Source organism: Polypterus senegalus, chromosome 13 (genome assembly GCF_016835505.1).
Source record: "Polypterus senegalus isolate Bchr_013 chromosome 13, ASM1683550v1, whole genome shotgun sequence".
Taxonomy (NCBI): Eukaryota; Metazoa; Chordata; class Cladistia; order Polypteriformes; family Polypteridae; genus Polypterus; species Polypterus senegalus.
In genome coordinates, this window is record NC_053166.1 from 29,559,551 (window position 1) to 29,703,729 (window position 144,179).

A 144,179-nucleotide genomic window follows, 5' to 3' on the forward strand; every position below is an offset into this window, starting at 1 on the left:
TAACCGGGGCACGCTACGAAATCGAGACCTTTCTACCTCTACACAGTCTTCAAAACAACGAGCGACGTCACCGCTCTTCTCGAAATAAAAGAACGTGCTGCCATTCGTTGGCGATTCAGCTCGCTGCATGAGACTCGACTTTACGTGAACTGCGATTTAAGCAGCGGTAAACAAACAATACGGAGGGGGACGCGTAATTCCGCTCTTAGTCACAACACATGTAGTATGCTGCATGCCTCGTGCCGACGGGGAGTCACATGTACGTGCCCTTGTGTGTTAATCATCCAGAAGTGATAAACTACAACATAGTGGAACACACATATGCACGCTCGTTTCGGATTAACTTTAAAAACAGTGGATCACCCAACTGAAAACGTTCACTGATTTGCCTGGCGTGATTTATGTTTACTATGCTTGAGCGCAGGCGCCAATCTCGTTCTCATCCTCGCCACATTTCACAGCTTGCAGTCGTAGAGGGCGCCTTTCTCGTACAGAAAACTACATCAACATGAGCATCGAGGTATTTTCAAACCTGCTTCATCATTTTATTTGGGTCGCAGAGTGGATTCCAGAATTCAGCGTCACAGAATACAAGGCAGGAACCAACTTTAGACGGGGAGTCTTGATTATTTGCAGGGCTCTGATAGAGTCGCATGTTATCCGAACAGGCACGTCTTTGGGGATGTGACAGCGAAAATCCTTAAAAGCAAACGGCGAGACCTTGCAAACTCCACAAAGGAACCATGCACAGGTGGAGATTTGCATCCAGTCTCTTTAAAGTGCAGATCCTGCCATTTGTCCAGGTATGGAGAGAGGTCAAGTCATGACAGGCAAACACCGGGGTGCCCCAGTGATGGGTGCTGGACCCCCCCTCTGTCCACCTTCTCACTAAGCCCTATCATCCAGTCCCATGGTCTTTCCTGTCAGTGCTATGGTAATGGTATGCAGCTGTAACTGTCTTTTCCTCCAGAAGACCACATAGTATCATTTAGAATCTCTGCAAGTCACACTGATATTGCAACCTGGATACAGTAACACCATCTCCAGCTCATTCCATCTCATCTCATTATGACTAACACCCGTCAAATTGATACTCAGCCGTGGGATTAAAGGACCATGTTGCTTCAGTCTCTTGGTCTTCCAGATTTGCCCCCAAGAATAGATTGTATCTGACGGAGAATGCAGCACAGCTCCTGGTCCAGGCTTTGATCTTGTTACATCTGGACTACTGCAACTCTCTGCTGGCAGGAGTACCATCATGTGTCGCCAAGCCACTGCAGATGACTCAAAACGCAGGGGCACATCTGGTGTTGCACATGCTACTCCTCTCTTCAGATCACAACAGTGTCCTCCTGTGGTAGCCTACTGTAGATTAAGGGGTCCCCAACTCCAGTCCTGGAGGGCCACACTGGCTGCAGGTTTTCATTCTAACCCTTTTCTTAATTGGTGACCAGTTTTTGCTACTAATTAACTTCATTTCCTTTCATTTTAATTGACTTGTTTTTTTGCGATTGGTTACCCTGAATTGCTTCATTTCTTTCCTTAAATGGCACCCATGAGCCAACTAAGTCAAACTCCAACCAATTGCTTAATTGTTGTTAATTAAACCTCTTTAATGCCATGGGTTGTTACTGCTCTCATTGTGTAATAGCAGACATTTCTGAAATTGTTTTCTGTTTTCTAAGAGCACACTGTTCAAATGTTTTGGGGACCTGAGCAGGTCAGCATTCCTGAGACCTTCACCTTTCTTTATTTTCAGATATTGTATGATGGACACAGTTTGCTGGTCATGTTTTGGCTCGTTTTGTATCTCATTATTATTTGGCTAATTAGGTAAAAAGAAGCAATTAAGGGGCCTGAGTCTTCAAGAGCACATCAAATACAATGAATTCAAAAGAAGTTAATTAGCAGCACAAACAGGTCACTAATGAAGAAAAGGGTTACAATGAAAACCTGCAGCCACTGGGGCCCTCCCCTTGCTGTAGATTAAGTTCACATCCTTGGTGCTTGCCTACAGAGTAGTCAATGGGTCAGCACCTATTTATATGGAGACACTCGTGAGGTCCTCTGCTCCTTCTCAACCACTCAGCTCTGCTGATGAATGGTGTCTGAGAGGTGGCGTCAAATCTCAGTACAGACTCTATTGACGTGTCGCTCCCAGCTGGTGGAACGAGCCACCCACCTCCATTCGAAATTCTGACTCCCTCAAGGTGTTGAAGAAACATTTGAAGACTTGCTTGTAAGTGGCTTATATTTTGGTCGGAGGTCTTCACTTCTGACAATTAATTTTGTACCCTTGTCCTGTAACACTCCCCCCCCCATTGTTTAGTAGATTATGTTGACCTCTTTAGTAAGTCACTTTGGATAATAGCACATGCTAAGCAAATACATGTAAATGATGTAGCATCATTCACCCAGTGTGCTACTACTGGGTCATCATGGACACGTGTAAACTCTATGAGAATCCAGTTTAAAGGAATACTCAAGTCAAAAATGATATTTCTTTTATGTTACTTAGCACATGTAGTTTGTAATGATGACAGAGAAAAATGTTTTCATGCATAATGGATAGAAAAAAAGTTTATGATATAATAAAAGTCATTGATGACCAGTGCTGTATAATGGCATACAATGTGAAAAACCTCGGGGGGGGTTTAAGAAAAAAAAACACACATTACAATGTCCATTATCTAGTCATATGCTCAAAATGTTCAAGACACATGTATTTTCCTGTAAAATATCGTTAAACAGTTACTTCTGGGAAAATCGGCCCACATCATAAACAAGAAACGCATTCCCCGTAATAGTGTGCATTTGAATGGAAGAGCCGTCTCTACTCTTCAGTCACCGGTCAAAAGTCCCGTCCTTAGGAAAGTGGATGGAAGGGTAGCAAAACCTGCATGTAAAGCACTGTTAGCTATCCAAAGGCTTCACTCTTTCAATATGGATATAGAAGCTGAAGAAATGACCCAGGAATAGTATTTGTGCAGAGTGTCCTCGAAGGTGGTCTGTTGCAATTTGAAAGTCAAGCGGAGTCATGGAAAAAGTCTCTCTCGCCTTCAGCAAGTCCAATCTATATGCCAGTATTGTCATGTGGTGTTCGGACCCCATGATGTTACTCACCGATATGGTTCTAATGAATAATAGGTGTCTTGAATTTGTCACATAATCTGTTTAATCCTCTTCATTCCTTGAGACACAGATGATCCTCTCTAGCTAAATGATCAGAGAATACATCAGTCAATTTGATTCAGCATTCTCAATTACAATCCACCCTAATAAAAGGATCATGTCCGATTTAATTCTTCTGTGTCAAGGCTATGCCATAACTCGCACAGCCTGTCACGCACCTCTTCAGAAATATGACTAAGCAAATGTGGCCTCCACTTCCACATGTTGTCAAAATTTACACCAAGTATAGGTGACTGCAGTCCTTAGTTGAGATAACATTGAGAAGACTGATCAAAGATGACTTCATCACAGCTTTCACTTGGCCGTGGTTATCATGGTGCGATTTATTTATGATGGGCAGTCAAAAAGTTTTGAAATTTGAATATGAAAGGGGTAGTCTACTGTGCAGATTTTGTTCGCTGCCAAAGATTAGCTCTAATCGACTAAACCATGTACATTTCATGCATTTGAGGTTTATAGTGTAGTTTTCCTGTTTCAGAAAAAGAACTATGCATCACATCATCACCAAATTCCTAAAAATTGAGAACATTACACATTTGGAGATTCACTCCCATGTAGTCTGTGTGCGCCGTTCACAAGCCCCAGACAAAAGATTGGCTGCTGAATTCCGTCATGGCAGGGTATCCCTTGTAAGTGAGGCCTAAAAGGCCCGACTAGCCTTCAGAAATGATGACAGAAGGAAAGGATGTTACAGTGGACAGACCTGAAGAGTGACAGTGTGTGACACAGCAGGTGCTACAAGTCTTAACAGTTCAAGAGGAATAGAAGCGTGTGTGTGTGTGTGACCTTACAGATTTCACTTAGCAGTGAAATAAACACACATTAAATAAAAACAAATATAAAATTTTATTTTACATTGTGGCAAAATATTTTACAATTCCCTTTTTTACAGTCTGTTAAATATATAAATACTTTACAGCTTCAACTAAGATAGTAAAAAATGAACCCATATCACAAACTGAAGAATACTTTACCGTCTGACATTGCCAAATATACATTATATTCTTTTTTAAAAAACACAAAACACCACACAAATTCAGTTATAGCCTCACTCGTTAGTTCGGTCATCCCAAGAACAATACACCTGTGAAGTGGTATACAACCTCAGTATTTAGACAAAAAAAAAAAAAAAAAGTTATTTCACCATTATAAAAATAGAAATTGCATCCCCCTAAAAAGTTACTTGTTTGTTAAAATACACAAGGCTTCTTTGCTGGAAAAAAGTAGTACAAATGGAGCCGTTTAAACTGCATTAATGGAAAAGACTATTTTAAAGCTTTTAAACATGATTATTACAAATTTGATACAAAGTAAATCCAAAACAGCTTTTAACATCACTTTTATTTAATTAAATCCAGTCAAGATTTGCTGCACGTTATGTAATGATTTTTGCTAACTGTATACTTTTTCATCTGATCTGCATGCGTGCAACAAGACAAAAATAACAATGCGTAAAAATGTCATTTTATGATTGTTTTGAGTAGAAGACCTCAGTAAAATAACAACTAATGTAATGTGTTGAACATACTGATCGTGTGACATGTGGTACACTTTGAGCAGATGTGTACTCTTGATGTTGCACATTTTGTACTTGAGATTAGAAAGAGCTGATATTCACATGTACAGGTAATGTTCTCCCAATCATTTTAAATTTAAATACAGAGAGAGAGAAAAAAAAGATTGTCATTTTTAAATATGCTTAAGTAACACAAATTCAAAGACACTTGATGAGACCTCTCTGATCATTTGCAGTGGCTTTTCCCACACCATTAAAATATAAAATGGTTTGGAATGACACGGACTGGGAGCAGTTTTAGAAAATTTATGACTGGAATGTGAGGAGCTCACCAGTGAGTTGTAGGTGGCCTGGTGCTAAATATGACAGGATTGAAGTGGAAATCCATTCCAGTTTTTAGGCTCACACTCCACATACTAGTATAATTTCTGTAATTTAGAAAAATAAAAGTGGTATTTACTTAAACAAACTTTCATGCTACTTTTAACAGAATAGTTTACATTAAGTTTTATAATGTTATGGTATATTTTAATGTATTTTGTTATGTGGAGAACAAAGAACAAACTACCAAATGGGTGAAATTTTAACATGACCACAAAGAGCTGCAACAGCCTTAACTACAAAGAAAAATGGAAAATTTGAACCTTCTTAAAAAATTCTTTAATATTAAAAGCTCAGTAAAGATGGTGGCTGATAAGCACAATAACACACATGCACTTCATGAATACCCTTGGGGTTTTGCCAAGGTAACGATTTCACCCTGGGGCAAGAGTTCGTGCTGCCACTAACCACGGCTATCTTTACTTAAAGCTCTGAAGGCGGGCCATAGATGACCTCTGACCACGCCCCTGGCCCTGACCAAAGTCCGCCCCTTCTAGGATCTATGGAAAATGCTGGGAAACTTGTCAGTTCAAGAGTTGTGTGGTTACTATGGCGGCTTACGTATAATTGCATAATTCAGATTTTTTTGACATCTGAATTGTATACTTGTATGAGTAACTGTTCTACTGCAAGTAAAAAAAATCTAAAGCTTATTACTTTATAAAAAGTCAAAATTAATTTAGCAGTGAAACAAAATGTCTTTAAAGCGACTAAACTAATAAAATTATATATTCAAAATTCAATGAAGCCAATCTACTTTTTGACACAGACTTCTGAAGAATATTTTCACTTGGTAAATGACCAAAGAGATTGACAGTGTTTTATCAAAATAAAAGTGATGTTAAAAGACAATGACATTTTTCTTATCAGAAATATGCAGAATCTAAGTGGAAAAAAAGTATAAAAATATAGGAAGAAACTTTGAGGAAAATAACATGGCAAGGGAGTGTAAGCCGATATAAAAAATATAAAATAAATTTGACAGAGATTTTTTAAAACGGTACCTCAAATTTGAAGCAGAATTTTATAATCTCTGTTCCTGTCCTGCAAGGCACCAGTACATCATTTCAAGTTTAAAATTACAAGACCCTCGCCCCTCACCATAAGACATTTCATCAGCTGAGCAAGCCAGTCCAGAACAAAAAGTTACATCTTAAAAAGTTCTGCTGTTACAAATTATATACAGATTTATATATTCTGCTTTATTAGACTCCATTACATTATCGACTCAGTCATTTGTTTAATGCAGAATACCATGATTAGATATTTAAGAGATTTGTAAAAAGAAATCACTTTTACCGAGAGCTTTAGAAAAACTAACAAAACGTCTACAGAATTGCATTGGGGGTTGGTGTTGATTCCTGCAATTATAATAGTTATCTTTGAGAAATGGAAAAGATCAACGTTTTCTTTTAGGTTTTAAAAATTGGGATACAATACCAGTCTATAGCCCTGACAAACAGAATTTAAAGCAGCAAATTGGTCAGAAAACGAGTGAAGCTTTCTGACACACAGTATTGACCATGAAACAAATTACAGCATTACTGTCTACATTAAACTATATCTTATAAGAAGTTATCGTTTAAAATATGTTTTTTGGCATTAAAGTGCTTAACATTAAAACAAATTCTAGTAACACACTTTACTTTGTAGGATATCCGTGATACTATGAAAATAGCACTGATTGCTGTTTAAATAGTCTTTCCAGTATCTGATGTTTAATGACCCACAAACAGATGAAAGCCAATTACAAATATCGCTAAGCTGTCTATGTAAATGTACGATTGTGGCAATGTCAATGCATTATAAAAGCAACTGATAATACCAAGCAGCTTGTTCCAATTACAGTCTGTAATGATAAAGTAAGTTTTGATCTATTACAGTATGCAAGATAACTTATTTCTACATGCAATTTTGGTGGCTTCTAAGTGAATGGTTTCAATAAGTAACAGAAGTTACATACATTACATAAAAGAAACTGTCTCAGTGAAGTTGTGACTCAAGATCTTACATGGTTCTGCATGTACTGAAGCTCATTATCACTCTATATTAAAAATAAAGGGAGAATTGAAAGTAAAATATTTATTAATTAATAAATTATGACACTTTACTGTTGCAGAATCTAATGTGCAAAAAGAAGTACTATTGGATTATAGTCATTCTGAAGCATTATTTATACATAACAGAGTGGTCTTCATTTTTTTGTTGTTTGCTTCTTAATTATGGAATAAATATTGGAATAGAGATGCTGCAAATTAGTACTATTGACAGGTTACTGAAAGTAAGTTAAGGATTGCCTTGAAAACAAACCAATAAAAATCATGGAATGTGCATACTAATTTAAATATGAGCATAATCCTAATAAAATATCTGCACAGTACATAAAGTTAAATACATCTAAAATATTTCATTAGAATATTTAACATTTGAAAGTCATAATTTTTAATATCATAAATATTTTTAGTGCAAGTTGTTCCCCCTTTTAATATAAACACTTTTGACCCTATAATTCCCCTGTAACCAAATGTAATATAAAAACAGCACCTTTTCACTTGCATAACTTTCTGTAATACATTCAAACTGAAGACTCAGATGTAGTAAATAACATTATCTCATTATAATGGCACCTGTCAAGGGATGGGATATATTAGACCACAGGTGAACAGTCGGTTCTTAAAAGTGAAAATGGACAAACTGTAAGGATCTGTGCAACTTTGACAAGGGCCAGTGACATGTCTTGTGGGGTGCTCATGGTATGCAGTGGTTAGTACCCACCAAAAGTGGTTTAAGGAGGACAACCGGTTAACCAGTGACCGAGTCAAGGGCACCCAAGGCTCACTGATATGTGTGGGGAGTTAACCCATTTGGTTAAATCCCACAGAAGAGCTACTGCAGCACAAATTGCTTAAAAACTTCATGCTGGCCATGACAGAAAGGTGTCTGAACATACAGTGCATCACAGCTTGTTGTGTATTGGACTATAAAGCCGCAGACTGGTAAGTGTGCCCATGGTGGCCACTGTAAGTGTTTTCAGCCATCGACAGGGGTCATGTGAGCATCAGAACTAGATTATTGAGAAATGGAAGAAAGTGGCCTGGTCTGATGTATTATTTTTTTTCTTTCTTTTTTTAGATCATGCGAACAGCCAGGTGATTCTGCATTGTTTACCTGGCGAAGAGATTGCAGCAGGATGCACTATGGGAAGAAGGCAAGCCAGTGGAGGCAATGTTCTGCTGGGAAAAATTTGGTCCTGGCATTCATGGGAATGTTACTTTGAAATGTGCCACCTACCTAAAGATTGTTGCAGACCATGCACACCCCTTCATGGCAAGTGTGTTTTTTGATGGCAGTGGCCTCTTTCAGCAGGAAAATCTGTCCCATCACACTGCAAAACCTAATGGTTTGAGGAACATGATAAATAGTTCAAGATATTGACTTGGCCTCCACATTTAACAGATCTCAATCTGATCAAGCAACTGTAAGAATAAAAAGTTTGATCCATGGTGTCCACACCTCAGAACTTACAGATATTAAAAGATCTGCTGTATCTATCCTGGTGCCAGATACCAAAGGAAACCTTCAGAGGTTTTTTGGAGTCCATGCCTTGATGGGTCAGAGCAGTTTTGGCAGCATGAGTAGGGCCTACACAATATTAGGCAGGTGATTTTAATTGTGTCGCTGATCTGTGTAAATGATCTGTTGGAAACTCTGATAAACTAAATAAATAAATAGATGAAATATTTCAATATGAAATATCAGTTTATAATGTCGTTTCTGTATGAGACAATTTTCTTCTTGAATGTGTGTTTTAGGATGAGAATATTCATCTTTAAACCTAAAACATATCTAAACTGGCTTGCTCAATGCATGAAATACACATCATAAGCTTCAATAATACAAAAAAGATTATTACAAATTAACTATATTCCCTGTAAAGAATAAAGATTTTCAGATTATTCAGTTTTATAGGAAAATAACACTAAATTAAACACTAAGAGTTTCTGTTAAACTCCTCAAGAACCGTCGAGTTTATTTTTTCAAAAATCCATTGCTGAGTTGAAGATGAAGGGTCACAGCTATTCATAAACACACGCTTGTCCGTTACACTGCAGTCCATGCAACTGTTGCTGACTGGATGATACAGTGACTTGTCCTAGAAGAGCAGAGGATAAAGTAATTAGTTAGAAGAAATTTATTTTATTTACCAAAGACAGTCTACTTTGCTCAGGCTGTCTCTATTATATATGAAAAATAAATTACTCTGAATACATTCACTAGCCATCTTATACAATATTAGTATGTACAATACACAAGTAAAACAAACATTAGGATCTTGCTATTTGAGAGTAATCATTTACAAAGTATCTTATCTACATTTAGAAATAAATGGCAAATATAATAAATTGTATTTAGATAGCACAGTATAAACAATGTCATCTCTATGTTAAAATAGAAAATATACTAAAAAAGCCACTAAAATAAGAGTTGTAGTTTAAAGTAAAAAATAAATAAATAAACCACCATTATAAAATCATAAAAAAGCACACTGAAAGAGCCAAGTTTGCAATGGTCATTTAAAAATAGTCAAAGTTGATGCCTGTTTAGACTGGGGCAGGCCAATGGAGCAAAGGGCCTGATTATGCATTTTAGCCAGCTCTGTCCATGAGAAAACCAGAAAGTTAGAGGATACAGACTGAAGAGAGACAGCCAAAGTGTATGGAGTAAGGAAAGCCCCCAAGATATGTGAGTACAGTAGTAGTAAGACACTTGTATAGGAGGAACAGAACCTTATATTATATACACACAGGGGCTGTATAGGAATACGTTTGTGTATTAGTAAGCATACTTGCAGCACTATTTTGAATGTACTGTAACATCTGGATGGTCTTTTAGGGAAGACCAATTGACAAAGAGTTGTAGTAGTTCAAACAGGATAATATAAAAGCATGGATCAGCTTCTCAGCATCTTATGTTGACAGAGATGATCAGAGTTTGGCTATATTCCTGAGGCGACAGAAACATGTCTTAGACACTGAGGCAGTATGGCTATGAAAAGTAAGAGTGGGTTAAACTTAACACCTAAGTTTGTAACTGTGGAGGATAGTGGAATCATCTTGCCTTTTACTGTAATATGAGTGTGAACTGATTTTTTTATCTAGCATGAAGTACCCACGACAGTGGTTACTGTTTTATCACTGTTTAGTTTCAAACAGTTTTCCCTCATCCAGCACTGGATATCATCCAAGTATGGCAAAAAAAAAACCCAGTAAAGAAAATCCTGCTTTATCTGCTAAATGGGTAGTTAAACAGCAAAGTAGTTGCATGTATTCTTGAAAATGCATAAAGCACCATAGCCACTACAATTATCCATGCCTCAGTGACATGTTTAGCCCATACAAGAAACTTAACCACATCCAAAGGCAACCGGAGAATACTTTCTGCATGTATGGATCCACACTTGTGGGAAAGGGAAAATGACATTATGTTGCTATCAAGGAAGACAAACTAAATTTGTCTAGAGAGCTGCCTGTGCACCTCAATTTTTTTGCGTGTTCATGTTGACTGAGGAAGAGATGCAAACATTGCACAGGAATGTTTTCTACAAGTGGCAGCCTCACCATGAGTGCAAACTGCAAGACAACCATTCAAGTATGAAAGAACAATTACCTGCTTTGTGTGTACATGTAAGCGTTTTCTGAAGTATGCCAAGTGTAGTTAACAGGCTGCACAACTGTCTAACTTACAAGTACATCAATATGCTTGTACTCCAAATACTTCAGAGAAACATACACAGACAACTTTGTGACAAATTTTCAATTAAAAAGTTAAAACAAACCTTACAAGCATAACCTTTTCCTATAAAATATATCCTTCTCTTTTATAGTAAATAATGGTTATTATATAATTACAAGGATCTGACCATATACTATGAACTGCATCTGAAATCCTAATACCTAGCATGTACAGCTGACAGATAACACTTTAAATTTCACAAATATGAATCAGGCGCATATATTCCTAAGCAGTGTATAGGATAAAGCTAAAAGTACAATGCATTTTATTACTACACACATTACATAATACATTCCAGTAGATGGTGCATCACAAACGTTAACACTTAAATGTATACATTTAAATGTTTACATTTACATTTCATGGAGTGGAATCACTTCTGGCATTTGCAGGATTTAAACAGGCAAACTTCTGATTGCCGGCACAGATCCCTAGCCTCAGAGCCACCACTTCTATATACGTAGAAGCATTTAAATATACAACTTATTTATCAATTTCTCATCCTTCTTTTGCACTTAAAGCCATAAGCACTGTGCACCTATCCAATATTACAGTCTTTGTTACATAGACAGCAGGATATGCCTTTACTACTAGTTCTAATGAATCTACATGATCTCGTAAAAGAAAAAAAAAAATGCCTTGTATCTCTCCCACCTATTTGCAGTGTTAATGTAATATGCTAGAGCAAGTTGGTACATTGCAAATCCGACAAATGTAAATGTGGTAGTCCTTTTGGGTTTAAAGGGAATATCAGTGGGACTCTTCTAACTAGTTGAAGGAGTGGAGGAAGAACACACTTTTCAATCTCTCTAGTAAAACTAAAGAATGTATACATTTTATAAGTAAACTAAAGTCCTACTTGGAATCTGCAGTAGTAAAAAAATTGCCAAGTCTAATTAAATTTACTATTTCACCATAACCACATTTTAACATTTTGCACTTACATCCAGCAATGTGAGGTATAAATTAGAACACTCTAGACGAGAACAGGCCATTCAGCCCAACAAAGCTTGCCAGTCCTATCCACTTTAAGTGTCGCAAGACAGACTCTCAACCTCTGTCAGTGTTGCATTATTCTGCACTTTCATCTTTCAATGCTATGTCTCCTTCAGACACATTAGCAAAGACTTCTTCTGGTGTCAAAATTACACTTGGCAGCAAAGAGGTGATAATTTGAATTTGACCAGTCTCATTTTTGTTACAGACAGAGTGATATACTAAGTTGGGTCCACTGAATAGCTGTGTAATACGTTCTTGCAGAATTGATTGTTAAACACCACAGCAGTTTTGTAGAATGGAAATTTTGTAAACGAAAACAAAATAAAGAGGGCAAAACCATAACAAGAATTGACAGGACTTTTTACTAAAAATTACAAGAATAATCGCCAGAAAAAAACCCCCCACTAAGACTAGGAATCAAATCAAGAATTGGGAAGCTAGGAGTCACTGACCAAAGAATATAAGATCAAGACTAACACTGTTTAAGGCTTAAATCTGTAATCTCAAGACACAGCTGAAGCGTTGAGTTACATGGTGGAATGTTCATGGAGTGACAAGTGCAGCCTCTTGGGAGGCTTGGCCTTGTAATGTATGTCAAGCAACTAATGGCCTTGTAATGTATGTCAAGCAACTAATCAATAAGATGCCGAGAGCCTAAAATGACATTGACACACTTAAAATGAAATAAAGAAAATATTAATCTTTCATAAACAAAATAAATCTGAAACACACAGTCATGTCCTTTAAAAACAATACTAAGCATATTTACAACTAGGCCACACAAAAAAAAAAAAAAATAAATGGCATTGAGATGTCCAAGGTTTACCCATTTGGAAAAGGATTAGGCTGGAAGTTGTATACTAACTCTCCTCCAGCTGCACGAATGGCTTAGCTGAGCAGGAAGACTGAACTGACATGAAATGACCCCAGAAGAAGCAAATGTCATGTCAGCTTCAAGACTGTCATGCAGCCATTCATAAGCACACTACTTACTGAATTTCTGCAGTAAACTGTGAAAACAATTTCAAGATCTTATTTAATCATGCTGGCTAACAGAACAGCGTTATCATCAGCACAGTTTTTTGGAAATGTGATGACAAATTCATGTTGTGGCAGATTCTGCTATAACCATTGGTAAATGGATTGCATTCCTACATTTTTTAGATGGATAAGAGAGAGGAAATATATAGCAATAGCTTTCCTATAGTGAGCAGGACATCAAGGAGTTTGAGGAAGTCTGTCTCCTTGGTAATATTACAGCCATTACAGTTCCCCCTAACCACTTCTCCCATGTTAACATTTACCTAAGAATGATAAATTGTCTGCAGCTTGATCAAAATTCTACAGCAAGAGCCTAATCAAAAGAAAAAACAAAGATTATCTGAATAGATTTCATTAGTCTTAGTATTTTATATTGGCTGTATGTGAGCTTTAGGTTTGACTTTAAAATCTAAAAAAGAAAAGAATGTTTAGAGTCTTATATATAATTAATGACCCCCACTCCTCCATACTTAATTGTTATCTTGGATCCGTGAACACTGGTTTAATTAATAATCCAAGGGCCAAGTATAAAGGAGCTGGAGATGTGGCCTTTTGTGTATGGTTACCCAAAATCTGAAACACTTAACTGATAGCAGATACGCCAGGCTAATAATGTGGACTAAAAACCCACAATTTTAATTTGGCCGTTTCATGATTCATCCTTACACTAGTTGTAATAGACTATGATTGCCACTGCAGTATCATATACTTTAAAGAACTGGATTAGTCACTAACCACTGCTTTTCAGTTTTCCTATTCTATTTCAAGTACTCTGCAGCTGCCTGTGATGCAGGAAAGAATGATGAAAATGACATATGATTTTTTTTTTTTTTTTTAATATGGAAGCGCAGTGTTTCCCTCTAGAAAATTTTTATAAGAGGGTCGCACTGGTTACAGATTCTAGAAGTAGAAATAAATGTGAAGAACATTGTTTTTTTTTTTAACAACAAAATGAAATACACAATTTTTATACTGAATCACATATGCAAAGGGCATACCCACAAAAAATGCATACAACTTTTTAACGGAATCACATTTTGTATCTTTTTATAATAAATAAAAGGTCAGAATACTCATTGGCTTTGCAATATAAGTTAACATAGTAAAGACTGAGAATTGGGGAAATAGGTTTGCTTGAAGTAAGAGATCATATTAATGCTTAAAGGCAGTGTCAAATTTATGTCTCGAAACAACTTTCAACAAGGTGTAGAAGGAAGGCATGTCATATTTAAGGGCTGCAGGTTCTAAAATCTCACATCTTTGCAATAATTTACTTCAGGACTAGATACCACAATGCCGCTACACTCAATTCCCCCTCCCCTTGGAGTTTGCACCTATTACTGGGGCAAGCAGTCAAGATTAGTGGGTAGCACAACTAATAAATTTGAAAGTTGGGGAAACATTGAAGCATTACGTTGGATAAATGCTGCCATATTCATGCAAGGTAGCACAACCAGAGAAGTCTGGGTGGTCCTTTATCTTTGGAACCCCTGAAAAGTAAGTTCATACCAAAAAAAACAAAACAAATTTTTTAAAGAAAATGCTCCATCACTAATGAAAAGTATTTTGCTCACTGTGTTAATCTCCATACCATAGTCCAGCAAACCCCACAGTCCACATTATTTACACTCACTTCTTGCCCGTCTGTATTGTTTCTGTACATTTTATAGAATGATGGAATTTCCTGCTATACTGCATTCAAACATTTTGCATATCATTGCAGATAAAAACAGAGTGACTTTGAAAATATTATAATTGTTACACATGTTGCCAACTTGAACCAATTCATCCTAACAGCTCTGTGGCTCTTCACTAATTTAGCAGATTGAGCTTAAATCAGACAATTAAGACTTTCTTTTTTACACCTGGGTTATTTATTGAAGTATTAATTTAGTTAACAATAGGCTACCAGCAATTGGCCTATTTACAAAAACAAAAGAAAAAGAAAAGCAGAAACAGATTTTTGTTTCCATCCATTTTTATTGAATTTAGGTACTTTAAGTATGCAGTATTAATTTCAGTTAAGTTTTCATTTTTACTCAGATTTTAGGACTGTTGCTATTTCATTTAACACAATTCCATTTACTTTACCATTTCAGTTACATTTAAATGCGGAAAACCCAGTGGGATTAACATGGTTTTGTTTTATTCTTTTGTATCCTTTTACTACGAGTGCCACTATTATAAAAATAAATGCACTTGTTTTGTTATCTTTGTCTTCCTTGTAATTTTCCTCCAGGGGCTCATTCTTCTCTTTGCACACAGGAGTGAACACATCTTTCCACAGAAAAAGGATGCAATTTAACTAGAAATTCTTCAACTTAGCCCGGGCTAAAGATCAAAAATCCAAGAAGTGCCAATACACCCAAACGTTTCTGTGGGGGAGCTTGACATGGTGCGGGAGTGGTTTGGGGGGTTGGGGCATTGTGCTTTTAACCCAGCCAGATATTCCCCCTTGCAGCCAGGCCGGTCCTGCTTCAACAGCCTTTGTAATGTACAACAGCAGCTTCAGTTTGATCTGTCACATTACCTATATATCCCTGCTTCTGCAGCTTCCTCTTTCAACATTCTTATGTTAGGCATTTGATCCAATATCTTTACCCCATCCATTCTATACATTTAGCAGCCTCTCTATGTACCTCTTCCAAATAATTCTGTAGCAATTTGTTAATATCAGAGGTTTTTGAATCATATACTGCTCGATACCTGTTATAAGCAAATTTACTTCTTTTAGATCTCGTGGAACTTTCAGATCATGTATTTTCCTTTTCTTTTCCATCTGTACAAAAACTCATCTACCACCAGATCCTATTATAATATATATTTTTATTAAAACAAATGTAGTTTATCCTCTACATCTTTTTGCTCCTCCTTAAAAACAATCATGCACTTAACACCATCTGATTCACATATTACATTTTTTTCCTGCACAGATTACTGCACATTGCACTATACTTGTCCTCAATAATTTTACAGTAAAGCCCCACAAACCTCCTCATACCCATAAGTACAATTATTTTACCATGGCACACATGATATTGCCAATAACAATTTCCTCTCTTTGACAGACACTTCTACTAACCTGTGGGTCATGTTCTTCAAATCTGATTCATCATTTGTTTATTGATATTAGAAAATACAATATATTCACTTTCTCTATTTTATAACCACACGCAAGGTCTCACACTGTGAATTCAACTTCTGTGCTATCATTCCCAATCAGTGATCTCGCAATACCAGAATTTTTGTATTTGATACCAATACCAGTGAAATTCTACGATATTCAATACCTTCTGACAACATGACAAAAACAAAAATCGTATATGATTTCTTTTATTAAAGTACTTCCATTATTATAGTGAACAATATTGTGCCGTTTCTGTAATAAAAAATATACAAATACTAACAGAAACCACAGGTTTAAAATACTAGTATATCTATCAAGTAGTTACCCGACTATCCATTAAGTAAACTAATCTTATCATTTATAAATATCAAAATACAATGCAGGGCTTGAATGTAAATGAGAGGCAGAGGTAAGGATTCGTCTAAAGTAACAAAAGATGGGCCGGGGGGTGTTAATCTTGGGGGACTTCAGGATAGGGTTTAAAAAGAATATTATCATCTTAAACTACCCGATTTATCTATACATGTGCACATTCTAAATTTATTCTGACATTTTCTGTCCAGTAAATGAAAATTACTGCTTACAATCCATATTATGTAAAAATATAAAACATTATATTACATATGCTGATTAATTAGTTAATTCCAAGATAATTCAGGATATTTCCATTTAAACGAACTCTTAAAAGCTGTTTTGTAATAATTCAGTTTTAACGTGTGGTTTGGCAGTGAACCACTCTGTTAAGTTTATAACATTTGGTACTGTAAGATTTTATATTTGCAGCATTAGCTGGTTATAAATAGAATAATATTTGATGGATGAGTCAAATTAATTCAAATTTCAAGTGTTGTAAAGTCATGTTGCATTGAATTTTCAAATATGACCCAACTTTGTCTGAACTTTAAAGCTTCCTGTGTGAAATCAAACTTGTCAGTTTGGCATTTACCCTTTTTTTTCCAGAACTCCTATTAAACAGCCGTTGTTTTGATGTTTTCAAGGTTTCTTATATGAGTGATCACATTCTTTTATTGCTTATAACTGTGTACAAATCCAGAATTAAAAAAAATAACTTGGGCTGTGGTTAAATAAACTGAATTTGTAAGTATGAGTAAGTATTACATTCTTCAACATACCTTTCACATACAATGAGGTATGCTTTCACTTATGGGTTATACTAATAAACGGTAGTTTGCCTTCAAAAGCCAAATGAAAGACATATTCAATGTTTCTGATTCAGCTTTAAAATTGAAGTATGCCATTTTAGTTGTCCTGCTAACTGCATATTCAGAGTTTATGCATTACTGTTAACACAGTACATGCTGTATTAATATGGAGACGTACCTTGTCCATTCAAAACATTGAAAACCTAAATACATTTTTTGCGTTTTAAAAATTAGAACAACTTGTGCTATTACAGCTGTAGACATGCCAAAAAGACACTTTGTTTGAGCCTTTATTATAGGTTTACTTGCTGGAACTTTTGTTAGTGCTGCCAGTCCTCCTACATCCTTATATGCGTGACTGTGGATGCATGATATCCCACCTCCTGGACATTGAAGTGGACGTGCTGTTTAGAAAATGGACGGATGCTTAGACTGAAGTGCTCATTACAATTTGAGAATGAATGCAAAGCCTCATTTCATTTATCAGGGATGTAAAGGACACTATTAAAAGTGATGAATCTTGTTACCTTCTTTACCTCCTCTCACAAATGTGTGGCAACACAAGTTAAACAATTACACCTCATTTTATCAGTAATGTTATTTAGCTTTCAGAGCATGCACAAATCTATTTCTGAACTAATTCCACAATGGGGGTAAAAGTGGCAATAACAGGAACCTGTGTGCCTGTGTGTGTGTGTTTTGCCTATTTTCCTATGTGAACACAAAGCATTTCCAGACTTGACCTCAGTTGTTTTTCTTTTATGTTGTGCTGTAGCATCACCACTGACAACCATTTTTATATGTAGTTTTTACTCAGTTTTTTGCCTTCTGTAATTTGTCTACTTGCAGATATGAATGAGTGCAGTACCAACTTTCTCGGTACTACTACTATTATAAAAAAGCTAGTACCATCACATTTTCAGAACTTTGATACTGGATTAGAACTGAAGTACTGGTTCTAGTGTCCTTTCTATTCCCAATGAGTATTACCTGACCTTCACCTTTTCATTTTGTTTTCTGCATGCAACATATCCCTTTTCTCTTGGTTTGCTGACTTATTATCCTAATAGACATATTAGAATCCAAATCTCATTATCTCCATCTTACATACCATAACCTTCTACTCATTCTGAGCACTCTATCTAAACTACCAACAGACCCTTCAGGCTTTATGCCAAGAAGTGAACAATACAGTAAAGGTCAACCTCATGACAGCAAACACAGCAAATGTTTTTAGGAGAAAGTGGAGCTTCCTCAGAGATCTGTTTTAAGAAATGGAAGTGCTGATGTAACCGTATGTGACAGGCTGACATAAGAGCTCCATGAGTTGAGAGAGAAGTCTTGTACTGGTGATGAAAAACAACGTTGAATTTAAAGAGAATTTGAACTACAAAGCCTGCTTAAAAAGTGATAGGCTTGAACATTTACTGTCAAGTGTATGGTTATACAGACTTTTAATCAGTGGAACTCTTTAGACTACTGGATTTAGACTAGTTGGTGGGTGGCAAGCAAGACTTTTGTGCCTGTTGTGTGTGTGTGTGTGTGTGTGTATGAGAGAGAGAGAGAGAGAGACATAGACACAAAAACTGAAAATTGATATTAGGTACAGTGGGATGCAAAAGTTTGGGCAACCTTGTTAATAGTCATTATTTTCCTGTATAAATCGTTGGTTGTTACGATAAAAAATGTCAGTTAAATATATCATATAGGAGACACACACAGTGATATTTGAGAAGTGAAATGAAGTTTATTGGATTTACAGAAAGTGTGCAGTAATTGTTCAAACAAAATCAGGCAGGTGCATAAATCTGGGCACCGCTGTCATTTTATTGATTCCAAAACTTTTAGAACTAATTATTGGAACTCAAATTGGCTTGGTAAGCTCAGTGACCCCTGACCTACATACACAGGTGAATCCTATAATGAGAGAGTATTTAAGGGGGTCAATTGTAAGTTTCCCTCCTCCTTTAATTTTCTCTGAAGAGTAGCAACATGGGGGTTACAAAACAACTCTCAAATGACCTTAAGACAAGGATTGTTCACCATCATGGTTTAGGGGAAGGATACAGAAAGCTGTCCCAGAGATTTAAGCTGTCTGTTTCCACAGTTAGGAACATATTGAGGAAATGGAAGACCACAGGCTCAGTTCAAGTTAAGGCTCGAAGTGGCAGACCAAGAAAGATTTTGGATAGACAGAAGCGACGAATGGTGAGAACAGTTAGAGTCAACCCACAGACCAGCACCAAAGACCTACAACATCATCTTGCAGCAGATGGAGTCACTGTGCATCGCTCAACCATTCGCGACTTTACACAAGGAGATGCTGTATGCGAGAGTGATGCAGAGAAAGCACAAACAGAGCCGCTTGAGGTATGCTCAAGCACATTTGGACAAGCCAGCTTCATTTTGGAATAAGGTGCTGTGGACTGATGAAACTAAAATTGAGTTATTTGGGCATAACAAGGGGCGTTATGCATGGAGGAAAAAGAACACAGCATTCCAAGAAAAACACCTGCTACCTACAGTAAAATATGGTGGTGGTTCAATCATGCTATGGGGTTGTGTGGCCAATGCAGGGACTGGGAATCTTGTCAAAGTTGAGGGACGCATGGATTCCACTCAGTATCAGCAGATTCTGGAGACCAATGTCCAGGAATCAGTGACAAAGCTGAAGCTGCGCCGGGGCTGGATCTTTCAACAAGACAACGACCCGAAACACTGCTCAAAATCCACTAAGGCATTCATGCAGAGGAACAAGTACAACGTTCTGGAATGGCCATCTCAGTCCCCAGACCTGAATATAATTAAAAATCTGTGGTGTGAGTTAAAGAGACCTGTCCATGCTCGGAAGCCATTAAACCTGAATGAACTAGAGATGTTTTGTAAAGAGGAATGGTCCAAAATACCTTCAACCACAATCCAGACACTCATTGGAACCTACAGGAAGCGTTTAGAGGCTGTAATTTCTGCAAAAGGCGGATCTACTAAATATTGATTTCATTTCTTTTATGTGGTGCCCAAATTTATGCACCTGTCTGATTTTGTTTGAACAATTATTGCACACTTTCTGTAAATCCAATAAACTTCATTTCACTTCTCAAATATCACTGTGTGTGTCTCCTATATGATATATTTAACTGACATTTTTTATTGTAACAACCAACGATTTATACAGGAAAATAATGCCTATTAACAAGGTTGCCCAAACTTTTGCATCCCACTGTATCAGCTGAGGGATTACTTTGAAATCAGGGAACACTAACTTCAGAGGCATGACGAATGAAGACATTTGCAGATTGTGTCGTCAGTTTCTTTGAGAGTAAATGGAATGTTTATGCAAAGCTGCAGGAAAAGCTAATCATGGATTAGAAGGCAGTTATTAGGTTGCTTTTTTTCTTGACATAAAGTAAGATAAAGTCATGCATTTATTTTTAGCATAGCTTAACCTAATATTAACCTTAAAAAAAGGTGCAGATGCAGTAAGTTGTGTATAGAAAACAAAACTGAGGTAAGTTGGAGATGAGGAGTGAGTTGTGAAAAACAACTTCTGGTGCAACCAAAAAAAAAAAACACACACACACACACCTCCCTAAGGATGTAGAAGATAGTAGAAAGTTAGAAAGTGGAGGTAAGGAGCAACACATTAACCTGGATAAATCATGACTATGGTAGTCAAACCATCCTATTTTCTGGATGGATGAACAGACAGACAGACAAGATTCTGAATACAGAAAAATCCATGCCATGCACCACCATCAGAAGAAAATGGCTGCTTGCACCTCAATGGTCGCAGATAAATCAAACCATAATATAAGGAATCATAACCATGTGACCTTAAAAGCAATTTTGTGACACAACATTTCTTGTAAAAGGTGTCTTTCTTTATAGATTTACTATACATTAACACACATTACTGATCTAAACAGAGCAGATTTAAGGACATATCTCCACCTCTCCAGGGTCTCCTCAACCTGCTCCCTGTTCTCGCTACAGATCACAATGTCATCAGCAAACATCATAGTCCAAGTCTTGTTCTGTTGCCAACCATACTTATAAAACACTTTATATTAAACAGTGTATTTTTTTTATCAAATTAACCAAGTTCTGATTAAACAGGCCATTTGTCATATTCCATTACCTCCTATATATCATTAACTGAACATTTGAGTCATCCTTTGTTACTTTATTGTATTTATTGTAAAGCACTTTGGGCACAGCATTCCTAGGTTGCTTTAAATGTGCTATATAAATACATTTGACATTGACCAAAAAAATCGTAGAAACGAATTTCTCAATACTTTCTCATAACACATGGCATATACCGATGGTAAGATAATAGATTTGTCAATTTACTTTAAAGACAAGCTTGGTTAAAAAAAAAAGTAATCATCAGCATGAAAACACTAATCTCACCTTTCTGTACCTCCACAACTGGTTGCCTTTCATTCCATGGCAGTCATATAACGTTACTGGACTATTATTGGAAATTGCATCAAAACACACTTTTTTTGTATGTAGTGGATCCCCTACACGTATATCTTCACGCCAACCGAATGTAAAGATCTAAAATGACAACCAATCATCACAAAAAATATCATTAGTACTATTGTCAGAAAGCAGCACACAGAAAAATTATTTGTTTAAGGGAATAATTAAGATATCAATGAACAAATTAAGTATAAAAGGAAAATAAACTTTTAATGGTAAATTTTCACACCTGACCATGATTCCAACCAGTGTCACCCCTTCCCTTCAGGCACACTTCAATCTTGATTGGGGAACCAGAGACACTTTGCTTGCTTTCTATGCACATGAGTGTGCCAACATTGCGGATCTGTAAGGTACAAACATGTGACTCAAAAAATATCTAACATTCTTAATGATACTTTGTCTAGTCCTTGAAGCCTTATAGTGCTTGAACAGTGCTTAATGCACATTCTTCTCTTATACAATCTCAGATTTATCAGCGCAGATATGCACAATGCAGCTCTACCAAAATAAGAAAAATAAATTAATAAACAAACTATTTTCTAGCACTAAATTTAAAACTTTGTAGGCCATAAACTTCTCTCTCAGTTATTTCATAAAAAAGTTTAAAATAGCTCATCAGTAATGAAAATTTGTGCTATGAGCTCCTCATAAGAATGGTTTCTACATTGGGTTCAGTGATGCTGGGACAGGCACTGGCTACCCGCAATCAAACTGGACAAGTAGATAAAAAGACAGACGGATGGATTCATAAAAATATACATTTTTATATGATTATTTTCATAGACTTTACTTTTTGAAGCTTAAGGAAATAAGGCATGGACTTGTGGTTGGAATAATGAGGAGAGAAAAAAATGCATGTAGACACACAATATTAGCTCTCTCTCTTTCCTATTTTTATTGTTCTACTGTATATACACATCTACATTATATACTGTGATAGACGGCCGGCAGTTCAATCCGGCCGGGATGTCCCAGAGCTAAAAGGATGGAGAAAAGCAGCATTTCCAGAACACTGCCTCCCCCAGGATGCTAAGTGGCAGCTCCCCGGACGGTAAATGTACCCCAGATTCCCTCAGGGCATCATGGGACATGGAGTCCATTTTCTCAGCCGTGTTGGGTGCCGTGGGTGCAACCAGGGGGAGCTCATAAAGGACCTGGGGACTCCTACTTTTCTTATAACCTGGAGGTACTTCAGAGTCAAAAGCCCACAGTACTTCCAGGCTATTCGAAGACAGATGATGTGGCGTTTGACCAGAAAGAAGAGAACAAACACTTCCGGGTCAAAGACTATTTAAAGGACTGATGCAGACGCAGCAGGCTGAGCCAGAGTTGGGAGGTTGGGTGATGAAGCTGCTGGGAATGGAGGATTGTTATTGTTGAATAATGATTATTGATTATTGTTTTATTGTTAATTGCGGCATGTGTGGTGCTTTGGGCACTATATTTAAGAAAATATTAAATATTATACTTGGTGCTTTTTACAATTGTGTCTTGGACATCTGTCTGGTGGGTTTCACGGGGCAACAGCGCCTCTAGCGTCCACAATACTCACAGATGTGACCTGCTAATATGCAGTCATAATGAATGTGTTAAATCACATCCCAACAAGCCCATTCACTACAACCAAGACCTTGCTTTCATTTTTGCTATTCACATTTTTTGGAATTGAAAATCAATATATGTTGTACCTTTTTTTTAACCTACATTTTTTTTGTTTAGTTCATTGTTTTTAAGCTTATTATTCATGGATTGAAATACAGTTTTTTTTTTTTACTTTCCACCTTTCCAGCAGAATTAGACAGTTCTAACACTTGTGCATTTGTAATGTACATTGTATTTTTTGTTTTAATTTTAAACACGGGGCGAAGTGGTGGCTCTGAGGCTAGGGATCTGCGTTGGTATCCCGAAGGTTGCTGGTTCAAATCCCCGTCACTGCCAAAAGAGATCCTACTCTGCTGGGCCCTTAACCTTCAATTGCTCCAGTGGCGCTGTACAATGTCTGACCCTGGCTCGGACCCCAAGGGTATGCTAAAACTAACAAATTCCTAATACGAGAAATTGTATAAGGTGAAATAAAGAACAAAAAAAAAAAAACACCCAATTCATTGGGATACTGGACAAGCATTAGAATCAACCATACAGAAAAAGTCTTAACTTAAAAATTATCTGGTTCTATTTGAGAGCCAGAAAAATGGGCACACAGGAATTGTTTTGAAGGCTCACGCTCACATCAAAGAACTAATTTAATGGCATTAAATAAAGAAGAGTTAACTAAATTAATGTGCAAAAGGTATAAGGGAACATATTCTAAATAGTGCTGTTAGATACCTGGCTTAAAACTCTAAGAACTGGATGCTAATCATTTGTACTTTACAATATCACTATCTTCACAAGATAATATAGCTATTATCTATTAGGTCTGACATGGAGTGCCCCCCCCCCCAAATGTAAGATGGAATTCCCAGTGCAGACAGTGTTTTAGGTAAGTGGGAGAACAGATTGTATAATAGTTTGTAATTACAAGTAGGCATTACACCTTTACATTACATAAGTATGTTCTATGTTAAATATCTCAAGGCTGTTCATAATGCCAAGGTAGAGTACAATTTTAAACTATTTTCTTCACATATACCAAAGACGAGCATGTTAGATTAACTGACAAATCTAAGCTGAACCTACATTATGCGTGTCTGTGAACTACAAATTACAGTACTCCTGCCATCTCCAGGGCTAGTACCTGTGTCAGAATAGGCCACAAAACCTCATAACATCGGATAAATTAACTGGATAACTATGGAAAATAACAAAACAAAAGACACAAAACAAAATTGATGCAGCCATTTTCACAAGATAGCCATAATCAAAACCAAGTATATTATATATACAGTATTAAACACATATATTTAAAGAGTTGATACAAACCTCACCCCATGCTGCGGCAGGGGGCTCTACGGGTGGGTAGTGCTTAGGCAAGTCCCAAGCCACCTCTGTCATAAACCATTTAAAGCTTCTACAGTTTAGAGTGTTTCTTAACTCCTTCTGGGATGTCACATCTCCAGCTGAAAGATGCCTATATTCAGGTCGACGTTGGTAAATATACTCGGCATACTCATCCATCCAAACTTCTGCCACTCGCTTTAGATTCTGCAAAAACAGAGAGCTCAATGAATAATAAATTCAGTAGCTCCCTGTGGAAAATTTTATTCGCAATCAAAAATTAATAATATGAAAACTCTCAAATAAAGATTCACTTTTTGATTAATATTAATACTGCAAGTAATTGTTAGAATTGCATGTAGAATTTTTGCACCCAGACAATTTTAAGAATGTTAATCAGTTTTCATAAAAAAAAGTTTTATTGTGCCTTAAACAGCCATATGGAAAAGTTTGGGAACCCCTCTTAATTCTTTGGATTTTTGTTTATCATTGGCTGCGCTTTCAAAGTAGCAACTTCCTTTTAATATATGACATGCTTTATGGAAACAGTAGTATTTCAGCAGTCACATTAAGTTTATTGGATTAACAGAAAATATGCAATATGCATCATAACAAAATTAGGAGTATAAATTTGGGCACACCAACATAGATATTAGATCAATACTTAGTTGAGCCTACTTATGCAAATATAACAGCCTCTAGACACCTTCTATAGCCTTTAATGAGTGTCTGGATTCTGGATGGAGGTATTTTTGACCATTCTTCCATACAAAATCTCTCCAGTTCAGTTACATTTGATGGCTGCCGAGCATGGACAGCCTGCTTCAAATCATCCCATTGATTTTGAATGATATTCAAGTCAGTGGACTGTGACGGCCATTCCAGAGCATTGTACTTCTCCCTCTGCACGAATGCCTTTGTAGATTTCGAACAGTGTTTTGGATCATTGTCTTGTTGGAATATCTAACCCTTGCGTAACTTCAACTTTGTTACTGATGCCTGAACATTATCCTGAAGAATTTGTTGATATTAGGTTGAATTCATCCGACCCTCGACTTTAACAAGGGCCCCAGTCCCTGAACTAGCCACACAGCCCCACAGCATGATGGAACCTCCACCAAATTTGATAGTAAGTAGCAGGTGTTTTTCTTGGAATGTGTTGTTCTTCTTCCGCCAGGCAAAGTGCTTTTTGTTATGACCAAATAACTCAATTTTTGTCTCATCAGTCCAAAGCACTTTGTTCCAAAATGAATCTGGCTTGTCTAAATGAGCATTTGCATACAACAAGTGACTCTGTTTGTGGTGTGAGTGAAGAAAGGGCTTCTTTCTCATCACCCAACCATACAGATGTTATTTGTGCAAACTGCGCTGAATTGTAGAATGATGTACAGATACACCATCTGCAGCCAGATGTTCTTGCAGGTCTTTGGAGGTGATCTGTGGGCTGTCTGTAAACATTCTCACAATCCTGCGCATATGCCGCTCCTGGATTTTTCTTGGCCTGCCAGACCTGGGTTTAACAGCAACTGTGCCTGTGGCCTTCCATTTCGTGATTCCATTCATTGCAGTTGAAACTGACAGTTTAAACCTCAGAGATAGCTTTTTGTAGTTTTCCTCTAAACCATGATACTGAACAATCTTTGTTTTCAGAAGATTTGAGAGTTGCTTTGAGGATCCCATGCTGTCACTCTTCAGAGGAGAGTCAAAGGGAAGCACAACTTGCAATTGACCACCTTAAATACCTTTTCTCATGATTGGACACACCTGTCTATGAATTTCAAGGCTTAACGAGCTAATCCAACCAATTTGGTGTTGCAAAATTACAAGGGGACCCACATTTGTGCACAGCCAATTTTTCACATTTGATTTAATTTCATACAACTAAATACGGCTTCACTAAAAATCTTTGTTCAGAAAACACCCCAGTACTCATATGTTTCTAGGAAATGAAAGACATACCACTGTCTTTTTTGTTGAAAGTAGAGTAAATTAGTATGCAGGCTGAGAGAGGTTCCCAAACTTTTTCATATGACTGTATATAGTTCAACTGTGCATTGTGAGATATTTTATCATGATGGTTATTGTCATTGGTCTCAGTGGTGCAGCTCAACTACAGTATGTTTAGAGCAAACTGTGTAGAGTACAAGACAAAGAAGGTTATGCGCAGTTCTGATCTTCAGGCTACAAATAAAACTCACCAGCTTTAAAAAAAAAAAAAAAGTCCTGAAAAGGATGTCTAGGTTAATTCCAGGACTGAAGGTGAAAAGTAATGAGGAAAGTTTAAACAAAAGGAGATTAAGAGGCGACATGACTGAAGTGTTTAATATTATGAAAGAAATTATTACAGTTAAATTTAGTCAGGTACTTTAGAAAAAAAAAAGTTGAACAAGAATGGAAGGACACAGATGGAAAGTGGCAAACATTTTCACAAACATTAGGACGTTTTTCTTCATACAGAGGATCACGGATTCATGTAATAAGTTTCCAATTAGTGTGGTAGACAGCAGGACTTTAGTGAACTCCAAAACTTGATGCTATTTTGGTGGAATTAAGTGGATAGGATTGGCAAGCTTTATTTTGCTGAATGCCCTGCTCTTGTTAAAAGCACAAGTTTCTAATATTCTTTAGGGAGCTTCAAAATTTGACTTGGTTATTTTGGAGTAATTAAGCACATAGGATTAGTATGCTTTGTTGGGCTGAATGGTCTGTTCTCATCAAAAGTTTTCTAGTGTTCCAGAGAATGCTTAAACATCTTGCAATAACCCCATCCATTCATTCATTTTCTGATTGGGTATTGAATTTGCCATTGCTGGTAATTTTTTTTTCTCGCCAGAAGTATGCCATATAAGGTAGGAACTCATTGTGAATAAGACATGCTTTTATTACAATGTTCAAGAAGACTGTCAAACTCAGTTGTGTAATTTGGAGTCACTTGTTAAGTACCAAGTTGTGGCCAAAACAATGTGTCAAATTGACATCCTATGACTGTGACGTCAACCTGTCCTTCTCAAAATAAATAAAAAGCAATGCATACATATATACTCAATGGTCATTTTATTTAGTACACCTATATAGTAGTGGGTAGTATTTGCTCCTAGAATAAACTGAATTTTCTGAGGCATAGATTTTACCTGATGTTAGAAAATGTTGACACAACACTAATTCACAATTCCAGCAACTTATGGCCAAAGAATCTGCAAATCTCTCATTTAAGTCATTTTAAAGGTGCTCTATTAGGCAGATATGAAGAGTGTGCAAGCCACCAAGGAAAACTGAAATCACTGTCAAGTTCAGAAAACCAGTTTGAATCGATGCATGATTTGTCACATGGTAAATTATTCACTTGAAAAAGGGTAGACTGGGAGGAAAGGATGCACATGGTCAACAACACTATGTATGGTGTGGCATTTGATTGATACTCACTTTGTATTATTAGGTCTATAATGTGCCAATAAAAACAAAAAAACTGTTCATGCTCTTTCCGAACCTCTCCCAAGCATAAAGCAGCAAATATTAAAATCTGTCAGACAAGGCAAAGATCAAATCTTCAATCAGCCTTTATTGTGATGGCATGCTCACTGTTACCTCATCATCTTTAACATAAGCAGAACACAGCATTTTATATTTTTATTTTTTAAGATGGCTCAGTGTAGAAGTATAAATCAGCCTTTAGTGCTAGAGAGCTGCTGTTGAAGAACAATCCTAGAACATGTAGAGGAAGATTCCAGGGACTTTCACGTGGTGAAAATGATATTGAGGGTCTAGTTCTAATCCCATAATATGTCATCTCCATGTACAATATAATCTATGGATAAATCAAAACTGCATATGCTGCTTATTAGGATTTTTAGAGCAATTTTTGACATTTGAAGACATGAAGGGTAGGTGCATTGGCGATCCTAAATTGTCCCTAGTGTGTGCTTGGTGTGTGGATGTGTGTGTGCGCCCTGTGGTGGGCTGGCGCCCTGCCCGGGATTTGTTCCTGTCTTGCGACCTGTACTGGCTGGGATTGGCTCCAGCAGACCCCCGGTGACAATGTGTTAGAATATAGAGGGTTGGAAAATGACTGACTGACTGAAAAGATAGTATGCCTACAAAACACCGACCATAGGAAAACATTTATTAGTCAATTAGATCTAACAGGAGAGCTTGAAAAGAAGCTTCTGGGAGCTGGGAAAGGGTCCAGAACCAAGTGTGTATATTGGAGAAAGAGTTGAAACAAATGAGTACAAAGGACAAAAAGGAAGATGGGAAGAGAGGGGGACACCACGTGTCCAGAGCACAGATCTTAGAAGAAAAGAGAAAGAGGTGGAAAAGATCGGGACATTTCTACCCCTTACTTAAACACATCTCCCCACATATCAATGTCAGACTGACAACAAATTGCAAAAGAGGTATGGAGGTACTTGAGTAAATAGTCGCTAATCAGTTTCAGTCAAACCTCAAATTTATGTGAGAAGCTCGAGTCTGGCTTTTGTACTGGACATAGAACAGAAATGGCACGAAGGCGTGTTGCAAATGACATTCTGATATCCTCTGATGAAGGAAACCCCACTGTAATTATATTGTTAGATAAAGAGCAGCGTTTGACACCACTGACCATTCTATTTTACTGTATAGGCTGGAAAATGAGACTGGGCTCACAGACATGTCCTTGCCTGGTTTACTTCTTATTAATCAAGTACATACCAGTACTAGATAGATAGATTAGATACTTTATTAATCCCAAGGTGAAATTCACATAATCCAACAGCAGTATACGGATACAAAAAAAAAATTAAACGGTAATAAAAATGAATGTAAAAGCTGACAATAACTTTGAATAATGTTAGCATTTACTTCCCCAGGTGGAATTGAAGAGTCGCCTAGTGTGGGGGAGGAATGATCTCCTCAGTCTGTCAGTGGAGCAAGACATTGACAAAAGTCTGTCACTGAAGCTGCTCCTCTGCTTGGAGATGACACTGTTAAGTGGATGCAGTGGATTCTCCATGATTGACAGGAGTTTGCTTAGTGCCCGTCGCTCTGCCACAGATGTTAAACTGTCCAGGTTTATTCCTACAATAGAGCCTGCCTGCCTAAATTCGTCATTAGATACGGGGGTCTTCCCAGACTGTCTTAAGACTGCTGTAGGTAAACCACTACTTAAGAAACATAATCTTGACCCCTCGGCTCTTGAACATTTTAGACCCATCTCTAACCTGCCTTTCTTAAGTAAAGTTCTGGAGAAGGCAGCCATTATGCAGTTAAATGACCACCTAAATAAACATGCTATTCTTGATAAATTTCAGTCAGGTTTTAGAACAAATCACAGCACAGAAACTGCACTCGTTAAAGTAGTAAATGATTTGCGAGTGAATGCAGACAGAGGCCATTTATCTGTTCTCATCTTCTTAGATCTGAGTGCTGCATTTGACACCATTGATTATAATATTCTTAGAAATTGCCTTAGTCAATGGGTGGGCCTCTCTGGCAGTGTCTTAAATTGGTTTGAATCCTACCTGACAGGGAGAAAATTCTTTGTTAGTTGTGCTAATTACAACTCAAAGTCACATGATATCCAATATGGTGTTCCACAAGGCTCTATCCTGGGTCCGCTGCTCTTCTCAATCTACATGCTCCCGTTAGGGCAGATTATCTCAGGGCACAATGTGAGCTACCACAGCTATGCTGAGGACACACAGCTGTACTTATCAATAGCACCTGATGACCCTGATTCTCTCGATTCACTAACACAATGTCTGACTTGTATCTCAGAATGGATGAATAGTAACTTTCTCAAGTTAAATAAAGAGAAAACTGAAATCTTAGTGATTGGAAATAATGGATACAATGAGGCTATTAGAAATAAACTGGATACATTAGGATTAAAAGTCAAGACGGAGGTAAAAAGCTTAGGGGTAATTGATGACTGTAATCTGAATTTTAAATCGCATATTAATCAGATCACTAGGACAGTATTTTTTCACTTAAGAAACATAGCTAAAGTTAGACCTCTTATATCACTGAAAGATGCTGAGAAATTAGTTCACGCGTTTGTTTTCAGTCAACTAGATTACTGTAACACACTCCTCTCAGGACTACCCAAAAAAGACATAAATCGTTTGCAACTAGTGCAGAATGCAGCTGCTAGAATCCTAACTAGGAAAAGAAAATCCGAACACATTTCTCCAGTTTTAATGTCACTACACTGGTTACCTGTGTCATTCAGGATTGACTTTAAAATTCTGCTTATGGTTTATAAAGCCTTAAATAATCTGTCTGACACCTTATATTCCAAATCGTAACCTTAGATCCTCAAATGAGTGTCTCCTTAGAATTCCAAGAACAAAGCTTAAAAGAATAGGTGAGGCGGCCTTCTACTGCTATACACCTAAAATCTGGAATAGCCGGCCAATATGAATTCACCAGGCTAGTACAGTTGAGCACTTTAAAACACTGCTGAAAACATATTACTTTAACATGGCCTTTTTATAACTTCAATTTAACTTAATCCTGATACTCTGTATGTTCAATTCTTCATAATAACTATTCATGGTGGCTCTAAAATCTGTACTGACCCCTGCTCTCTCTTCTGTTTCTTTTTCCGGTTTCTTTGTGGTGGTGGCCTGTGCCACCTCCACCTACTCAAAGCATCATGATGCTCCAACAATGATGGATGGATTAAAAGGCAGAAGTCTACGTGACCATCATCATCATCAAGTCCTTCCGTGAGAACCCTAAATCCAAAGAGGACTGTTTCATTTATGTTAGGTAGAATGCCCAGAGGGGACTGGGAAGTCTAATGGTCTGGAATCCCTACAGATTTTATTTTTATTTTTTCTCCAGCCGTCTGGAGTTTTTTTTTTTTTTTCTGTCCACCCTGGCCATTGGACCTTACTCTTATTCTATGTTAATTAATGTTGATTTATTTTCTTATTGTGTCTTTTATTTTTCTATTCTTTATTATGTAAAGCACTTTGAGCTACTGTTTGTATGAAAATGTGCTATATAAATAAATGTAGTTCATGTTGCCTTCCTAACAAGTTTGTCCAGGCATGAGACGTCCTTCTTCTTTATGCCACCTCCCCAGCACACCACCGTGTAGAAGAGGGCACTCACCACAACTGTCTGGTAGAACATCTGCAGCATCTTACTGTAGATGTTGAAGGACGCCAACCTTCTAAGGAAGTATAGTCGGCTCTGACCTTTCTTACACAGAGCATCAGTATTGGCAGACCAGTCCAATTTGTCATCCAGCTGCACTCCCAGGTATTTATAGGTCTGTACCCTCTGCACACAGTCTCCTCTGAAGATCATGGGGTCCATGAGGGGCCTGGGCCTCCTAAAATCCACCGCCAGTTCCTTGGTCTTGCTGGTGTTCAGGTGTAAGTGATTTGAGTCGCACCATTTAACAAAGTCTTTGATTAGCTTTCTGTACTCCTCCTCCTGCCCACTCCTGATGCAGCCCACAATAGCAGTGTCGTCAGCGAACTTTTGCACGTGACAGGACTTTGAATCACATTGGAAGTCTGATGTATATAGGCTGATCAGGACCGGAGAAAATACAGTCCCCTGCGGCGCTCCTGTGTTGCTGACCACAATGTCAGACCTGCAGTTCCCAAGACGCACATACTGAGGTCTGTCTGTAAGATAGTCCACGATCCATGCCACCAGGTGTGAATCTACTCTCATCAGAGTCAGCTTGCTCCTAAGAATCAGAGGTTGGATGGTGTTGAAGGAGCTACAGAAGTCCAAAAACATAATTCTTACAGCACCACTGCCTCTGTCCAGGTGGGAGAGGGATCGGTGTAGCATATAGATGATGGCATCCTCCGCTCCCACCTTCTACTGGTATGCGAACTGCAGAGGGACGAGAGCGTGGCGGACCTGTGGCCTCTCCATGGTCTTCATCACATGTGACGTCAGAGCAATAGGCCGGAAGTCATTCAGCTCACTAGGACATGATACCTTTGGGACTGGGGTGATACAAGAGGTTTTCCAAAGCCTCGGGACTCTCCCTTGTTCCAGGCTCAGGTTGAAGATGCGCTGTAGAGGACTCCCCAGTTCCAACGCACAGGCCTTCAGCAGTCGTGGCGATACTCCATCTGGACCCGCTGCTTTGCTGGCACGAAGTCTCCTCAACTCTCTGCTCACCTGGGCTGCTGTAATTGTGGATGGGGATGTCTCACCTATGCTGGTATCAGCATATGGTTGGAGGATGCAGTACTCCGAGGTGAGAGTGGGTTAGGGTGGTCAAACCTGTTAAAGAAGTTGTTCATTTGGTTTTCTCTCTCGATGGTGGCACCCCACTTCGAGCTGCAGCCAGTGATGATCTTCATCCCATCCCACAGTTCCTTCATGCTGTTATTCTGTGCCAGCATTCTCTTGTAAGGCTCCTTCGCCGCTCTGAGCTAGACTCGGAGTTTCTTCTGCACGCGCTTGAGCTCATGCTGATCACCACCTTTAAAAGCCCTTTTCTTCTGGTTCAAAAGACCCTTGATGTCACTTGTAATCCATGGCTTTGTTAGCATAGCAGCATACTGTTCTTACTGGAACTACAATGTCCATACAGAAGTTGATATAATCAGTTGTGTAGTCAACAGCCTCTTCAATGTTCTCACTATGTGATACCTGTAGTATATCCCAGTCTGTAGTTCCAAAGCAGTCTCCCAGAGCCTGTTCTGCCTCAGGGGACCACTTCCTGAATGAGCGTGTGGTTGTAGGTAGCGCCCTCAGTCTTGGTTTGTAGTGAGGCTGAAGTAGAACCAGGTTATGATCTGCTTTCCCAGGTCTTTAACATCTTTTAACGTTTGCATACAGTAGGTCAATAGTTCTATTTCCCCGGGTGTTACAATCCACATACTGGGAGACGGCAGGTAATGTTTTGTCCAGCGTTACATGGTTAAAATCTCCAGAGATTAGCACAAGTCCCTCAGGGTGCTGCGTTTGTAACTTAGCAACTGCGGAATGCATGACGTCACTCGCTATCTCCGCATTCGCTCAAGGGGGGATGTAAACAATAACAACAATCACATGTCCAAACTCTCTGGGCAGGTAATAGGGACGCAAACTTACGGCCAACAGTTCGATATCCCTGCAGCAAGTGGAGTTTTTAAAGTTTACATGTCCAGTGTTGCACCACCTTGTATTGACATAGAGAGCGACTCCCCCTCCTTTCTTCTTACCACAGATATTTGCGTCTCTGTCCGCTCTAACTGTGCTAAACCCGGGTAGCTCCATGTTAGCCTCTTGGGATGGTGGTAGTTAGCCACATTTCACCAAAACACAGCAAGCTGCATTCTCTGTAGGTTCTGACATTTTTCACAGCACAGCCAGTTCGTTGATCTTATTTGGTAGTGAGTTCACATTTCCAAGGATCACAGAAGGCACCGATGGTTTATAGCGCCATTTTCTTGCAAGCTGCTTGGCTTTTATCTTATCTTTTATTTTAGCGCCGGCTCGTCTGCCTCGATATCGTTTCCTTACTTCGTCAGACAAATAGGGAACCACACCGGCGTGGGCATTTCTTCTCAGTGCTTTAAGTTGGCTACTTGAATAGGTGAGTCTCGGAGTGTAAAAATCCATGTCAAGTAGTAAAAATAGTAAAAAGTGTCCAGGGAGCGATTTCACATAAAAGAAAGTGGTAGAAGTGATCAGTGAAATAGAGAGAAAATAGAGAAAAAAAAGGTAAAAAGATAAAGTCATACACGGAGCTGCTGGAATGGCTGCCACTTGCGGCAGCGCCAGCAATACCAAAGTGCTAACAGTTCTCCATCATTATACAGGTTGAGGCAAAAAGGACAGACGTTTTTTATGAAATCACAAAATTGTAAATTTTTTCTTACAAAGAAATTTATTGAAAGATTTGAGTTCATATTGAAATAGCATTTGACAAAATCAAGTGTGGAAAACAACATCTCCCATGTGATGTTCGTTATCACTGATGCATTTCTGAAGGCGTTCATGGAAGTTGGCCTCCAATCTTTTCAACATCGCTCTGTCCATAGCACGCCAAACCATCACTTTCGGATTGTGCAGCTGTCGTTCGTGTAATTTTTTCGGATTTTCCGAAGCCCAGTAATGGCAATTCTGTTGATTCACCAAGCCATTGAGATGAAAATGAGCTTCATCAGTCATGAACAAAATGAGGTTGTCATTTTGCTCAAAAATTGCTTCCATTTCATGTGCTAAGTTCAGTCGCTGTGTGTAATCCCCGGCCTTCAACTGTTGCACAACGGCCAATTTGTAGGGATGGAAATGCAGGTCTAAATGCAAAATACGCCTTACTGAGGCCAAGTTCAGAAGAATGTTTCCGAGCAGATCGACTTGGACTGCGCACATTTTCTGGGATACGTGCCATTCATGTAGCCCTCGGAGGTCTTTTGTTCATTAGTGTACCTCATGTACGAAGTGCTTTAACCCAACGTGTTACGAGCGGGAACAGCTTTATTTCTGTGGATATTGAAATGGCAACAAAACTCATGCTGAACTGCAGTAACAGATTGGTTGTTCTTGACAAAACAGTCATACACAAAAATGCGGTGTTCTATCGTCCACGGTTCCATGATTTCAACTAAAAAGAAAATTAAAAAATGCTAAGACTTCACGAACCTAACGCCACCTACAGCACATCTGTCACTCCACCTAGTGGTGAGTTCTAGCCATTTCAAAATTGTCCGTCCTATCTGCCTCACCCTGTACAGAGAAGTGAGAAATAGTGTTTTCACTTTACACGCTTCCACTGGGATCTATCATTAGAAAATAATGTTTTCACTCATCCGCAGATGACACCCAGTTATACCTTTCTTTTAGACCAAATGAAGTTTCTCAGACTTTGTCTAGAATTAGTTGAGTTAGTGAATTAAAGGAGTGGATGGCTGAGAGCTACTTGTCTTTAAATACAGATAAAACAGAGGTGTTAAATATTGGAGGGAATGATGCTGATGGCAGCAATATTTTGACATTATTTAACTTAGTTACAATCACCATTAATTCCACTGAACCAGCTCGCAGTCTAGGTGTTGTCTTTGACTCTAGCATGTAATTTAATGCACACATTACAAAATTGTCCAAAACATGTTTCTTCCGTCTTAAAAATATTGGGAAATTAAGGCATTTTCTAAATATGCAGGATAATGAGAAATTAATTCATGCATTTATTTTAAGTTGGATTGACTACTGCAATGCAGTATTCACTGAATGCTCCAATTACTTTTTATACAGTTTCTAGTTAATCTAAACTGCTGCTGCAAGAATTACTACAAGAACAAGAAAATACACATAACTCTAGTTATTAAATCCTTACACTGGCTCCCAGTTAGGTTTAGGGCAGATTTGAAAATCCTGCTTTTAACATATAAAGCCTTAAAAATGCCCAAGGTACAGTTTAAGTATCTGAGCTTATCATTACTTAGAAACCAGAATGCACATTAAGATCTCAAGATGCTGGTCTACTTATGATTCCAAGGATTAATAAAATAACAGTGGGAGGTTTAACTTTTACTTACAGGGCTTCAAAACTGTGGAATGGTCTGTCTGCTGCTATAACAGATGCCCCTTCAGTCACAGCTTTCAAATCCTGGCTGAAGACTCGCTATTTCAGTTAAGCATACTCAGATTATAGCAGCTGATTAACTGTGCATAATGCATCTGTATCCACAGTTGTTAGTCACTAGCACTAAAACATAAATAATATGATAGTTTCAATTTGTTACTAAACTTCATCTATTCTGTTTCTCTTCTCAGTACTCAAATGTGGCACTTGGAGCCACCGCCCTACTGCCAAGTTGTTTGCCTGCCTAAAGAAAAGTCGTCTCTGATGGAGGAGCACTGGAATTGTCGGCTAGAAGTGTACTTTCATCAGAGTGGCTGGCCCAGCACTGATTCAGATGTGGAATGGAGAGTAGTGGGGAAGCAGCTTGATGGTGTTGGTCTCTAGGACTCTGAAAAAAATCTGAATCCTATTATGAGAGGTCATCTACTCTTGCATGTTGCTTCGTACTTATAATATTACTATTGTAGTGAGGATTACCGTGTTTTGTTCTGTGTACTGACCCTCCTTTTTTGACATCCACTGCAGGCTGAACCTACCTGGAATGGAGTCTCTCTCTTAATTGCCTTTCCCAAGATTTCTTCCATGTTTTTCCCTTACTGGGATTTTTTGGGGGTGGGGTGGGGGTTTCTTGCCTTCTTAGAGAGTCAAGGCTGGGGGGCTGTCAAAAGAAAGGGTCTGTTAAAGCCCACTGTGGCACTCTGTGTGATTTTGAGCTTTACAAAAATAAATTGCACTGTATTGTATGGAGGTCTCCAACATTTACAGTAGAATTGCACAATAATGGACTGTGGAGGTGTCATCTTGGCAGCAGGTCCATCAATTTTTTTTTTAACATGCCTTTACATAATAAAGAGCACAAGATATAATGGAGATTTTGTCTGTCCTAGTGTTTGGCCAAACACCTAAACTTCCTCACCATTTCTGCATGCCATATATATATTGAGCTGCACAGACAGGATTGGTTGTTTGGAGAAGAAAGCTATACCTATAAAGTGCTGCTAAGTGTCATTTATTTAACTGCCTATCTGATAGGCAAGATAGGTTTCAGCTCAATGTGAGTTTAAATCCAAATAAAATGACCCAGGAATAGGGTGAAGGAATGAATAAAAGCTATCAAACCTCACTTCACCCCACATTAAAAGTAAAAAAAAAAAAAAAAAAAAAAAAACCAAAACACCACTATACAGCATTAAACAAGTCCAATCTATCTACAGCAGAAATTGGCATATAGTTATTCTGAGGACCATCCAGTAGAGGGCAATGTTGCCATGGAGAAAAATAAACCTTGAAATTTCAACAGCTGTATGGGTGTAGATTGTAAAAATGTTTTTAAAAATAATTCACACCTAAAGATGATACACCAACTTTAAATTTACAGTATATTGCCAGAATAAAAAAAATGACATGAACCCAGGTTTTCAGCTACAAATACAATGATAAAATACTACTACTTCTTTACATTTAAATACAGCTTTTCTCACTACTCAAAACACTTACCTTTCAATATGCATTTTACATCAACTACCAATCGGTTACTTACTAATTCATTGGATGAAAATAAAATATTTACACAAATATACTGTCACTGTCATAGTTGCAGTTTTGCAGCAGGTATATATTAGATACAATTGTGCAAATGTTTAGATTATTTCCTTAAAGGTTAATCATCTGCAAATGACAATAAAGGACTGGCAAAGATTATATTAATCTTGGTCACTTGGGTATTACAATTATTAGACAGAACAGAACAAATCTGATTTGAGTTTGCTCATTTCCCACAGGGAGAAAACAGTTTAAAAAGATAAAATATGGATTACAGCAATATTTACAAGCAGGGCATGAGTGCTTGAATCTATTAAAAATAATAAAGAATATTTTGATTACAGGTGTAAGACTATTGCCGTTTTGGCTTCACAGAGCAGTTCAATAAGGTACAAGCAACTCTGGGCATAAGACAAATTACAAGTAGCAATTTCAGATATTAGAATGCTGCAAATGAATGCTCAGATAGCAGTTTGTAACAATGCTTACTCACTCCCTCCTTCCCCACACTTTTTGGAACATTTTATGACAACATACATTAGCCCACATTCAGCTGCAAATCCAGCCCACAAAATACATGCAATTCATGATGCTTCAATCAATTGGCCGCCAATTTAAATTGCCCGATTTTTACTATCTGCTTCTCCAACTTTTATGGGAATTTAGTTGTAGTGCTTCTATGCAAAGCATTACAGTAGCTGAAGAAGAATGGGTGTTGTTTTGCAGCTGGAACAGCCCCTAAATAGAGAATAGCCAGATATATTTTGGAAGATAGATAAGTTTGGAACGTTGGCATTTAAATTAAAGAAAATTGAATAATAAACTGAGATAACAGAATCTTAGGAGTCATCCTATACATGGAGAGGAACAGCAAATGTATATATGTCGTGCAGTTGAACATGGCATGAAAGAAATGAGATGCGTCTTCAGCATAAACTAAAACAAAACCAGAGTTTAGAATTTCTAATTTTGTCCTTTAAGTAAAATGGATATTCTTCACTCAAGTGTTGACAGTGAGTGAGGTTGTGTTTAGTACAGCACCTCAAAGAAAAAGAATAAATAAAGAAGAATTTGCCCTTGTTCCTTAGAAAATAATAGGCTTGTTAAAAGTAAAATTTGTCTATTTACATATAAACTTATTAGGCATGTTAGCCTTGTATCTTGTTGATAAAAATACAATTAACATTTTATTAGAATTGTGGCTTGTTGTGACAAGCATTTTATTTTCTTTTATATATAACTATTTAGTGTACATGTTGTATTAGTATGAATTTCAAGGGGAATTTATTTATTTTAGTACTTTCTATAGTTACTGAACAATAAGCATACAGAATTGTTTTATTAATAAAAAAGAAACCAATAAACCCATGGTTTGGAGTTTAATTGATAGAATAGCAAGGTTTACACTTTATTATAGAAAAGAAGGCCTCTGCACAGGAGCTTATCATAAAAAATTGTAAAATGATAAAGAAGAAAAAAAAAATCTGAATGTATTGAAATAGACCAATTGCAGCAACATGAAATCTTTGAACGGTATTGACCCAAAAAAAATAAAATAAAAACCTGATTGGAGCAACTTTAAATACAATAGTTAAGTATGCTTCAAACAAATTCTAAGCAACATTTCAGCATTCAAGCAGATTTAAAATAATCAGGTTGACTGACTGTGCTCTAGGCACCAGTCTGAAATCACTGAAGGCAGGAGCTGAGGGAAAAACATCGGCTAAGCTGCTATCGTGAAAACTGTCTTTACACCCCACTGCATGACACCCTGATCAACCAGAAGAGTATATTTATCATGAAAAACAGAAAGCTGCTTCTATCCCAGTGCCCTACTACTGGAGGTCTTTTTTTCCTTTGTTAATCAGCTATAATTATAATTATATGTTATTTATAAACTCTAGGTATGCTATGTTTTTTTCACTATTTCAGTATGTTCACCTGTGCTGAGATTATGGACATTTATTTTAATGTTCCATCCTCAGTCTGTTCTGTGTAATTGATGTCAGCTTTTTCAACACTGCAATTTTTACTTTTGGTTCAAAAAATATTTATTTGTAATTTAGCACCACTGAAACGAAATATGACATTTGTATCAAATGAAAAAATAAACTGTTGCTATACTACATTTAACTTAAGGAAGCATGTAAAGTGCAGTTTTTAAGTTTAATTAAGCTTTGAAATTTCTAAAATCAAATTGCATTATCAAATCATTCCCAATCTCCAGTAAAGTTTCTAAAGTAGTTTTATAGATAAACATACACTTTATTCTTACATAGTCCAGTTCAATTTATAAGCTACAAGAACTGTAGATATTTACAAATAACAGTACAGTTTAAAATATAAACAAAAACATTAAAAATACTGAATATAAACATATATATATATATATATATATATATATACATATATATATATATATATATATATATATATATATATATAGACATATACAGTATATGATACATGTGTAGACTTTATCAGTATCAGACTTACCCTTGCCAAGCTAACTCCACTGGGAACCTTGTAAGGAACATATTTCCTATATATATGTCCAACTCTGGAACAGGGAATATCCTCCATTCGACCGCCACACATCCAAACCTGTCAATGTATAGTGCACTTTTTTTGTTATGGTTGCTTTACTTAGAGAATTTACAAGTAATTTTGCTAATTTTAGAACTAAATAGCCATCATTTTTTAAAATTATAAAAATAAAATTATTGAAATGGTTAGTATAGTAGTATACATGACAAATCTAAAGCAATGCAACAATGGGTTAAAATTTCCTTATTGATAGATAAGCTCCCTGATTAACACATTAAAGTATCACTTTTTTTTTTAGGTATAACACGGTGATATCACCAGATCAGATAAGTTATTATTGACCCTAACCATTCTAGCAAAACCTAGAATAAGCATAATGTTAGCAGGAAAGTCTTTTGGCCTTGGAAACACAAATCTTAGTTTATTTTCCCAACCTGCCTGGCCATCTGACCACGGACATTATGATTCTCTGCTGTTGTCAATAGCTATTTAAAGCTTTTGATGTATTTTGTAGTTGTTTAGCTATTGTTATGTTAAAGCACTTTATGTATGAAAATGTGCTATAAAAATAAATGAATTTGCTGTTTTAATATACTACACCAGCATCTGAAACTCCTTTAAAATATTACAGTTGAACAAACAATGAAAAATGTGAAAGATTAATAATCAGATATTTATTTTTAAGGTTTCAACAAAAACCATAAGTTAATTAGATGAGCAAATCATGAGCTTTCTGACTACCTATTCAGCAGTGTGACTTGTTAACTAACGACCAAGTTAAATTCACACAAGCAAACTATTTTACTGTCAAATCTCCTAGATTAGTGATATTAATATAGCAGAGACAACAAATACAGGACTAAACATTAAATACATTAGACAAAACACTATGAAATAAGAAAATATTCAGGCCCCTTCACTTTTTCACATTTTGTTATGTTGCAATCATTCAAATTTACTGCAGTCAAAACTGCAGAGAAATCAAAAATGCAGATTTTTAAATAACATTAAATTTCCATTGCTGTATTTTTAACTATGTACAAAATTTACTTAAATATAGATTCTATATTTAGAGTATATTATATCAGAGCACAATGACACAAATCAGACAAAGACTTGATTACAAGGCCGAAAAATAGATATACTGTATTTGTTTACAGTACTGTGCCTATTGTCTTGTCATCTATGTTGCAAAAATTATTCATGCATACTTTGTCAATTGCAAAATTACTTTTGATAGCATGCAAAGTACAAACTGTAAAGTTTACACAGCATATCTCACTAGACTACAAAATTCCATGGTTATATAAAAATAAATAAATAAATAAATAAAAACCTCTTTTGGCAATTTACTTTGATCTCACACAGAAAAATAAGATAAATCCAAAGTATAACTTTATTAATTTTTTTAAAATTTTTTTTATAATCATAAATATTTGGAATTAAATATATTTATAATTATAAATATATTTATAATTTATTCTGAGAAAAATTATTTCCTCATTAAGAAATAATTATTTTTTAACAATCATGTGTGCTACATTGCACCCATGCATTTAATATACCCATATATTTAATCCCTTTGACAATAAAGCAACAGTGAGACTTCTCCTACATCTTACAAGGTTGAAGAATATTCAGCAGGGAATCTGGGACGAATCCTCTTTACAGAGTCGCACCATATCAACTAAGTTTCTATGTACTCTCTTGTGCACTCTCCACTTCAGCTCACCCCACAGATTTTCAATGGGATTAGGTCCAGGAACTATGACAGCCATGGCAGAATCATTATTTTGCACTCCTTAAAACCATTTTTGAATTGATTTGGACATGTTTTGGAACATTTTCTTATCTGAAGATTCAATGACAACCTAGTTTTAGTTTCTAGGCAGGAGCAGCCAGATTTAAATTAAATATCTCCTGGTATTTCACGGAGTACTGGATACTGAACACCCTAGCAAGGCCCCCAGGGAACTTGAGGACAAACAGCCCCACAGCATTTGATAACGTCCACCATACTTGACAGTGGAGATCAGGTTCTTTTAGGTAGCCATCCTTCCTTTTAAGCTAAACCCACCTTGAGTGTTTGGTGCCAAAAAGCTCAATTTTCATTTTGTCTGACCATAGAACATGGCTCCAATCAAAATTCCAAAAGCATTTAGCAAACTCGAGGTGCTTATACTTGTGGTTAAATGGCAGGAAAGGCTTTTATCTGGGATGCCTTCCACATAAACCGTTAGCACAAAAATGGAGTCTGATGGAAGTTTTGGAGACAATGTGACCCCAAGATGCTACCTGTTTCCATTTTCTCAAAATAAACTTGGATTGTCTTGCAGCAAAGTTCAGTTTCAGCTGATTTTAACTTGTTAATTATTGCCCCAACTGTACATATGGGCATTTTCAGGTGAGAAGCAATTTTGTTACAGCCATTTCCTGACTTATTAACGTCAACACATTTTTCTTTCATTTGAATTACATTTTCTCTTATCTTTTCCATGTTGATTAATGAATAAGGGTATTTTACCTCTGTGTCACCTCCTATTTATACCCCAGTGAAACAAGATGTCATGGATTACTGCTTGAAAGTTTCACCATACTCCAGGGGTGGATCTACAGTGGGGGGGATATGGTGGCATTTGCCAACCTAACAAAATTATGTGTCACTCCATTTGCCCCCCAATGTAAATATAATATAAATCACAAAAACTGTAATTAATAACTAAGTTTCATAAAACTTCTTTTGATATAAAGCATGTCCTCCACTCACCCTTCCACATATACAGTACATCCACTTAAGAGAACAAGGGTTTGTTCCATGCACCACTTGCGTATCCTCATTGTTTTTTTTTTTCTACAGCTATGAATTTAACGATGCCCAGTTTGTGAGATTGAGATCATCTGTCTCAGGTTAAAGAATGAGGTAAATTTAAAAATAATTAATCAATTCTCTCTTTTTTCTCTGGGTCGTTGTGGTGTGCATAATTTGCAGCTAGATGCTTAGCTGAAGTTAACATTAAAGACTGTGGTAAAGTCAGAAAAATAATTAAATCCGTTATAATTCCATGTTTTATGTTTACAGCATTTTATACTTTGTTCTAATTATTAAAATAATTTTTGTTTTATGCGCATGGTTTGAGAACTCCATTTTACCCTACTACCTACAAATACTTGTCATTTCACACACATTTTTTTTTTGTTTGAGAATGCTGCTGTTATTATACATGCCACAAAACACTCAGCATACAGTTGTGCATCATGTTTACCATAGCAGAATCTGTTGTAATATAGGAAAAGTGTTAACTTCCAATTTTGTAAAGGGGAAGAAAAAAAAAGTGAGCGAGTTTGTAGCGCTGCCAGTCAGTAATGTAGAAATTTCCAGAATGTGCATTGTTTGTACAAGGATGCCCATAAAATTATTTCATTTTGTACGTGTAGGAGCCTGTTCAGACTGTTATTAAAGCATTGGATTGGTTTTAAAGATTTACTGTTGTAATGTTTAACAGCAAAACTGAGTAAATACTTTCAAGTAAAATAAAATTGACAATCTGTCATTAAGGATATAACGGAATGCCCTAAGTATTTCTTTATGCTCATGTTTGTGTATATGTATTTACATGTCTTACATGCTTATTATGGTTTTGTTATGCATTTTAATACATAAAACTGTTATGATAAAAAGGAAAGAAGCCTGAAAGAGTTAAATAAGAGGAAGTGTGGAATGATAATATGATGCAAGTAGTTGTAAGAAATGTATAGAAATAAGAAAAGTTTTAAGAGATAGCGATGAACAATAAAATATACCCTAATGTTTATAAATTGGTGAAAGTAACGCATATAAAGACTGTAAGGTGTTGAAGTAGGGCTGGGCGATAAGGCAAAAAAAAAAAAATCTAGGTTTTTTCATAAAGTTTGACCGATTCACGATTTCGATTTCTTTTATTGTGTAACTAGTCAACTTAAAACATTACAACAACATGACTTAAGTAACATTCTCTTTATAAGTAACTTGAAAAACCATCTGGTTAAGGAACATTGTATTTTTAATGGCCATGCCATACATAAATTGGTCAACAAGGTGTAAATAAATGTAAAACAAATTCACGAGTTAATTATCTTTGCAGAAGATTTGAATGAAATATGAAAGTAAATATTGTGCAATTTGAATTAAACATTAATTACTTCTGAATATATAGTAAGAAAATAACCATTTTAACCAATGTAAACATTACATCAGTCAACTCAAAAAGTAATGCAAATTTTCAACAGTAAACAAAAAACAAACAAAAAAAGATTTGAAATAGCAGTTCATTGTACTTTGACAGAAGTATTGTAAAGAGCTTTCTCCTTCATAACTGCAGAATATGAATCTATAACCAACAAACTCATGTTAAGTGATTGGCACTGTTATTACAAAAGCAAAACAATAATAATCATCATCATCATTTCAGCTATTAATGAAATAACATCTGAATAACTGCGATTTTAATGCTTGAATTATTAATCATACTTACCAATGGCATTGTAAAGACGATGTCCAAAGCACTGAAGATGGGTCCAGTCGTTCATTTTCATTGCTTTGATCATGTTCGTTCCACTGTCAGTGGTCACGCACACCTGTCGATCCTCCACAAGCTTCCAAGACGCCAGCGCATCTTTAAGCCCATGACCAATTATTTCCCCAGTGTGATCGTCAGGAAAATAACATGTCTGAAGGCAAAAACTTCGCAGTTTCCATTCTGCGTCAATATAATGGGCTGTAAGGCTCGTGTAAGGCTGAAGAGTACGACTATTCCACAGGTCAGTCGTCGTAGAAAAAAAAGATGCCCTTTCAAGCTGCTCCGCTACTTTTTCACGTGTTTCAGTGTACATTCGGGAATAGCTACGTCTTTGAAATATTTGCGGCTTGGCAACTTGTATCTTGGATCAGCAGTGTGTAGCATTTTTATGAACCCTGGCTTTTCGATGGTGTATATGGGAACCATGTCCTTAGCGATATGAAACGCCACAGCATCTGTCATTTCTTTCCATCGGGGCGCCTTTTTGTCGTATGGAACGGAATTGGAAAATGATACCGCTAATGACATCTGGTGTTTTGCAATTTTAGGTGGACCTTTTGCACTTGGATTTGGCTTGTTTTCATCTCTTAACTTTGAGCATTCTTTCCATTCAGCTTGATGCCTTTGTCGCAAATCTATACTAATAAAAGGCAAAGCCCTCACTCACTCACTCACTGACTCATCACTAATTCTCCAACTTCACATGTGGGTGGAAGGCTGAAATTTGGCAGGTTCATTCCTTACAGCTTCCTTACAAAAGTTGGGCAGGTTTTATATTGAAATTCTACGCGTAATGGTCATAACTGGAAGCAGTTTTCCTCCATTTACTGTAATGGAGATGAGCTTCAACGCCGTGGGGAGTTTCGTGTGACATCATCACGCCTCCCACGTAATCACGCAGTATATAGAAAACCAGGAAGACCTCAAAAAAAGCGCTGAAAACATGCATTATATAATTGAGAAGGCAGAGAAACAATAAGAAGCGAGCGAGTGACATATACAACCATATTCATGAGTTCTGCTACTTCAGAAACAAAGCACGATGTAAACCTACACTTTAAATTAAGTTCATAGACAGGCTGCGCTGGCGTTTGTAATTTAGTGCCTGCCCATATAAGGCCGTCCGTCAGCGGCAATCCAATAGCAAACTGCCACGGGTAAATATTCACGGGTGAAGGACTGTGCTTATGGAGAGGAAGATGAGATGGTCAGGGTGGTGTTTGACACAAACTCAGCGAAACTGCGAGAGAAAGTTTTAAGTGCCAGGACTAAGGTAACATTAAATACAGCCATGGACATAGCACAAGATGGCACTAGCACAGCTGGGAACCTTCGATGCATGTACACCGAGTGGCTCACGTGAACTGGCGCAGTGCACAGATAAAAGCAACAGTTCCAAAGAGCTGAACAAAACCGAATTACACAATTGAAAAGGCAGCAAAAATATGAAGCGTCTGATACATACAAGCATATTCATAAATCCAACTACTGCGGAAACAAAGCACACGTTGGAAAAAGTCAATGTCCCGCTAAAGGAAGACAGTGTAAAAAAAACCCGTGCATGCAGTGTGTCAGGTCTCAGATAAAGAAGAAGACGAGCTGTTTATTGATGCAGTGAGAAACGAATCGATGAATGAAACCTGTCATCTTTTCAGCGATTGACAAACACGGAATGTAACTTGAACACAACACATCCTACAAATACGAACCTGATTGAAAGAAATAATGATAATCAAATCCTTGATGACAGCAACACTCAGTAACACTCACAAAACAAATACTGTATATTGACAGTCATGTTACGTTATTTTTAAAATGTTCCCTTTTCTTTTCTAGCTTTTTAACACACTACTTCTCATGATCGCGGGTATATATATATGTATATATATATATCCCGATCTACATACTCGAATAATGGATACTTTATTCGCCATCAATGATTGTTTTGGTAAAGCCATACTCAGTGTATTCATTAGATGAACGGTAAAAATGTAAGAGCGAGGGGAGGATGACTTATTGAGGCATGCAGGCTGTAGTGCGCGTCAACTCTATCTGAATTGCGATCACATTTGAAAAAATATATCTTTTCAAGTTCTATTTAGTCCATATGTGTCAAACTCAAGGGCGGGCCACATCCGCCCGGCGTAATTATATCCGCCCGAGATCATTTTATATACTGTATTATTGTTATTAATGGCCGGGTATATGAAGCGCTGGTAACACAATAAACTACAGATCCCATAATGCAGCGCTTCAGCTGCCTTGCGAACACTTACCGTTAATCAAGTCTAGCTTATGATGCTGCAAGTTATTGCGAAGCTAGCTCACACGATGCTGAAGAGAAAAGTTGATTCTGAAAATAGAGCCTTTAAAACCGATGGGAGGCTGAGTATATGTTTACTGAACCCGTGTGTCTCATTTGTGGAGCTAATGTGGCTGTAATTACAGAATTTAATCTAAGACGGCACTATGAGACAAAACATCAGGGTAACCTGAATGCAATGCAGAAGATACAGAAAGCAGAAGATTAAATAAGAATCTGACACTTCAGCGGACGTTTTACCGTGCACAATCACAAAGTGATTTCAAGTGAAGCTGCTTTTATGGGAGACACAAATGCACCAGTGCAATTTGCCCCACTTTCCCTGTTGCCAAGTAATGTTAAACCAAGTCGTCACTACGGTGTTCCCAAATACGCACTTTGCTGATAAACTGAGCGCACTGAGTTTGCACGGCGCTTTGGTGACTTTGAAGAACAAAAAAAGTCCGTCTACATGCGGCTCGAACCTTGTGCATGTTTGGTAGCACATATCTGTGTGAGAAGCTCTTCTCAGTGATAAAGACTAACAAAACAGCACACAGGAGTCGCCTCACTGATGAGCACCTGCAATCCATCCTGAGAATCTCCACAACACAGAACCTCACACCAAACAGAAACGAACTTGTTGCCAAAAAAGATGCCAGGCGTCCAGCTCTAAAATGACATATGAGCAAAGACAACTGAATGATTTGATTTGTTATTGCTGAAAGGAACACATTTTATTTATATTTCTAGGTTTTGTTATGCAGCATGTTCATATTTGAATTTGTATAATTTTGACAGGATATATTTTTATGGAGAGCAAAATATTATAAGTTGTTTAAGGTTTGAGTTGATTTATTCACGAATAATATTCCTGTCTGTTTTTACCATTCCTACCAAAGATATTTCTGTCGACTAAATAAAAATTCCTTCTATTTAAAATTTAAATAGAACTTGAACAAATCGATAGTTCATAATATCCACGCAGACTTGCATGTAAGAGCGGAGTTATCCGTTTTAACAAGCAGCGTATTGCACTGATACGAAATAGCTGTGTGTGTGTATGTATATATATACAGTGGTGTGAAAAACTATTTGCCCCCTTCCTGATTTCTTATTCTTTTGCATGTTTGTCACACAAAATGTTTCTGATCATCAAACACATTTAACCATTAGTCAAATATAACACAAGTAAACACAAAATGCAGTTTTTAAATGATGGTTTTATTATTTAGGGAGAAAAAAATCCAAACCTACATGGCCCTGTGTGAAAAAGTAATTGCCCCTGAACCTAATAACTGGTTGGGCCACCCTTAGCAGCAATAACTGCAATCAAGCGTTTGTGATAACTTGCAATGAGTCTTTTACAGCGCTCTGGAGGAATTTTGGTCCACTCATCTTTGCAGAATTGTTGTAATTCAGCTTTATTTGAGGGTTTTCTAGCATGAACCACCTTTTTAAGGTCATCTCAATTGGATTCAGGTCAGGACTTTGACTAGGCCACTCCAAAGTCTTCATTTTGTTTTTCTTCAGCCATTCAGAGGTGGATTTGCTGGTGTGTTTTGGGTCATTGTCCTGTTGCAGCACCCAAGATCGCTTCAGCTTGAGTTGACGAACAGATGGCGGACATTCTCCTTCAGGATTTTTGGTAGACAGTAGAATTCATGGTTCCATCTATCACAGCAAGCCTTCCAGGTCCTGAAGCAGCAAAACAACCCCAGACCATCACACTACCACCACCATATTTTACTGTTGGTATGATGTTCTTTTTCTGAAATGCTGTGTTCCTTTTACGCCAGATGTAACGGGTCATTTGCCTTCCAAAAAGTTCAACTTTTGTCTCATCAGTCCACAAGGTATTTTCCCAAAAGTCTTGGCAATCATTGAGATGTTTCTTAGCAAAATTGAGACGAGCCCTCATGTTCGTTTTGCTTAACAGTGGTTTGCGTCTTGGAAATCTGCCATGCAGGCCGTTTTGCCCAGTCTTTTCTTATGGTGGAGTCGTGAACACTGACCTTAATTGAGGCAAGTGAGGCCTGCAGTTCTTTAGACATTGTCCTGGGGTCTTTTGTGACCTCTCGGATGAGTCGTCTCTGCGCTCTTGGGGTCATTTTGGTCGGCCGGCCACTCCTGGGAAGGTTCACCACTGTTCCATGTCTTTGCCATTTGTGGATAATGGCTCTCACTGTGGTTCGCTGGAGTCCCAAAGCTTTAGAAATGGCTTTATAAACTTTACCACACTGATAGATCTCAATTACTTCTGTTCTCATTTGTTCCTGAATTTCTTTGGATCTTGGCATGATGTCTAGCTTTTGAGGTGCTTTTGGTCTACTTCTCTGTGTCAGGCAGCTCCTATTTAAGTGATTTCTTGATTGAAACAGGTGTGGCAGTAATCAGGCCAGGGGTGGCTACGGAAATTGAACTCAGGTGTGATACACCAGTTAGGTGATTTTTAACAAGGGGCAATTACTTTTTCACACAGGGCCATGTAGGTTTGGATTTTTTCTCCCTAAATAATAAAACCATCATTTAAAACTGCATTTTGTGTTTACTTGTGTTATATTTGACTAATGGTTAAATGTGTTTGATGATCAGAAATATTTTGTGTGACAAACATGCAAAAGAATAAGAAATCAGGAAGGGGCAAAGAGTTTTTCACACCACTGTATATATATATATATATATATATATATATATATATATATATATATATATATTGTCGCAGTAGGGGGCAGTATTGCTCCCTTGAACCCTCAGGTAGCACACCAAACACCTGGTAAAAGTGCTACAATAATTATATTTATTATAATAATGTGCACCAAGCACCCTCCACTCCACTATATTCATCAATCACAATAATAAATCAGTAACAATCACAATCCTCCACTCCCAGGCGTTGCCCTCCTACCACCCAGCTCAGCTCGTTGTCTGGGAGTTCCCAGAGTCCTTTTATTCCCCCTGACCCGGAAGTCTTTCTGCCCAACAGTTCCAAAAGTCTATTCCTTCCGGGTCAGGGTAAACAGTACTTTTCTTCACCCCGGAAGCCCGTCGCTCTTCCTGTGACGAACTTCCGGGTCATGGTGCCCAAATGAGTCCATTGGCCTCCCGACAGCGACTCCCAGTGGCCCCCAAGGTATCCAGCAGGGCTGTGTATAAAAACTACATAGTCCATGAGGCCCTGCTGGAATTCGGGGCCCGTATATGCTCGGGAGAGCTCCTCCTAGCGGCCAGGGGTGAGGACCGGAGTAAAATGCCGGCAATCCACCACAATATATATATATATATATATATATATATATATATATATATATATATATATATATATATATATATATATATATATATGACAACACTCATCACTCACAACAGTGACAAAACAATTACATTGACAATCATGTTACGTTATTTTTAAAATGTTTCCTTTTCTTTTTCATTGCTTCTTTAACACACTACTTCTCCGCTGCGAAGCACGGGTATTTTGCTAGTGTTGGAATAAATTAGTGGTGCTGCCACTGCCGGTTGAAACTGACTTACTGCATATTTTGCATTTGACAAAAGTTTGTTCGACGTCTGAACTCTCGAATCCGAACCATTTCCAAACCACAGAGGAAACGTTACTACCTTTCTTTGGCACAAGGTCATCCTGACGTGAAGAGCCGTCCATCTCTATGATATTATTTCTGTAGCCATTTACGTTCCTTCATAGAGCACTGTACTCACAGGTGAGAGGTTAATTAGGCGCGCCATCATGTGTTCGAGTCGGACAAGCCTCTTAATTATTCTGCCATAGGTGCAATTACAATGTATCTAATTTTTTACTTAAAAATCGCTATACCTCGATTTTATAAAAAAAATAAATCGTCTTAAAACGTAAATTCGAATTAATCGAAAAAATCGAAAAAATCGCCCAGCCCTATGTTGAAGGGAGATAAAATGGGCAATACAGTGCTGAAAGCGTTGTTTTACTGTGCTATTGTAAATAAATTCGTGATACAGACACGGCTGAGGAAAAAGTGTGTTGAGTCTTCCTTATTAATCATTCCCCTTTTTGGCAGGGGTATAACACTTGATCAGTTTGATAATTTGGATGGGTTTGTATAATCTTACCCAATTTTTTGCTTTAACTATATAAATTGCTTTATACAGTATATGATGTGATCACTAGGAATTTTTTCCTTCAGTGAACATGGGTAAAAAGATGCCTTTCTTTCTTAAGTATACCGTTGCCTTTAACCCAGCATGGCTCTACTTTTACAGACAAGCTAAATTCCAAATACAGTAAAGCATGCTGTACAACTGATATCTTTTAATCACATTTCAGATACATTTGAAAGGTTGTGTAGGCTGCTTTGTAAAATGAAGAGAAAAGCTGATATCACAGTTTTTAAACCCAAAAAAAGAGAGCAGAGAGCCTTGGCAAAAGGAGAAACTGATGAGGAAAGAACACTGGACAGATGAACAGCAGAATGAAATAGTATAAATGAGATGAAGAACAGGAAGATACAGAGTATGAAAGATGAACAGAAGGATGACAGAAAATTTAGAGAGAAAAAGAGTGTTCAAAACATAAAGGGTTCACAGAACGAGTGTGGAGCCAACCTGAATTGTCAAATTATTTTTCCAGCTTAACTGGCCCCCATGGCGTGCTACTTGTTACTATTTTTCTACAGACTTGTAAACCTAAATAAAGACTCCTAAATTAAAACAAGTTATTGTGTCATACAGTTGAAAATCTTATCACTTTTATTTATCATAGTAAATAACAAGAAACTAAGGTATGCAAAGTGAACATCATATGAGCTCATAAAGTATTTATTTTCTTTTTTGTTGGATAAAAGAAATAATTATTTTAAAGACTTAGTAAAGAGTAGTGGGGTAAGTTTAGTGAAAGTAATTTTCTATCATTATATCACAGCAAATATGCTTTTCAAGTTGAAGTGTACTACCCCAGTTATTGATAACATGATTAGAGAAATGGAAGGGTGTTTTTTCGAATACCAATTGTTGTATCATGATTGGTATTCTGGTTCTAAATCCATTCAGTTCTAGCTTTCTGAGACAGGAGGATGTTCTTCTTTTGGCAAACACTAAATGAGTCAGATAATGAAGACTTGAAACATGAACTTCAATAATTTCAAATAAGGAGAGTCTCAGAAAGACGTAAAAAGAATGGTGAACAAAATCTTACCACTCTACTGAAACGTGTACATTTTTTGGACCTGTACTGGGATGTTTTCTTTGAGCTGCCACAGTTGTACAAGATAGCTGTGGTAATATAGAATTACACACCAATATGTATGATAGCTGTGAAACAAAGAATCATTTGTGATCCACTATGACATAAAGAAGGTTGTCAAATTTGGCTATATGAAGCATCTTGCCCAAACACAGTAAAGCTTTGAATTTAGATGACTTTGTTGAAAGATTTGCTGGACAACATGGTAAATGTCGTATTCAGCTCTTATACTTGAATTTTCTGCAGTTGTATTTGTCAGATGAAAGGAATACTGTTTTTGGGAAAGGTCTTTGCTGCAGATACTTTATATCTGAATAATTTCAAAAACAACATGACAAATCATTTTACAAATGTACATCAACATTGTTGAACATGTTTGTCTGTAGTTTCTTTTAGGAAGAGAATAGTAAAATATGCTAATCAAACCAACTGCTGCTGACTTCTCTTTGTAATAATTGATTTTAATTACCTCATAAATACGCCTGCCTTGAACTCTAGGTAGCACATACAGTGGTGTGAAAAACTATTTGCCCCCTTCCTGATTTCTTATTCTTTTGCATGTTTGTCACACAAAATGTTTCTGATCATCAAACACATTTAACCATTAGTCAAATATAACACAAGTAAACACAAAATGCAGTTTTAAATGATGGTTTTTATTATTTAGGGAGAAAAAAAAATCCAAACCTACATGGCCCTGTGTAAAAAAGTAATTGCCCCCTGAACCTAATAACTGGTTGGGCCACCCTTAGCAGCAATAACTGCAATCAAGCGTTTGCGATAACTTGCAATGAGTCTTTTACAGCGCTCTGGAGGAATTTTGGCCCACTCATCTTTGCAGAATTGTTGTAATTCAGCTTTATTTGAGGGTTTTCTAGCATGAACCACCTTTATAAGGTCATGCCATACCATCTCAATTGGATTCAGTTCAGGACTTTGACTAGGCCACTCCAAAGTCTTCATTTTGTTTTTCTTCAGCCATTCAGAGGTGGATTTGCTGGTGTGTTTTGGGTCATTGTCCTGTTGCAGCAACCAAGATCGCTTCAGCTTGAGTTGACGAACAGATGGCCGGACATTCTCCTTCAGGATTTTTTGGTAGACAGTAGAATTCATGGTTCCATCTATCACAGCAAGCCTTCCAGGTCCTGAAGCAGCAAAACAACCCCAGACCATCACAATTACCAACACCATATTTTACTGTTGGTATGATGTTCTTTTTCTGAAATGCTTTTACGCCAGATGTAACGGGACATTTGCCTTCCAAAAAGTTCAACTTTTGTCTCATCAGTCTACAAGGTATTTTCCCAAAAGTCTTGGCAATCATCGAGATGTTTCTTAGCAAAATTGAGATGAGCCCTAATGTTCTTTTTGCTGAACAGTGGTTTGCATCTTGGAAATCTGCCATGCAGGCCACTTTTGCCCAGTCTCTTTCTTATGGTGGAGTCGTGAACACTGACCTTAATTGAGGCAAGTGAGGCCTGCAGTTCTGGGGTCTTTTGTGACCTCTCGGATGAGTCGTCTCTGCACTCTTGGGGTAATTTTGGTCAGCCGCCACTCCTGGGAAGGTTCACCACTGTTCCATGTTTTTGCCATTTGTGGATAATGGCTCTCACTGTGGTTCGCTGGAGTCCCAAAGCTTTAGAAATGGCTTTATAACCTTTACCAGACTGATAGATCTCAATTACTTCTGTTCTCATTTGTTCCTGAATTTCTTTGGATCTTGGCATGATGTCTAGCTTTTGAGGTGCTTTTGGTCTACTTCTCTGTGTCAGGCAGCTCCTATTTAAGTGATTTCATGATTGAAACAGGTGTGGCAGTAATCAGGCCTGGGGGTGGCTACGGAAATTGAACTCAGGTGTGATACACCACAGTTAGGTTATTTTTTAACAAAGGGGTAATTACTTTTTCACACAGGGCCATGTAGGTTTGGATTTTTTTTCTCCCTAAATAATAAAAACCATCATTTAAAAACTGCATTTTGTGTTTACTTGTGTTATATTTGACTAATGGTTAAATGTGTTTGATGATCAGAAACATTTTGTGTGACAAACATGCAAAAGAATAAGAAATCAGGAAGGGGGCAAATAGTTTTTTTTCACACTGTATACAATGTGTGCATCTGAAAGAATGTTTTTGTGTTAAGACCATCCCAAAAATCTTCCTGCCACCCCATGTAAAATTCTCTAGATTCGACCCAGCACACTCTATTCAACTTAAAAAGTAAGTTATACAAGAAAAAATGCTTCAGTTAGACTTTGTTCATAAGACTTTCTAGGTGTGCCAATAATTGTGGCACATGTGGTTTGTTAAAAATAATTATTTCTTGATGAGAGATTATTTTATTTCCCCAGAATAAGTTTACTTCAATTAAAGGTTGGATTTCTCCCATTTTTTTGACTGCAAGATTACGGTAATTCACCAAAAGGCGACTGTTTTTTTTTTTTTTTTTAAAAAAAAAAACCTTTGTACTCATCTTACCAAAGTTCCAACAATTGTGAGGGGAACTGTAACACTTCAATAGTAATAACACTAATGCACAAGGAGGTAAAAAAACACTATCTACTGCATCTTTAAGATGAAAGGTACAAAAGAATAGACTGTTACAAAGTGTTGGAATAATGGCACACATAGAACAGTGCAAAATACAGAACTTTTCAAGAGTCAGGGTATTTTAAAATAACCACTGAAAAAGGAATAAAGCTTAATGGGTAAAGCGAGAGAAGAACAAAAACGTTAAAGAGGTTGCAGGGATATATGTAAGTAACTAGCAACTACTGTTCATGTATATTATAGCCAGTCGGCATATTTTCCACGGGTCTGAGCTGTGGGGCAAGGCAGTAATATTAAATCAACTTCTTCATAAAAAAGAGCATCCAAGGTTGAAACTTTAAACCTTACAAAGCCATGCAGCAGAAAATACATATTAAAACCTTGTGGGATCAAGGTATGTATTTCCAGCCTTAAATCCAAAAAGATGTATTTGGCACAAAGCTAACACGGCTAATCATCTAAATCACACAGTACCTACTGTTAAGCACGGTGACAGCATCATGCTAATGCTATGGGACTGCTTCTCTTCAGTAGGGATTTGTCTTGTTTTCAGCCTGTAAATCAACAAAAGCTGAAATGTCAATAAGGGTGTGTTGACTTGCAATATTTAGTGTTTGTGTATGTTTAAATAAGTTTAGCTTCATTTGCTATCCAGAAGCTTATTATGGCAACTCCAAAAACATTCTTGAAAACTAGTATTTCACAAATATGACTGTGTTGTTATCTCTTAAATATTTTAGGTGTTGCTGTCAACAGTGTAATGCTCATAAGAGAACAGGTAGAAAAAGTTTCAGAAGGAGGTAATCCAGAGGCAAAAACCGAAGTGAAAAGTATACATTAAGTTTTATTTGTGTAACTTCATACAGATATTTTTAATATGGGCAACACAGCTCATAGCTCCAGGGTTCATATTTGATTGCTAGCCTGGTCACAGTCTGTAGACTTGATTTGCAAGACTGAGTGGGAATGTGTATGCCTTGTATGACTGGGAGTTGACTTCTGTTGTCCATTACATGCTGTCAGTAAAGGCTCAGTCTTAGTAAGCAATATTATATCAGAAAGGAAAAGGCAAAGCTGAAGGTGATCCAGGATACAATATTTTTGTTTAATTTATTTATTGTTCTTATATTGAAGAAATCCACCTGTCCTTTTTCTTTTTTAATCTACCTAACCACCCATTCTCTGAAGCCACACCTATTCAAATAAGGGTCCTAAAGCCTAACCCAACAGCAAAGCATAAACCACTTTCCCCATCGTTTTTGACCTTCAACTCTAGACCATTTTACTATTCACTGTGTTTTTAAAACTTTTTGTGCTAGTGTAGCTTTCATCAGGCCAAGCCCTCAATTACCACCTAGCAGGTAAGCTCTAATTTTATTCTTCCAACATCTTGACAACCCATAGTGGCCTTACGTCCTTACCAAGGAGAGCTTATTTGCCTTCAAGTGTTTTGAGAGAACATTATCCGCTTTACACTGGAAGTGAGTATTAGGTAAAACTTGAAAGCTTTTTTTTTTTTTTTTTTTTACTACATACACCAGAAACATGATACTTATTTAGTTTCTTTAGCATTTTGCTATCCAAAGTACCTAACTATATTTCACTTTATGTTGTAATTTGTAAGCAGTGGTCATTTATTTTAACAATCAGTTTAGTTAGCAAGTTATCACGTTATTGTAACCATTTTTTAAAATTTTGTTTAAGTTAAGGATTTGAGGAGCCATGTACTAATGTCTCATATTCACTGGTATTGATTGTATCTTTATCTTTTGGAATTGGACAGTGTGAGCAAAAAAACATAAGAGGAATAAAAATGTGCATTAGCATGTTTATATCTAATAAGAGGTTACCCAGGTCAGTGACATTAAAATGATTGTGCAGGGTTGTCAGAACTTCCAAATGAGACCTCCAGGGAAAACAGAGAAACACTAGTAGAAGGGACATCCTTGTATAGGCTCCTAGGTGGCAATATGTTCTAGGTGCTATGTAAGGGCATCGGGTTTGGAACCTAACAGAAAGAGATGCAGTCTGGAGAGAAACAAAGAACATATTGCAAAAGGAAAAAACATTTTTTGCTTTTTCTTCTTTAGCACTTCACCAAGCTGTTTCCTCTTAGGAAAGCAGCCAGCTTTCAGAACTCCAAGCTGCATAGTTGTAATGTTGATAAAAGATGTTAAACAATTATATAAAAACTTTACATTACAAAGATGTTGAAACAGTGATAATTCACAGTAAAGCTAGTATGCAAATGGATGAGGATTTATCTGGCAAGAAATTCCATAAGATCATATATATGTATATTCAAAGCAGTAGTAGTTAAAACACAGTACAGAGTCTCTTGCAAAAAAAGTTCAGACCCTTCACCATTTCTCTAATTATAATGAATAAGTCATTCAATAAAATGTTGTTCTCTATGATGTTCTCAATTCAAAGCACTGAAAACCAACAATATTTATTTATTTATGTGACATTATTTTATGTTTACGGACATACAGTATTTATTGGTAATAAGTCTTTTGATGAATAAATTTGATTTTATTGCTATATATGTTCTTCTTACACTTTCTAATGCAAAGCTTTGATATTTGAGGATATTAATTAATAATGTTTTCCTAACCTGCTTTTTTTTACTTTTAATTGAGTAGTTCCTATGTAAAATAGTTTTGTTTTGACTTAAGTAAACATTTGTGTACATGGTAATACTAAATAATTTTTTCCACCTCTGACTTTTCCTTGCTGTCAATATTATACAAAATTATAACCAGGTCAGAAAGAATTTAATTCTTAGTAGTTAATGGGTTAAGTTTGTATTTTGACAAAAAATAAAGCTTTAACTGCTTGCTGTGTACACCAAGTAGCAATAACAGCAAACGCTGAATAGTCGGTGCTTGTATTGTGTGCTGTGCAGAATTTGTTTGATTTCTGACACCAAGCACCTATGTATCATTCTTTACCACATTTTTCCTCCAACAAAGCACCAAAATAATTATTTTTAATACTAGGGGGCTTTGATCCCTGCTTGCTTCTCCAACCCCATTTTGTTTTTCCAGACAGACACTTCTAAGATTTTTTTTTTCTTTGAATTGTTGCTCTTTCATTAGTTTCACTTTTATTTCAGAACTTAAACAATATTTGGAGTCTTTCGAGTCCCAACGTGCTGAATCTTTTAATGAGGTCTGTGAGATTTGTGTTTAATGACTTTGTACCATAATTCAGGATAGGTTTCTCTGTTTGGAATTTCAGCACAGACAAAACGATCTTCATCATAAGCAGTTAATAATTTTTTTTCCCCCAAAGTAACCAATAAATGCATGTGAGGTAAACTCCGTTTTTGAAATTCTCTTGTTAAACTTTAAAGCCTTAGAATATTTACATACTTCGGACATATCACCAATGTCAATGTATTCGATCTCAATTCGCCTTTTCGTTCTCTCCGAGTAATAATTTCTCTTTCTTTGAACTAATGCGATGTTTACTTTGTTTTGACACTGTCATTATTTTCTGCTTTCATATTCTGTATCTTGCTCTGCATGTGTTTCGCGCCGTTTTTTTTTTGAGTCTTTTGAATTCCAGTTTTCATTATCTCTAACCTGCTCTGCATCTGTTTGACCCCCTTGTTTTTTAACCTCTTTATGACATTTTACTTTGTTTTCTACTCTGTCTTTTATTTCTGACCTCGCTTTATCCTGCTTTTTTTTCCAATGACACCTGGTCCATGGTGGTTATTTTCCCTTTTTCGAGTAATAATTTCCATTTGTTTGCATTACTGCGATCTTTACTTTCTTTTTTTTATACTTTCTAATTTTACTACTTTCATATTCATAGCGCCAACGTCTTGATTGGACATGCTTTTTTTTTTCCAATTCCACTTATTCCGGGCTAATAATTACTTTCCTTATTTTCTGAATTTTCACCAAGATTATTCTTTTTCTTTTTGTCTCTCCAACGCTTTTGAGTCTCTTTTCTCCGCGCTGCTTTCTTCTTCGCTTAGTCGTCTACGTTTAATTTATAACGTGTTGTCCATATATGCGCTGAGAGCCTTGGATCTGTATGTGCTCAAAGCCAAAACATGACTGAGTATGTTGCTGCCAGTGCACTTATTTGGGTGCAAGTAGGGCGTGCCATGCAAGAATCTCATGTTCTACGTCTCGCGGGACATTCCTGAGTCAATCTCTTGGCACAAAGTCTCATGTTTAAGGTCCCCACGAGACACTCCGTGGCCAATCTCTTTAGTCTCGCGGGTCTTTTAAGTGTCTTTCGTGATCTTAACGTGAAGATCACATCTCGTCGCCCTACTGTTTCTCTTCAGGATTTTTTTTTTTTTATAATAGAGAGACATGTTTTAAATGCACGTGTCTTCTCTAATCATAATGAATGTTGATTCTACCTCCAGCAGAGATGTGAAATCATGCAGATAGTATGCTTAGAATGATTCATTTAAAGTCATTCATTTAAAGTAGCTTGCTGATAATCCATTACCCTGCTTGCATATTTTGATTTAATTGCAAGAAGACCATTATGATTGGTTGTTGCTGCTTTTAATAAAACAGTGAGCACCTAGTGAATATTTTATGAATCCAAGAATGGCCATAAAATGAAAATCTGACAAGTTGTTGGAAAGCTTCACGACAAACAGTAAGCTACCTATGGAAAGGCATTCTTGAAAACTCTATGCAAAGGAGACAAATTGTGATAGAACACACCAGTAATTGCTTCGGAAGAGCTACAGAGTTCAGTAGGTGAGACTGGAGTAAGGGTGCAACAATCAGCCATACCAAGAGCTTAGCTTAATGCTGGACTATACGGATGGTGGGACACAAAAGAAGCCGTTACTCAAAAAAAAACAAAAAAAAACAAGCACATCTGGAGTTTTGCAAAAGGCATAAGAGTAAGTGAGAAAAAGGGTTTATGGGTAAAGGAAATAAAGAAAGAAACCTTTGGCTAAAGTTCAAAGAGATATGTATTGCATAAATATAAATAATGCCCATGCCTCCTGGTATGGTAGAGTTCAGCATTATGTGGTGGGGCTGCTTTTTATCAGCAAGGACTGGCCTTCTGGTTAAAACAGAATGAAGAATGAATGGTGTAAATACAAGAAAATACTTCAAAAGATCTATTACAGTCTGCTTAAAAATTGGAGTTTGGGAAAAAATATTTCAAAGAAGTCAAAACTGACTGAAGTAACCATTAAGGTTCCCAAGGACACAAATTAATGTCCTTTAAGAATTAGTAGTAGTAATAGTAGTAGTAGTAGTAGTAGTAGTACCAAGGTGGGCAAGGTTTTGATAACAAAAACAACAATGTCCATCACCTGGTCAGATACAATACTTTCTGAAAGAAATGAACAACACGCCTAAAATATACAGGAGGAGGAGGCATTTCACACAAGTGCGCACAACTGTGAAAGAGAAAATTAAGTGTTGGAATGTTCTCAAACATAAGTAGTTGGCACCAATCTCAACCAAATAGTAGAAGTATTCTGGAACATTGTTGGAAAATCAACACTTCCACTGCAGTGATATGTAGGATGATAAAATCTGAAAAAAAGACCAATCAACAGGCAAGTCTGGTGGGACGAAGAAGTTCAACTGGCCGTCAAAAAAAAGAAAAAGGCCTACAAGATGTGGCGAAAGTGTAAACTGAGCATTATGTGCATTTGTATGAACAACTGGGCACCCATGAAACCAGATTCACTGCCTTGTCAGCCAACTATTTCCTTGGTCTCCTTGCTCCAATGAGATTATTGGAATGAAAAATATACTTCTTGTTATGTGGGGACAGCAACTTTTTTTTTTGGGTCACTTATGAAAATGAGCAGAACAGGTGCAAGTTACAAGGTACTAAACTTAGTACAAGTTAAAGATGACCACTCCAGGGCTGCAAGCACTACAGGAAATTACCTTAAATCCACAGAAGCAAAGCAGACTGTACAATAAACGTCAGTATAATTATCTAAACAGATAACAGCAAGCAGAAAGAGTAAGATATAACAAGTGAATGATTAATTGAAAAATAAAGGGGGCCAAAAATTGCAAACCACTGTTAAACCAATTTTACCAGTAACTCTTTTCCTATCAGACAAAAAATGACAAAATTCAATTGAAGTAATATACAAAATCATTTGGAAGGAAAAATGGTGTATTCAAAATAATAACCACTTACTTTAAAAGATATTTCATACTGCTCTCCACCCCAGATTTCAAGACCAGTGTCATAACCTCCCAGTTCCCAGAACCATTTTCTCTCAACTGCAAATAATCCACCAGCCATGACAGGGGACCTACAGGGGTGGAACACAAATGGAATGGAATATTTAAAAACTTATATAACAAATCATTACTTTAAGCATTATTAAAGCAGAATAGACACATATTTTAAATTACTATGGCACAGAAAATTAAAAGTCAAAATGTTTATATTAAAATAAACTAGATTTATTAATACAAAAGATAATATGCAATAAATACTAGTAATATGTCAATAAATACAGCTTCTATTTAATACTACTTTAATAGCCTGATCCGTGTGTTTCAAGCAGTTGAGAAAACAAATCCAGTATACTAACACAATTGTCTTTCTTTAATGGTAAGTTTGTACATTATTTTTTTTTTTGCATATTATGCAAGTAACTATGTTAAATCACTGAAACCAAAACGTTACTGTTTTCCACACTTCATCAATTTTTCTAATTGGCTTTAATGTAAATGATTTAAAGTAAATAACTCTGACTGAAAACAAAGTGTGAAGTATTTCAGTTGATGGTTCTTAACCAATTAAAAAGTGTACCTATTAACTTCTACCTAATGGGGCTTTTACAATGCCTGTAAGCAGCATTCAACCCCCTTGGAAGTTTCCACATTTTATTGTTATACAACATTAAATCACAGTGGATTTAAATTAGTGTTTTTTGTCACTGATAAACAGAAAAATGACTCTTCAGTATCATAGTGAAAACAGATATCTGCAAGGTGGTCTAAACGAATCATAAATATAAAACAAAATAATTAATCTCATAAGTCTTCACCCTCTTTCATATGACACACCTAAATCATCAATGGTGCAGCCAACTGGTTTTAGAAGACACAGTACATACTTCGTTAAACAGAGTAACCTGTCTGTATTCAATGAGTTGGAAATTATTAAAGTATAAAAGCACTGCTATTTGGAAGTTCCAACTTGTGGTAAAATCCATATAGTGGCCTAACCTACACAATAAAGACAAAAACAATCCAAGCTAAAAGGTGAACATAAAACAAAAGGTAGAAAATGGAAAAAAGTTATTCAAGAAACTTCTGGTACATGCTTCCTCAATTGGTTTGCCCAGTTGATTTCATACAAGGGACACTATTGGCGGATGGCTGAGAAGCTACCCAATCAGAGCACACGGTTAAGTTCCTGGGTGCTGATTGGCTCAGCGACGGAGCGCAGAATTCAATTCCGCTTTGCATTAACCAGGAAATCTCATCTTTCTCATTCAGCATCAACGTGTTTCATTGTGTAAAGAGTTAAGTTTCGCCATTGAGCTGCTCAAAGCCCACTTCAAGACGCTGAGCGACGAAGATTTGGCCGAGATGACAGAGTTAGTGAGCGAGGAAGATAAGGAACAAGAGGACCCAGCACAGGAAGACGACGCTAGCCTAACTCTCGAGCGTCTTGCGACCATTCTACGAAAGGCAAAAGATCTCTAGATATCGGTTGAAGAATGTGACTCACAAATGATTCGTTCTTTGCAATTTAGAAATGCTCTTGACGATGCCACGGAAGTGTATAAAAACCTCCTTACACAAACCAAAAAGTAGCGGCAGCAACTGCCAATCACAATGTTACTTACCTGCAAAAAACACCACCTAGTACGCCTTCGGTGGAAGAAGAAACTCCAGACGACAACAGTGGTGCTACAGTCGCCTGAAGAGGCTCCTTTAGAAGAGCTGTAACACTCTCCTTTGTTAAAAGTAAACTCATCGTTATCGGACAAGTCGTCGTGTCATTGTTAGTGAGTATTTTCTACGTACTTAGTATATGTACGTACATTTAGTGTAACCGTACACACATTTTACTGTATAAAATTTTTCTTGCACTGTACATATTTATTGCTGGTGGCCTGTCTATCATAATGGCTGTAACATATGTGATATTGGAGAAGCTCAATATCTTTAAAATAACATTTAGGTTTTACAGTATATATACACAGTGTGTTTACATACATAATTTCAATGAATCTTACCTAATATCTAAGAGAATATAAAGGGTTTATGCTGTATAACTGTGCTGGAAATGTTTATAAGAGAGTGTGGGAGAGTTTATAAGGGCTTAAAATACATAAAAATAACCATATAAACATATTTTCAGCTTTCGTGAGGGGTTCTGGAACACAACCCCCGTGATCGAGGAGGGATGTCCTGGAGTGGTGGAGTCAGAGACCAGGTCAATTAAGAATGTATGGTTGGACTTGATAAAGGTAACTCACTCACAATCCCATTGCAAAATGACAGAATTTGGGCAGTTTTATAAAGAATAATGAGGGGAAAAAAAAATCTAGTGTCCAGATATGCAAACCTGTGACTGTGCAGGTCAGCCCCATGCTACCAGTTGCCTCTTCAACCCAGCATTGCTGATAACGTTTCCATGGATAAACCAGCAAATGAGAACACTCATATAAAGCAAGGGGTAGGTGAAACAGTGCTCAGTGCTTTTATTAGGAAAAAAAAAAAAAACCCATATAAAACAAGTGCCCAAAAAGTGCCGTGCAAAGTTCCTAAATAAATAACCCACTTAAAAGAAAGTGTATGCGGAGGTTAAATAGATCAAACAAGTAATCCTTTAAAATGAGGTTAAAACATGGCAGGAAGATGTTCTTAAAATCGTGAGCCCAGGTGCACTCTTGGAAAAGCTGACGTCTCCTTTGCTTAACCCTAATGGGTCCTGGCAGCCAAGGTGGTGCCTCATCTGCAGTTCAGCCACCTTTCCACACTGCTCCTAGGCTCGGGGCCCTTGTAGCCCTCTCTGGCTCCCAGCAGGGCAGCACAACAAACCTCAGACTCCTGCTGCCAGGCACACGCCCCTGCGGTCCACGGCACTAATTGCAGGATGCCTCTCTGATTCTCTAATTCCCCTGTAGCCACCCTGCCTCTCTTCAGCGACTCATTCCAACCAAGCAATGTGCATCAGACATGCCAGCGTCTGGGTCACTCAGCCAGAGTGGTTATCAGCCTCTGAGCATTGCTTGCACGCTCCCTCAAGGGACTCTCTCGGCTGTCTACCCACTCTCTATCTTTTAACCTACTTTCTTTTTCTTTTGTTTCTTTCTGAGCACCTTTTTCTTCCTCTTCTTTCTTTTCTTTCTGATCGACCTTTGTCTTTCTTTTTTTCCTTTCTCATGCCTGCTTCTTCTTATAAGCCTCCATGAGTGCAGCATCCCAATCATACACCACAGGAAGCAATTGAGAGAGACCGTATCTTCACGTGCAGGAGCATCTCAATCTAATTACTCCACCAACTCACCGCAGCTGTGTGAACTCGCACTCCCACAGAGAATGAGCCAGCCACTTAATTATTTATTTTTAAAAACTGCCATATATTTCTGAGCCACGGACCTGCTATACCACAAAAGCAAATAAAGACCTATCCACACTCACTCAAAGTATTCCTGACTGCCAAAGGTTAATTTACTAAATATTAACTTGAATGAGTAGTAATAGTTGAAGTAGTAAGCAAAGAATGAGATAGCACATACACATGGCCAAAATAAGGTTCTTGCAAAGGGATGCTTGGCCCATTTTGCCAGAGAGGCAGAGGAGCTCTGAAACAGGAGAACCTTGTTGTAGAAAAGATCGTTAAAAGGCACAGACCGCTAGAAGACCTAGAACAATTCTCCGTGTCTTTCTTTCTCTCTCTGTCACAACTGGCTTGAGTTCATCTGGCAGTTCCCCCAAGAGCAGCTAGAAGATGCTATTAGGGAAGGTCAGTGTAAGACCTATCTGTGTTTGGTCACTCATTCAGACAAGCTTAATTTAGAGTTTATATACAACACCAAAAAAATTGGGAAGCCGGGCCATGTTTACCACTGTGAAGCATCCCCTCTTCTTTAAACAACAGTATGTAAATATCCGGGAAGTGAGGAGATCAGCTGCTGATCTTTTGTTAGAGGAATTTTGCTCCATTCTTGTCTGATATAGGATTCTAGCTGCTCAGCAGTTCTGGGTCTCCTTTGTCATATTTTTCATTTCATGATATGCTAAATGTTTTCAACTGGTGAAAGGTCTCTAGGCAGGCCATTTTAGCATCCAGACTCTTCTGCTACAAAACCAGCTGTAATAGATGCAGTGTGCGGTTCAACATGGTCATGCTGAAATATGCAAGGCCTTCCCTGAAAAAGACATCGCCTGGATGGGAGCATATGTTGCTCTAAAACCTTTATATACCTTTCAGCATTGATAGTGCCTTTCCAGATGTGCAAGATGCCAATTTCAAAGGCACTAATTCACCCCCATACCATCCAAGATGCATGCTTTTGAACTGAGTGCTGATAACAAGCCAGAAGGTACCTCTCCTTTTAAATCCAAAGGACACGACATCCATGTTGTCCACAAAGAATTTCAAATGTCAATTCATCTGACCACAGAACAGCTTTCCACTTTGCCTCAGTCCATTTGCCCCAGAGTGATGGCTCTGAGGTTAAGCATTTGCTTTGGCAATTGGAAGGTTGCCAGTTCAAATCCCATAAAAACACCATAAATGACTGTACTCTGCTGAGCCCTTGAGCAAAGCCCTTAACCTGCAATTGCTTTGTCCTGGGTATGGTGTTAATCTGCATACAGTCCTACAAGCAAGTCCTCTAAGTTGCAGAGAAACTTGGGGATTGGTGGTAGGCTTAGCACTCCAGCTACTGTTCCAGTGTTGTGCTGAGGTGTCACCAGATCCAATCCAGATGGTTCGTCGTGTGGTGGGTGCAGCAACGCGCCATCAGCACATACTCTCAACCTCTCTCTTTGGTCCAGAGAAGACAGTTGCATTTCTGGATTATGTTCACAAATTGCTTATTCTTTTCATTATAGAGCTTTAACCAGCATTTGTGGATGGCACAGAGAACTGTGTTCACATACAATGATTTCTAGAAGTGGTTCTGAGCCCATACAGTGATTCCCATGACAAAATCATGCCCATTTTTAATGCAGAGATGCCTGATGGCCCAAAGATCACAGGCATCCAATACTGATTTTCAGCCTTGCCCTTTGTAAACAGAGATTTCTGCAGATTCACGGCATCGTTTGATGATATTACATACTGTAGATGAAGGGATATTCAAAGTCTTTGCAATTTTATGTTGAGGAAAATTATTCTGAAATTGTTCCAATATATGTAGATGCAGAATTTTGTAGATTTGTGAACCTGTGTCCATCTTTACTTCTGAAAGACTGCCTTTCTAAATCCAATCATGTTACTGACCTGTTGCCAATTAACCTAATTGGTTGTAATATGTTCTTCTAGCTGTTTCTTTTTCAGCCTTGTGTTGTCCTTGTCCCAAACTTTCTGAGACATGCTACTGCCATCAAATTCAAAATGAGCTAATATTTTTCATGAAAGTGTCTCAATTTTGACATTTAATATGTTTTCTTTGTTCTAATGTGAATAAAATATGGGTTTATGTGATTTACAAATGATTGCATTCTGTTTTTATTTACATTTTACACAGCGTCCCAACTTTGGAATTGGGGTTACAATACAGATGAGACAGGGCATTGTTTTGCTGGTTACTGCTGCGGTTATCCAGTTCCAGAAGACTACATTGAAGTGCCTAGTTTTTGTCTTTGTGCCGCTTATTGTTCTTTCTATTTTTGTATTGGTTTTTCTCATTTTTTTTTTCAACCCACATGCCAAGATGAGCATATTAAGTTTGGCATCAACCCTAAACTGTTTCCACAGGAGTATGACAGTGTGGGTATAACTGTGCCCTAACTAAAGATGTGTTCTGCCTGGCACTTAATGCAGTCCCTTGCCACCTTTAATTTAAAGAATCAGAACTGAAAAGCACATTTTTTTCAAACTTTCATTTTTATTGCAAAAAAGAATTTCAATATATGCTCTATAAACTTCAGTTTACATGCAGTATTTCTTTCTATCCTGAATTTTACGATTTTATACAAAACAATTATTCAGAAATTCTCAAAAAAACATGGTAACTTGTCAAATTCTAGCAGTTTTCTAATTATTAAAATAAAAGTAATATAGATTTAGATTTAGAATTTATACTCTACAAATAAGCAGATCTATCTTCTAAATATTGCATTATTTACTGTTAAGCCACAATGTTCTTGTGATATTTATTATGAACTTGGAACATAATTTGCTCGGCCTACCAAATCACTTGTCACAATGAAAAAGTGAAAATTATCACCATTCTGCTACATGTTAGCTGTTATCTGGGAACGTGTTCGTCCCAGAATTACAAAACCATGTAAGGTGTACACCAAGGTCATATCCTCTAAAGTATTTCTTTCAAGGTAATGGTACATATTACGTGAGAGAGTCTTTCACAAGTCAGGAGGCTTTCAGATTGCTATGGCAAAGTGCCTTACGCACTAAGTAATAGACTTCCACTATTAGAGGGCATTAAGATGATGTAATCACATAAGCATGCCCGAATAAATTTATATACTTTTATAAAATGGGCAAATGTAAAGTGTACTATTTGCTTTGGCCAAAACTAAATTCTTGCAATAAGTCATTTAAAGATTTAATTTTGTGGTCTCGTGCAAGGTTCTACCTTTATCATCATTGACTTGTTATCAAGCTTTAGAAAAATATTTCTCTACTTTAAATATCACGTAGAATCATTGATTAATTTCTTAAATATACCTATTCCAATTTTGCATGTTATGGAGAGAAGTAAAAATAAAAAAAAATCTATTAAAAAAGGTGTTATTTTATAAAGTACACTTAACATTGTTCTATGTGTGAGAATATTAAATTGCAGTGACAGTGCTAATGATGCAGGTGAAAACAATGCCAGATGCCTCAATTAACCTTAGCTGGTCAGGTCAGCTTTAGGTCTCTGCAGCAAAAGTGTGTGAGAAAGTGAGCAGCACTGGGGGATAAGTGGGAGTAAGACTTTTTCGTAAAGAACATTTTTTGCATGAATTGCCTCATTAAAAAAATAAATAAATAAAATAATGCAATAAATACATAGTAATCAGCTTCTGTTGGGGCATTTTACTCTTTTGAGTCTGATTCCAACTGTATACATTAAAAGATTCTGCAAGTAAATATGAAAAGTAACAGTTAATAGTCTGAAGTATACATATTATTGATGATGTCAGAATTGTCCAAAAGCACTTGTTTTTTTGACACAGCCTACAGAAAGTCTTAATAAAAAAAAATAAAATAAACTTGACACCGGAGCATATTGAAAGTGCATCTTATTGCCTAAACTATCTTCATAATTATCTCATAGGTTAATAGAGACTGTTAATATAAACTGTTTTTTTACTACTCATACACCAACCAAAGCACTCAGTTACAAATTCATTGCTTTTACCAACATTTTTGTTTCTGTGTGCTTTGCAATAATTGCTTTTTTTTTTTTAAAGATTTGAAATTTAAAAAGCCATGTAACTTAATTTAAGAAAATGTTTTAAGATTGCAGATGATGTCATAATACCTTATTTTTTTTTTCTTTCACAACATAAAAGTTGCTAATATGATGTCTATGCTTCTATTTATAAGAGTGTACTTTTTAATGTTAAGAGTCTTCATAAGATTAGATCATTGTTCTTTCATTTCCCTGAAAATTGCACTGTTTACATTTGAGTGTTTTAAATATTATCATCAAGGTGGACTGCTAGCTTCTTCATTGTCAATGAAGAACTACTCTTTACACTGTCTATAGCTTGTATATTGCCAGGACAATTAAGACAAACATACATCTTGCCAATATTTCGGCATATCTTGACTCGAGGGTGATGGGGGACAGGTGAATACTGCACATATATTAATATTACATATAAAACTACATTCACTTCACCTGCACTTACTGCCTATTATTACTTTCCTTCATACAGAGCAGGGTTCTACTAAATCCAGTCAATGTTAATTTCATTGAGGTATCCATTTAATACATTTTGTTCATTTCACAAATATCAACTCCTTAAATATTACACTACTAGGCTGACCCGCCTTTTAAGGCGACCGACTTTTAGTTGACCAATTGGCAATTCAATATGTAGATCAATTTGATATTTTATACAAACTCATTAATTTGGTTATATTGCATTTGAGCGGTATTACTTTAATACTCATAGTTTCTGTTATTTCTGTGATGAAATGTAAACTTTTTCTCTATATTGAGGTTGCCCTTTTGAACCCCCCTGATATTCACTACGCGGTGAGGCATTTGTACTCCATCAACATTAATTATTTCCAGAGACATAATTTTGCCTATTTTTCCAACGCATCGCGCACAAAAGCAAGGGAACGATGGGAGCACCAGAACTCTGCTCACAGCATGTTGCTTCGTACCGCAAGCTGCAAGTATTAAGTCTGTGATAAGCGGAATACTGCTACGCTTTCCACTCACGGGATGGAAGGACAATCCCGACCGCTTTTATATAGTAAGAAAGAAGAAGAAGATATCGCACAGTTTGGAGTAGAAATTCATCTTTTACCTGGAAAAACGGAACTACAAATCCCATCGTGCACTGCAAAATGGACAGGGCGAGTGTGAAACTCCACGCCTGCGTAGCACTCACGGGACGGAAGGACAATCCCGACCGCTTTTATATAGAAGGATAACACAGCAATTCACAGATCAGAGTCAACATTAAAACCACTGAAAGGTGAAATGAATCGATTGTTTTGTTACAATGGCACCTGTCAAGCGATGGGATATATTAGCCAGCAACTGAATAATCAGTTCTTGAGGGTAATCTATTCAAAGCAGAAAAATGGACACTTGTAAGGATCTGAGCAATGTTAGCAAAGACCACATTGTGAAGGCTAGCTGACTTGGTAAGACCATCTCTTAAAAAAAGCAGGTCTTGTGGGGGTGTTCCCAGTATGAAATGGTTGGAATTTGCCAAAAGTGGTGAAAGGAAGGATAACCAGTGAACCAGTGACAGAGTCATGGGTGCCCAAGGCTCACTTATGCTCATGGGGAGTGAAGGCTAGCCCGTATGGTCTAAACCCGCAGAAGAACTACTGTAGCTTAAACTGCTGAAAAACTTAATGTTGGCCATGAAAGAAAGGTGTCAGAACACACAGTGCATTGCAGCCTGTTGTGTATGGGACCGTGTAACCGTAGACAGGTCAGAGTGCCCAAGCGGACCCCTGTCCAACACCAAAAGTGCCTACAATGGGCGTGTGAGTGTCAGAACAGGACCATGGAGAAATACTGTATAAGAAGGTGGCCTGGTCTGATGAATCATGTTTTCTTAAAGATCACATGAACGGCCAGGTGCATCTGTTTTATTTACCTGGGGAAGAGATGGCAGCAAGATGCACTAAGGGAAGAAGTTACGCTGCCGGAGGCAGTGTTATGATCTGGGCAATGTCCTATTGGGAAACCTTGGGTACTGACATTCATGTGGATGTTACCTACCTACATACCTAAAGACTGCAGCATATTACCTACAACTCTTCATGGCAAAGGTATTCCCTGATGGCAGTGGTCTCTTTCAGTAGGATAATGCACCCTGCCAAAAATGGTCTTATTCTTTAAGTAAAGGGTTCAAGGTGTTGGCCTCCAAATTCCTTAATTCCTAAATCTTAATTCAAATGAGCAACTGCAGGATGTGCTAGAAAAAAAAGTCTGATCCATGGAGGTCCCACCTCACAACTTCCAGTACTTAAAAGATTTGCTGCTAACATCTTGGTGCCATACACCAAAGGACAACTGCCACAGTCTTGTGGAGTTCATGCCTTGCTGAATCAGAACTGTTTTAGCAGCATGAAGGGGACCCAAACACTATTAGGCAGGTGAATTTAATGTTGTTTGTAATTGGCATATTTTAATGTACAGTACAAATATAAAGCTACACATATTTTCCTTAACTAAAGGCAGAAACTGTATAGCTGTTAAAGTTAATTTTAAAGTTGTTAATGTAACATACTGAAAAACAGGTGTGCCAATTGTAGATAAATAAAGCCTTACCAAGGAAAGACAACACATATGTAATTGCTGACTCACAATGGCTAACCATTGCATTTTTAAATTTCATGTGCTCACTCCATTTAATTATACATTTTTGTGCACATCTCATTCAGTGTTTTTTTTTTCTTAACGAGTAAAATAAAGGTTTTTAAAGAGATCCCACATTTTCCATTGTAAAATCCAAGTACTTTTACCTTCAATAACTTCACAAAGCAATTTATTACACTGTGTTTTTTTATAATTCCAAACTAAACACCTTTAATAGCAAAAATTATGAGTGGTCTCCACTAGACTTCACATATACTTGGATGTGGGGATGGATATTTGAGGAGTAAACCGCACATTTTTATATTATGCACATTACTGAACCATCAACAGCAAATCAAATTAATAATATATTGAACAATTATTATAAAAGTAAAGTTGAATAAATCAGACTCTGCAGCTGCATGAATAAAAGTAAAGTACCACTTCTGGTTAACGGAAATAGGCCAAAGGTTGATAGACATCTATGTTTTGTACAAAATACTTGTATGCAAAATTTGGTTGATGTAAGTGAAAGCATACTCAAGTCAACGTGTTTACGTACTCACATACAGACGTAATGCCAAACATGGTATTTCCAGATTCAGGGAGGTCTAAAACGTTAAAATTCATCAAAATCTCGAAACAGAATTTTTGGAAGGATCTGCACTGGTATCCCGAAAGTTGCCGGTTCAAATCCCCATCACTGCCTAAAGAGATCCTACTCTGCTGGGACCTTGAGCAAGGCCTTTAACCTTCAATTGCTCCAGGGGAGCTGTACAATGATTGACCCTGTGCTCTGACCCCAAGGGGTATGTGAAAAACCAAGTAATTTACTTGGGGATTAATAAAGTATAATAAAAAAAAAAATACTTTCCCTACACTTTGTATACGAGAAACTCAGGGAGGTCTAAAACATCGAGATTCATCCAAATCTCAACATCGAAACTTTGGATGATTACAATCACAGGATTGTGAAAAGACACGCAATTTGTAATTCTGACAACAGCATGTTGTGCTCCTCTGCCCAGAAATGATCTTTGTGTGGCCAAAGAGGTCTAATAAAGTAGGTAGATAATTAAATGGTATGTTCTAATTTGTTTTCTAATGTTTAAAGGTCAACAATTGTTTTCCTCAAGATTTTCTTTTCCTTTTGCAAGTTCTTTCCCTCTGATTTGTCTACATAATGCTCTTAAGGAGAGATGGAAGCCATTAATTGCTACAAAGCAGTACTAAAATATGGACAAAGGCTTAAAATTAGAAGGAAGCATACAGTGACAGTGCACTGCCGCACCTACCACATGACAAATCACCTGGATTGAGACCCAAATGCAACAAGTGACATGAGCCTTTGAGAAAGGCCCTTAACCTGCAATTGCTTAGTCCTGGGTATGTCGTTAATCTGTATCCAGCCCTGCAAGCAGGTCCTCCAATTTACAGGGAAAACTTGGGGGTTGGTGGTGGGATTGGCACTCCAGCCACCGTAAAATAAATTCTTAATTTTTCTTGGTTCAATATATATATAACTCTTAAGATACTCTGGGCCAAAAAAAGTACTTCTTATGATCAAGTCTATTAAAATAAAACCGTTTTAAAACATGGTAAGAATTCATTAACATAAATTTTAGAATAAGCATGCCAGACACAACTCTCTTATTCTATTAATTGCTTTACTACAGCTATATTTAAGTTGCAATTAAGGATTCTGAAAAAGGAATGAACAATGGACCATCAAGGCCTTGAAACTTAACACAATATAAACCAACTTAAAATTTCTACAAGCCACAAAGTAAATGTGATAACTAAACTTAATTTATTCAAGTAGGTGGGCAACTACTTTAATAATACTAGAAATATCAAGGTTTGTTTGTTCAAATATTGCTAGATAACCAATTAAGTGTAGCAAGAATACAATATATTTGTAGCATACCATTCTTTGACCCACTTAATCCAATATAAACTTTTTACAATGTAATTTATTTCTAATAGCAATAGATAACAAGTGTACACTTCTTCACATTTTTTACTAATTCTGTCTTCTCCCCAATCATGGTACTTCTGTTATGTAGTGAAGTTAGTTTTATTTTACCCTTTTGTGACATTAGTAAAAGCAATATAGTAAAGACACTACATCTTTCTGATCATGTTTATGGTTTCTGCCATTGACTTAAAATATGAACTTAGCAGTTTGAAATTGGACTGTTTATGGTTAACAAATTAAATTATTAAAGATCTATTTTAAGAAAACTTAATAGAACTACCTAATAAAAACTAGAAACTAATATGACAACATGAACACTAATAAATTAATAAGAATATTACATCTGCTAGATAAAAATACTTGTGTAAGAAAGCTTAGTCTTATACTCACTCAAAAGGTTCACTTGGATCTGACTTTTGTATTTCGGGAGGAATTGGGATTCGTTTGTAGTACATTTCCCAATCAAATGCACCACGCATTGCATCACCAGCTTGGGTTTCATATCCAAAGTTATCATGATCAATAACATCAATCATTGGGCAAACAATTGTCTTTCTGTTTTGGGCAATTCTATCTAAAATTAAATAAAACAATAAAGTAAGCATGCATGAAATATTAAACACATAAAATTACAACCAAATTTATTTGAAGATAATAATAAAATGATGTTAACAGATCACATTTCACTAAAAGCAGCTAATAGTATTGAATAAAGTTATAATGTGCATAAATTACTAAAAGTGATAATTGTTTTCAAGGATTTTAACTAGGCTTTTAACAATGGACAATTCTCATAACATGATACTATTTATGGTTAGAATACAATATCTGATATGTCTTTGCCCATTATTATTACAATTAACAAGGGAACCACATTGTTCCGACCAGCAGATGTGTACAACAATAATTGGTCTTGTTCCTGCTCTGCTTGGACTTTCCTTTTGTCATTTCTGACTCCTTTGCTAGACAGTGCAATCTCTATTTTGCTGAACAAGAAAAAGAAAAAAAAACCCTACTATTTATGTGAAGCAATGTCATCAGGTACATTTATTTGGAAGAATGCTAGCTACTGAAAACAATGATCATTCATTCCTGGGTTGAAGTTACCTGAAGCTAGAGACTTGACAAAATTGGGAACATTAATTTAGCTCTTGTTTTACTTCAAATGTGTGAATATTTGAGATAAATGAGATTAGATAAACTTTACTAATGCATGGGGAAATTCATATGCATACAGCAGCAGAAACACAAAAACCAAGGAAATAGAATCACAGGACAAATAAGCTACTATATTCTGGAATTTTCCGTAACAAAGGAAATCTCAACATAATACATAATATTCTTGACAATCAGCTCTGATTTTAAATCACAGCATTGAATCAACAGTGGAACACCACTGGCAGATCAAATCTGTTTCCTACCCAGTAGTTAGCCCTTCTGATTAACAAAGAAAACAAAAAAAAAAAAAAAAAAACTCCTTGAAAATGTTTAAATTTCCTATACAATGTGTGTACATGCATGGTAAAAGGCTCAGGCTCCCTTGTACATTAACTTATTTTAGCTGCCCCCTTGATTAATCAAGACAAACTAATGTTAACATATGAAAAACTCTGTACCTATTCCTCTACCTAAGAATGAGGAAGAGCTAAAGCAAACCAAAAGCAGCTCTGGGCATAATGACCTCAGAAGCACTAATACCAGGCCAGTTTAGGAACAGTAAAACATTTGACAGGAAAATAGTCAACAGAGTATGCAGACAAGAACATAAGTAAGTATCAGGGACTAGGAGAAGGAAATATGGCCAAAAATTAACTATCATGGAACAATTAAAATCTATGGGATATGAGAGATATCAGTAAAAATAATTTGTATATACTTTAGAACTAAAGTACAGTGGGTACGGAAAGTATTCAGACCTCTTTCAATTTTTCACTCTTTGTTATATTGCATCCATTTGCTAAAATCATTTAAATTATTTTTTTTCCTCATTAATGTACACACAGCACCCCATATTGACAGTCAAAAAAAAAGAATCTTTGAAATTGTTGCAGATTTATTATAAAAGAAAAACTGAAATATCACATGGTCCTAAGTATTCAGACCCTTTGCTCAGTATTTAGTAGAAGCACTCTTTTGAGCTAATACAGCCATGAGTCTTCTTGGGAAAGATGCAACAAGTTTTTCACACCTGGATTTAGGGATCCTCTGCCATTCCTCCTCGCAGCTCCTCTACGGTTCTGTCAGGTTGGATGGTAAACGTTGGTGGACAGCCATTTTAGGTCTCTCCAGAGATGCTCAATTGGGTTTAAGTCAGGGCTCTGGCTGGGCCATTCAAGAATAGTCAGAGTTGTTGTAAAGTCACTCCTTCATTATTTTAGCTGTGTGCTTAGGGTCATTGTCTTGTTGGAAGGTAAACCTTTGGCCCAGTCTGAGGTCCTTAGCATTCTGGAGAACGTTTTTGTGCAGGATATCCCTGGACTTGGCCGCATTCATCTTTCCCTCGATTGCAACCATTCATCCTGTCTCTGCAGCTGAAAAACACCCCCACAGCATGATGCTGCCACCGCCATGCTTCACTGTGGGGACTGTATTGGGCAAGTGATGAGCAGTGCCTGGTTGTCTCCACACATACCGCTTAGAATTAAGGCCAAAAAGTTCTATCTTGGTCTCATCAGACCAGAGAATCTTATTTCTCCCCATCTCAGAGTCCTTCAGGTGTCTTTTAGCAAACTCCATGCGGGCTGTCATGTGTCTTGCCTCTTCTACTAAATACTGAGCAAAGGGTCTGAATACTTAGGACCATGTGATATTTCAGTTTTTCTTTTTTAATAAATCTGCAACAATTTCAAAGATTCTTTTTTTTTTGTCTGTCAATATGGGGTGCTGTGCGTACATTAATGAGGAAAAAAATTAATTTGAATGATTTTAGCAAATGGCTGCAATATAACAAAGAGTGAAAAATTGAAGGGGGTCTGAATACTTTCCGTACCCACTGTATATATATTTTTTTAAAACAAATGTATTATTGAATTGTCCACACAAATACACCTCTTATCCAATTAAATGCTTCTTAAAACTTTGCTACTTAAATAGAGTCAATAGTGTTTACGCTTCCTGAACTGATTAAAAGTAGTTTCTCACTCATGTTCTTACTCATGCCACTCTCTTTCACAGAAACAGCACAAGACACAACTTAAACCTGTTCCATATTTCTGTTGTCAACAACTCGCCAATCTGACTGGACACCACATCAATCTGGGTAATAATTTTAAAGTGGTAGACTCATTATTACACACTGTTCACATACAACTCCTTACACATTAAGACATTAAAAATCACATTTTGCCCCATTTCCTTTAGCATGCAAAAATGTACACATTTTCTAATTTAAGTTTAAACATGCTCACACATTTCCCAATAGTTTTTTGGCCTACTGATAGAATTTTTTTTTAATTTCCAAAATCCATGCTTGAAGAAAATTTTTACCCAGTATAGTGAATCAACTGGTGTATTGTGCACTCTCATCAGGGATGGTCTTGAATAGCCAGCACCAAACTTGCATTCTTATCCTCTGCACAAAGAGTGAACAGCCACCACCTTAGGCAGCCAATTTAAAAAATATATATATAGCACCTGTTCACTTCGCTCACCCACCCCCCCCTGGTTTGGTTTATCGGATATACAATTTAAAGAGATTGTTATTTTCATGGGAATTGCTACATATGCATTATTTTAAATTTTACTTTAAAACTTTAGTACAAACAATATTTGGAATTAACTTTTCTTCAAGATCGCATTGAATTTTAATTTCGTGTTTGGACTTACATCGTGACAATGCAACGTATAACTGCCTGAGAATGACAACGCTTTCATTCTCTCTCTAATCCATAAAACAACTTTTCGAATGTTTGCCCATGCTCTTTCTTCTTCGCTTTGCCGTTGACGTGTCATCTAGAACATATAAAATTATTGTCCTGATAGAACTTAGAGCTGAGAGTGCAGAAAGTGTGTCTGACAAAAGCATTCACACGACTGAGTTTAGATGACTGTGGTCTTGTTTGAAAATAGTTGTAAGTAGGGCATGCCTTGAAGGAATCTCATGTTAAAAGTATCCATCTCACGGGACTTCATACCACACCAACATTTTTGGAATCTTTTCATTCTCGCTGGCATCACAAATTAATCTCTGCCTTAAAGTTTAAATTCAAACAATATATTCAATCTCTTTTCGCTGTTCCATTATTTCACCGAGTAATAATTTCCGTTTGCTTGCGATCTTTACTATCCTTTTTTTGAGACTTTCGAATTTTAGTACTTCCATTATCTCTGACTTGCTCTGCATGTGTACCACGCCAACATTTTTTATTTCTTTATGATGTTCTATTTTGTCATCTACTCTTTGTCCTTTATTTCCGGCTCTGGGTGGTCAAATTACTTTCTCGTGGGATGTACAAGTGTCTCTCCAAAAAAAAAATCACATCTTGTCTCCTTCCACGATGTTTTTTTTTTTTTATAATCTATACATATAAAGGAGAGTTGGGATCCGAGAGGCTGTGTTTGTGGAGGGATTGAGAGTTAAGGCAGGTGGGGGGAGTCACGTGATCATCTTCCCTCCCATTCACCTCATTTCATTCACTTCATTTCGCTCCGAGCTCCCCAGCTGAAGCGGTCTTGCCGTTCTTTTTCCTTAGTGTTTAGTCCTCTCTCCTTTACTGATTTACTGTTTACTAGACACAATACTTACTGAATAGTATTTTTTCCTTTAGTGTTTCTACTTAGTGTCTCTTAGTGTTTAGTAGACGCAGTGTGCCGGTGTTCCTGGTGGTGTTGCGGTTTACTGTTACTTTCAACTTCGTTTTTGTACTTTAGTGTTAAGTAGACTTTAACTTCATCTCATTTACTGTTGTGCAGGGCGGTGTTGCCGTTTTTCCTGTTTCTATTTTTTATGTAGCATATTCACCAATTAGTCATAGAGAGAATTTATATATTTGGCTCCAGGAGGACAAACCAAAAATGTTGTATATAAAGAAGCTCTATAAGTCTCATGTAGATATATAATTATTCCAACTACAGCGACTGTAGCGAAGCGCACGTGGTCTGCTAGTAGAGAGATATAAACACAACTTGTGTATAATAAAAAATTTAAATGTGTGATAACTTGCTGCCTTTTCTGTAGATTGCACTATAAGATGAAACAAACTGTTTAGAAAAAATCACTTCTGATTTGCTGAGAGCTGTGCAAGCAGGGCAGTTTCTCAGCTGCAGTTCATATACTAACTTCTTCAGTGCTTAGCTTACCACTTACAGGAAATTTGTGCACACTCACAGCAAGCCTTTAATACTGACAAACCCCTTACTTTCATGAGTGGCTCATCTTTTACTAGAACAGTTTTGGCACACTACAATTGAAAAGGAATGACACAGTTAGTAGCAAGCTTACTGATTACAACTGTGAATATCTCATGGATACAATTACAACACCATAAATTAATTTGGTTCAGGAAGTACATCCATTATCTTAATGATTCTATAACATGTAAAAAGAGTTTATTAAGCTTGATAGTTATATTTCTAATTTTAGCTATTATGACATTATTCTAGTTGAATCAGATGAAGAATTTTTTTTATACGCTACACAATTAAAAAAAAAAAAAAAGATTTTAACATTTTGCTGTAGTTTCTAACAAAACAGATAAACACGTTATGAAAATGCCTAGATTTGGAAAAATGACTTTAGGTTTATAAACTCAGAAGTATACTAATTTAGATTTAAATATTTTATTCAAAATGTTTTATGACAAAAAAGTAAACTGGATATACCAAAAATCAATGTACAGTTGTGCTTGAAAGTTTGTGAACCCTTCAGAATTTTCTATATTTCTGCATAAATATGACCTAAAACATCATCAGATTTACACTCAAGTCCTAAAAGTATATAAAGAGAATCCAGTTGAACAAATGAGACAAAAATATTATACTTGGTCATTTATTTATTAAGGAAAATGATCGAATATTACATATTTGTGAGTAGCAAAAGTATGTGAACCTCTAGGATTAGCGAAGGTGAAATTCGAGTCAGGTGGTTTCTATCAATGGGATGACAATCAGGTGTGAGTGGGCACCCTGTGTTATTTAAAGAACAGGGATCTATCAAAGTCTGCTCTTCACAACACGTGTTTGTGGAAGTGTATCATGGCACGAACAAAGGAGATTTCGGAGGACCTCAGAAAAAGAGTTGTTGATGCTCATCAGGCTGGAAAAGGTTACAAAGCCATCTCTAAAGAGTTTGGACTCCACCAATCCACAGTCAGACAGACTGTGTACAAATGGAGAAAATTCAAGACCATTGCTACCCTCCCCAGGAGTGGTCAACCAACAAAGATCACTCTAAGAGCGAGGCGTGTAATAGTCAGCCAGGTCACAAAGGACCCCAGGGTAACTTCTAAGCAACTGAAGGCCTCTCTCACACTGGCTAATGTTCATGTTCATGAGTCCACCATCAGGAGAACACTGAACAACAATGGTGTGCATGGCAGGGTTGCAAGGAGAAAGCCACTGCTCTCCAAACAAAACATTGCTGCCCATCTGTAGTTTGCTAAAGATCACGTGGACAAACCAGAAGGCTATTGGAAGAATGTTTTGTGGACGGAGTAGACCAAAATAGACCTTTTTGGTTTAAATGAAAAGCGTAATGTTTGGAGAAAGGAAAACATTGCATTTCAGCATAAGAACCTTATCCCACCTGTGAAACATGGTGGTGGTAGTATCATGGTTTGTGCCTGTTTTGCTGCATCTGGGCCAGGACAGCTTGCCTTCATTGATGGAGCAATGAATTCTGATTTATAGCAGAGAATTCTAAAGGAAAATGTCAGGACATCTGTCCATGAATTGAATCTCAAGAGAAGGTAGGTCATGCAGCAAGACAATGACCCTAAGCACACAAGTCATTCTACCAAAGAGTGGTTATAGAAGAATAAAGTTAATGTTTTGAAATGGCCAAGTGAAAGTCCTGACCTTAATCCAATCGAAATGTTGTGGAAGGACCTGAAGTGAGCAGTTAATGTGAGGAAACCCACCAACATCCCAGAGTTGAAGCTGTTCTGTACGGAGGTATGGGCTAAAATTCCTCCAATCCGGGTGTGCAGGAATGATCTGAAGTTACCGGAAATGTTTAGTTGCAGTTATTGCTGCAAAGGGGGGGGTCACACAAGATACTGAAAGCAAAGGTTCACATACTTTTGCTACTCACAAATATGTAATATTCAATCATTTTCCTTAATAAATGACCAAGTATAATATTTTTGTCTCATTTGTTTAACTGGTTTCTCTTTATCTACTTTTAGGACTTGAGTGAAAATCTGATGTTTTATGTCATATTTATACAGAAATATAGAAAATTCTAAAGGGTTCACAAACTTTCAAGCACAACTCTACTTTTGACTTTACCAGGATACTTTATATGTTGAGATTGAAAGTACTGATTGAAAACCTTTTCAGACAGAACACTGCAGACAAAGTTAAATACATTTTTAACTTGTTTAGTTGCATATTATCCCTAAAAACATTTGAGCATTCTAGTCATTATTTGAAAGTACAGATAGTAGGTAATGTATAGCAAACAGTGTTTTACCATAATAGCTTTGAGCAGCTGCATGATAAGCTAGCCTACCTGTTATACTAACAATAAAATACAACTTTCAACCATTATCCACAACTACAAAAAATGCATGTGAATAGTTCTTACTGTGCAGACACCCACAGCAACACACACCAAACATTTTGGTTATTATGTGCTCTTAAAATGGCAAAAATCATGTCATTGTAATTTTCATTGTGAAAACCTATAAAATATTCAGTGCATATAAAGTCACAACAGTTGCAGCATAATAGTAATACACTGTGCAGAAAACTATTTGCCCTCCACAAACTTCAAACTAAACACACCCAGTTTTTATTGTCAATTTCAAAGTCTCATTTTAGCCACTTACCAAGCAATGGAGGCAGCCAATTAACATTGGCCTCACAATGTGAATCAAGGAATGTTATAACTTCTCCAACAGCCACTGAAGCACCCAGCAGTCGGGTTCTTATCAAACCTTCTCTTTTTTTGGTGCGGATAATCCTTACTTTCGGGAGACGGGTCATGTATTGTTCAAGAGTAATCTTCAAATGATCTTTGAAAGTAAAACAAGGTTTTATTTGCATCTGACTGTACAGAAATATCAACTAAACTAGAAATCAGAGAGCTCGACTGTTCTGGTGTAAAATCTTAAAAGCTGTATCAAGTTCTGTAAAAAATACTATGAATAAAAATATTTTTCTGCACATCAAAAAGGAAAATATTCATTGAGTATTAACAAAAACTTGCACAAAATGTTATTTCTCTTTAAAGGCAAAACAAATCTGCTATCTTTTACAAAATACACAGAAGACCTCAACATTTAATGCTATGACCAAGTTATATAACGGATTCCAATGAGAAAGGCAAGGAGTCAACATTTTTATTTGAAACAATTCATGATACTAGTTTTAATTTAACATTCTGTTTTGTTCCAATATCCACATTTAGTGTGTCAATCATTCCAAGCAGAATGTATTACTTTATTTTAAACATTACTTTTATTTCATTACAGCAGAGTAAAGTAAGTGTAAGGCCCAAGAGGATGCCTTAAAATGATAGGGCGGAAAAAGTTGCAGTTTTCTTGGCAGACATTTATAATAATGCAGTTTTAAATACAGAAAAACAAATATTTGGGGTTTAACATTTTGATAAATATAGATATATCACTGCATTTAATAAAAGTTGCCTTCCACTTTGGGACATACTTTTGCAGATATAAAAAGCATTGCTTGTCAAGACAGTTGACTGTCAATATGGCCAAAAGAGAGGAAAAGAAACAGATTTCCTGCAGAAAATGTATACTCTTATTAGAGATTGTTAAATGACAGTGAATATGAAAATACTAGTTCCCCTAAGAAAACAGTCTAACAAACAATTTTATTAAGCACTTTTTACAACATACAGTGCATCTGGAAAGTGTTCACAGTGCATTGCTTTTTCCACATTTTGTTATGTTACAGAGCCTTATTCTAAAATGGATTAAATTCATTTTTTTCCTCAGAATTCTACACACAACACCCCATAATGACAATGTGAAAAAAGTTTACTTGAGGTTTTTGCAAAATTATTAAAAAAAAAACAAACTGAAAAAGCACATGTACATAAGTAATCACAGCCTTTGCCATGAAGCTCAAAATTGAGCTAAGGTGCATCCTGTTTCCCCTGATCATCCTTGAGATGTTTCTACAGCCTAATTGGAGTCCACCTGTGGTAAATTCAGTTGATTGGACATGATTTGGAAAGGCACACACCTGTCTATATAAGGTCCCACAGTTGACAACGACCCTAAGCACACAGCCAAGATATCAAAGGAGTGGCTTCAGGACAACTCTGTGAATGTCCTTGAGTGGCCCAGGCAGAGCCTAGACTTGAATCCGATTGAACATCTCTGGAGAGATCTTAAAATGGCTGTGCACCGATGCTTCCCATCCAACCTGATGGAGCTTGAGAGGTGTTGCAAAGAGGAACGGGCGAAACTGGCCAAGGATAGGTGTGCCAAACTTGTGGCATCATATTCAAAGAGACTTGAGGCTGTAATTACTGCCAAAGGTGCATCGACAAAGTATTGAGCAAAGGCTGTGAATACTTATATACATGTGATTTCTCAGTTTTTTTTATTTTGAATAAATTTGCAAAAACCTCAAGTAAACTTTTTTCACATTGTCATTATGGGGTGTTGTGTGTAGAATTCTGAGGAAAAAAAATGAATTTAACCCATTTTGGAATAAGGCTATAACATAACAAAATGTGGAAAAAGTCATGCGTTGTGAATACTTTCCGGATGCACTGTATACCATCTTATGGCATTTTATAAAGAACACAAAAACTCAAAAGGAAAAAATAAAATAAAAGTTTATGGTTTTTGATAACTGGCGTAAACACTCACACAAAGGTCTGTGGCTTGCAAATGCTTGGAAAGACCTTCCCTAACACAATCAGCTTCAGAATTATTGGTACCTCTCATGAAAATTAGTTAAATATTAATATAAAAGAGGAACCAATGACTGATATTTATGGGCTTGTATAAATATGCAAGCTTTAACCTTAAAATACATTTTTAAAACAAAAGCATCTTCAGGAATATTTTTTTATAAATTAAAATGCAGGTTTCAAAAGTTCATTGATTAACATTTAAAGGATAATTATTTTATAGAACACTTGTAGCGGGACCACTTTTAAACAGTATAACAAAAAACAAAGTCTTCCTTGCCAAGGCATCTTAGATTTAATGGGACATCTTCTTTGCCCCTCTGCTAACAAATTTAGATTAAAATGTATGGCAGAACAGTGACACGTGATGAAGCACCAACCAGTTTTTCATGATCACTTAACAGCATTAATCGCTGTGTTCCATTAGAAGAGGGAAATCAGAATTTGACTTTTTAGTTGGAATTTTCAACTGGAATTCCCCCTTTAAGATCGAACTCGGAAACTCAAGGCTTGTTTGTCAAACCTAAGTGTATATGACTTCAGATCATGATGTCAATCCAAAATATCAATATACATAGTGAACTTTAGTGAAAGCTGTAGTATTATACCTTTTATTAGAACTTATACTTGTGTCTCATTAAATAACTCATACACACAATACTGTTCAACTTTTATCTGTGGATATGCTACTACAGTGCTTGGATATCCTTATTCTTATTTCGACATCTGAATCTAGTGCCACAGTCGCAAATTGTCTGTGTCATTTTCTACTCTCTCCCCATTTTCTTATATGTGTGCATGTTGTCAGTCTTCTCAGATGGCTTGTTTGATAGGATGGGAGACTGGAATACTTATTTTATTTTTGTGCCACAGAATACAGCTCAATATGATGCATCAATGGCAACTGTTTCACATACTGCCACAATAAAAAGTATGCCGAACATCAGGTTACATATATCCACCTGACAGAGAGCTTGCACTTATTTTACTACATAGACATACAGTATGGCAAACCATTAAAAACATGTCCACAACCCAAAGTTTAAGAAACACTGCATTAAAAGAAAATAGCTGTAGCTCAAATGATGCTTAAACTTGATTCATGCATTTTTCCTAGCAATGAATGACAGACTATCCTTTTTAACTTTATCCATTATTTTCTCCAATGGTTGCCTTTCAAATAAATTATAGAAATTCATTCATTCCATCTCCTCTATCTCAGTCCCAAAAGAAAGGCTCTAAAGTTAAAACCCTGCCATCTGTTACCTTCTTTACTGTTTTTTTTCAGTATGGAAGTAAGATGCCATCCAGCAGTTTATTGATACATATGGTGTTTCTAAATATACAAAAGAAGTAGATACCTGTCAGTATAATCGCTCAAGGAAATTCTAAAATAATTGAAGGTGTAAAGTTACTCCATTGGGTTACTAGATTAAGTTTTATAGTTCCAGGGATATTATGGAATAAATACCATGCTATTCTTTATTTAAAAAAAGCAGAAAAAAATGATATTAAAAAGAACAAATCAGAACAATAAAACTGTGTGTGTACTACTGCCACACAGCTCCAAAGGATTCAACTTCCAGCTCAGCCACAGTAAGTGGAGTTTGGCCTATGTTTGCAAAAATGTTATCCACATACTCTAATTGACTTAAAATCCCAATGACAAACATTTTTGGTTAGTTGGTAAGTTTAATTAAGGCCGGCTTGGCTGAATATCGATTTGTATTAACAGTTGGAAACAGAAAAGATTAGCAACCTGGGGGAATGGTTTCTTTCCTGTGCAATGTAAATTTGTAAAACACACTTAAAAAGGATATGCAAAAACCAGAAAGAAAACAAACAAGAAAAACTTGAAACAGCAGTTGCTTTGCATTTATTTAGCAAAAAAAAAAATATCTGCCAATGGGTTAATCAAAATTTATTTTAAGAAATCTCATCAAGTAATTTTAAATAAAAAATGTTTTGATAAGTCAATATATTTTAAACAAAATTCAATGGCTGGATATAAAAACTTTGAGAAAGGTCCAGCTGAACAGCTGGGGTCTATTGGGGACCTTTCACCTCCTTATATTTCATTTTTTGCACTGTGAATGGACAGATAAGTGATTATGAACTTCAATAATTTCTTAAAATTATGTTAATTATAGGTATGTCATTCGATTGTTTTACCATAGATGGCTTTGTGGCTCATGCTATGAGGCCAGGCTCTGGACCTTGTGGCACTAAATGTAGATGAATCAGGTTAAATAAAATGTATGACAGTGCAAAGGAGGACACCAATAACCTTTCACAGATTAACACTGGTGTTAGAGGAAATCACTTCCATACACATCCCTACTTCTAGCCAAGAAGCAGCTCTGCATATTTTAAACTTTATGCAAAAAAAAAAAAAAAAAAGTGACATTTAAATAGCTCTATAAGATGAATCAATATGTCCATTTGTAACATACTGGTTTGACATTTGAGTGTAATTTACGAATATTAAAATTTTAAAAGTAACAAGGACAAAAACAAATGTGGACTATTAAAGCATGCTCGGTTTGAAAATGTGAGAAAGGCAATTTGTGAAGACATCCTGAATCTAACAGCTTAGTTTAGGTTTAAAGAACCTGATGGAGAGAATGTGTATGAGGCACTGTAATCTCATGCAGAAGGCTTAAATGACAGAAGAGTTAATGTAAAGACAAGAACATGTAATGGATAACATGATGCTGAACTCATTTCCAAATACCATTAGTCTGTCCCAAGCATTTTCAATATTTTGAATTGGTATTTAAATGGCATATTTTTTCTCAACTCTATGACTGTTACTTAATCAGTTTTGTGGCTTAATTGTATAAAAGCAATTATCACCAGCTGCAAGTAAATACATCTTAAAGGTTATAAAAACAGCTTGTGTTAGGAGCTAAAAACAGAATGCGTACATTACTACCATATTCAACAATTGCAGAATGCCCAGAACATTACTGATAATTAAAGAAGCTTTTCTGTTAAGGGCTAAAATAATTTTTAATATAATCCCAAAACATTTTTAAATTAACCAAGCACTCCTACTAGACTGTGTCATTAACAAGTAAGCTTTGCTTATTTGTGCTCTTAATGCTCTGGGTAATTTGAAATGGAACTCAGATAAGCAAAAGGCTCATCTTTAGCATTGCCCCCAAGCAATAACACAACATTGTACTTATAAGCTTTATGTCCTTTGGCTTCCTTTTCCTCCTGAGAAATAATGATTTGTGACATCATTCCTTTCATTCCTAGCATGTAAACTATAACCACCCTCTTCAATTTTTTTTATTCCTCAGGAATGCAAGACTAGGAGATGGTCTCTCATTTGTGAGTTTTAGGCTATGCAGAAGTTCCAAGTTCTAAGTCCTTGGCACTATAATTGCTCACATGTAACACCTTAACCTTCAATTTCTCAAATTAAGACAGTGCCTTTTTATCGAACCCACAGGAAATTTAGTTATACTAGGGGGCTCTGCCCCTTTGCTCGCTTCACTCCCCAACCCCCATGCGGGCACTCTGCACTAGTCATTTCCCGGATCTGCCACTTGCGACGATTTGCAGTTTGCTTTTGATAAACACAAATATCAACTCTGTCTCTGATAACTCTGTCTTTCAAAACTATTACCGTCACATGTTGGTTTATTATATATGCGGAGCATGATCTTTCAGATTCATATAGAAATCCAAAAAAACTTCTTTTTCCGTGTTTTTCAGATAATTTTTTTGTAAAGTGCGATACTTTTGGACGTATGGATTTGTATCCATTATTGGCTGTAGAATTTCTAATATATGTTTGATCATTTAACTCTTTCAATTCTATGTTGCATAAATCTATGATCATAAATATAAATCTGACTGAATTGTGGTTCCTTTCAAATTAAACTTGTAGTGGCTTTAATTGTTGCGGGACCACAGATTCTCAGAGCGCATGGTCCCGAATTGTGCAAGTCTTTTTTTGAGCATTGAATAATGCGAACATAAACAGATTATTGTAGATTCAGATTTTTTTGACAGTATAATAATAAATCTTTTATTTCACACGGATACGCCTCTTCATTGGGAAGAAACACTACTTTTCCCCGATGGCAACATGAATTAGACGATCTACAAGTCTCCAACTTAAATTTTAAAGCCGAACAATATCTACATACTTTTGTCATATCACTTATGTCCATATATTCAATTTATTTTCGCTGTTAAATTATTTCACTGAGTAATAATTTCCATTTGTAAGTATTACTGCGATCTTTACTATCAGTTTTTTGAGACTTTTGAATTTTAGTACTTTCATAATCTCTAACCCGCTCTGCATGTGTATCGCGCCAATGTTTTTGAACCTCTTTACGACATTCTACTTTGTCTTCTATTCGTTGTCTTTTATTTCCACTCCCACTGGGACCTGTTTGATTTTCAATTCCACTTGCTCCAAATTTGTACTTAGATTATTATTGTTCTTTTTTGAATTCTTTTCTCTCCAATGCTTTTGGGCCTCTTTTCGACATGCTGCCCTTTTTTCTTCGCTTAGTCATTGAAATTTCAAAGTTTCATCTAGAAAGTATACAATTATTGTCCAGAAAAGGACTACATCAAAGGAAACAAATAGCTTGTGTGTCTTGTAATAAAATAAGGAAAACGCTAAAATGTATAAGAGCCAAGAGCACAGGAACTTGAAATATTCTCTCTGAAAAAGTCTCGTCTCATCCCAGGATTTTTTTTATATAATAGAGAGATTATTTCAATGAACTTTTGATGCATTTAATACATTTTTTTCCATTTTTCAATACAATGATTGGCTCCTTAATGATAACATTTTCAGGTTCTAATCAAACACAGCAATTTCAACAGTTTAATATTTTTCTTTATTTAAATAAATTTTATGCACAGTGTATGCTGACAAATGTGGTGTCAGTGCAACATCTGTTAAGCACACCTGTATCAATATATAGCTTACTTCAAGTTTTAAGAGACCTTATATATTTATTTCTCGATTTTTTCAACTCTCAAAATTTTCTAGAGCCATGATTTTCAAGAAAGGAGAAGCTGTGGAATGACTGGCATTATAACTGTACATCTTTAATATTCAGCCCTGCTGTAGTGAGGTGTACTTGGATTAACAACAAATGTGATCAGGTGTTTTGTAGTAGCGGTATTCATTTGAAAATTGTCCCGGACTGTTTCAGCGGCTTTAAAAAAATAATTTAAAAAATTAAACTTTATTATGGAAGATCAGAACAGGTATTAAACAAACCTGCTATTCTTAAAAGGATTATTCATAATTAGTGGGTAACTGCAATCATAAATCTATGGTGGCTTAAGATTCAGTTCTTGGTTTTTATCTTGGTGGAAGAGACCTGGGTACAAATTCAGGCCTGAGTGCGGCTTGAAAAATTAGTCATTCTGTTCTGTCACCATTTGGGGTTTTCTCCGGTTAAGCCGTTTTACCTTCCAAACTCTAAAGAAAGATGTATTCATTTTCAACTAGAATTTGGTTTTATAAAAAAATATTGTGGATGTGTATTTGTGTGAGAGTGCATCATGTGAAGGTGCAGTACTCCATAAAGGGTTGCAACATTGCCTAGTGCTCTGTGCTGCTGGAATAGGCTCAAACAAGTGGCAGTCAGAAATGGAATAAAGGAAGTTTAATATTAAAAACTTTTCAAACTTTTCAGTAAGTACGGCTTATTGGTAAAGTAATTAGCTTTGCTGCCTCAAATCTTTTTCCAGCATTCCTAAATCTACACAGATTAGGAAACAACATTACTTTAACAGTCGCACCATGAAAATAATGTGTTAACTATTAAGATATAGGCAAGAAGATCAAAAGGGATGTGGATAAAATCATTCACTATTTATAACTATGCAACTTAAAAACTAAAAAGTAACAATAAATACATACTAAGAATTCTCCTTCCAGAAAACACTTACAAAATACTCTCTCCGTCCCCTTAATTTTACCACAAAAAAATGACTGCAACTATTTTTTTCAATGAGCAAGAATTTAAGACAAAAAAAAGATACTATTTTTTTTTTACCTTTGTCGCTGAAGTCATCCACTAGAATAATTTCAGCAATGAGCTCTGGTGGGGAACGGTTCAGCACACTATGAACTGTTCGCAGGAGAGAGGACCAACCTTCATTATGAAATGGAATGATGATACTTGTATTAGGTAACTTTTCCAAGTACAGCTTTTGCTTGCAGCTGCCAAAAAAAGTGAAGATAAGAGTTATAGTAAAAACATTATTTTATAAAATATTTAAAAGGAGGTAAGGAGAAGCGATTCGTATTTTTTACAAAAAAATGTAATTACTTCAAAATGAGTCTTATGTTCTTGATGTAACAGCTAAGTCAGAGCACTCGGAATCTTATAACATTCTTGTCTAGACTTAATCCAATTGAAAAGTCGGTGTAATGACCTAATAACAGGATGTGCTCTGGTCCCACTGAGACAGTGAACTCGATAAGCAGAGTTCAAGAATGTTTAATCAAAATCATTAATTAAGTGCACCAACTCATTACCTAGAAACTCTTAGATATTTTACACTGTACATTGCTGGCACATTTATGGAGATGTTGTGATGACTATGACATAATGCAACAAATATTAGTTTACTAGACACCAATTTTGTTCCATACAAATGGAAGCTATAACAATTAAGTCACTTTCTAACACACTTAGTGCTGAATGGGTCATGGGGGTTTCTGGAGCCTGTTCCAACCAACTAAGGTGCAAGGCAGAAACAAACCCTAGACAGGACGCCAGTCCATCATAGGGCAAACACACATACACAAACACAAGGGCCAATTTAATATCACCAAGCCACCTAACCTGAATGTCTTTGGACTGTGGGAGGAAACCGACACAGACATGGGGAGAACATGGAAACTCCACACAGGGAGGACCTAGGATATGACACCTGCTCTCCTTACTGCCCATCACTAACATTTAGGTGAAAGGCCAAAGGAAAAAAAATGCAACAAAATGTAATATGACTGAATTTAAGTCACTCTCTGTGAAGTCTGCCAGTTTGCTCTGCTAGCACAATTTTTTCCCTTCTCACATTCAAAAAACATTCTTTGTAGGTCTACTGAAGACTTAAATTTGCCCCATGTAAGTGATTGTGCATGAGTACAGCCTACAATGGACTGGTATTTTGTCAAAAAAGTCTGCTGCAAGAATAGCTCCTGTCTCCATGACGTGAACTGGATTACCCACACTAATTAAGAGTACCGTAAATCCCCAACGAAAAGCCGCCCCAAATTGAAGGCCGCAGAAAATGCTCATTTATATTCTTAAACTCTAAGATAAGCCGCCCCATTTTATTAGCCATGGCATTACTGAATTGACCAATCTGAAGTTAAAGCATCTAATTTGGCACTCCCTGTAGGCATTTGCAGCTCTATAGTGACATTATAATTGAGCGTGAACAGTTAACTTGATAGCATTATGCACTTACCGATATCATACTGCAACGCAAGTCCCATGCTGCAGAATTTAAGCTCCAGGTCGTTGCTTTCATGAAGGAAAAAAAAAAACGGCAATCGTGCAGCTGGACGCCACTTTGAAGTTAATGAAAAACAAGTGAGAAACTGGCAGAAAGATGAGGAATCTTTGTGTGCGCTTCCGCCACGTAGGCACACAAACCATACAATGGAAGCTAAATGGCCAAACTTGGAGAAGCGACTTAAAGATTGGATTCTCGCGCAGCTTGAGAACAGTCGGATAGTTTCAACAATAGCCATCAAATTGAAGACACGAGGAATGGCTACTGAAATGGCAATTGAAGACTTAAAAGAGGGTCATAATTGGGTTTCTTTTGTCGGCAAGAAAATTGAGACACTAAAACTAACACCGGATGATGTCAACAACATGGATGAGGTCCTGATGCAGATGGATATTCCATCAACATGCACTGTCAATAAGGTTGGCAAAAAGACCATATTAGTAACTACCACAGGTCACAAGCGGACAAGTTTTACGGTTGTTCTAGCTTGCATGGCAAGTGGCAAAAAGCTGAAGCCATTCGTGATTTAAGAGGTTGACAATGCCACAGGAAAAACTACCCTACAGTATCGAGGTCTCAGGAAACAAGAAGGGCTGGATGAATGAAAATGTTATGGTGGGAAGGGTGGACAAATGCTATAGAAGCCGGCCTGGAACTGAATTTTTAACAAGAAGAGGTCCTTGATAATTTTCGACTCTATGTCTGCTCATCTGATGGATAGTGTTCAGAAGGCAGTGAACAAGGTCGGTGGTGATGTCGCTGTAATACCTGGTGGACGTACATGCAAACTGCAGCCACATGATACCGCTGTCAATCATGCATTTAAGTGCCTTGTGAGGATCGAGTGGGAAAAATGGATGACGGATGGTGAGCATACATTCACTCTGTCTGGCCGGCAGCAACATGTGACGTGCAGTCAAGCGTGTAAATGGGTTATTTCGGCGTGGAAAAATGTGAAACCAGAAAGCATACAGAATGGCTTTCGCAAAGCCGGAATCCTTCCTCTACCTACAAGCCTACCAGCAGCACAAGCAACATCTGCAATATCTGAAAGTGATACAGGTGACGAAAGCGTGTCCGACATCAGTGACAGCAAAGCAGCACAGGTCGCAATCGAGTTGTTTGGCGGCGATGACAACGATTACGGATCTGATTTTATAGAATTTGAAGAAAGGTAAGCCTAATTTCAGTGTTGCTAATTTTATTCTGAAGAATTTACATGTAGACAGATGATTGACACTGCTGTACTGCAGTACCCCCACCCTCCAGTCTTTCAAACGAAAATTAAAAACTTGTCTTTTCCCAGCCAACAATAAACTTTTGTTCCTTTTATTTTGGTTACATTTTGCTTTTTTCCTAGCTTGTATTATATATATTATATAAATGTGGCAAAGCCCTAAAAGTTCAATTTTTACATTGCAGCAACGAACCTGAAAGAGACGAATATGAAGAAGAGGCAAGATGCAGCAGCGCCAAGTGATCACTAAACCAATGATGGCGTCATTATTAATTGACATAATTTTTTTGTCTACTGGACATAAAAATGCTTTTCAAACTGTGGACTTACTTATTTTAACTGTACCTATGAACATCATCACTATCTGATTTTTTTTTTTAAGTAAACAGTACATTTAAATTCAACAAGTCATTCGAGTACGTCATGTTTTTGTGCACTGAATTATACTTTTATCGAATGTTTTTAGATAGGCTGCCCCACTTAAGCAAGCCACACCCAAAAAGCATTTTGTAAAATTAATGTATAAGCCATGGCCTTTCGTTGGGGAAATACTGTAATAATTTTCTCTTTTTATCATTTTTAACAGCACCAGTCTTTAGACTTTTTTTGTACTTTTTGCCATATATAGTTGTTGGTTACACTACTAGTCAAACGTTTTTGAACACCTCAGTATTTCTTCGAATTTTATCAGTGTTTGAATGAATGACCTAAAATGGTGAAAAGTAAGCAGTAAACTGCCAGAGATTTAAATTTAAATGCGTTTTTTTTTAGCGTTACCGTAAACTGAAAAAATGGGTCTTCTACAGGTAACAACTAATAGGTTACAAAAGCTACAGATGTTCTGCGGCAACTAAAGAAAATTAAACCTTGCAAATTGAAGCAAACAATTTGTACAGGTATCAAACTACAACGGATTACTTAAAAAAACCTTGCTCTGTCTTAAACCAGAGTTCAAAACAGACTCTGTTAGTACTACTTGGGACAATATTACAGTAATAATGGCAAGAGAATCTGCAATTACCAAATACAATAACACAGCTTTCATTTAGAGAATTTACCAAAAAAAAAAAAAATTTAAATGCAACTGGATAGGAAAAGATGTGGCAAATCCAAAGTCATAAGCCTATGTGATAGGCACCTTACAGCACAACAGGTTCAAGCACAGCTTAACAGTGGATGAAAAAAAGCAAACCTCAGTTTTTACTGTGACGAGGACCAGTCTCTATTCATCTACAGCCGATATTTCAACATCCTATTTTGTCCTTTATGGAATGGCTTTCTTACAGCCACTTGCCCCGTTAAACCTGCAGCACAAAGTCTCCTCTTCACAGTAGAAACTGAGACCTGCTAACTTATATGCTCTGTGCTGCGCTGAGAAAAGCAGAAGCAAAGAATTGATGGGTCAAACAGCACCACTAACCAATAGGGTGGACAAATGACTGAAGAAGAGGCATTGACCTGGACAGGAAAAAAGACATGATCATGTTTGGCGTCTACAGTCAGATATAAAATGGAGGGAAAAGGCTTGGCAATGCTCAAGGGCGATATGGAGGTCAATGGTCAGCGAGCACACTAAACCTAGACTACCAGTGCCAGGCATTATGGCTGTGAGCAGGTTTTGCTTCAATGGAAGCAAAAAGGGAGTGAGAGAGAAGCAGAGGCAGAAGTGATGACCTCCATTTCAGTGGCGTCAGGAGGTGGGAAAGGGCTTCAGGGGCTTAAGCCCCTAATCTCTTTCTCTATTTGTCCATCATATATTACACCTCCCATGATCAATGTTACAACATTATAATAACGTGTGTAAAAGGCCAAAAGAACTCCCCTACCCCCATCCACTCTTTGATTTTATAGAAGTAAGACCCTGATACCTGCAAATCCTAGAAATGCCCCAAGATTGATAGCACCAGTTTAAACTTAATGGGTCCCCCCCAAGCTACTCCATTATAATATTTATTCACAAAATCATTTATACTTATATGTGCATTTGTTTATTTTGAATGAGGATGCTCCACCTTCAAACCTGCCCTCCAAAAACCCCTGCATCTGTGTTTTAAGTGGGGCAGTAATTCTCAACTTTTTGCTTTTAATTTCCAACACTCTTAGGAGTATACGGGAAGTGTTTAATAGCATACCAGCTCTACCGTAGTCATTCATTCCGCTCTGTCTGCCTCCAGCCCCTCGACACAGCGCTGGCAATTTCAAAAAGGACTCTTCATTTCCCCCACCCTCATTATGGTAACACGAAAATTGACAGTGCCATTCTTAGATCATGGCGCTTGAATTTCTAATTTTGGAAGCCAAAAAAAATTTATAGCATGCTCAGTAGTAAGTGGCTCCAGTGACCCAATAAGGTTCAAAAGCCTTAACCATTACACCACACTGCCTGACAATAATGTTAGCCCTTGGTATAAAAAACTACAAATATTGTAAACAAAAGTACTAGTTAGTTACAAAGTACTTCTGATATACCCGATTAACTCAACAGCGATATAACTGAGGCCCATTATCTTTTGAAATTTCTGGGTAACACAGCTAGTCAAACTATCAAATTATAAAAAGGACACTAAAACTGAGTCAAACAGACATCTTTCAAAGTTTTACACAAAGCCACAGTTTCTTTACATCATAAAATAAGTCCAGTCTGTAGGAATGGTATATCAAAGAACAATATTATGCAGAAAACTTACTTTGGGTGTCTGATATCAGGCAATGAACGGTTTAGGGAGATTCTATCACTAACATAAATATTGAACCCATTCTCCCTGTAAGCTTGGTCAACACGATCCATATCCGTTAAGGGAAAAGGTTTTCCCTGCTCTCCATTTCCTAATCCAAAAAAAAAAAAAAAGAAAAAAAGACAGATGAACTTACATGACTCATCATTACATACTAATAAGTTGCTGGATGTGACATACCTGATCTTGCAGCATCTTTTCTGATAGCATTATAATCATGCCAGTCTTTTCTTCTCATTCCAATACCACCAAAATCATTTTTGTCTTTTGGTCTGACATGCGCACCCTTAAATACAATGCAAAATACTAGTTAATAAGAATGTTAATTACTAGGTTAAGCTTAGAAGCAATTTACTATGCACATGGCCATTTATAAGGAGTCCCCTAAATCTGAAAAATCTGAATCTGAAAAGCAATTTAGTATGCAATATAATCATTTAAGACAAGTGCTTTTTACACACCACAAAAATCCATCTTTTTAAAACCTAGACCTTCATTAAACTACAGTAGTTCAAATTAGTCTGAAACCTTAATTAAACTACAGTAGTTCAAATTAGTCTGTAACACAATATAAAAGTATCTAGAACAGTGTTTCTCAAGCTTTCTGTTGTCCCAGTTTTTCCCATAGAAGTCCCATTCACAGCCAACTAATTGTGCGTTCTTCCCTTTGGTGAACTGAGAGCGATCGTCAGAGCAGGGACAGGGAATCCTTTGGTGAAATGCGGGTGATCTTCGGAGCGGCAACCCACTCTCCTTATAAATAATGGAAACTTGTGAACCACTGGCAGTAGCCAACCAAGTGGATGACAACCAATGATCTTATAATTCCAAATTTATTTTGTTTCATTTAATTGGATTCTTATTAAAAGCACAGAATAAGGTAAAGAACGATTGATTCAGTGGTGACCTGATCATTTTCAGGGTTGTGTTTGACACAACTGCAGGCAAGTTTAAATTTGTGTCTAGAAGTAGGACACGAGAAGTTTGATATTGCCTTATTTCCACTGGACTCACTCATTTGCTCTATTTTAATATTTTGCTATTACTTTTAGCATTTTATAATAACTGTAATACCTTTCACTCTCACAAAACACATTATCAGTTTAATATGGTCTAGAGTTTCAAAGTTAAAATTAAAGAAGTGCATATTATACACTGAGCATAGATAACTCTGAAATACTGTACTAATAACCAACCATACCAAGTCTATAGAATATTCACCAAAAATATATGATTGTAACATCAAATACAAATACTTATTTGAATCTGCCTGCCTCTAAATTATTTTTATACTAACTCCCATAATAAGCATAATCTCAAAGAAAATGTGCAGAATAACTTCTAAAGATTCCGATTCTAATGTTGCAGAACTGGAAATTGGCTCGGTCAGTACTAAACAAGATAAATAGAAACTTATACAGTATATAAATAGAATCCTTCATAGTATAATAATTATACAGATACATGACTTTTGTTTAAAAATTAATTTCATAACCCCCAATGTGTAAAATGTTTTAGCAGCAAGAGAATAATCAGGGGGCAATGCAAATACTGTTTTAATTTATTAGGGCCTACATATTAATATTTATTATGGTGTCATATTAAAAGAGTATACGAGAAAGGAGTAATTATAAATAGGATATGCAGGTAATGGGTGTAACAGAGCAAGATGCAGAGGAGAGGAAGATATGGAAAAAGATGATCCGCTGTGGCAACCCCTAATGGGAGCAGCTGAAAGAATAAGAAGAAGTAGTTAACAAAATGGAAAATAAGATCAGAGACACATCAGAAGTTACTGGGAACACAGAAGTCAAATTAAGCATTTTGGAATAAAAGTGTATTGCACCCTTCACCATTTGGATAAGCCTTACAAAAAAATCAAGCACAGATTAAGAAAATATTCACTTAGACTGTGTGGTGCAACTTTAGATTTGTGTAAATAGTATACAGTTAACATAAATGTTGAGTGGAAATAAGAATTCCTAGTGAAACCGTCAATGATGCTTATTAATTAGAGCTAAACCATATAAGTAGGTTTCTAAACTCATCAATAAATGACATGCCTAGTCTAGTGAGTCTATAAATTAATATACATGTAAATAAAACATGTTCAAAGATTAAAACTGAATCAAAGTGTAACAACAAAGTGACCTCTGACAGAGCCTGATAAAATGGGTTTTCAAACCCCTCCTTGCATGCTCTAATGACATTCATGGTTAGAATTTCTTAATCCAGTAAGTGCTCCCTCACTGTCACCTTGTACCTTTATAATACAGGCTAAGACGTAGCAGTGAGCACAGAAGGCAGAGAGAAAGAATACCTTTAAGAGACAGAGATACTTACTTGTATAGTATGGGTGTTCAGACTAAGAAAAAAAAAAGTGTCAAAATGTTCTTAGATTCAGGACACAATATTGTGAATACAGAAAGCAATGTTTATCATCATTTATAACAATTATAGATATCAGTGAGCTCTTGCTACTTTAACCATTTAAGCACTGACGGTGTTATTTTCATCTATGCTGCTTATTCTGCTTATAGCCACATCGGTAGGCTGGCGATTTGCAGAACGGTACATTGTTCAACATTTTTGGTTTCATAAAAAAAAAAAAAAAAAATTATGAGTTTAAAACCAAAGGACTTGTGTCCTAATAGTTTTTTTTTTTCACTTAGTTCCTACCGGACTGGTGACACAGTGTTTTGTGTTGATTTGACATCTTCATTTCAGCAAATGAGTGATTCATATGCAAGATGGTAAGTTATTTCATGGCATTCCTTTATAGGGAGTAAGCACTGTGCGTGTGAACCAAGAATGTTCTTACTCTGCATTGTATAAACAGATCTAGCTGAATAAAGCTCAAACCTACCCACTGTTTAAATTCATTTTTACTTTATTCACCCTTATACATGTTGAAATGAAATGGTTGAAAACAGAAACAGGCAGAATCAAGCTACTTTATCACCTACCTCATATCTGCTCTTGCACTGAGAGAGAGGGAAAGCACAGTGAGTGGACAAGACCAGAAAAAAGAGCTTGTAATACTAAACAGAAGAATGCATGCTCCCATGTCATGCTGGCAGACTAGACGAGTGCGGTCCATGCGATCTTCCACTACTTACAAGAAATTGCCAAGAATAAGAAACATTAAATCTGTCTATTTTGACTTGACATTAATAAGTTTAGATTATTTGTGTACACCTTAACACACTTTTGATTCTTGTTGTACCAGATGTGATGTGATAATGCTGTTTGAACGATTTTATACGGTAAAACATTGTATTCACTCTGGGTAGCACAGAAAACACAAGTTACATTGACAAGAGCATATTTATTGCATATCTATCCAATGACTTTCTTCCCTAATGACATACTTCTACGGTGTCAAAACCTTGTCTAGTGTTTATCATGACTTGTGGCACTCGGACAAGCAACTCTATACATCTGAATCACCATGTACTGCAAACCTTAAGGACCATGTTAACACAAGATTAGGCTTATGAAGTGACTCCAAAATGGGAACCTGTATGCAGACTATGTCTTGCGCAGTGTCAAGTAAAACACAGCACTTTTTATTTATTGGGGATACAACCAATGCAAAGTTTCAGCACACTTTATCCTCACCAATGGTGCAAGTCAATAATAACATTACAGAAGTTAGCATTAATATTCAAGTATAATCCAAGTAAAACAAGGAAATGTAAAAAGAAAAGAAAATGACAACAAATAAAGACAATCTCATAGCAATGCCACAAAATAACATTCAGCTCAGTCCAAAATGTTGCTGAATAATTTTAAAAAATGTGCATTTCTAACAAAACAAACTGAGATATTCTGTTAATTGTATTACATTAACCCAATATAAACCCATTGGACCAGTCTCCCAAATAACAAACTCTTTGATCCTTTCAGTTGTAAGGATAGCCCATGGTATAGCCAGCTAGTAAAATTATTTGTAAACACACTGTACCTACCCTAACACAACACATCTTTGTATGTTATACTCCTCTGAAAACTAATACTGTAGTGCAATGCCCAGACTGCAAGTTACTTTCAGATTGCCAATATGCCATTTATGGACAAATCCAAAACATATTATGTAATATCATCTACTGGTGAATTCTGCTCGTACTTGTAATATTTCTATAACACTATTATACTGTATTGAGGATTAGTCTTATTATGTTCTGCATATTGTATTGACCCATTTTTATTTTTTGTCACTCACTGCATGCCCTACCTGGAAAGGGGTCTCTCAACTGCCTTTCCCAAGGTTTCTTCCATTTTTTTCTCTACAAGGGTTTTTTTTTGGGGTTTTTCCTTGTCTTCTCAGACACTTGAGATTTGGGGGCTGTCAAAAGGCAGGGCCTGTTAAAGCCCATTGCAGTACTCCTTGTGTGATTTTGGGCTATACAAAAATAAACTATTATATATGTGCCTCTTGGACTTCTCCATCATTACAGTAAGAGTGGCATTCCTGATCAAAGAAGCTGCTATCGCAAACCAGCAAAGTTGCCCCTGTATCTCTCTCTCTCTCTCTCTCTGTCACTCCATAAATCTCTGTCCATCCCCCACTCAGGTCAGCATCTTTTTTTTTTTTTTAATCTTTGGCGGCTCTCCTGCTATTCAAATCAGCCAACCATTCTGTGTTTTTAAAGCCCACTGGCTATGCTGCCAAGAACATCATTGAAGCAAGAGACAGTAGTTGTTTAAAGGTACAGACATTAATTTCCTTTCACAAATTTCCATTACTAAAAAGAAAAAAACACAAACTCTAAAATACAAAATAAAAAGTGGGCAACACTGAGGCACAATATGGACACTGGGGTTGAAATCTCGGGTTTTCCCCGAGTGGTGTCTGCATGTTTTTTCTTCCTATGTTCGTGTGGGTTTTCTATGGGAGTTCCAGTTTCCTCCCACAGTCCACAGACATTCAGTTTAAGTGAATTAGCACTGCTAAATTGTCTCTAGTGTGTGTGTGTGGTGTGTGTGTGTGTGAGACAGAACAAATATTTTCACCCTGCAATTGACTGGTGCGCTGATGCTTGCTGGGATAGACTCTAGCTTCCCTGCAAATCTATTTAAGATAAATGGGTTTGGATAATACACATACAAATTACAAGATTCAAAAAACCAATTAATTACATGTATCAAAATAAATATTTTCATGAGAAGTTCACTGATCATGATTTTCAGTTTTAGAATTTATTTGGCAGAAAATGTGCAGTTAGAATTTGCTTGCCAGTTTCAAGACACTAAACATGCTGTCAACTGCCACACAGATGGCTTTGGTCAGGATATTAATACTAAAATTCAGCAAAGATTGATCCATTTAAACCTTAGTGCAGTTCTATACTAGCTATCAAAATGTAAACAATTTTACAACCATCACATCTGCAACTTCCTTACATTTGATCTAAATCAGGATTGCCCTACCCTGGCAACAATGAGCAGAGAACATTCCAAAGCAGTTATGTATAGTTGCTGCAGGAAGCACTGCTTCTTTAACTGAAGTTTACAGCACCCATGCAATTATATTTTTGTAAAATTCTTTAGGTTAAGAATAAAAAGATACAGCAACATGAAATTCAGCCTCTTTCAGGCTTTGTAGCAATTTTTCCATAAAGTGGATATATGAAAGTTTACATATTAATAAAAATCATATGGTGAATTGTATTAAGCATGTAATATTCACAATGTCTAGCTACAATGCAAATATTCAATCCAACTTTTAATAAGCATCCCTCAGAAAATGTTAATTTTAACTGATCTTTTCAAAGAATGCTGATTTATTAGTAATGTGTGTCATTTCAGCAGTGCACTTTTCCCCTATTTACTGATTAATCAAAATCTATTTTAGATATTCAAGTATCTATTAGGACAGCGGAGGGAAAACAAATTCAGAATGTTAAACCCCTTCCTAATATCTGTTTTTGCATATTGTACATGAGGAATGGCCTCAGACCTGTAGACAAACTACATTATTAGAAGTACCTGACTAAGCAAGCAAAATTTTTAAATCATGACTATCTTTATTCAAGGAACAAAAAGTTATCCAACACTTGGTTAAGGGTATCTTTAACAGCAACAATTGCAACTAAAAGGGTCCTATAATTTGGTACTTGTCTTTCACATCAATGTTAAGGAGTTTTAGCGCACTCTTTATTGCAAGATTGCTTCAATACACTCTAGTAAGTCTACACACATGGACTGCTTGTTTCTTACCCTGTTACAGTATCCCAATTTAGTTCAACTCAGTACTTTCACTATACTGCTCTAAAACTTCACTTTTATTTCTTCCTAACCATTCAGTTGTAGATTTGTGTTTTATTCCATTGTCCTGCTGCATAACCCAATTACACTTTAGCTTCAGATCAAGGACAGATAAGATATACTTTTGTGGAATACTGTATTCTGATGCAGAATTCATAGTACCTTTCAAAATGGCACGTCTTCCAGGTCCTAAAGCAGCAAAGCATCCCTATAATATGTAATCACTCCCATGCTTTATTGTAGGAATAACGATCTTACTGTCAAATGCATTATTAGCAATACACCAGACACAGAGGGACCAGAGTCATCTAGAGAGTTCTATCCATCTACCATATTTGACTCATCTGTTCATAGAACATCATTCCAAAAAAGCTTTTGGATTACCCAGATGTTTGTTTGCAAATGTGAGACAAGCACTAATGTCACTTTTGCATAACTGAAGCTTCTAGCTAGCTACTCTCACGAGTTCCACTTGTATTCCATCTCTATTTTTCCATAGAGTCATGAACACTGATCTTAGCAGCAGCTAGAGAGGAGTACAGTTTGTTGGATTTCCTGAGATTCTTTTTAACTTCTTAAATGAGTCATCATTATGCCCTTGATGGCAGGCTGTCCTTATCCTGAGGAGATTCACCACTCTTCCAAATATTCTACATTTGGATATAATGTCTCTCATTGTGGTGCTGTGGAGTTCCATCACCTTATAAATGGCTCTGTAGCCCTTTTTGAAATTTCAAGCTTATTTTTTCCTCATCACTTCTGGAGCATAGTGTTCTTCTAGAAACCTTGTGATGACCACTTCACTCTCATGGTAAGGGTCAATATATAGTGAAGTTTAGATTCTAGAGGCCTGGCAGCAATCAGGTTTAACTGTCTAATTATGAACTAACTTTAATCAGCTGTCTGTGTTACTAAGAGGGCAATTACATTTTCACATAGACACTACAGGTCGTGGCATATCTATTATTTAAATAAAGTAAAACAGTTTAGAAGTGGTGTTATATATTTACTCTGGTTCTTTTACCTAATATTAAACATTCATTTTCTTAACCTGCTGGGCAGGATAACAGGGCAGCAAGAGGCTGTCCCAGCATCAAGAACAAGACAGTAACAGCACCTGGAAAGGGTGCTAGTCCATCACAGGGTAATCTAATATTCTATTTCTAAAAATCTGAAGCCATTCATTGTGACAAATACACAAAAACAGAAGACAGAGAAAAATACCCACGACAGGAATTAATTTGGTTCTGCGCAGTAACAATCAGTAGCAAGGTGACTATTTCTCCCGCAAAAAAAAAGTTTATAAGTGTAAATTTCCTTCCACATAAGTGGGACAAGGATCCTGAAAGGCAAGCAAAAGATAAGATTCCCAGCTGCTGTTTTGTGTGTGAAACGAAACACATTGTTGATCAGCAATGGTTGAACATGGAGTTTGTTCATTTACTTAATTTTGTACCACGTACTCAAATCAAAGGTGCATTTAAGACACACTAATAATGCTATTTGTCAGATATTGCCTCAGGCACCATCCCTACTGCTTCCGAATGTCTGCTATTTGCCCCGGATCTCCTATCTGAATCTGTTGCTATGCAACCCATGCCAGTTCATCACATAGCATACTCCCACACACACCCTTAACAAGCCAATTTAATGTCACCAATTAAACTAATCTTGAGAAGTGTGTGGAAGAATGAGAGTCTTGAGAAAATCCAAGCAAGCAAAAGGAAAATGAAGTAATGTTTCTCAAACAGAATGAACGTTATAACATTGAGTTAACTTAATATCTGACAAATTTCATTAGATTTTTACTATAATATGTATTACCTTATTAAAAAGAATAATTAACATAATTTTATGCTGTATTAAACAGCTTTACTATTAAAAAGAAAACCTTGTCAAGATAAAATTCAATAATAAAGAAATAACGAAATACCAGTCCTTTTCAAAATTAAACTGGGATTCAATAATCAACCAATGTATAAGAACATGACATACATGTTCCTTCACAGGAGACATCACAGTCCCTTTAAGAGAGGGATATGAACTGGCAGTACAACTACTGAAGAAATCAAACAAGATCTACAAATCTAAGACATTCCACACTTTCATTTTGGCAACACTATTAAATAGCCTCATTTTTAAGCATTCTTGTTATCTCTCTTAGGATAAGCATGAAGTTATGGCAGACATGTAGCAGAATTTATAAGATATTCTTTTAATAATCACTGACAAGTGATTACTATTTTTTATGACCAGCATAAGGTATCAGCCATAACCACAGTGCCAGTGTACAAATTGTGGATACTCGATACAAAAAAGAACTGCATCCTGGCATAAAAGATGATGTCAAAGCTTCAAGGTATTGAATTGCTTCTTTGTTGAACGGTTTACTCCACTCAAAACTGATATATTTAAAAAAAAAAAAAAAAAAGTGTGTTACTTACCCCTTTAGTTTGTAGTGATGGTTTAGGAAGACAAATTTAGTCTCATGTTTTCATGCAAAATGGAGATAAACTTTCTGATGGAATAGGTGTCTATGCTAACCAATGCTGAACAGCGGCAAATAAAAGTTTCCATGAAAAAAAATGTCACACATACACCAAACATCATGTCATCAACTCAATAGGCTCTCAATATCCCAAAAACACCTCTTCACTAAAATATAATTACATAAGTCACTTCCGAAAAAGGCTCTTGTGAACAAAAATGGAACACCCTCAAAACTGACCATGCACTTGAAATGAAAATCCACCACCCTACCCTTCACTCATTGGTTACAAGCTCAGCCCAGAAAGATGGTATTGCACTACCAGAGTGCTATAGAACACATCTTATGGCTCAAGCGACAGAAAAGGTCTCCGGTGATTTCAACCCTACAAGAAAACCTTATTTAAATATAAAATGACAGAGAGATGCAAGCAAAATGTGCATATGAAAATAAACCCAGCTGCATTAACATGCATTAAAAATGCACATTAAAACACAAGACACACAGCAAAAGCACCTCCATTAATTTGCATCTCTAGATATGTACAGGTATGAACCATGCCTAAACTCTTTGCCAAACAGCTGAGCATCCTCATAAATAAAATTCATACATTTAATATTTTAGGTTACTTGTCACTTTTGTGTTTATTATGAAAGTTAACTTGGCTTATTTTATGAAACTGGTGCCTGATTTAGGCCCAACTGCATGCTAAAACATTTGCAGAGGTATTCCAGAAAACAAATTAATAACTCAAAATAAAATGCATGTATCTGTTTTTTCCCCCCTTGTAATTTGGGATTAAACGTGATTTGTGACAGCTCTTTCAATGTCTTTCAATGTTCTTTTTGCCTGTGGCAGAGCTGAAATTCATGTAAAATAGCAATTAAATATTTACTTGTTTTAATAATCTAGGTAAAATTAAACAACAATATATTATTTTTAAGTTTGAGAATCGTCCCAATTTTAGGGAAAAACCCTTTATCCAAAAAAAAAATTAAAAATTGCCGATTTTTTTTTTTGTTGTTGTTTTGTTTGGCTTGTAGGGCTTTACATTTAATCATTCAGCCTATGAGATCAGACCTGTAGAGGCACACTTAGGGAAGTTGTTGTTGTGTGCCTCATTCAGTGTAGTTTCTGATGAAAAAACGGGCATAAACTGAATGATTTATTCATGATCTTTCTTAAAAAAAATGTTTTGTGTTGACGATTTAATGCAAATACCTGATAGGGATTGTTATATATTGTCACTTAATGCAATTTATTTGAATTTAGCGTTAGTTTGATGAGGGAACTGGCATCAAGTGAATGATTTATTCATCATCACCCTTTCAGGAGTACTACACCTTCACCAACTGCATCTCACAGAAAACCAAATAAGAACTGTGCAGTGTTCTAGTAACAATAATTGCTAAAAATCTAGGCAATTCTATTGGCATGGTAGATGTGCATCCCACAGCACTAGCAGTAATCTTATCTGGTTAACTCCAACAAAAAATACCTTTTTTAAGGTACCTACCACCATTAATGATTTATTTTTTCTATTCATTGTTTGAGATTGACTTTACATGCTTTGGCCATACTTTCAGTATGACAAAACTAAACTGCACCTTTTCAGCAATGCTTTTTATTCATTCAGGTGCAAATTCAACAATTTGAACATAAAAATAACTAACTATAATTTCAAAAGATGTTCTGACAACTTTCATTTTTCCCCTTTTTCTTGTCCATTATTTAAAAGTGTGAAATTTCAAAGGGTCCAATGATATGCAACAGTAATAATGAACATGTAGTGCCTTTCTAAGCAGCTGTGAAGACTTAAAACAGCCATGCAAAATTTTTTTTTTCACATTCTCAGTAATACGTTTCTGTCACTGAATGAGTAGGAGAACCACAGTTGTTCTCAATAAAAATGACAATTATGGAGACTTAAAACTATTTTCATAATGATGCAGTTGTCAGTTTCACCCTTGTTATCTTATAAGGCACACTCACCCCAGCAACATAACTCAAGTTGCAACTTGACTCTTGCTAACACAGGCATTTTCTTTCACAGTAAATTTTACAGAAGCAGAATTACTCCCTTACTTAAACTGATCAAGAACACATTATGCAAGCATTACATGATGCACATAGGAGAGTTTTAACAACATGCATCACAAAATATGTTGACAATATAAATAAAATGAATACTCCTGGAATTTCCAGGAGGAACTGGGAAAATTGCTAGTGATAAGGTGATGATAGTAATGAGGTTCATGCTAGGTGAGGATTGTGATGAGGTTCCTTAGTGTATGATTGGACCAGGACAACAGCACATGCTGATACACTGCTCTGGAAAATCCATACTGGCCTCTACATTTGCAAAAAGAGGACAAAGGTGAATTGCTGTGTTTTGGAATAATGATATTAGCATTATCCAAATTTCAACTAACCAGTTCAGGAAATATGCAAATCACGGTTCTGGACTGTGGCAATTCAATGATACTCTGCTGCTCGGGAGATCACTGGCACACGAAAAGCATTACGTTTACAGAGGACAGAAAAGCATCTGCCACCATAGTGGCATTTCAACCTCTCACACCAGTTGTCAGTGATTATACTATCAGGTATTAGTCATATGCACATTGTCAGGTTTTATGCTACAATTCATGCATAAATAGACGAAGAGAAGGACAAAGTCTACTCCCAGCTACAAACCACACTAGACTCTTAAACACAAAGTGATATGTTCAATATTGCAAGTACCCTAAATGCTTGTTTGGATGAGTTATGAAGCATGAGAGGTCATGGAAACCTACATAACAAAGGGCTGTCGTTCACTGTAGCCTGTAAATCATGAATTTAAATGGCATGCATACAGCCGAAAAACTCGCCCCATTTTGGATTATTTAATAATATCTAACAGAACCAGGACTTCATTTATGGGTACTCGTGTAATGCAATACAAAGAGTATGAGCCTAGTCATTAAGTGATGCACAACTGTACAGCTCTGACTGAGGAGACCCATTCTTAAGACAGAACCAGCACACACACACACACACACACACACACACACACACACACTAACCATGATGGTATCATTGTGTGGATTTGGAGGAGACATGCAAGTAAGAGTTACATTGTATCGTACTGAGTACATAGGACAATAAACTTGTACCAAAATAAACTAAAGCAAGGTAAAGTGGCTGGCTGCACCATATCTATAACAAGTAATAAAATCTTGAGGCGATCAATTATCACAACAATTGCACTCACTAATTAGGCTGATTTGGATGATGGAACAAATAGCAAACACATTATTGTCCCCAATATTACAGAGAGGAGTTTATTTTCTATATTTGTGGCTATTACAGGAACAGTCTCCTCTCCCTTGTTGGAAAAAAGTAACAGGGCTTATCTTTAAACTCTGTACGTTGTCACTGCCACCCTCACTAGGAAAAGTGGATCTAAAGTGAAATGAAATGCTGTCAACACATTAACTGTCTTGTGTAATTCACTGAAATGAAAGTCAAATAGTAAAGAAATATTAAACTATATCAAATGCTAAACATTTCCAATTAACAAATTCCACCACCCTTGGTCCTTGCCATATAAAATTTTCATGCAAAGTAATTTTTATTTTTCGATTAAACCCAATGATGCTACCCAGGTTCATAAAGCAATTGGAAGACGCCATCCTACGTAAGCACTTACACATTGCACAAAGCTAAAATACTACTGTCAAAGGGGCTATTGTCTCTCAAAAACTGCAGCAATATTTCCTGCATACATTATTTTAACTTACCAGATGACAGCTCTCAGCAATGGGGAGGAAAATGTACATTTTGAATGGCATTAACTTGTGAAGTCCATTGCCCTCAACAAAAGCCAATAGGTTGTCATATCCCTTGTGATGAAAACTGCTATTTTCCTGATCACTGCTTGCTACACTAGACTGATCAGACAAGCTGAAATAGCAACCAGATTTATCTGCACAGTAGCCAGCAGATGGTACTATGTTCCTTTTAACCATTGCTATTCCAGCATGTAACTCAGAAGGAAAATACAAAAATACACAAATATTAAGAGCCTAACAAATACTCTGTATCCTTAAATATATTAAATCATTCAATTGCCATGGCAAATTCCTAACTGGTATTGAAAGCAATTAAAACAACATTTTTAAATAGGTAACATTTTGCAACATAAGAGCTATTTTATGCTGCAAAACAAATCTTACTTAAAACTGTATACATCATATTTCTAAAGCATAATAATTTTTTGAATTAGGTCATAAACATTTTTATGTTGAACACCGAACAGTGTTTAAGGTTAATTACATTACCAACATCCAAGGTACATGGTGAAGAGAAAACATTTCCCCCATCACCTGCTGCTTTAATAGTGGAGACAAGTCAGAGTACAGAAAGGTTGTGGAGGACTTTATTTTATGGTGCAGGGACAACCATCTGTAACTCAACATTTGCAAAACAAAAGAGCTGGTGGTGGCATTCCGAGAAGTCTCTGGTACCAGACACTTTTAAGGGGAGGATGTGAAAGTAGTGCACAGCTGCAAGTACCTGAAGGTTCACATAAACAAACTGGTCTGGTCTGACAACACGGTGCCGCTGTACAAGAAGAGCCAGAGCAGACTGGACATCTTAAGTAGACCCTGGCAGCAAGCTACTGAAAATGTTCTAGCTCAAAAGATGCACAATACCTGATCAAACTTATCAGGAACGCCTGCTCCATCACATTTCAAACCCTGGAACCACTGGAAGCTGAAGAGGACAAAAAGGATGATGGCAAAATTAGATGTCATCATTAAAATTTCCCTTCTTCCACACCAGTAAGTGCTCTCTTGGAGCACTTTTAGTCAAAGTGCTCATTCCACCACAGTGTGCTAAGAAGCTCCTCTGGGGGTCTTTTCTGCCCATAGCCATACTCTTTTTTAGTTCATTTGGAAATATCTGCACAATACACAGTTATTTATTCATTCATTGGCTCTATTATTTGTCCTGTAAGTCTGTTTGTCATGTTTTTACTGCTGTATACATCTGAATTTCCCCCCATGGGATTAATAAAGTTTACCTAATCTAATTATTTCTATAGCAAATGTTCATATAAAGTATGTACCTTAAAGTGCTTTGCAAGATGCCAAAGGAAAAGAACAAGATAAACAAATTAAAATGAGATAAAAAAAGATTGAATAAATGGCAAATCAAAAATTAAAGAAAAAAAATCAATGTGCACTTACATAACAAAGATATATAGGTAATAGAAAAAGTCCCTAAAAACGAATGTATGTAAGTCTCTTAAAGATAAACCTGATGCTATAGTCACACGACTGGGGAGGACAGAAAAAAGAATAAACACTCCATCTGACCCCAAATGGGCATTCTGCCTAACATACATGTACTTAAGTTGTTTCTTGTTGTTTTTAACCTCTTTTACTAGAAGATTTCATGCAACAGGTGTATTGGACAGTTTGGGAGTGTCTGCTTATGTCCCAACAGGTGGCTAGATCAGGTGGTGGTTAGAAAATCAAGAGAGAATGTCATGAAAAGTAGTACAGTATAAGGAATGGAACTGAATTAAGGCAGGCTGTATACATCCCAAATCCTGGAGTACCACAGTGGCTGCCAGCTCTTGTTCAAAATAAGATATTCATTATTATCACTTGTTTAAAGCCCCCCCTCACCCCCCCAAGTTTACCCAGGTTAGCGGACCGTCTAACAAGCCATCCACCAAAGCTTTCTCCCCACCAACTATTTCTGTAAATGGAACATGCCATTTAATAAAAATATTCTGATCTTTAGACATAAAGGAATAATTTGTATATCTGTCCGAGTTAGAAATCCTATCCAAGCCTACACTTCATCAGGAAATTACCATAATTAACCAAGGATAATGAGAACACCTACAAGTACCGCCAACCTTTTACTACAAATCAGTCTTACTAAAACTAGCTACATAATAATGAACACATATATAGTAGCACTGATTTAACCAATTAATTTACAATTCATCATTTTCACTCACTGTGTTCTTGAAAGAGAGAGAAAGAAAAAAATAGAAAATCCTGGATAAGCAAATTGAAGCAAACGCACACAGACTTGTGTACACTAAAGGGCGTGATGTGCATTTCTGAATGTCAAAGAGAAGTTACTGAATTACTAATTTCTGAGACAGCAGACAGAGTGCTACACCTAAAGGTCTTGTTAAACAAACAGTTCAAATCAACAGCATGTCTAAATGTAAAACCTACAACCACTGTGGGCCTTAAGTGCCACTGCATTAAGTAAACGTCATCTTTAAACTATGCTGAAATTATAGTGACTCATTTAAAAAAAACATTTATTTTACATGGAAAGGGATTTAATCAATCCAAAGTGTGTTTGTATTTACCAAATAAAATCCCTTACACAGGCTCAATAAAGAGGCCCATCATAAGTTAAAGCTATATAAAAATAAATTGCAAATATTCCATTAGAGTGTGACATCAGCACTACAACTCCATAAATCTTTACTGAAGCCAGACAAACCAAAAAACTGGTGTTCTAAGACAGGGAAATACTGCCAGTTACACAAGAAACACTTCTTTATTATAATATAATATACAGGAGGTCAAAGGTTTAGTTGCAATCTTCAAATGCATTCTACATTTTATAAAACTACTAATACTACCATAAAAACAAAATTCAGATTGCATTTGTTACAAGGTGCAACTATTTACAGTTATGTATAACAACTTAACTTATATTAGAAATATCTGTGTTCAAAATTTCTACTGTACTGATGTATAACGTTTTCTCTTAATTCCCAATTATAATTATGGGAAAGCTTTTACATTGCAAGTCATGTATAACAGAAAAAACACAATGTCTATGAACCAAATTATTTAGCATTAAGGTATAGCTGAAGACTGTGGCAGTGATAGATGGGATCAGAAAGACGTTCAGATCAAGTTGAAAGGTAAGGCATGAGGAATTCTGAATGTGGGACATAAACAAAACAATGCAGTTAAAATGGTCATTGTTATTCAGTGCTTCCAAATTTAGGGTAAATTTTAGGTGTGCAATAGTTAGATATACAGTACATATTTAAGAAATAGGGCGGCATGGTGGCACAGTCCATAGTGCTTCTGCCACGCAGTTAAGAGACCCAAGTTCGCTTCCGGGGTCCTCCCTGTGTGGAGTCTGCATGTTCTCCCCGTGTCTGCATGGGTTTCCTCCGGGTGCTCTGGTTTCCTCCCACAGTCCAAAGACATGCAGGTTAGGTGCATTGGTGATCCTAAATTGTCCCTAGTGTGTGTGTGGTGTGTGTGTGTGTGTGCGCGCGTGTGCCCTGCAGTGGGCTAGTGCCCTGCCCATGGTTTGTTTCCTGCCTTGTACCCTGTGTTGGCTGGGATTGGCTCCAGCAGACCCCTGTGACCCTGTAGTTAGGATGTAGCGGGTTGGATAATGGATGGATGGATATTTAAGAAATAAAGAGTAACCAAATCTACAACGATCATCATTTTGGGGGAAAAAAAAAAAATACAAAAACACCCTAAACTGTGGATTGAGTATAATTTTACTACATTTATAATGTGAATAACATCTTATTTAACTGTACATAATATGCACATATTATATTTATTGTACTTCTGCTCTTTGCACTTCTGATTAGATGCTAAACTGAATCTCGTTGCCCTGTATTTATACATGTGTAATGACAATAAAGTGAATCTAATCTAATTTTAACATTAAACAATAAGATCAACCACATTTTGACAAAAAAAAACTAAGAAAAAGTTAATCTTTTCAGTTGAAAAACTTGCAAACAAAGGCATGAACTGACACAACTACAGTATATAAACACCCACAAAGTCAACATTGTAAATGCTTGTTGCTACTTTACAGTGAGTAAATACGGAGGTAGAACTGAATCCTAGTTATGAGCACACTTTACATGATGTGTATGATGTCCCTGGTAAGTTTGTGATATTTACACATTAAACCATCTGTCCAGCCCCAAAGAGCAAAAAGCAGGTATTTTCAGAAAATCTGAAGAGCTTGATTAGTATTTTGGAAGCACCACACAAGTACAAATTGAAAAGTTGGACTGAATTGTCTAGTAACTACATAAAAATTCAGTTTGATTTTTTTCTTTCTGAACGGTTGAATTTTCCCCCCAAGCAGTAACACCTTAAATTATGCTACAGCATACTTCCCTAACAAAACCATAAATCCACATTTCTCAAGATTTTTCCATTTTAAAATGAAGACATTTATCAATTTAGTTTCTTCATTAGTTTGTTGATCATAATCTTTAGAGACTATGATGTTTTCTCAAGACTGAACATCCAAGGATATCAGTACTGTTAATGATGACTTCATCTCCAACTGTATTTAATGTCTAGTCAAGAATCAGTAACAAGAGAATGCTTACATTCTGTGCAATATAATTGCAAATATCTGAAATCTCAACAGGAACATTCAACAATTCAACATTAATCAAAAACTTATATCCATGGTGACACAGTAACTGGAGGAGAGCCGATGTCAAATTAATATAAAACAATTGACATAAGATAGAGAGTTAGCCCTAATACAGCTTACTCTGGCAAAGCAATGGTTATAAATCAACCATATATTTAATTGGGTAACCCAAGATAAGTCCTTTAATTCACTGCATCCAAAATGTACTTTGCTTCTATACATGTTATAGGTTTATATTGGCATTTCACTGTTACATTTATCATGTACAGTGAAATTCTTAACTTGCATTGGCTAATCAACATTGGACACATAGCCAGTCTCTGGTGCAATGATCAACTTGTAAAGCGCCCTGTGATGGTTTTCACTACGGACGAGCATAGGTGATCAAATGGCTGAATACCTGTGCATGTGTAACAAAGTACAGACTAAACAAAAATAGTCATTGACTCCTTATTACGAAGTTCTACCAAAATTAAATTAAAAAATTTGAACTGTAAAAAATGTGCACAATTTTGAACTTGAGACTATGATGTGTTATCATGATGACCATCCAAGGATGTCAGTACTGCAAGTGACAACTCCCATTTCCAACTGTATTTAGTGTCTAATCAAGTATCACGAATAACAGCAGGTTCAGATTCAGTGCAGTACACTCATATGTATATATATTTAAAAATCTCACCTGGAACATTCAACAGGACTCAAAGAGTAGTTTACAATAAAACTAAACTTAATGAGAAATTCATACCCATGATGACACAATAATTGGAGGATAGCCAATGTCAAGGTAATATGATACAATTGACATATAGTGATTTCTCAATACAGCTACTCAGGCAAAGGAAAAATTTGGTTATAGTCATCCATATATTTAATTATGCAACACAAGACAAGTCCTTTAAAATCACTGAATTCAAAATATATTTCAAATCTATACAAGTTATATGTTTATAGGTGTCATTAAGGTCACATGTACAGGATTAAATGAAATTCTTAACTTGCATGTGCAAATCAAAAAAAGAACAGGTCGCCAGTATGAAAAGTGCCATGATTATCTTGTGAAGCACCTTAAGATGTCGATCACTAGGGAGGAGCACAGGTGATCAAGAGGCTGAATGTGTGTGAAAAGGTACCTGATAAAACAGAAAACTGTACTTGAGCTTTGTATGCAAGAGTCAACTAGTGATAAAACTGTCAAAGTGGTTAAAGTTTTGAACTTTATACCCTAAATTTAAGAGTTTAAATCTCACTACTGACACTGTGTAACCATGAGCTAGGAAATTCACCTGCTGGGGCTCCAGCTCGAGGAGAAAAAACAAACAAAAAAAAAAATAAACAAAAGAACTGCAACCAATTGTATCTCTCAAATATGCAAGCCATCTTGGATAAAGGCATCAGCCAAATAACAACCCTCTCTGGCTTGAAGGAAAACTCTCTCTAGCTATGCCTACTTATTATCCCACCTTCTCCATTTAATTTAGCGCACTGTCTCTATTCAGCTAGGCTTATTATTGCTAACAGGCTCCAAGTCTGTACGCAGCCTTGGAGTAGTGATCGATGACCAATTGTCCTTCAGAGGCCATTTTGGTACATTTGGTACAATACCATAACATCAGACCGTATCTGACAGAGAATGCAGAACAACTCCTGGTCCAAGCTTTGATCTTATCATGAATGGACTACTGCAACTCCCTACTGGCTGGGGCACATTTAAAATACACCAACACAAGCCAAGGCAGGCAGCATGTGTCAGTCCTCTTTTCAGAGCAACCACATTGGCTCCCTGAGGCAGCACACATTAAGTTAATGGGTCAACACCTATACATATTTTTTACATATATGCATATTTGAGGTCCTCTATTCTCTACCACTCAGGTCTGCTGATGAATGGTGTTTTGTGATACCACTGTTGCATGGTATCTCAGTCCAGAAACTTTTCATGTGTAGCTCCTGGCTGCCCACCTCCATTCAAAATTCTAATTCCCTTAGTGGGGTGAAGAAGTGTTTGGAGACTCTCTTGTTCTGTGCAATTCTGTCTAACAAGGTTTTGCAACCTAGGGATTGAAACCCACTCGTATTTTATTCTTTGCTTTTCGCTTGTGATGATCAATTTTGTACTTTTGCCCTGTAACACTTGTTCCCAAACTGATGTTTACTCGATTATGCTGTCTTTTTTTTTTTTTCTTCAGATAAGTCGCTTTGGATGCAAAAGCTCATAAACATGCCAAGAAATCAAGTAAAAAAAAAACATTTGAAATTGCAAATAGATTAAAAATTTGCATTAATTAAATGCAAAAACAAAGTGGCAATCCTATAATATGGGAAGAAATAAATAACATTTAGGATCAGAGAGATCTGAATTAAAACAAGGTTAAAAAGACGAGAAAATAAATCATGATGAAAGATTCACTGCCACAAACAATACAACGTTGTTAGTGTTTAGTGACAGAAACAAAGTAGAAGAAAGATTAAGACTGGGGAAAAAAAACTGTTTATAAAAACACATGGGAAACACTTTAATGCGAGTGTAGAGATCATCACCTCATCCACAAAAGGAGCACATTAAATGACCCAAACTGAACCTGCTGCTCACTTCTTTCCATATAAAGGTCACTTAAAAATATTCTTTATTAAAGGCGAAGTTGCGTTGGGGTTAGAACTAACACAAGCCCTTGTCAAACACGATGGCCTGTCGATTCCAGGGATCTAAACAACGAAAAGATACGAACAATACCAGGAAGCTTCTTACTTTCATTCACATGTTAAGCGTGCCAAAAAGCTGCACCTTGCGCTTTTATAAAAAGCTCAGACCCGTCAGCAGTAATGAAGATTAATGATACTTGGTGTCTACATATGACGTTTACATCTGATGGGACACGCGACACGTCAGTCACCTTTCCTTGACGAAGGAGTAAACACACGCTGCTCCAGTACGTTGCAAGTGGCTGACAACTTCCCAAAATGTTACAACTTGCAAGCGCCGGTTTCTGTCTACACGGAAAACGATGCGCCTGACAGCTTTTGCTAGTAACCAGATCCTTCGTCAGTTTAGTCGCAGCCAGTTATAGCCACCCCATATCCGAATTTAGCATGTGAACCATAAAAAGTCACTAGACGAGGAACAGTGACGAGGCCAAGTTATGGGCATCAGGCACCGGTAAGCCTGCTCACCTGCACTGCCGCCACACCGCCAGCCCGGTCCGTCTCTCCCGAGTTCTCCAGCAGTTTGTCTCGGTATAACGACCATAAACCCACGTTGGGTAGAAAGAGAAGAGCCGCAACAACCAAGCCGGCGACCTGAAGCAGCCTTTTCTCCTTTCGTCTCATATCCCCCAAGGTATCAATGCAGTACTATAGACTGTAGCACGAAGTATCCGTTCGAGGTGCTGATAACTTTCACTCTGAGCTGAGCCACGCAATAACTAACTACAGGCACTTCCGCTCACTGGAACAAACCACTACGGAGCGCGAGGAGGGGGAAGCAGACAGACTGCATAACGTATTCCTGAGCTCCAAGCTCCATTAAATTACGAATGAACTTATTGTTCAAAACAAAGCGAAAAGCGACAGGCGGGAGGCAAGTGTGCGCATATATCTGTGCCGTCTCGTTTTTCTTTCCAGTACAGGAAGTTTAAGATCGAATGAGAGCGGCAGTTTGCTGGCTCGCTTTCAGGGAACTTGCAGTCCGCCTGTAAACAGGTTATTAGTAAGCGAGGGCGAGAGGCGCTCATTAAAAAAAGTCAAGAACGGATCATTAATGCATGCAGTGCAGTTCTGATATATTCTGTTTATCTCTTTCCAAACGATCTCGTCTGCTGAGCTATGTCTTCTTGGTTTTTTTTTTTTTTATAACTGAATCAACAAGGATATTAATGGCATTCATTAAGATTCATATCATTTGGTTTACTTATAGCGCCTTTTCCTTAAGATGCTTTTCAAATCAGAGTACCAAAGAAATCAAGTAACATATTCAAATAAATAATGAAGCACATGTAATAATTCTAAAACTCGAATTTAGAACACAAAGAATCAGTGAAATCAGTGTTAACTATTGCTATCACTTTTGCAATGTATATGACGTCTGAAAAGATCGGTCTCAACCGGAAAGCAAAGTGACGCATTAGTCATACATAAATAAGGTATGTGATCTTCGCTAAATTAATTTAATCATTTTAAATTTTACTAATATTGTGAGATTATTATATTTAATACAAACATGGATTGCAATTATTATAAAATGCACAAAATCATAGTGTCATCTAATCCAGTAACCTCCTAACCTTTATGAAATTTTAATGCCCTTCACTCTACCTCTCTCTCGCTCTTTCTTTCTCTGTCCCCCAACTTATGCAATCAAGGACAATATTGAATATACCGTAACATCCTTTAAACCCAGGTCAATTCCTACTTCGCAGTGGCACGATTCTTTTAGTATTTTGACGTGCTCTAAAATCAGTATCACATGTATTATGCACATAACTGCTTTATTCCTGCAGGATTTGTTATAATGACCCCTCTTTAAACTATTTTTGGTAACTCATTCTTTAATCACCCATAGATAACACGATGCTTTTGCTAGCATCTTTAATTCTTGCTTGGGGATTTTCTCAACAGAGTGAAGCTGCAGACTGCAATACACAAGGCTTCTACAAGACGAAGTAGTAAGCTTATATGTCCACGAGGTGGTGCTGTACCAAAATACCTTTGGATACAATGGATACAGTAACATTTCTAGAGCTCAACATTACAAAAAGAATTACTCAGCTGATCTTAAAAAATTAAAGTTACAGTAGAAGCTTTTTGTAATTAAAAAAATCGTTTATGTAGAAATATGGAACACTAAGGACACAAAAACATCCTGTAATAAATCATTAGTGAAAAAGAAATTGCACTCTTAAAAATAATGGTTCTTTAATGGCACTTTACTGGGTTGAGTGGTTCTTCGAAGAGCAATTGCTTGACAAAGAACCATTTCATTCTCTGAAGGGTGCATTCTAAGCAAAAATCGTTCTTTGGGCTTTGAAAAGACTCCTAATATGTGGATGGAAAAATTTAATATATAGTAGTAAAATATTTAATGTATAACTAGCAGAATAGTAGAGATCAAGAACTCTTACATTTAGCCTGTGTTATAGTAGGCTGTAGTGGCCCTTCTCAAATCAGGAAGTTATTGTTTGCTCACAAATCTATTCATGTTTATCAATGGAACTGGTTACAGGTCTAAATGAAAATGTGAATTTATTTTTGGAGAAATAGTATCGCTATGAAGAACTACTTTGGCACCTTTATGTTTAAGAGTGTATCATTGTAACATGTTATAAGAACATCAAATAGACATATAATGGAAATTAACCTATAAAATATGCAAGTTAAAGAATGATTGTGAATCGACTATCATGGCAAGACTGATTTTCTGAGGATATATGTGTGTCCATATGCACTTTGAGGATGTGTGGAAGGTATTTCTGTGACCCTTGTTTAGACATTTGCTTCAGCTTTATGAATGAAAGCTGAGAATAGTTGTCTAAAGTACAGTACATTCAAAGTATTCTGACCCTTTCACTTTTTCACATTTTGTTGTGTTGCAGCCTTGTGATAAAATCATTTTAATTCATTTTTCCATCATCAAACAACACCTCTTACACCAGAATGACAAACAAAAGCCAGTATTTTAGAAATTTCTGCACAGTTATTAAAATTAAACAAATTAAATATCACATTAGCTCAAGTATTCAGACCCTTTACTATGACACTTGAAATACGGCTCAGGGTCATCCCATTCTATTGTTGAGTTGGATCCCACCTGTGATAAATTCTTTTGATTGAACGTGATTAGGAAAGACACATACCTGTCTATAGAAGGTCTCACAGTTTACAATGTGTATCATATAAAAAACAAAAAACAAGCCAGGAGGTTAATGGAATTGCCTGTAGAGCTTAGAGACAGGATTGTGTGAAGGCACAGACCTGCTAAAGAAAAAATGTGGAGCATTGAAGGTTCCCAAGAGCACAATGGCCTACATAATTCTTAAATGGAAGAAGTTTGCATTACTCTTCCTACAGCTGTCCCCCAGGCCAAACTGAAATATTGAAGGAGAAGGCCCTTGGTAAGAAAGGGTGTCCATGAACCCGATGGTCACTCTGGCTGAGCTCCAGAAAACCTGTGTGGAGATGAGAGAAACATCTGGAAAGAGAATCATCACTGCAACATTCCATTGATCTAGACTTTATGACAGAGTTGTCAGACAGAAGCCTCTCCTCAGTTTGTTTGGCGTCCATTTTAAGCTTTGCATTGCATTAAGCACTTTAGAGGAAACCAGGCACCACTCATTACTTGCACAATACCATTCCAACAGTGAAGCCTGGCAATGGCAACATCATGATATGGGATTGGTTTTCGGCAGCAGGGGCTGGGAGTTTACTTAGAGTTGAGGGACAGCTCAATGGAGAGAAATACAGAGATATCCTTAATGAAAACCTGCTCCAGACTATGATGACGGGTTGCCTTCCAACAGGAAAATGACTCTAAGCCAAAAGCAAAGACAACATAGGATTGGCTAAGGGACAATGTTGTGGATGTCCTTGAATGACCCAGTCAGAGCACAGACTTGAGCCCAACTGAACATCTCTGTAGAGATCTAAAAATAGCTGTCCACTGACTGTCTCCACTCAACCTAACAGAGCTTGAGAGGATCTATAGAGAAGAATGGCAGAAAATCCTTCAATCCAAGTGTGTGAAGCTGGTTGTGTTAAACACAAGAAGACTCCAGGCTGGATCGCTGCCAAATGTGCTTCAAGTAAGCACTGAATAAAAGGTCTGAATACGTCTGCCAATATGATCTTTCCCCTTTTAACTTTTTAATGAATTTGCAAAAAATTCCTAAAATTCTGTTTTTTACTTTGTCATGCTTGGGTGTTGAATGTTGCTTGATGAGTACAAAAATGATCTTGGATTGATTTTAGCCAAAGGCTACAATGTAACAAAATATAAAAAAGTGAAGTAGTCTGAATTCTTTCTGAATGTGCTGTGCATGTAGAATTGGTTTAAATTCAAAACAGCCTTTTTAATTGTGCATTCCTGGAATTTAGAGCACAAATTATATGAATACTAAGTACCTTATTGTAGAATGTACCGTCACTCTTGCTAATTCCATGGTTTAAACATACGTTTTAATGTAAACACCACACAATCCGGTTTATGTAGCCATATTTTAAAAACATATAGAAATACAAATCTCTAATTTTCATAGTTAATATGCTGATACATAATCATAATCAAGATTTTCATGTAATATTTGTGGAATGATTGGTGTGGGTCAAGGAAAAAGTTTGGAACCAAATCTCTGTTGTTGTAGCATTCTCACAAAATATCAACATTTTAGATATTACTTTTTAGTTTATTAATGTTTATTTGTGTTTATTCTAATGTTTTATAATGTTTTCTCAAGCAAATAAACATTTCTTAGAAATGTAGTTTTAGAAATAAATTCTTTGGGTGGCTTAAACCTGTAGCACAGTACAGTGTATACTGTGCTGTTCGTGTTATATATATATATATATATATATATATATATATATATATATATATATATATATATATATATATATATATATATATATATATATATATAAAATATATTTTGGTGGCACAATGGTAGTGCTGCTGCCTCGCAGTAAGGAGACCTGGGTTCGCTTTCCGTGTCCTCCCTGCATGGAGTTTGCATGTTCTTCCCATGTCTGCATGGGTTTCCTCTGGGTGCTCTGGTTTCCTCCCACAGTCCAAAGACATGCAGGTTAGGTGGATTGGCAATCCTAACTTGTCCCTACTGTGTGCTTGGTGTGTGTGTGTGGGTGTGTGTGCCCTGCGGTGGGGTTAGTGCACTGCCCGGGATTTCTTCCTGCCTTGCGCCCTGTGCTAGCTGGGATTGGCTCCAGCTGACTCCCGTGACCCTGTGTTAGGATATAGCGGGTTGGAAAATGACTGACTGACTAAACAGAATTGAAGCATATGGCTAAAAATAAATAAAAAAATATCAGTGGAAGGCCTTTAGATTCTTCTTTAATGGTGAAGGTCTGGTAGGTGTGCCCCTTCTTATGAATTTTGTCCTCTGCCTTTCTCTGCCAGGTATATATCTGCCTGCATTGGCCACTAGGGAGCAATCAGCAAACCATGAATCAAGCAGTAAATATTTAAAAACAGGCATGTTGGTCATATGTATTTCAATCCCCTGTTAACAGAGTGAGGTCCTCTTTCTTTAAATAATTGCCTAGCGGGCAGATTGAGTTCTCTCTGGGATGCCTGGAGCAGTCCCTCAGGCAGAGTTCTGTCTTTTCTAATGAAAATAGGCAAAGCCATTTTCTTTCTATGAACCTTCTTTTAGACTCCCTTGGTGAGGGTATAACCAGAAGGGTTAGTCTACTTTCCTGGACTGGACTGTCTTCCCATTTGTCCTTGTGGGGCTTGTTTTGGGTGAAACACTTCTGGTTATCACCAGTAAAGAGAACAGAATAGGTCCCAACACATACTGTGCTCTAAATTCTTTTACAATGGTTACCCATGTAGTCCCAACAGGTTTTGGATGAGGAGAGGACCTGAATTGTGACAATGTATTGTACAGTATATGTACTAATTTTAAATATACTGTAAACATGTATACAATATATGCATAAAATAAGTAAATGTAATTATATGGTTTTTTCCATACTGATAAAGAAAAGAAGATTAGAGACAAAATGTTTTGATTCTGAAGCCTTCACCAGGTGTGTTACGAAATATTTCAGAAACTCTAATGTAAATTCAGTATTATATATAAAATATACAGTATAAATACACTGTAAACTGCTACCTACAGGGCACTTCACAGATATACTGAACCAACACCCCTGTCTGAGGTAACATGTACACTGGAGCAGGTTTTATTCAAGGACCTCTCTGTATTTGGCTGCTTCATCCTTTCCTCAATTCTGACCAGTCTCCTTATCCCTGCTACTAAGAAGCACCACCATGCTTCACTGCTGGGATGGTATGAGGCAGATGATGAGCAATGCGTCGTCTTTGCCAGACTTAGTGCTCAGAGTTCTGCCCAAAAAGTTCAGAGTGGTGGCTATATAAGCACACAAGAAATTTGCCAGGCTAAGTTTTAGATTTGGCAGTGCCATGCTGACGGTTTATGTGCCCAAAAAATTAGCAGGCTGCTTGCTACTTGTGCTGATCGACACATTTACACAACAAAAGACCCTGATGAAAAGGTGCGAAGGAATTTGAGGTGGGTCAGGATTACAGGTTTTTTCGTAGGCTTCAGGGATTCTAGTGTTAAAAAAATAATTTCCCCTCTGGGGTTAACAAAGTACATCAACATCAAATTGTTCAATTTTTGTCTCATTAGACCAGACAACCTTTTTATTTATGCTTTCATATTTCTTTAAATGCAATTTGGAAAACTGCCATATGCGCCTAATTGATGGAGTGCTGCTGAGAAAGCCATCCTTCCGATATGTTCTGCCTGATGACATGGCGTCCCAGATTTCCAAAAAGAACTTCGAATCGTGACTCGTCTGACCACAGAACAGTCTTCCATTTTGCCACACTCCATTTTAAATGATCCCTGGCTCAGTGAAAACGCCTGAGCTTGTGGATCTTGCTTAGAAATGGCTTCTTCTTTGCACTGTAGAGTTTCAGCTGGCAACGGCGGATGGCACAGTGGATTGTGTTCACTGACAATAGTTTCTGGAAGTATTCCTGAGCCCATTCTGTGATTTCCTTTACAATAGCATTCCTGGTTGTGGTGCAGTGTCGTTTAAGGGCCCGGAGATCACGGGCATCCAGTATGGTTTTATGGCCTTGACCCTTACGCACAGAGATTGTTCCAGATTCTCTGAATCTTCGGATGATGTTATGCACAGTTGAGGATGATAGATGCAAAGTCTTTTTTCGCTGGGTAACACCTTTCTGATATTGCTCCACTATCTTTCTGCGCAACATTGTGGAAATTGGTGATCCTCTACCCATCTTGGCTTCTGAGAGACACTGCAACTCTGAGAAGCTCTTTTTATACCCAATCATGTTGCCAATTGACCTAATTAGTGTTAATTGGTCTTCCAGCTCTTCGCTATGCTCAAATTTACTTTTTCCAGCCTCTTATTGCTACTTGTCCCAACTTTTTTGGGATTTGTTGACACCGTGAAATTTTGAATCAACATATTTTTCCTTTAAAATGATACATTTACTCGGATTAAACGTTTGATCTGTCATCTACGTTCTATTAAAAATAAAATATTGACATTTGCCATCTCCACATCATTGCATTCAGTTTTTATTCACAATTTGTTTAGTGTCCCAACTTTTTGGAATCTGGTTTGTGTATATATATATATATATATATATATATATATATATATATATATATATATATATATATACAGAAGTTAGTGTAGAGCTTCATCTGCAAAGGAAAATAAGGTTAAAGGTTATTTCTATACCGCACAAGAAAAGAAGGTAAAAGACACAACGTTTCGGCTGTATAGCCTTCATCTCGTTTGGAACTGAAAAGAAACGAGCAGGGAGAAAATATAACAGTGGCAGCAGGGAACAAAGCCAGGGCAGATGAAAGAAAAAGGTGAGAGTGAGTGAGAAAAAGCTGCCTTTAGAGAATGAATAATATACATACAATATACTGTATATGACACAAACTTTATTAATTTAATTTTTGTACATATAAACAGTTTATATGTGTACAGGCAGTGGACACAGTATATTTATAGATATATATGTATTCATGTTTATACAGTACATGTATTGTCACATATGCAGTCACACTTCATGTTCATCTCTCAGGGAGCACAGTAGAAACAACTAAAAACAGAATGAGAATTGTGGATGCTTCAAAGCCTATTCTGTTCTTTTCTCAGGAATTAGAAGTTTAAGTCCCAGGACACATCAGCATGGAGATTAGAAGCTGTGTAAATTCCCAGAAGAGACTGGGGAGCCTCAGGGAGTTATAGACGAGGTTAAACCCAGATGGAGGACAGTACATTTGTTTTCAGTAAATCTGAGGAACTCTGCTTTAGACGCTACTCCCAGTATCCCATTGTTATGTTGAAGCAGTTAAGCAGTTGTTGGGATGAAGAACTTAAAAACCTTACCTACCAGAGATTAGTAAGTATTGCCTGCATGGTGGATCTTAAAAAAATTCTGGAGTCCTCTGTTTTGGCCTATTATTTGTCCACCTGGCAGGCAATGGAGTAAAAATAGTCCATATGCATACAGTTTGTTATTAAGTCTCAGTGTTCAAACTGTGAAAATGTTGTTAAAGCTGAATCATGCCAAGTGTAATGTTGTTACCTGCACAGCAATAGATCTCCACCTCCTCAACACAGTTGCCCTTTGCTTCTTTATTATAAAATAATCTGAGAAAAGTGTCTAACCTATGGCAAAGAAATGTTCTATAGTTAAAAAAGAGCTTAACCTCCATAATTAAAAAAACAAAGAAAATCTTGTTAGTATAGTTTAGATTTTGGAGTCATTGTAAAGAAATGTCAGAATTATCATACGTATAATATTTAAATCTGTCTGCAATATGTCCTCTGCATTTTCATTTGGTTTCTAGCTTTTAACACGATCAATCTCTTGCTTTTTTCCTTTAATTAGAAAGCTTGTTCCTAACACCTAGGCTGTGGAGTCAAGAATTATAATGCAGTTTATGTTCATTTTCTGAGAAATTTGCAAAGACAGGTCATTGCTGCTAATACCCAGAATTCTGTTTGTCCTGCTCATTGATTTAATTTTCTTTTCATTCACCTGCTTGCTATGAGTTTGCTCTCTTAATTATTTCTAAATTTATTTAAAGTAGCTCATTACCAATTAATGGAATGAAATGCAAATAACAATATAGCCTAAGGAGGTGCAGCTAATTCAGTGTTATTGGTGCCAGTGTGTTCTCATCAGGATTCATTCAGTCATTCATTAATTTTGCAAACCCTTTTATTCCATCCAATACAGTACATGGTCATAGAGAGCCATGCAAAAATTAGACACAGAACAAGAACATAATGTCGATGAAACAAATGTCCTTTTTGGTACACACTCACATGCACCCACGTTCATCATGCTGATCCTTTCTAAAGCTGCCAGTCTGTGTAATCTTCATGTCTTTTGGATATGGAGAATAACTCATAAATCCAGGGTTAGAAGGTGCAAAATCCACATGGACTACTTGACCTCTATTTGGGCCCTGAACTCTGGAGCTGTCAGTCAGTGAATCATTTTCAAACCCGCTTAATCCTGCACACGGTCTTGGGGGTCTGCTGGAGCCTATCCCACATATCATAGGGCACAAGGCAGTGACAAACCCTGTCCATATGCACAGACACACCAACCACACACTAGGGCCAATTTAGAATTGAAAATTCACCTAATGGGTGTGTCTTTGGGTCGAAACCGGAGCACCCAGAGAAAAGCCACACTGACACAATGAGAACATGCAAACTCCACACATGGATGACCTGGGACATGAACCTTGGTCTGCTTGCTGCACCGCTGTACCACCCACTCTGGAGCTGTGCCACCAATAAATATTTTTCTGAAATGAAAAATATTATTAACTTAACATCCCCAAACCAATTTCATCTCATTCTCAAAACTGCCTATATTCAGTTCATGGTTATGAGATCCACTAGCTGTGCACAGGGCGACTATGCATCACAGGGCTGCTCTTGTATACACACAGACACACTCTCATATGGGCCAAGTGTGCAATCATCAATCCACCTAAAATCCACATCTCTGTGGGGACATCAGAATCCCCAGAGGTAGACCCACTCAGATGTGGGGAAACATACAAGTAGACAATATCCTGTTGTGGAGTTCAACCCCAGGATGGTGTGTCTTTGAAGCAGCGGCACTGGCCTACTGACTGTACTGTGCTTCTTTCAATATTTCATACAAATTAAGGATCCTGCAAAACCCATCTTCAAGTTTTTTTTAATAGTTTGCTTTTGGGAACAGGCCAGGAGCCAGATGTTGCAAACAAAAATATCTGCAAAATGTGGTCCTACTCAGATAGATTATAGAAGAAAATAAAATGTCTTTTTTCACAAATTTTTAATGAATGTGGAAATGTGATATGACTATGTTTTAATCAGAATACTGCCAATTCAACAATGAGCATGTATGAGTGCAGGTGTGTGTATGAGTGGGGCCTACAATGGTCTTGTACCCCAAAGAATGTTCATTCTTATCTTGCATCCATTTCAGCTTTGATATTAGATTAAGTGAGTTTGAGAATGCTGTCATGCATGTGTGTCTGGGGACCACCTTCCTGGCTCTGGTGAGGTGTGCAGATCCACAGTGGGATGAGAGAGGGATTCTGATGGTAGGGCCTACAAGGTTGGGGGGTCCCACTTGGGGCCGTATAATAAAAACAAAATGAATAACTTAAATCACTTGCACAGTTCATTGCTTTAAAATTTCCAGTTTCAGTGACATGTTTGCACCATCATCAGTCAAGTCCAATCCAATCCATGATGATACTGCATATTCAGAAGGCCCACAGTTTACACCAATTTTGACTTCGGGAGTTGTGAGGCTCGGAGTCTAATCAGAGGCACAACCTATCCTAGTCTGACTTACAGAGAAGTGCACATTCCCAAATTTGGCGACCTTTGGCATGCAATAGCGGATGTGAACGGAAGATGTTTTGAAGGATGTCACATGAATAATGTAAATATACATTATTATCATAAATAATAGTTACTTTTGTACTTTGATTTGATGTCAACAGTTTTTGAAATTCCAACTCATAAATGGTAAATCATAGCAATTCTATTAAGTTATGGTCCCCATTAGTCGGCAAACGCCAAATATTAGAACAATTGGACACTTTTCATACTCTAGTCAAACGGCACCATGTCAGCCAGTAGCACCAGATCCGGCAAATATTATAAGAGTGGTGCTGCTAAACGTAAGACATGCCTGCAACAGGAAATGAAAAACGCTAAGCTTACCAAGATATTTACCCTTCTCAAAACTGAGCAAGTGCCAGCAGTGGTAACTGAGAATGCTGATGCTGGTGAATCGTCGCAATGGTCACAAGCAGGTTATGCAGACAGTGCAGTGAGTGACTTGGTTGCAACTACCAAGTCTGGAAATAGCGATACAGCGGCTTCAGATCAGGTGCTATCTGCTGAAACCGTTAAAAATGGAGAAAACTACTAAAGACAAACAAGCAATACTGTATATATGACAAAGCAATTTTGTACCGACAAGACAAATTTCTTGTAACCACTGACACCTCACTTTATGATATCCATTTTCTCAGAAATTGTGTAAAACAGGTTGATTGTGTAGTACTATCCTGTCAGCCGGTGTTGTCATATTAATTTGTTACAAATTAAAAATTGCTTCATTTTATAACACAGAACAGTTTCTACTTTCTAGCTTACGTTACATTTTAATCATCTTCCTTCACAAAGTTGTCTTGGAAAAGCAATCGGGTCCACATTTTACATATTTGTATGTACTACTACTACTACTACTACCCACATCCCCCACATTCCATTCCCACTATTTATTTTATTTTTGCTATCTTACTGCTGCCTGCTGCCCTAATAAAGCGATTAAAAAAGTTATTACAAGTTCCATTTAGAGAGCCAGTTGGTTTGTCACCAGCGTGTGATCTGATAGTGTCGTGGTCACGCACACCACAGCCCTGCCGGCCCCTAGGATCTAGGTGCAAATAAATTACTAACAGTTATGCTAGACAGGAGGGGCCCACCTCAGGGCACTGCACAGGGGCCTTCAGCAAGTTGGCTACACCACTGATCTGAAGGTAACCTAACTCTGCCTTCAAGCCTCCGAGAAGACTCTGTCCCTTCTGGCAACTACGGTATAAAACCCAGTCAGCCAGGGAACATGGCATCACACTTTGACCCCCTAGACACTCTAAATCCAAGCTAATCAGAATGCTTATAAGATGTTACTTCTAAGAGCTGTAATTTTTGTTTCATTGTTGCCACTGTACAACTATATGTTTATTGTAACTAAACGGGGTGACCCTGCTGGAATCCCAACCTTTAGCCTGCATGCGACAATCTATTTCCCAAACACATCACTGTAATGTTTATATGTGTAGTATTTGCGCAAACAAACACAGTGGAAAAATAAATGTGTGCTGTTCTGTATTACAAAGCAAGCAGACAATATTAATGGGAGGCATCATGGGCTAGGGGTTACTATTAATGCTTCACTGCACCAGGGACCTTGGTTCAGTTTACAGGCTAGCTTGTTGTCTTTGTGAAGCTTTCATATACTCCTAATATTTCTGTGGTGTAAATGGAGCTTGGTCATGACTGGGCCTTCAAGCAGTTTTAGGTCAATAATTTTGTCCAGTCCGGTTTTTGAGTTTTGTGTGAAATGATGTCAGATTTGGCTTTTTTTTTTCTCTGTTTCTTTGTTTTGTTCCAATGCACATAAAGGAAATAAACATGTGTATACCAAAACATTTGTAAATGCAACAATTTTCTGGGAGAAATGGTGCATTTTCTGGGAAAATTCCAGGGGTGCTGATAATTTCAGCCATGACTGTAATTGCAGATTCCTTAAGAGGTGGGGTATGGTATTTCAGTTTGAAGTTATACTGTACATGGATCGAAAATTGGGAAGGGGACACAATGAGGGTTTCAATGAGCCTAAGGTGTGTGGTAACCCCTTGATGATTTCTATGCATGGACCTATTCTATGCAACAATCTTTTGTATTGGTCAAAAGGCTCCTTGCCATCATGGGTCCCTGGGCACGCACCCAGAACACCCTGGACAACCTGATTACAGATCCGCCCCAAATTACAGGTAACTCAAGGCCGCTCCTCAAAAACTTTGCCCCATTAGACCTATATGGTATTAGATGCACCAGAAAAAGTGTTCAAACAATGCACCACCAAACAAAGTTATAGATCAGAAAAACTAAGAAGTGACAAAAACTAGAGAAGTCAATAAGTTGTTTCCTTTACATATATGTTTAAAAAATTTGATTGACTAAATATTTCATGTTAAGTTGATTTAGAACATTGTATACATTGATGTAATTTGGTACATTTTAATTAAATTTCTATTCAGTGCTGTACTGAAATAGACATGATGGAAACATCTCTATATATAATCTTCATTTGGATCTTGATCTTTGTTTGTCCGTGAATGAATTAGAAGAAGAAGCACTAGATGACAGTAGAGAGACAGGTAAAACCTAGGCATTGCATTACGAATCTCCTCCAGGCTTATACTACTGAAGACTGTAGTACTCTAGTCACACCTCAAAACACAGACATTCAAACTAAACAAATTGTTGTGCTTTAAATTAACTAAAGAGATCTTCATTTAGATCTTGATCTTTGTTTGTCCGCGAATTCCACGCATGCATAGACCACCTTCCAGTTTAGTACGTTGTTGTTACTCACGGATGTCAACAATGTGCCGGAATAACGAAAGGGGTGGTGGACAGTGTTACGCTGGTTAGCTCCTGAGGCCTGGTTAGAGAATGAGATTGTCGAAGATAAAAGGTACGTGCCTACGTAACATATGAATGAAAGAAAGACAGTGGGTAAAATGAATGACAACGTAACAGCATGTTCCAGAAATTATTATTGTTACGTTGTAGCCGGCGAGTGCTTGCCGTCTCACATTTGTACCGTGGCTTGCTCACATGTCAGTGAAGTGATCCCTATTTATGCTTTAAAGAACCTGGATACCTATGTGTCCCCCTTTTATAACCATTGCTCCGTGTATATTGCCTTACTCTTTGGATTGCCACAAAGCAACCTGCAAGATTGGAGAAAGGTTAAGAAGTGATCGTGAGAGGAAACGACAGCGTCGTGAAAACGAGACGGACTGTGAATGGACAGAAGCAGAAATGCTCCTACACCACCACATAATTAAGATTCGGACAGTGATTCCAAATAGGCCGTTCCTATCAAAACAATATCCAAGGGTTTTCTTTTGTTATTTTGTTTCCCTTATAAAAAATCATAATGCTGTGCAACGAAGGGCCCAGTTCACGACTGGCAGCTGCGTTTAAACAGGGAGCCCTTCACAGACAACTTTAACACGCGCAACGTAGTTGGGCGCACATGGCTAGTTCTAATTATATTCTTTTATTATGTTTATGAATGCAAATGAAAATAGCTATTCACAGTTAAAATTATTTTTTATGAGTTTAATTTTGCAGGCCTGTGTTATGCCCCACAGAGCACACCCTGTGAATGATAATGTTTACCCAGACTGGTAGGTGGCAGCTGGGTAGCCTTAAAATGGGCACCTGACGTGGAAATTGTCGGGCCCTTTACTTTGGGAGCTGCGTCTTGTGTCACTTGTGAAACATGGGGACACTAGAAGAAGCTATAGGTGTACAGAGAAAGGGTTTTCCAGAGCTGGTTGCTGACCTCAGAAACTACCTCTGAAATATACCTAGAAGGAGCTCCTACATAGGGCTAAAGTGAGCCTTCCAGCCATAATGTCAGTGAACTTTACGTTAGAAAATTAGTGGAGTTCAACTGGAATGATGGAAGACAGACCAAAGACAGATATAGAAAATATGGTAAATAAAAGTTTAATGACTTATTAGGTAGAGAAGTGTACTAGGCACCATGTAAGACTTGCGGGGTGCAAGAGCTATGTTAGTTAGGCCCAGTAGGAGATAGCATTTAATTTCCTATTGTTTTTTGATACTTTTGGGCTTCCTTATCCTGTATCCTTCTCCTTTTTATTATTATTACCACGCTTATTTTAACTTCACCTGTTTGTTGTCTGGTACAAATCTTGTAATTGATATTTAACCCACCTTCTATTGTCCAAAACTTGAACTTTTGCACACTTACTCACTTCCGATGACAATACATGAATCAATAATCAGTTTCACTAATTGATCAATTAATCCTGTTAATTAAGAAATGAAATTTTCATATGAAATATAGTTCAAGATTTCACCAATAGATGGCGTTAGTAATGGACAGAAATATTAAAGGAAGTGTTAAAATATTGATTAAAAAATTATACTAAAACAAACGCAAGACTAAAAAGTTGAAAATAATATATATAAAAAAATGTAAAAACAACGCTTATATTAAGTTAGAAAGTGTACTAAAAAGGAAAAAATAAGTCATACATCACTCGTAAAATAAAAGCATGAGCACTTTTCATCAATCAACATTCAAAAAACACTTCTTAAAATCTTAGCAAAAGCGCCCACCTTTTATTTTACGAGTGATGTAAGAGAGACTTTTTTTTTTATTTTTTAGTACACTTTTTAACTTAATATAAGAGTGGTTTATAAAAAGTATTTTTATATATATACATATATATATATATACAGTATACGTTACTAGTGTGTGCTTGGTGTGTGGATATGGGTGTGTGTGCCCTGCGGTAGGCTGGCACCCTACCCAGGGATTTGTTCCTGCCTTGCGCCCAGTGTTGGCTGGGATTGGCTCCAGCAGACCCCCCGTGACCCTGTGTTAGTATATAGCGGGTTGGACAATGACTGACTGACTGTCTATGTTATTATTTGTTTTAATAAAACATCCTTTTTTATCTATGTGCTTTCCTTGGAGTTTATTCTAGGTTGACGTATAGCTCGAGAGTGCTGACTACTGGCCACAATGGACTTTCTTCTTATAATCTGACTTTCTTTTGACATGCATGTTAGACTTGTTTACTTTGGGCACAACCTCATACATCGACTGAATGTCAGCGCCTATGTGAGTGTGCCAAACAGAGCTGTTCATGACTTATAATAAACCTGGTGTTGCTGAAATGCTCTCTCTTGCTGCAGGCAACAATATAGTGTCAAATGTAGGATCGTAAAATGGAAGGATGGGTGGACAAATAAAATATATAGAATGATATAGCCTGAAAAAAACAGCAGTAAGAACTTGACCTCAGCTACAATGTAAAATCATAAAACAGACTGGCCTTCAAACCAGTCTATCTGCTCAAGTGAAGTCTTCATTTAATATCCCGCAATAACCTCATCAATGTCCCATTCCCATTCTGAACCCTGTTTCCTTGGTTTTCAAAAGCAATGCATCATTTAAACACACCATCATTAAAACTTAAATGGCATACTATGACAGCAATACTACGGCTCCTTTCAAAGCAAAAGAAATGGGTTTGTTGTAGGGCTGTTAGAAACCGAGGACATCCGAAGTTTATCCTTGCAGGGTGCAATGTCTACGAGTTTTGACCCAGCTTACATTTTAATCTCGGGTTATTTCTGACCTGCATTCACTGCTTACTTTAATTACACATATTGTTGATTTTGTTTTTACTTTCTGTCTATTTAATCTAAATTCTCTAAATCCAGAATGTAGAATCCCGGATTGAAACAAATACATTTTTTATGCTTGCAATAACTCTGCTCATATTTTTTCTCTTCAGTTTATGAGGCCGTACCTTTATTTCCATGGAAATACTTCTAAAAGCAATAAGATCATGATGTGCATAAGAGATGTAAAGAACAGTGTATTATAGTGGAACGCATTGTATACCTTTGACAGATTTGTTAGTCCTGAGGTGACTATATGAACACTTGGATGTGATCAAATTTGTCCTTGGAATGTTTGCCAAAGTATCCATTTGTGGATGGTGGTATTGTGCTGTTGCCTCACAGGCCCACATGAATGATTTTGAATCCATGCTTAGTCATAATCTGTACATCATTTTCATGCACTCCTTGATTTTTCATTTTGTATTACCTTACTATATTTAAAAAAAAAAACATGCAGGTTAGGCTTACTACATGGCTTTTTTAGGCCTAAGCAAACCAGGGTTCAGATGCTTTAAATGAATGTGGACAAGGCTAATACCTTCACCCCATTTTTAAATACATTTTCCTCCCTTCAACCACCACCTTTTTCCAGTGACCAGTCCCCCAACTCTACCCCCACTACATCAACAGCTACTACTTCTTCAACTGGTATGACCAGTGATGAGTCCACTGCTGACCATCATTATGGGCTGTCCAGAACTGATGACTTAGTTAAATTAAATGACAATTGAGGAGGCTGCACACAAGAAAAGCAGTGGGAGCAAATGGAGTCAGTCCTTGTGTTCTTAACGCCTCTGCTGACCAACATTGTTGTATGCTCTGATACTTGTTCAGCCTGCCACCGCTGTGGAAAATGTTCTGTCCAAAGAAGGCAGGCACCTTTTCATATAATGACTGCAGACCAGTGGCCATTACTTAACACATCATTAAGACCTTAGAGAGGCTGGTCCTGAACAACATGAGTCCTCTTGTGAATGACCACTTGGGCCCATTGTAGTTAGCCTATCGGACAAAGATTGGACTGGAAGGTTCAATTATCAATCTGCCCCACAATGCTTATTCCCATCAGGACAGTTGTCAGCACTGTGAGGATTATGTTTTTTTTATTTCTTCAGTTTCTTTGATACCATCCAGCCATCCTTGTTAAGTTGTCAACTCAGAGATATGCAGGTGGATGAGCCTTTAGTGTGCTGGATAATGGACTCTCTGTCAGGCAGACTGTACTTTCTGAGATGTATGGACGATGTCTCTGATATGATATGGATGCAAGCAACATTAGAGCAAAACAAGTAACAGTCCTGTTTCCTTTTCTCTGCACTCTGTACACCCCAGACTATAAATATAACACCAGGTCATGTCACTTGTGGAAATTCTCAGATTATTCTGCACTAATGAAGTATGTTCATGGTTGGGCTGAGGGTGAGACAGAGAAGAGGAGACTGGTGGAGAACTTTGTTTCTTGGTGCAAAGAAAATTGTCTGCAACTCAGCATCAGCAAAACCAAGGAACTGTTCACTGACTTTCGTTGCACCATAGAACTTCTTTGTCTGGCTACTATCTGTGGAGTGAATATGGTAGTGGTCCACTGCTACAAGTACTTGGGGGTTCACATCAATGACGAGCTGGATTGCTCTCATAACACAAAGGAACTATTTAAGAAAGTTCAGAGCAGACTCTATTGTCTTAGGAGACTAAACTACTTTAATGTGAACAGTGACATCCTTTACTTCTACAACTCTGTGATGGCCAGTGTGATATACTGCATCATGGTGTGCTGGGCTGGTAACACCACTTCAAGAGAGGACCACTGAATCAACTAGCTGATTAAGAAGGAAAGCTTAGTTATGGTACACACTCTGGAGCCCATGAAGGTAAGTAGAGGAGGAGAGAATGAAAACTGAGTGCCATTATGAACAATGCTACACGTCCTCTCTCTGACACACCAACACTGAGAACCAACGAATCATTCAGCAGAAGTGTGCCAAGAAACACTGCGGGGGCTCCTTTATACCAACAGCAATATGTCTGTATAATGTTACACTTTGACTGGAACTGCTCTTTTTATATTTGGCCAAGCCATTAATCTATTTTCAATCATAACTGTCATTTTCATGATCTTTTTTGTGGGGCATACCCAGGACCACTGGTTGTATAGCGTGACACTCTCAGTGATTTAGTCATAATTCTCTGCAGCTAGTCATGAAGCACGGACTTTTATGTGTGTGAGAGCTGGCAACCAGTTAGAGCTTAGCAGAAGTACAGAGTACTACACAAAATAAGAACAACAGAGAAGAGCAACGTCAACCTCAAGAAACGGAGGATCTTGCCCATACAAACAGCGAAGGGACTTGTGAAACACTGGCAACATTGGCACCGGCATAAATATCTAAATAACATATTGCCTTTGTAATACCATGACACAATGATGAAAGAATAAAGATGCACAATGTTGATTGGCTGTCAAAAATTGTCAACCTCATGACACGTTCACAGTGCAATAGAAAATTTAAAACTATGCTGAGAAGTCAATGAAGAGCCATGTAATCCATCATTCCTTTGATTCCTAGTCATGTAATCTGATATCTTCAAGGCCACTAGATCCACCAACTGCAGTTTTTAACTGTGACATGTTGTGCAATATGATGCTGGACTAAATATATGGCTGAATAAGTTGTTTTAGAGAAGTGAAAAACAAAATTTACATGACTCACCCTAAGGGCCATAGCACATTACTCAACTTTTCTAGCTATTTAAGTCACAGACTTCATCTGTATAATCTTAGTGAGTTGGAGGCAGTCCAATCATGTAGTATAACATGCCCAGAGACTCAGTCCAACCAGTATGTGACCTGCCCTGACAAAATCAAACAGGTTGAGTCATATGGGTAGCCTTTTGTGCGTGTGAGATCTTACAACCCATAAGCTGTCACCCAGAAGTACAGTTCAAATAATCCAGCTATGATGAATAAAGAACACAAAGGCTTTGGGCCTTGCAAAGAGAAGAGAGACTCATTGGCAGATTGTGAAAAAGAGAAAAAAGGCTGAGGTTGTAGCTAAACTCATCATTATCTATAAAGCCTTTACTTGGGCTCTGGCTTTTTGGATATGACTGTATTGACTATCAGAAAAAGGGGCAAGCTTTTGATACTTTGCAAATGTGAAATGTGAAACTGGATAGTCAACATACAGGTGTCTGATATGACATGCCCTGTGACTTCTTGTCTTGTAAATTGGCATCCTCAGGCAAAGAGATCTGCACGTGACTTCATCTTGATGTGACTCCAAAGATGTGTATGTTATGTTAGGGTGATACCAAATCAACCCTGTATGAAGTGGCTTTTACTCCATCCAGTTTGCTTTCTACTGGGATAGGTTCTGTGCCCCAATAACCCTGTAATGTATTAAGTGGGTCTATTATGCTGCTGGAGGGGTTAAAATCTGACCAGAGATGTTGAAAGTACTGGACATTGTTGTGATAGCATGGCTAACAAATCAATTTAATGTTGCATGAGAGGCAGGTAAATCACCCTTGGAATGGTGGACTGGTATGATGGTCCATCTTTTTAGGAAGGGTGATCAGAGAGTGTGTTACTACTACAGAGGGATCACTCCCTCATGCTCCCAGGTAAGGCTTATACAAGGGTGGTGGAGAGAAGACGGTATGATGGTTGAGTCAAAGATACTGCAGAGGCAATGTGGATTCTGTCTTGGCGGAGAAATAGTAGACCAACTCTTCTCCCTGTCACAGTTGATGGAGAGTGCATGGGAGTATGATAACAAAGTTTATATGTGTTTTGTAGATTTGGAAAAAACAAATGACCATGTCTCTCATCATGTGTTGTGAGAGATGGTGTAGCAATATGGGGTAACAGAGCTGCTCCTGCTCCCTAAATGAATGCATTGAGAGCTGTGTCTGAATATTTGCTGTTAAGTAGAATTCGTTCATTTCCCATTGGACTTGGTCAAGGCTGTGTCTTGTCAGCACCTCTTTTTTTTGGTTTTCAAAGACAGGATACCAAAGCACAGGTGAGGATGTGAGGGTGTCCACTTGTGGAGGCTAGGGATATAATTGTTGCTTTATGCAGAAGACATTGTTCTGTTCACATCATGTGACTGTGACCTTCAGTCCAAACTTGACTGATTTGCTGACAGGTGTGAATCAGCTGGGCTGACGATCAGCACCTTCAAGTCTGAGGTCATGGTTCTATCTCAGAAAACAGTGGATTGTCTCTTCAGGCCAGTAGGGAACAACTGCCCTTAGTGGTTTGGGTGAAGGAGTTTAGGTATTTTGGGATCTTCTTCATAAGTGATTTAAAAAGGGAATAAGAGATCAACAAGTAGATTGAAGAGGAGGTGGGTATCCTGCAGGCGCAGTAGATAAAGTGAGAGCTAAATCTTAAAGACAAAGCTCCCAGTTTACCAATTGATCTACTGTACATCCCTTCATCTATGGTCATGAGCTGTGGGTAATGTAAAGCAGCAGAAGTGAGGTTTCTTTGCAGGGTGGCAGTATTGACACTGGTTTGGGCATCTTATAACAATGCCCCCCAGTAACTCCCTATATAGTTACCCTAGGCATGTCCCACTGGGCAGAGATCCAGGACATGATGAAGGGATTATTTTTCTCACCTGGCTTGGGAACACCTGGGAGTTTTCCAGGACGAGCTAGACTCTGTATCAGGGGACAGAGAAAACTGCGCTGCCCTGCTTGGCATGCTGTCACCACGACCCTCATTAGGAGAAATGGTTTGAGAAAATGAAAGAGTGAACTAATGAATGTTATTTTAAATTAGTAATGTAGTTATATTATGAATAAGTCACTTTTTGAAACATTTTCCTTTGTTAAACAACATTACAATATTAGTCAACATAAGCCAGCGTGTCTAAATGTTGAAGAACCTGGGATATTAGTGTAAATGCATGACACAGCAAATATTTTTTTTTCAGGTGCTTAAAGAAAATGGCAAAAAAAGCTGAGCTTAAAATCAGATATTCCAAGCACAGAGGGGAGATAAAGATGGTAATGTGAAATCTGCCTGTAGGCTTACTGGCTTTAATCATTGAGTGCTGGCAAGAGAAGTGCTTGTATTATTAGCAGCCGTAATTCGACACATTATAGTGGCATTAAACTCACTATAAGTCTGCATTATTAAGGCAGGCTTTATTGTCTCTAAATGAGTTGCAGGGATGATTTATTTTTTTTTTCTTTCTATCATTTTTTGCTAGCAGATGGAGAAGCATTGGCTTTACCGTTCGAAAAAGGAGAAGGAATGCTTCGATCTGATTGGATACTGGCCTTCAGCCCCAAAACCTTTAATTAGCCATGCATGGCACAAGCCTCTTTTACTTGATTACAAGGTTGATGTCCATTTGAAAAAGCCGTTTTACAAGAACAAGTGTGCGCACCAATATGTGCATTCACGGCGTCTCATGTGCAGCGTGCCTCCCAGATGGATGAAGGCTTCAAATTGTACTTCATCACATTACTGATATTGTATGAACCATCTCAGACTGCTGTGTTACCGTACTTTACAGCTACCCCATGCAGAGTTAAATACACATTCTAGACTCTGCTCACTGCTGTGTTTGCAAAGCTGGCCTGTAAACTACAGATTTCAGTAGGTCAGCATATGAAATCGTTATCCTTTCACATTTTCTGCTATACACATCTTGCCTCATATACTTAGTGGTGCATGCGCTTTTCATTAAATAAAAAGATTTTATTCTGAATGCAACCAGCAGGTGGTTGAGACAAAAGACACTTCCAGAAGGCAGTGGGTTTAGGCAAGTGATGTAGGAATCACAGACAGAGTGGAGTCTTGCAAAAATATTGTCAGATTACATTTTTTTCTAGCAAATTGTAAACTCAAGGCCAAGAGTGAGAAAAGGTTGGGAATTCAGACTGGGTAAAAGCTATTTAATGGTAAGGTACATAAACATGACAAATGTTGTCAGTCAAAAATGCTGAGTAATGCTACCACAATCTTATAATCCGCTTCTGAGACACTTGTGCAATTGCTGGTGGTATCCTTTTAAACGTCCAGGGGATGACAGAGGGTAAAGTAATCCATGGAATTAGCCGGGGTCTTATTTTGGTTCAGGGGTGTTCTCTTTCTTTTTAATATCTTCTTTGCTAGTTACAGTTCATCTTTTGGATTTATATTGTTTTTCTGAGTGTTTCTGATGCTGATATGTTTTGTTGCATAGGTGGTGTGATGGAAACCAACAAGCATGGCAATTTCTGGAACATTTGAGACATGGATAAACAGTTTTTTGTGGTGGATTGTATTACAATTAGATTCTCTGGCTACTAGAACCCTCCAACATGATTATGGTTGCCTCCTGAAACAAGTTTACATAGGTGCTGTCAGACCAGCTGTTGATTATGCCACCACCTCTTGGAATACTGCCTGAAACACCAACAAGAAAAGGCTTAACAGCATTCAGAACAATACAATACAATACAGTTTATTTTTGTATAGCCCAAAATCACACAGGAAGTGCCGCAATGGGCTTTAACAGGCCCTGCCTCTTGACAGCCCCCCAGCCTTGACTCTCTGAGAAGACAAGAAAAAACTCCCAAAAACAACCTTGTAGGGAAAAATGTAAGAAACCTTGGGAAAGGCAATTCAAAGAGAGACCCCTTTCCAGGTAGGTTGGGCGTGCAGTGGGTGTCAAAAGAAGGGGGTCAATACAATACAATACACAGAACAGAACAAATCCTCAATACAGTATAATAATAAAAATTTTAGAAGCACGGAGCAGAATTTAACAGTAGATGATATCACATAATAAGATTTGGATATTTTTAGAGTTCTGGAGATCTCATCCATCAAGCTGCCTCCCCATTTGGCCATTCCACAGCTGAAACATTGCTCGGCCAGCCAAGAGAACATGGATCTTCATTGGAGACATGGAAAAGATGGTGGAACTTCCACCACTGGAGACCAGATGTGAATACAGGGAGAAAAGCAGGAGAGATTTGCCCCCCACCCAGCACATCAGAAATTCCAGCAACCAACTAAGAGCCACCTCAAACATCAGGTGAAATACATCCAAAGAAAACATGGAGACATCTTAGAACCCGACCCCAATGAGTGTAAGGAGTTAACACCATGAACTTGGACATCTAACAAAAGTTTCCCAGAAGTTTTCACTGATAATCCAGGACTTGAGGCCAAAAGGAAACTGCTGCCAGCACTCCAGAATGAGCTCAACATAGAAATTATCCCAAAAGAACCTAAATGCACATCTTGATAGCAGCTGAAAATGCTGTCAGGAATGGAGAAAGTGGTATCTATAGCAGCAAACAGAAGCTGATCTACCAGAAGCAAAGCTTGTTCAGGCCCAGCTAGTACTTGAATGGGAGACAAACCAGGGAAAGCTTTGGGGCGCTTGCCCTGTGGTCTGAATGTGGATCCCAATGATGGAGACACTGTACTGTAAAAATGCTTCAGATGATACGTAAAATCAAGGTCCTGACTCTCTGTGGTCGTAAAAGTTCTCTGGGCATCCTTCCTAAAAGGTAGGGTGTATCCCAATGTCCTGGCTAAATTGCATACCATCGCCTAGTTATTCTGGCCCCCTAATCACCCTCTGTCTCTAACTGGCCAACTAATCATTCTGGCCCCCAATCACCTCCTATGTCTAACTGGATAACTATCACCTGTTCACCACCTAATGTGTGGTGAGCATACTGGCACAAAATGGCTGCCATTGCATCATCCAGGTGGATGCCGCAAGTGGTGGTTGAAGTGGCTCCCATTTCACTATGTAAAGCTCTTTCAGTAGTGAGAAAAGTGCTATATAAATGTACAGAATTATTGCATCTCATGTTTAAATAGTCTATCTAACTTCCTGTCAGTGACCTAAGCTTCAACTACAGAGCGGAGCTACTTGTCCTAAAAGCTGCAGCACAGCACCACAGAGATGAAAGATGCAACCAACAGAACATCACACTCCTTCCTGACTCTTTGTCAGCCCTTCAGTCCCTTATGCCCTGCCCCACTGCCTCGTCCTCCATGCAACTCCACAACAGTTGCAGTACCCTTTCTGAGAGCAACAAAGTTGTAAATGGGTGAATATTAGCACCACATTGTTATTGCTGGCTGTTGTGATGTGGGATTTTGCATATAACTTGATAAATGTTTTGTATGTCTTTATTTATAATTTAGGCAAACCAATGTAATTTAGTGTTACTTTGGTGAGAGGTATTCGTCGTCCCCCCCCCACTTACGACTTTTCTTTGTAATTTTACGACAGGATTTGGGGGATGTGTCTTAAACCAGTTTGATGAGTATTTCTCTGCTAAAGTCTTTTAACCCCACTGCAAGGAAGGCAGGATGTTTAACATATGGTTTGGTGGGCAGGTGTTAAGATGTTCTATTTCACCCATTGGTCTTGAGGTATGGCTGTTTGGAATTGGCTTGTCTTAGAGGCCTCTAAGTACCATGACGTGCTATTGGTTCTAGGAATTGGAGAGAACATCTATAAATGTACGTGCTTAACCTCACATTCTCTCTCTAACCAACATATGATGAAGAAGCATCTCTCTTGCTAACCTGTGATGATGAAGACAACACAATGAAGAGCACAGCTCAGCAGCCATATTGAACAGACATGTGGCTGAAAGCTGAGCACCAACGATGCCTTAACTAGAGACATTTTAAGTAACTGCAAGTCTGTGTGCCACCTGAATTACACATCACCATTTTATCAGGTTGTATGGTTGCCAATATTCAAATGTACTTTGCATTTTGTTATTATTTATGAATATTATCAGTAATACATTATTTTATATGTAACTTAACTCCTGCTTGTCTTTTTACTACATCTAATTGCCTGAGGTTATAGATATAGAAGGAAAGGTGGGGATAAGTTATATACAGTGGTAAATCTGTGAGATTAGGCATTATAAGGCTGCATATTAATAATACAATAGGGGAAAGTAGAGAAATATATATATTAGTCTACCAAGATAAAACACTGGCAATGAACAAGCAGACTGACCGGCCAAAAGAAGATGTCAGCTTCTTCAATCTCATATCTCCACCCCATTTGATGAAACAAAACACCTTCTAAAAACAGAGTGCCATTGACTTCAACACTGGATATGACCCACAGCAGGACCACAGCAATAAGCTAAGCAGGAGGAGTCAGACCACCATGTTCCGTCTCAGAACTGGGCACTGTTGCCTCATTAACACCTCAAGAGGCTTCGCCTCAGAGACCCAGCAAGGTGAGTGTGGCTTGGAGGAACAGACTCCTGAGGACATACTACAAACCTGCCTTCACCTGCAGACAATGAGAAACTATTTTTGGGAAGAGGGCATCAGCCTGTTTTCAAGCTCTGGGGACAAACTACAGCAGACAGCAGACTTCATAGAATCCACTAGCCTCAGGATATAGACACAGCCATGTACATCAAACACGGATGGAGAAGAGGATTGTGATATTTTGGCTTTGAAGAAAGACAGGACAGACAGATGGTTTCAGATTAGGTATGGTATTTGGCTTATGTTTTATCTCCTGGGTGCTGTTTCAAATTCCCGTGATGTCTCCCCTCATACATCACACGGGGGCTTCAGAGCTGCAAATGAAGAAGACAGATGTTTGAGTTCCTTGGCATTGTACTGACTCAAAACAGCCAGTGAAAAACTGTAATAAAAAAGACATGGCCAAGAAATGTACTGGGAGATCAAAGTTTGCAAAGCTGAAATTGGTAGTCCAACAATTGAAATTCAAAACAAAAATTCTACAGAAACCAAGAGAAGATGTGCAGTATAAACAGTTTTTTAAATTTTTTTGTGTGAGGTAACAAAATCATTTTTTGTAGATCTCGAAAAAAGTATATTGTGGTTTTTTTTGAGATAATGGAATGATTACATATAGCATAATATTGAGCTTATTTGAAATAGTATGATGACTGTATGGCAAGATCTTGATCATGAAGTACAATTGCGATTGGTTTCTTCACAGTGTGAAGCACCCTTTGGCATCAGATCAAATGGATACATTAATGACTCCTCATTTCATATCATCTGCATGCAAGTGAACTTAATAACTTGAAGTTGCTGAGTCTTACTGAGTTTCTACTTAGAACCCCTTCACATTCATACGTAGCTGTCCTAATTTAGACAATGGTAATGCCTAAATGCATCACACAATAGTCTGTACTTAAGAATTTACTAGCTCCAGCACTGACAAACATGTGGGTGCCATCGTGACACAATTAAGAACACAACTCTTTTGGTTATGCCACATACCAGCCAAACAATATGCCTGCTTTTACCACAGTTGTCTTTCTTTTGAGGAGCGATCTCTAGTCTTAATGACCATATCAGCAAGTAATGCTCATACAGGTATCTTAATTTTCAATTTATTATTTCAATTATTCTAGATACAAGAACAAAGTATACAAAATGTAAAAGAAAAGTGGTATTTATTAAGATATAATAGAAAATAAAATTGATAGTAAGAGTCTGAATATAATCTTTAGTAAAGGTTTACAGAAAAAGATCGTAAGTGAGGATTGGATCAGTGTTATTCAAAAGATGCTTTCACTGATGTTCAGATGAATTCCACGTGGGGCTTCGAGACATGTGATATTACACACATTTGATTGGCTGGCTGTACACATGATGAATGACTTTACTCAAAGTTTTTGATCTTTTTACTCATCTCCTGTTCTCAAATTATAAAATAATCAAAATGACCTGAGATATCATAACTATTTCCTGGTGTTCAATTAAAAGAAAAACTCTTCTGCTTCATTCTCACTTCAATTATGTTGTAAACCATCAAAACAGATGTTTTAAAGTGGTAGATTACTGGTACAATTCAGGAAAAGAAGATGTTTTGATGTTAATTGCCCCCATAAGTTTAGTTCTATCTTGCCTGTCTGAGGAAAATATAACAAAAATATAAGCATCTGTCATTTAAAAAAAGTGTAGATCTGGCACCCCAGGACAGTGGCAAAAACAAAAAAGTACCACATTTTATTCAGACAAAAATTGTGTAACAGAGCAGTTAGTCATCGTGCCGGTAAAATAGTGCATGGGAAATGTACATACACCATCTGTGCTGTAAAACAACACTACATTGCAATGGTTTTCTTCATTTACTTTGATTTATACTCAGATCACCTACTGAAACAAGTCACTAATCTGAAACAAGGCTAAAGTTCACCTTCTTTACACATATCCCCCTTTAAATCTTTAAATGCAGACTGAAAACCAACACACAGACGTCAAGCTCCTCACTACCAGTTTTGGTCTTATCTTCTTCTCCTTTGCGCTGTGACTGGTAAAGAGGGTCACAAAAGTCTGCTGCACACGAGTCAGTTTACTTTGTCAAAGAAAACAACAGATTTCCATTGATTGGCACCTCACTGCGAAAACAAATTGCCATCATTTCTGAAATGGCACTGCATCAGTTACAGTATATCAATGCTTTTAAATAGGCAGTGTCACCAAGATGTGAAGTGTTGTGGGAATCAATGTACTAGCAGTACTGTTTTCTATCCTCTTTAAGAACTTTTTAATTTTTACTTCAATATTATTCTATTATTATCTATTGTCATACATGCGCATCTGAGGACCAACTTCCTGGCTTTGGAAATGCCTCCCTAAGTAGTAATTTAAAAACACTCTGCTTTTTTGCATGTAACTTCCTTATAATAATAATAATAATAATAATAATAATAAAAAAACATTTGCTTATCTGTTTGGAGCTGCTGTGGATTATCGGACTTGGAGTGGATAGGGTGGCATGGGTTTCTATTTGAAGGGCCCTCAAGTGGGCGCACATCCTGGCATTCTTCTGATGTGACTGTGGTGTTTGGAAGTAGTAGCGTTGCAAAGTAACAGACAGACACTTGGCATACGCCAGTCATGGGCATAGGAGAAGGATGTGGTGCTGGGTGCTGTGGAGTGTTGGCAACGTAGATGTGTGCAGTGGAGTTGGCATAGATATCGTTTTGGCTAGGTGCATAACTAGAGAGCGCGAGGGGTGTTAGACTTGGGTCAGGTGATGGTTGACACAGGATAAAAGCCGGTCTTTTCACCAGAAATGGGGAGTTCAGTTCAGACCAGCAAGCTGCAGGGTGATGTACCAGCAGGGAATAGACTGGTATTCCGATTTGCCATTGCAAGTCAGCTTTAGCGCCGCATTTTTAGACAGAGGGAGAAAGCAGGCTAAGCATTCCTCTTAGTGAAGAGCAGACTCAGTAGAGATTATTAAAAAGGGGGTTGATCTTTTTTTTTAGTTTGTAAGATTTTTTTTTAGGTACATGCCATTTGGTGAATGCAACTTTTTTTTTGTTTGTTTTTCATCTTAATTTATCATTGCATTGTTTGTGTGCCTTTTAAAATAATTTCTCTATGTACTTCATTATGTATTCGTTCAATGCACCTTTTTTGTTAGGTCAACTTTGTCTGCCTTCCTTAGTATCCCACTGATTCTTGGCCCCGATACTTCATGACCCCAAGTGCCTACCAGAGCCTGTGATAGGGACTCTGACGTATGACAGTCACACTGACAAGAAAGCAGTACTCCTAATTATAGCATTATATGTTTTAAAAGTTTTGGATGTGAGTGTCAGTAGGCTTTTCACCTTAGGAACCAAGTTAGCTAACCTATTCTGTAACACTTCAGTAATTATTTACCATTCTGGTGCTGATCTTTCTGATCATAAAATAGGTCATTACGATAGCAATTGATGAGAAGAATTCATAATTAATTGCAGAATTTCGTTATTTGAAGGTTCCTCTAGAGGCCTCTTTTGCTTGCACGATTTGACTCAAAAACTAATCAGCACATTGTCATCTCATAACAAACTAAAGTTTGGTATTTTTCTGTCAACCCGTTTTACCTTTAGACCGTCCTCAAGAATCTGTGACACACACACACATTGATATATCATTTGGTATCGGGGACCCTAAAACTTTGAGTTCCGTCAAAAACATAGAGATTTAAATTTTTGATGAATCTAAAGCTTATACTCCTCCCCCTGAGATGATAAGTTATGGTGGGGGAGGGTGCATGCAAAACACTAA

General features: G+C 37.2%; 1 protein-coding gene across 1 annotated transcript; it reads right to left on the reverse strand.

The window, feature by feature from the left end:
• Positions 1 to 8,381: 8,381 nt before the first annotated feature.
• On the reverse strand, positions 8,382 to 115,219 carry LOC120542097 (polypeptide N-acetylgalactosaminyltransferase 10-like). The gene is made up of 12 exons (XM_039774256.1): positions 114,986 to 115,219; positions 94,774 to 94,879; positions 94,546 to 94,684; positions 89,151 to 89,317; positions 81,044 to 81,229; positions 73,446 to 73,629; positions 61,069 to 61,186; positions 40,212 to 40,319; positions 24,626 to 24,847; positions 21,930 to 22,046; positions 21,626 to 21,775; positions 8,382 to 9,242 (listed from the first exon to the last, which is right to left on the reverse strand). The coding sequence occupies exons 1-12, from the start codon at positions 115,139 to 115,141 to the stop codon at positions 9,081 to 9,083; spliced, it is 1,815 nt and encodes a 604-aa protein (XP_039630190.1). The 5' UTR covers positions 115,142 to 115,219; the 3' UTR covers positions 8,382 to 9,080.
• Between the last annotated feature and the right edge of the window lie 28,960 nt (positions 115,220 to 144,179).

What these genes read in the sequence shown, in the direction of transcription:
- LOC120542097 (XM_039774256.1), bottom strand. Translation starts at nt 115,141, where the DNA reads ATGAGACGAAAGGAGAAAAGGCTGCTTCAGGTCGCCGGCTTGGTTGTT. An exon ending in CCTGATATCAGACACCCAAA is followed by an intron (nt 89,318 to 94,545) that starts GTAAGTTTTCTG and finishes TTTTTTTGGCAG; the next exon opens with CTGCAAGCAAAAGCTGTACT. An exon ending in AGTTGTGGAGGTACAGAAAG is followed by an intron (nt 9,243 to 21,625) that starts GTGAGATTAGTG and finishes CTGCTCTTCTAG; the next exon opens with GACAAGTCACTGTATCATCC.